General features: G+C 42.5%; 2 protein-coding genes across 6 annotated transcripts; both read left to right on the top strand.

Annotated features, from left to right (window-relative positions):
• The first annotated feature begins 2,812 nt into the window (after positions 1-2,812).
• Positions 2,813-30,393, top strand: USP36 (ubiquitin specific peptidase 36). 3 transcript variants are annotated; one of them, XM_026701817.2, is made up of 20 exons: positions 2,813-2,953; positions 5,384-5,689; positions 5,780-5,995; positions 8,490-8,600; positions 9,468-9,570; positions 10,646-10,713; positions 11,439-11,509; positions 12,116-12,198; positions 14,123-14,234; positions 14,470-14,610; positions 15,715-15,815; positions 17,068-17,206; positions 17,696-18,358; positions 19,760-19,875; positions 21,435-21,953; positions 22,308-22,531; positions 23,388-23,540; positions 24,607-24,722; positions 25,580-25,714; positions 28,805-30,393. In XM_026701817.2, exons 2-19 carry the CDS (start codon positions 5,437-5,439, stop codon positions 25,709-25,711), a joined length of 3,321 nt encoding a protein of 1,106 aa, XP_026557602.2. In that variant the 5' UTR covers positions 2,813-2,953; positions 5,384-5,436; the 3' UTR covers positions 25,712-25,714; positions 28,805-30,393. The 3 variants fall into 3 exon arrangements, with proteins under 3 accessions (XP_026557602.2, XP_026557601.2, XP_026557603.2); XM_026701816.2 differs by having other exon boundaries at positions 2,826-2,942; XM_026701818.2 differs by lacking the exon at positions 2,813-2,953 and adding an exon at positions 3,129-3,294.
• A 5,142-nt stretch (positions 30,394-35,535) lies between these two features.
• On the top strand, positions 35,536-104,473 carry CYTH1 (cytohesin 1). 3 transcript variants are annotated; one of them, XM_087924918.1, is made up of 14 exons: positions 35,583-35,708; positions 59,590-59,805; positions 82,757-82,839; positions 84,873-84,937; positions 87,776-87,842; positions 88,480-88,598; positions 89,223-89,303; positions 90,316-90,428; positions 92,302-92,450; positions 92,767-92,878; positions 99,503-99,579; positions 100,154-100,225; positions 101,606-101,760; positions 102,779-104,473. In XM_087924918.1, the coding sequence occupies exons 2-14, from the start codon at positions 59,784-59,786 to the stop codon at positions 102,855-102,857; spliced, it is 1,194 nt and encodes a 397-aa protein (XP_087781044.1). In that variant the 5' UTR covers positions 35,583-35,708; positions 59,590-59,783; the 3' UTR covers positions 102,858-104,473. The 3 variants fall into 3 exon arrangements, with proteins under 3 accessions (XP_026557604.2, XP_087781044.1, XP_087781045.1); XM_026701819.2 differs by lacking the exon at positions 59,590-59,805 and having other exon boundaries at positions 35,536-35,708; XM_087924919.1 differs by lacking the exons at positions 35,583-35,708; positions 59,590-59,805 and adding an exon at positions 71,677-71,816 and having other exon boundaries at positions 92,767-92,879; positions 99,501-99,579.
• Positions 104,474-105,853: the final 1,380 nt, after the last annotated feature.

Here is a 105,853-nt window from a genome sequence, read left to right as displayed (position 1 = left end):
GCCATCCAAGATAACCTCAAGCCAAAATAAAACATGTTTTGTCTCCAGTGTTTGCCAGAATGCAGGTCCAAACTCTTATGCGGTTCTCACACCTATAGCCCATGAAGAGGATAAAGGCCCTCTCCTCCCGAGTAGACCACGTTTCTCCCTTATCCTCTCCTCCCTGCATGCCCTAGGATGGATAGGGCAGAGGTGGGATTCAAATTTTTAACAACCGGTTCTGTGGGCATGGCTTAGGTGGTGGGTGTGGCTTAGGTGGTCATGTGATTGGGTGGACATGGCTTGGTGGGCATGTTGGCTGGGCATGTCCAACTCAATATCACTCACATTGAGGCGCGCATCTCCTCGCCTGGCCTCTCATGACTCTGGGGATGCTGCAACAGTCGTAAGTGTGAAAAATGGTCATAAGTCACTTTTTTCAGTGCCATTGTAACTTTGAATGGTCACTCCACACAAGTAAAGTACCAGCAAAGGAGGGGGAAAAAAACTCCAGACACATTCCTGAGACAGGAAGTCTAGTCCTGCCAAGAATGTAATAAGGGTTAACAGAGAGACAGTTTCTGTAAGCAACACCAGAATGTTTCCTTCCTGCCTTCCTTACAGGATTAGGCCAGTAGTTTCTTCTAACAACCGGTTCTCCAAACTGCTTAGAATGTTAACAACCGGTTCTAGCGAATAGGTGCAAACTGGTAGAATCCCACCCCTGGGATAGGGGATGGGCTTGGGTTCTCCTCTGACTGCTCACCCGGCCTCTGCCCTTCCCCAGCCTCCTCCACAACCTCCGGAGCCACACTTCCACTCTGTCACTCCCTCACTCCCTGTCTCGGCTGTTCCTCCTCTCCCTCAGAGTCAGTCTCACCCAGGGGCATGACAATGACCTTGAGCCAGTCACCCTCCCTCGGCTCTTGGAATGGAGCAAGGGCAAATCACTCCCAAAATCTTGCCAAGAAATTGCACAGACCTGTCCAGTTACCAGGAGTCAAGATTCAAAGGCATACCCCACCCCCAAATCCCAACAAGGTTCACAGAGGCGGAATAATAATTAGATACTGGAATGAACACTAACATGGCAGAGATACAGAAACAAATTTTGTTTTTGCTTATTGTGTAGCAATCGTCCAGATTCTTGCAGCTCAGATACAGTAGCCCTAACTAACTACACACAATTCCAAATTGAAGCTCTCTACATATCTTATGGAGTTAGAAGAATCCATTGGATCGTTAAAAGGGGTTGAGGATTCACTACTGCTATTCACAGCTCTAAATAACTTCTCCAGTGCTAATTTTTCTCCCCAGCATAAATATTTAGAAGCTGATTTAGGCCAGCCCCAGCTCATCAGTCCTGTATTATCAGGTATCTGGGAATAAAATCACACAAAGAATAAACTTTGGCTTCAAAGGAGAACCATCTACCTACCCTGTATTGTCTAAAATCCTGGTGAAAGATCCTCTGAGCACTGCTACGTGTGGTCGCTTAAATTGGATCATCGCGGTAGGAGCCGCGATCGGTTCTGTGCAGGACCCTGGCTTCTGGACCCGAAGCTGCCTCGGGAGTGTCCCACCTTCCCCTCCCTCCTGTTTTCAGTGGTGTTCAAGAGGTGAATAGGACTACTCACAGCAGCCAACTCGCCATGGGACAAGTCACCATGGCCAACTCACTGCGGGACAACTCAACTCAATTTAATTATTTAAAATAATTTTAAAACTTCCCATTTCATTTTGTCCCATGTTTGGCATCCTTTCTTTAATGATTCTAAAGCAGAGGTGTCGAACTGGATTTCTTTGAGGGCTGGATCAGCATTGTAGTTCTCTGTGGGCTGGCGGGGGCGAGGCGGTGTGGGAGAGATGGGATGAACGCCTCCTGCAGTACCCTGCTGGCCAAAACAGGGTGTGTGTGTGTGGGGGGTACATGTGCTCCCCTGTGCCTCATTTTCAGCCTCCATGGACTGCTGCAGCATTCTCCCAGCTGAAAGCCTGAGGCGGCTGATAACAGGCTGCGCAGGGCTTCCATGAAGCCCGTTTTTGGCCCGCAGGATGCTACTGGAGACTGGGGAGGCCAAATACGGGCTGGGGGGGGGGGGGGCTGTGGCCTTTTTTGGTAGGCAGAGGCAGAGGCACCACAGGCTGGTCCTTTGATACTTCCAGGCTGGCCCCACAGGCCACATTTAAGCACCCCACAGGCCAGCCTTGAGTTTGACACCCGGTTCTACAGGTAATCCTTGATTTACAACAGTTCATTTAGTGACCAAAGTTACGACACTGAAGTGACTTATGACAATTTTTCACACTTGCACAATCCCCAAGATCAGGTGACCAAAATTCAGATGTCCTGTGATCAATTTTTGCGACCTCCTAACAAGCAAAGTCAAGGGGGAAGCCGAATTCATTTCACAATTGTGTTACTAATTTAACAAGTGCAACGATCCACTTAACAACTGTGGCAAGAGAGGTCGTAAAATGATGCAAAATTCACTTAACAAGGGTTTCACTTAGCAACAGAAATTATGGGCTCAATTGCGGTGGTAAGCGGAGGACTACCTATATTCCACTATCGCTTCGCGACGAGCTGTTCCGCAGCAAGTTGGCCGTGGCAAATTGTCCTGATGCGAGTGGGCCGGGCACTTTTATTCGAATGAGTAGCAAAGTGAGGGGATGAAGGACGCAGCGGCCTCTTCTGCCTACCAGCAAAGCCATCGCTTCGCGGCTTGCTTGGGCCAAAGACCACTCAGCCAGGCGGCGCTGCCTCCCGGAAACGTGCGAAGGGGCAGCCTTGCGTCAGAGCAGGATGGGCAGGGTTGGCTTTCGCTTCCCCGCCCAGTCAGGAGGCGGATTGGGCCTGGATTCGCGGCCTAGCAGCTGCGCTCTCGCCTTCCCTATGCGCTGCGTTGGACACGTGTTGTGTATGCGCACACGCTCTAGGAGCGCAGGGACCGCTCCGGATGGTGAGTGAAAGGTCAGAATGAGAACGGGAGGAAGAGCGCGGGGCGAGCGAGGGGGTCGGTGCAACGGAGAGGGCTTGGGCCACGGGGTGGCGGTTGCTCGCGGAGAGCGATCGCTCGGGAGTCCGACTGCCTGGGCTGCGTGACCCTTCTTCCCCCGCTTCCCTCACCGCGGCTATTCCTGTGCAGCTCTTGTTCGGCCGTGCTCGCTTGGATTGATGGTCCCTGGCGTCAGGGCGAGCGACTTCTGCTCGAATCCCCGTGGCGTACCCGGTGAATCGGGGCCGTGCCGAGGAGGAGCCGCCTCCGCTGTGAGCCCAGGCCCTGCCTGGACCGTCTCCGGAAGGCGACGCATGTAGGTGTCCTTGCACGAACGCCGGAGGCTCCGGAGCGCCTTGGAATTTGGCTTTAGGGGCCGCCGGATTAACCTCGGCCAAGGTTTTCTGGGCTGGGGGAGGACAGCGTATCTGGTTGGGAAGTGGGGGGAATTGCGCGGGGCTTACCCCCAAACTCTAGGCACATACTGAGGCTGGTGGGTCTAAGGCGCGGGCGCTCTTTGCAAAGGAAGCGAGGTGGGGAAGGACAGAGGGCGAGAGGGGGAAAGAGTTGAGTCCCTTCTTGTCTTGTGGTCAACAGATCGGAAGGTAGACGAAGCATTTCCCCCTTAGAATGGGGGCGTTTCTGCTGAATCCTTGCAACAATGCCTTTTGCTAAACGCTGGGCTCCTTTTGGCCTGTTATCTCACAGAGCAACCTCCCTCCTTTCTTTCTCCCTTTCACCCCGGATGAAAGGAATTGTGAGGCTGCGCTGGAGAAGTTTGCTTCCAGGCACCCAGTGACATTCTCTTCTCCCTGATGATTCAGTTCTCCTGACATGCGCTTGCATCTCTCCCTCCTCCCCCAACTTCCCATGTTGTTTCCTTAGCATCCCTATCTTGTGTGTCCTTGGCTGCCCCGTTAGATGCTCCCACTTGCCAAGTGGATGAGATTTGTTTTGCATGTGACACCTGGTGCCCTCCAGGTATGCTCTATTTAATTGCCCACTAGCCGGAATTTATGTAATGTAAATCCAGCACATCCCAGGTGTGGGAGACTGTTTTGTTAGATAACTGTGATCCCTCTGTGTGAGAAGTTGGGAGGTTCAGAAAAAAAAAATGTGAGTGGCAAATTTGAAGCAAGGTAGACTGAGGAAACTTTCCTGACACTGTTTATTTTAGAGAGGTGCTCATGTTCAGATAAAAGTATGCTGTAATGTGTGTGATAGCATTTCATGTATACAGTTACCTACACAGACACACACGCACCCTGGAAAAATACCTGGTTCCCCCCAAAAAGGGACACATGATGCAACCCCCCTTTCTTTCAAAAACAGAGTACAATATGGATTTTTCCTGTTATATTTATAAGAAAGGTTCATCTATTCAGCCTGGCAGCATGTTTTAATCTTCTATTAGTAGAGACCCTTGGGGTTTCTTAATGGGAAGTAAAACTATTGCCAATCAAATTTCAAGGCAATCCACGAAATGGTCAGATAATAGTGTGAGCCTTTTTATTTATTTATGTTATTTATATTTCTTGCTATGGCTGCTAATTTGTCTGTCTTAAGACTAAGCAAATTTCACACCTCATTAAAGGCTATAATGTGAATTGCATGTTCTAGAGCACAGTCATTTCAGGAAACAGAAATACATCATTTACAAGTTAATTTCCAGTTAGTTGCAAAGCAACATGAAAGTACATTTAGAGCCCTCATATGCAGCAAAAACTATTATATAATCTAATCCTTCGTTGGATTTTTTTGGGGAAAAAGTCTGTTTACTGAGTAGAGAATTTTGGGTCCAGGAGGTATGAGATACTAAAGGATACATTGAAAGGCTTAATGATGTACATACAATTGTAGGCTTTTCAGAAATGTAAAAAAAAATATTTTGTAGTTTTTATCCAATCCTGCCTTTCAAATAAGTATATTTCTAGTTTTTGATACAGGAATTTTATTCCTGTATCTTAATAGATAATATATATTTATTGCTACGCATTTGAAATTTTACAGTTGGGAAATCTAATTATAGGTGTGCTCTGAATTTATCTGATTGTTTAAAAAGATTAGATAATTAATCTAAAGATAGATTGGTTATAGATTTTTTTTAAACAGAAGCTTGTGTTGTATGAAAACCAAATTCATGTTGATCATGATTCCTAAAGCATCATAAAAGTTCATGGCAATTTAAAAAGGTACCCGCCCAGTCCTTATAATCCATATTCAACATAGAAAGATGAGAGGCACAACAAGCAAAATAGAACTAGAAGTAAAGAAATAAAGATTATCAGATTGTCTCAATAACGTATTTGAGGGTGGATTTTACTACAGTACTATAGAGAAAAAAGGGCTGAGCTGGAGGCATTTGATTTTGAGGTCAAATAACCTTTTTTTTTTTTTTTTTGCAGAGTGAAGTTGCCTTGCTAGGATGGTGGTTGTTGCCTTTACCAAGTGATGCACCATGCCAATAGTGGACAAATTAAAAGAAGCCCTAAAGCCTGGGCGAAAAGACTCTGCTGACGATGTTGAACTGGGTAAATTGTTGGCAGCTTCTGCCAAGAAGATTTTGCTGCAAAAGATTGAGTTTGAACCAGCCTCCAAAAACTTCTCCTACCAGCTGGAGACCCTCAAGAGCAAGTATGTTTTGTTGAACCCGAGGACAGAAAACTGCAGTCGGCACAAGGGCTCTGAAGAGGGACCCATACGAAAACAAGGTGACTGCCTTGTTCGTTGCACTTGTCTTTTGGAGAATGAGGTCTTATTTTGGTTTTGACTTGCTGACTTCTCCTTTTTTCTTCCAACAGGTAATGAGCATGTGTCAGGAAGTGATGGGGTGCCAGCTCCCCAAAAGGTCCTTTTCCCTCTGGAGCGACTCTCTCTAAAATGGGAGCGGGTGTACCGTGTTGGAGCTGGTCTCCACAACCTGGGCAACACCTGCTTCCTCAACTCAACCCTGCAGTGTCTGACGTACACCCCACCTCTAGCAAATTATCTGCTTTCTAAGGAGCACAGCCGCAACTGTAAGTGTGTGGCTGAGCTTGCATGTGTTTTGCAGTGCTATTCATATCTCTTTTCCCCTTAGAGCAAGGGTCTTCAAACTTGGCAAGTTTAAGACTTGTGGACTTCAGCTCCCAGAATTCTCAAGCTAACATGACTAGAGGAGGAATTCTGGGAGTTGAAGTCCACAAGTCTTAAAGCTGTCAAGTTTGAAGACCCCTGCCCTAGAGCAAAGGCTATAGGAACTACTTGTTTCATTTTCCAAAGCCTATGAAGGTGAATGGTCAGGGAATGAGGTATTTAGAAGGGTACATGTGTGCAACATTGTTGGTGTATGTCTTTTGGTGTGTGGAAGGATTCGGATGGATTCAGGGCTGCTTCTGGTAAGCTACTCCTTTTTCATTCCCATTATTACTTTCAAAGCATCGATGCAGGCAGAATTACTGTCCCCCAAACTAGAAAATTATGTCTGATTTTGCTTCTGCCACGATCTCATCAATCCCATGGGCATAGGATTGGAGTTAATCTTCCATGCATTGTGGGAGGAAGTTATATCCTTTTACATTACCGGATTGTAGGAAGGCTCATAGCAAGATCAGCCAGGTAAAAATCAGGCAAGACCATTCGGAAGTGTTGTTCAGATGATGATGATGTTATTTATTCCAAAATATAATTTCAAATTCTATAATTCTGCCCATTTTATGTGGAAATCTCCCCCCCCCACACACACACACACTCAATCGGAGCTTACTTTTTGAACTGCTGTACAATTTCTAATTACAAATTTCTGATCCCTCTATTCTGATAGTGTTTTGTGGGAAACATTAGGATTTTTCCAATATCATATATGTGGTTATGCTTTAACGGACTTACATGAGAAGAATCTCAATGTGTTTTAGACACTAGGAAGTATCTCCAACAGTTTGCGCTTAAGAAAACGTTATATCATGAAGTTAGGCTGTGATTTTAGATTCTGCTGCATTTGAGTTTTTTTGTTTAGGATTTGGATATGTTCCATTACTGAGGCCTTTGATTTCTGCAACTGAAATCTAGGAGCAGTGCTTCTTGTGACAAAGAGTTACTTTAATTACTCTTTGTTAGTTAACTGTAATATAGGTAGTCCTTAACTTATGACCATAATTGAGCCCAACATTTATGTTATTAAGTGAGAAATTTGTTAAGTGAGGTTGCTTTTATGATATTTCTTGCCATGTTTGTTAAGTGAATCACTGCAGTTGTTAAATTAGTAACACGGTTGTTAAGTGACTCTGGCTTCCCCATTGACTTTGCTTGTTAGAAAGTCACAAAAGTTGATCACATGATCCCAGGACACTGCAACCGTTCTAAATATAAAGCAGTTGTCAAGCATCTGAGTGTAAATCATGTGGCCATGGAGATGCTGCAATGGTCCTAAGTTTGGAAAATGGTCATAACAAAGTCACTTTTTTCAGTGCCTTTGTAACTTTGAACGGCCACTAAATGAATGGCTGTAAGTCGAGGACTATCTTTAATGGGCCTGCAATGTTGTGCGAGCATAGTGGGTGGGTTTTCCTTGGCTTGTGGGGTATAAGAGAAGGGTGAGTAATTCAAGGTTAGCCCACATGCAGTGCTGTATCACGTTCCAGCTAGCAGCTGCCTTTCATCGCATAAATGCTTATGATGGGAGACTGGCAGACTATGCTGGCAGCTGTGAAGGTCTTGGGCCAGCTGTGGGGATACATAAGAGTTGCTTTCCTCACTACGCCATCCCTTCCGTACTAGTGGTACTGACTCTTAGTTGAAGAGTGTACATCTAGGTAGAAGTGGGTAGATGGCAGCTTTGGTGGTTTTGTTTTAAAAGTCAGATGAGCTATTTAAATAGCAGCAAGGATCATTTTGCGCTCAAAAAGGGACCAGCAGCTTAATGCACATATTTTAGAAAAATTTCCCCTTGTTTGAATAATTTTTCCTGTCTGAGCTGCTTAATGGGTGGCATTGCATTGAGGAGATTTACAGGTATGTGGCAGAGAAGCTTGGAGTCAGGATAGGAAGTTATTAAACTGTCCAGGTTATCAATCTATATTTTTTATTATGGCCTTTAGCCAGCACATAAAAGAGGAAAAAAGACAAAATGGATGGATATGGAATGAAATAGAAATAGAATAGAAATAGAATAGAATAGAATAGAATAGAATAGAATAGAATAGAATAGAATAGAATTGGAAGGGACCTTGGAGGTCTTCTAGTCCAACCCCCTGCTTAGGCAGAGAACCCTATACCATTTCAGATAAACGGTTATGCAATCTCTTCTTCAAAACTTTCAGTGTTGGAGCATTTATATAGACAGATTGACTAAGTGATGATCCCTGTAGGTCTGATCACAACTCAGTGGGTAAGCTATTTCAGTAAAGTGAAGATTTCAAGTGTAGGGTCTATCTTTATTTTGCTTCTAGCAAAAAAAAAAAAGTGATATAACGGAAGATGTATAATGTAGCTATTAATGAAAATAGCCAATTGTGATTTTATTTTCCCTTCCAGGTCACCAAGGAGGCTTCTGCATGATGTGCATAATGCAGAATCACATGATCCAGGCTTTTGCCAATAGTGGTAATGCCATCAAACCTGTGTCCTTCATCAGAGATCTTAAAAGTAAGCAGGGGTTTGGAATAACGTCTACCTGTCCAGTTCATATAGGGCAAGAGACCAGTGATCCTTTTGAGATGTTGACCATAATTTAAATATTTTCATGTGTGAATGCTGTTTTTTTTTTTTTTAAAGCAAGATTTCTAGAATTTATGGTTACAAAGAGAAGTATTAAGACATGTCAGCCATCGGAGAAAAAGTTGTGGTCCAAAGATGCTCTTTTTCAGGATTTTGCAAGATATAACTGAACACATCTCAAAGATTGTAAGGGTGAAACTTAAAAAATGTTATTTTATTTTTTATAATTGTATTAATATTTGTACAAATAACTCAAGGCAGTGATCGTATCCAACAAGCCTCCCTCCTTTTATTTTCCCCACAACAACAACCCTGTAAGGTGGGCTGGACTGGGAGAGAGTGACTGGCTCAAAGTCACCCAGCTGACTTTCATGGCCAAAGCTGGACTAGAACTCACACTTTTCCACTTTCTAGTGCAGGGGTCCCGACAACTTTAAGACTTATGGACTTCAACTCCCAGAATTCTCCAGCCAGCTATGCTATGCTGGAGAATTATGGGAGTTGAAGTCCACAAGTCTTAAAGTTGCCAAGTTTGGAGACCTCTGTTCTAGCGTATAATAGCCTTAGGCATTAGACCAAAGTGACTCTTTCAAAAACATTTTTTTTACTATATTTTATTTTTTGTTTTACTCATCAACATTTTTCTTAGATATGCTTAGGTGGAGAGTTTGGTTTTGATGGTGGTCAGTTTATAAAGAACAACTTTTGAGTTTCCATGCTGGGTTCAGTAATGACATTTGTTTCTGAAACTGTTCTGAGGTGTTCTGGAAGTTCTTTTTTTATCTCCTTTGGCAGAGATTGCACGACACTTCCGTTTTGGTAGTCAGGAGGATGCTCATGAGTTCTTGCGCTACACCATTGATGCCATGCAAAAGGCCTGCCTCAACGGTTACACTAAGTATGAACAACTAGCTCGCTTGCTGTGTGCTTGGGAGAGAACACGGGGTTGAACTGATCTTGTAATTGTGTCCTCATTAAATTCGTTTACTGAAGCATTAGCTTTCCCATATATGGGGAAAGGGGAAAATGCATGCTACATAAGCAACAGTGATTAGGTCTACCTTTCCTTGCTATGGAAGTAAATATTAAAGCAAGTAATCCTTGCTTTAAAGGTAGCAAAAGATCCTATTGAAGGAAGAAATAGCAATAAGCACAGACTTATATACCGTTTTACAGCCCTTTCTAAGCAGTTTACAGAGGCAGCAATTTGCCCCCAACAGTCTGGGGCCTCATTTTACCCACCACGGAAGGATGGAAGGCTGAGTCAATCTTGGGCCTGGTGGGATTTGAACTGCCAAATGGCAGGAACCAGCTATCAGCAGAAGTAGCCTGTAGTAGTGCATCCTAACCACTGCGCCATCACAGCATGTTAGGTTCTTGGTGTTCTTTGAGCTCGATCATTTTCTTGAAGATGTTTTGTTACCAAGCTAGATAACATCATCAGTGCACTGTTAACAACAACATTTGAAGAGAACAATTGAGCTCATAGAAAACCCCAAATCCATCAGTTTAACCCAGAGTTGCAGGTATTCTTTGCTCTTGAGAGGAGGAAATTCATGCCTGGTGATTTTGATTGCTTGTGTTTTAACTCATTAATGAAGAATGGCATTTTATCAGGTATTTTTGAGCTACACCCCCCATTATGTCTCATTATAGGCTGTGCTACTTACAATTCCTGGAAAATGTAGTGTAGCAACACTCCTTATCCTTATTTAGGCCACTCAGTATAAATCAGAGTTCCCCAGTGATCAATATTAACCTCCAAGGATCAATGGGATTATTGATCATTACTATTACTATTTATGGTTCTATGGTTTAACATTGTATTTATTACATTTTCATATAATAAATGTTGGGGGTGAATGAACTATCTGAAACCTCACGAAGAGATCAATGAGCAGCAGAGTTTGGGGACCCTTGTTTTAAATGAAAGCATTTCTGAAATCTAGTCACCCAATTGCTTGTCTTTTCAGGTTGGATCGTCAGACTCAGGCCACCACGTTGGTGCACCAGATCTTTGGCGGCTACCTCCGATCTCGTGGTGAGCGCGGCTTAGCGAGGCCCCAGATGAGGGTGTGCTGGGAGGTTTCCATATTCCTGGAGTTTTAAATTTTGGCTAAGTCTGTTATAATATGGCATCTCCAAAATTCCCTTCAGTGCCCAATTATACCTCTATAGGTTCAGTTGATTTATAGTTGCTTTCCAGACACTGTAGACCAGGGATGTCAAAACTCGATTTCATTGAGAGCCACATTAGGGTTGTGCTTGACCTGGGGGTGGGGCTTGGGGTGTGTGGCCAGGGGGGCAAGGCCAGCTCAACGTCACTTGTGTTGGGGGCGCCTGTGGTGGCCTTCCAAGCTCTCTTTTCACTGGCAGCGGGTTGCAGGAGGCTGTTGCAGCCAAAAATGGAGCTCGGAAGGGCAGAACGTGACCCTTTCAAGTTCCATTTTTGCTGGCAGAGGCACTGTGGGCCAGTCCTTCACTGTTTCCCAAGCCAGCCCACGGGCCAGATTTAAGCACCCTGCAGACTGGATGCAGACCACGGGCCTTGAGTTAGACACCCCTGCTGTAGGCCTTTCCTTCTAGTTTTTGGCCTCTATCAAGGCTACGAAGCGGATAGTAAGCACCTGGTAGCTTAGCTGATTTCATTGGTGGTTTTGCTAGACGCAGAGACGGAAACCTCGTCTGTCTCAGTATGAAATGTGACATTGGCAGGGAGCTGTGACCGTGAAGAACAGGCAAGCAACTGTTCTGCTTTCTTTGCAGTGAAGTGCTCCGTGTGCAAGAGTGTTTCAGATACGTACGACCCTTACCTGGATGTGGCTTTGGAAATCAGGGTATGCCAGCATTATTATTTCTCTTGCTTGCTTTCTTTAAAACCCACCTCAAAGGATGGTATCGCCTAGATGTCGGTTGCGATCATCATGAAATATTGAAGGTCCACTTTCTGAATTGTTTTAAACCATGGGGTAGATATGCTGATAGGAAGCTGTTCCAAGCATACCATTTCTCAAAGCTCACGGCCTTTGCAGAAAAAGGGCAGCTGTCCTGTATAAAAAGGCGTAAAAGCTGCTAAAATGCTAATAGGAGGAAGTAGCTAGAGCACACCCACTTGCCTAGCCTGCTGTTTAGGTTTATTCCCCTCACTTAGATCTGGAATACCCCAAAAGGATACTGCACTATATTATTACACAGTGGTATTTGCAACATTGATAACTAAGAGGGACAGGCAAATAAAGAGAGATATAGCTGGGGGATACGTTTGTGTGCCTGCTTGTGTGCATATGTTTGTTTGTGTGTGCATATGAATGCATATGATTATAGATATATCTTTGGGTCCAGAGAACTAGAGATGACTCTTAGGGAGACAAAGGTTACTTACTTCCCTTTAGTCTGAATTTCTAGGTGTCTCAAGCCGAATTTCCCTCTTCTTTTTATTACAGCAAGCAGCCAACATTGTACGGGCATTAGAATTATTTGTGAAAGCTGATGTCTTGAGTGGGGAGAATGCCTACATGTGTGCCAAGTGAGTTACATTTTTCCCCCCCCTTGGCTTCCCTCTGGATTTCTCTGCTATGTGTATAAACGGTTTCCCTTAACATAATTAGAAATATAGGTAGTTCCCGTTTAACAGTGTTAATTGGGACCTGGTTAAGTGACACAATCTTAAAGCACAGTGTCATGTGTCTATGCTGACTTGGGCTGGCAGTTCCAGTTGTGATCGTTAAGTGAATCCTGCACAGTCACAGCATCCCACAGTCTCAGGATCGCTATTTGTGACCTGCTGGCTTCCCCATTGACTTTGCTTGTTGGAAGCTGGCAGTGGAGGTCGCAAATGCAATCACATGACTGGGATGCTGCAGCTATGGTAATTGTGAGCTGGTTGCGAAACACCTGAATTGTGATCATCTGACTGTGAGGATGCTGAACCCTTGAGGTTCGGCTTTAAATCTTCTTGTTCAGCACCATTGGAACTTTGAATAGTTGCTGAACAAATGATTGTTAACCAAGGCCTTCCTAAACACACACACACACACACACACACACACACACGGAGGGAAGGAGGGAGGGAGAGAGAGAGAGGAAAGAAAGAAAGAGAGAAAGAAAGGATTGCAGGATCCAAACTGGATCAGTTACCAGAACCAGAGGTTTTGTCTTCCGACATCCCAGACAAAATCTCTGTGTCAAGACTCCGACTAATGAATCCAAGCAAATCAGAAATCTGAGACCAGGATCCTTCTCAAAGGTCTTCTTTATTGAGTACATCATATCAGCACAGTTTCAAAGGAAAACCACTTCTAAATCTTTCCCGTGGTTTCAGTATAAGTGAACTAGGAAATAACCCCATCTCCAAGTGTCACAGGTCACATTGGCCAATTGGATTAATTGGTGGGCTTTTCAGGCAGTCCTTCCCCAACTTTATCTGTTGCTAGTAGAGATGGCCTTGGTTTTCATGAGAAAGCTCTCTGTTGTGTCTAGTAAGGCATTCCAACCTCTGTCCCCCCCTTCCCCCTCTGTGTGGCAACTGAGGAACAGAAAATTGGTTGCTGCCAGATTCGGTTTGTAGTTGACACTCTGGTCCTGGTGATTGATCCAGACTGGATCCTGCAACATTATCCTGGGATAGGTATATTTGCCTTTCGTGAAAGAAATTGCAATAGCAAAAGCACTTAGACTTATATACCGCTTCACAGCCTTCTCTAAGCTGTTTACAGAGTCAGCCTATTGCCCCCAGCAATCTGGGTCCTCATTTTACCCACCTCGGAAGGATGGAAGGCTGAGTCAACCTTGAGCCGGTGATAATCGAAGTGCCAAACTGCTGGCAGCCGGTGATCAGCAGAAGTACCCTGCACTATTACATTCTAATCATTGCACCACAGCGGCTCCTATAAAGATTGTTTATCTTTTTTAACTATTTCTCTGCAAATCCTGTTGAGATCTAAAGGAATGGGAAAGCAAGGTCACCCCACCTAATCATTTATAAATTAATCAGTTGGCAGGGATGGGGTCATGGAGAAATAATCGAGTGAAAATGAACTTTTGATATCTATTTTTACATTTGGGATAGCTGCTTAATGCTTGAAGTCAATCGCTTTCCTAAATATTTAGAAACTATCCAGTGCACGTGACTTATTTTTCCTCAAGTAATTTGTCCTTAAAATGGAAGGATCTCTTTAAATTCGGTCCAAGTATAATGGAAGTAGGGGAGTTTTTAAAACCACTCTTTCTTTGGGGTGGCCTTAAATTTAGGGCTGTCTTCCTTTCAGTTACACGGCAGACTGAGATTTAGGAAACTGCCCTTCCTAAGATGCTTCAAACTTGCCTCTGTTAGTAGCAGTCCAGAAGCTGCACCCTCTATTGTGGATAGGCGTTTAGGGACTGGCTCTGTGTTTCAAGTACTTCATGTTTTGAGCGGGTGCCTAGAACTCACCCATTTCTCTTCCACGCAGGTGCAAGAAGAAAGTTCCAGCCACCAAGCGTTTTACCATCCACCGGGCCTCTAATGTCCTTACCATCTCGCTCAAGCGCTTTGCCAACTTCAGTGGGGGCAAGATTACCAAGGTGATCAGGAATGGGGGAGGAGGTGGTCCCTTCTCAGAAAGAGGGCTTGGGTGAACCCAGATGGCCAGTCCCTCTGACCTCCTTTAAGAGTGGCTGTCAATCTGTTAGGTAGCTCAATCCAATCTGTAGATAGCTCAATCTATAGACCACTGACTTGAGGTGAGGCTGATGCTCTTTGTGCAGGTGGATAGAAGGTGGAACAGATTTTTACGACCTCTTTCTCTCTCTCATGTAGGACGTGGGTTACCCTGAATTCCTGAATATTCGTCCTTACATGTCACAGAGCAGTGGTGACCCTGTCATGTATGGCCTCTACGCTGTACTTGTGCACTCGGGATACAGCTGCCATGCAGGGCATTACTACTGCTATGTCAAGGTGGGTCTTTGTGGATACGCTAGGCTGTGTGTGCTTTAGCCTTGGGGGAGTGGGGGGGGAGAAGGCTTTACTTCTATGCCTTTTGAGAAGTTCACAAAATTGCAATGTACCACCAGAACTGTTTTACTTTGTTTCCCTGTGGTTATCTTGTCTATGTAAAAGTGAAATACCACTCATGCATCATCACAAAATCTCCAGAACCGTAAAGCCTACAAACTTGAAATTTGGCACGTATGTTCCTCTTGGCTTCTAGGTGCTCACTAAGAAAGGATTTTTCGAAATGACCATCAGAGCATTAGTATTTTGTATATTATTATTATTAACATGCTCTGATGCTAAGGAGTTCTACTCTGCCTCCCCACCTGAAAAGAAATCTGTTCCAAATGCAAAACACAAGCAGAGGAGAGGAGTTTCGGTTTCAGTTTCACAGCAGCAACCAGCTTTAGTACAGAACAGTTGAGCTAAGCCACGCCCAGGCTCCTTGCTGTCTCCTTGCTCACACAGCAAATTCTCTTTCAGTTTCCAAACAGTCCTCAACTCTCACTGACAGGATGCTAGCCAGATGAATACTGATGGATGCTGGTAGGCAGAGCCAGAATTCCCCCCCCCACACACACACCTTATTTTCCTCCCCCAAAACTAAGCCCGATCACAGTTTCATAGCAAAGCATGGATATAGAGCTAGTTCTTAATATCCATGCAGAATGTTTCTGTGTCTTGTGGTCCATCTCCAAGTTTTCTCAGCGATGGAAGAACCTGTGATTTGGGGATTTTCTGAGATGCCCAAGCTACAGATTACTGGAAGTGATGTGACATCATAAGCTGCATTGAGCTCAGTCCAGACAGTGATTGTCCTAATGCCTTAAGTCTAATAACATTAATTAGCCAGACACCAGTATATTAGGATTAGGTATGACATTATCCACCTTCTTAGATAATCTCCAGTATTACTCTTTAGACATTGCTGTGCTTGGGCTGATTTGCCTGGCTTGCTGCTACTAATAAATGAATGAAATAAATGAATACATGTATGGAATCATCTTTTGAGGATAATGATGATTTACTAGGGGGTAGTGATGAATTATTCTTTCTTTGTTTATCTAGGCTAGTAATGGGCAGTGGTACCAGATGAATGATTCTCTGGTACATTCAAGCAACATCAAAGTTGTTCTCAACCAGCAGGCCTATGTACTCTTCTATCTTAGGTAAGAGATGCTTGTGGTTCCTATTGGCTTTTCCTGCTTTCCCTTTGGGCGTTGTTGCTGTCACCCTGATATCTGAGCTGGTGTCTTCTAAGCCATTCTTGTTTTGTGCTTTCTTATTTTATGCCCTCTGAAAAGCTCAGGATCATTATCTAACAAAACCCAATAACCTTAATACTAGGGATGACCTAGTTGGCGCCATTGCAATTCTGGATGGCTGGGAAGTAGCCTGAGTGGCAAGCATCTCCTTGTACTACTCGTGACCTGAATTGGCCTGGTTAATTATTGAGAAATGTGTTCAATGTATCATGGTTCACCAGCCATCCTTTCTGTTAGAGGGAAGGGCCAACATGCTTGCTGTGGGGGGGAAAAATGTAGTTCTGGGTCCAGTCCCCAGCACCTTCAGGCTGAGATGGAAAAGAGTCCCACCTCTGATTCGCTGTCCATTGATGTAGACCAGGGGTCCCCAAACTTGGCAACTTTAAGACTTGTTATGATGACCCAGGGTGAGATACAAAATAAACACAGTCACAAAAAACAGGTGAAGCCCCTTTTATTCCTTCACTTTGCTTCCAAGCTCCAAATATCCTTGTCTGGAGACAAAAAACTCCCACACAAGCAGTTACAAGAAGGAGGAAATGCCATTTAAATTATAAAAAGTAAAACACAACACAAACCGGGCAAGATAAGGGCTTGAAGATGTCCACAGATATCAGAACACACACTGGGAAGGACGCCAGACTCAGAGAGGAACAATTAATAGAGATATTTCCACACTTTTTTCCAGCATTAGCCCGTACGCATGTCCGTCCTCTTATCCAGTTGTCACAGCTGCAGCCCATGAAGAGGATCAAGGCCCTCTCCTCCCCAGTGGGGGCCCTCCCCCCCCCCATGTCCCGCCCTTATCCTCTCCTCCCTGCGTGCCCTAGGATGGAGAGGGGATGGGCCTGGGTCCTCCTCTGACTGCCCAGCCGGCCTCTGCCCTTCCCCAGCCTCCTCCACAACCTCCGGAGCCACATTTCCACTCCCTGTAGGCTGTTCCTCCTCTCCCTCAGAGTCAGACTCCACCAGGGCCATGACACTTGTGGACTTCAACTCCCAGAATTCTGGGAGTTGAAGTCCACAAGTCTTAAAGTTGCCAAGTTTGGAGACTTCTGATGTAGACAGTACAGAATTTGAGGAAAACCTTTAGTGAAAGGCAAAGGGTCAGGCAAATTGATGAATAAGTTAATGAAATAAAATATTTTTCTTTAAGGATCCCAAGCACTAAGAAGAATCCTGAAGTACTTGTCTCCAAAAGCAATTGCTCAATGCCTAGCCGAACAAACATCTCCTCCGATCACTTGAAGAAAAGTGCAACTAATGGTACCCTTGCCTCACCACTGATAAGCAAAGTGAGTGGCACCCCAGAGCCATGCTCCAAAATTGGTCTAATGCGTCTGAACCTAGGAGAGAAAACGTAGGTGGGAAAATGTGCCTCCTGAGTAGTCAATTTTGGGCCACTGAAGAGGAATCCATATATTATAGCTATTAAGTAATGATGTTCCACCCCCAGACAATAAAAAATCTTGCTCTGACTTTAATTTCTCAGATCTGGCTGCTAGCTGTACAGCTTTATTGTTGCGAGAACTTCTGCGGAGATAGCAGAATTTCGCTCTAATCTGTAGGAATTCCATTTAAGTTATTTGAGTTGATCTAGTGGGGTTGAATCTTAAGACGGTTAGGTTAATATAGATAACAGCAACCTTATTTCATTTGGCAAGGCCACCAGAGTTATAGCCAGCTTTTCACCTTTCAGGTACATGTACATTGTGCCTGTTACGCAGATCGTGGTGCAGTGGATACTTTTACTGATCCAGCACTTCTGTCTATCTTCTCCGTAGAGACAAGATGCAATTCAGGTTAAGAAGGCTTCAGACCCCAAGGAATCTGGTGTTCCTGTTTCCCGCAACACCTTTGTTTCCAACAACAAAACTCAGAATGGGATACTTCCTCCTCTTCTTCCCAAGCTCATACCCGCTGTTGGATTCTCATCTCCCAAACTCTCCAGTAAGCCTGCTTTCTTGGATGACTTGAGCAAAAGGTCCAAGAAGCATCCACCCTTGTCTCTCAAAACTTCTCAGGACTTTGGTCAGACTGCCAGTGCTAAACTGGAGCTGGCCAAGCAGAGCTCCTGGGGAGGTAAGAACTTGGTGGCATCTTTGCAGCTGTCGAGCAGCTCTGGAGGAACCTGTGAAGCCAAAGCACACGAGGAAAGTACGGAGCTACCAAGCAAGGACTCCTCCTTGACCTCTTCGTCATCTTCTAGCAGCTCATCTTCCTCCAGTCCAGCTCATAAGCCAGCGAAGGGACTTTCTCAGGCCACAGTAGGAGCTGATGGCTACTCTTCCTCTCAGGAATCGGACTGTGTGTCTGGGAAACATGCTCCTGAGGACACCAAGTTTGCCAAGCTGAAATCCCCATTGTTGGCTAATTTAGCCAATCTGGAGTTGGGAAGCACCATGTCACCCCCGCCTGCAAAGAAACTGGCACTTTCTGCCAGGAAGGTACGTTTGGGAGAAGGAATTGGGCGTGCCATTCTCGGGGGGGTGGATGTGAGGCGGTGGAAAGAAGTGGTGGTGAGAAAGGGGAAAGCTTGATAAAGAAAAACCAGGTGGCCTTTCCCTCAATAAAGGCGCAATATGCTCAGGAGTCCTCTACAGTTAGCCCTTGACTTAACGTCCAGAATTGAGCCCCAAAATTTTTGTGGTTAAGTGAGACATTTGTTAAGTGACTTTTGCCCCATTGTATGACCGTCCTTCCCTCAATTGTTAAGTGAGTGACTGCAGTCGATCAGTTCATCACTAGCGGTTAAGGGAATCTGGCTTCTCCACTGACCATATTTGTCAGAAGGCCTCGAAAGGTGATCACATGGCTTTGGGACGTAGCAGCAGCGGTCATAAATATGAACCAGTTGCCAAGCACCTGAATTTTGATCCCATGATCATGGGGATGCTGCAAAGCTTGTAACTCTGAAAAATGCTAATAAGTCACTTTTTTTTCGGTGTTGTAACTTTGAATGATCATCAAATGAATTGTAAGTGGAGGACTAGATGTATATGCGGGCAGTAACCAAAATGATACCTCATCTAGCAAGCTTGCAATGCCCCAGCGCAGTAGACAGCATTTGTGGGAAGTACGCTTTATACTTGAAGTCTCCGTGCCCAAGACTGTTTCCCCGAGGCCTTGGGGGTGAAATGTGTTGAGTTGGCTTCCCTCCTCCCTCCTCTTTCTGGCTATGAAGAGTAAGATGTAGAACCTTTTTGGTGGGTGGGGGAACCAAGAGCCCTACTAGGCCATTTGAATGGCACGCTGAGGCTTGCATTCCAAGAAGAGGACAGGACCAGGACGAAAAATAAAATCTAAAATGGATTGAATTGAACAATTAAGATGATATGAACTGACTGAGAAGCGACAGATTTCCCTCTTTGGCCAGGGTGAGAATTGCCATGCGTTGGTAACCCTCTTGGGGGGTGGGGGCGTTTTGAGGAAGGCCTCTTGGCTTTGTGAGCAGCCCATGGCCCTGAACCGCAGCCTGTCCACCCTCCTGCTGCGTCTGCTTGGAAAGAGAGAGAGAGAGAGAGAGACCCTTTCGCTTCATTAGGCCAGAACAGCAAGCTTGGCAAGGGTGTGACCTTCAGGGGTAAAGCTAGCATGTCCTGGGAAATGGGGAGGTGTCAGTGGCCCATTATTTATTCTAACACATCTTCTGTCTTTTGACATGTCCTTCCTTGTTTTCCCTCTGTTTCTAACCACAAACACTTTTCTGATTCTTCTTCCCCTCCCTCTTCCACCCCTACTTCTCTTTGTTTTGTGCCCACCCTCTCTTCTTACGCCACCCGCTGTCCCTGGGGTCATGGAAACCTCCTTTTAGACCACCAAGTTTTTATTTATGTCGATAACTACAGGGCAGCAACACCCTGCGGAAAGTGAGCGGCAGTGAGCATCAGGCACCGCCCCATTCCCCCCCAGTTGCCACATATACCTCCCAATTCGTCTGCGCTGCTGCACTTGTCCAACCCAGGTAAGCTATGGCCAGTAGGGCTTCAAGGTGAGACAGCCTGCCTCATAAGTGGCCCCTGTGCTATTGGAATACGGGCACCTCAATGAGGCCTTTTTGTTAGTTAAAGTCTTTGTTGGAATCCCTCCTGGGGATTATTTCTGGGTTAAAAGCCGGCTAGCTCAGAGGAATCTGGTTGGTTCAGGTGCTTTTTGGATCCATGTTATGGAACCGAAAATTGCATCCAGAGAGGTGAAGCATCATTTGCTCAGCTAGAAATGATGCCTGAGAACGGATTCCAGTTGCATAATTTAATATTAGTAAGTTCTGTTTCCTCCATCCCCTGGAAGGCTTTTCTTAGAGCTGTAGTGGTGCCATGGTTAGAATGCAGGATTGCACGCTAATTATTCAGCTCACTGCCAGGAGTTTGATGAAGATTGACTCAACCTTCCATCCTTCCAAGGTCGGTAAAATGAGGACCCAGATTGTTGGGGGCAATAGGCTGACTCTGTAAAACAGCTTAGAGCACCGTAAAGCACTGTGAAGCGGTATATAAGTCTGAATGCTATTGCTATTAGGATAGAGTAATTGACCTGTGAACCAATCCGCAGCTTACCTATAATTCCTAGTTATAAATATATTTTGTAGCAAAAGATCAACCTCTGGAAACAAAATGCAGTCCTGCTGCTGAATAGTAAATGCTTCACATACTATTTTTTTTCAAGTAAATTGAGTAAATGGTGTAGGTCAGTTTATTTAGCAAAAAGACATAGGATGTGCATTTTAAAAAAAAAGGAACTAGTGTAGATTAGACGTCTGCCACACAAAAAAAGGAGAGTTCTAGGGCAAAAGGCGCAACTAGATTAATAGAATGATGGAAATATTGAAGAGAAATGCCTTCTAGTCATTTAGACATAGTCTAGAAGTAATATGGGACAGCAACATTTCATTCCCATCATGCCTTGAAACATCACTATTCTTGTGCACTATAGAATACCCTCAAATGTATCTGCAAAGAGAAAAACAAATTAGAGTTCACATCGATCTTGATTTATTATAATAATTTGGGAAATAAGCCCCAGTTAACTAGTTTGCACGTAATACATAAGTCGTAACCATGCAAGCCACTTTAAAGATCCAGCATGATGTGTGACCCAGCCATTGTTACATAACATGGAGGCTCCAGATTTGGCCGTGAAATAAGGAAATAGAAATTCTATAATTGGAAAATCTCCATGCTTGGAAGTATGTTAGTTGACAGTCCTGCTTTTATGCCCAGCTATATGATTCTCTTTGGTTGGGAACTAAAGTGGTGTGAAATCTTCGATAGCTCCAGTTCTGGAATTGGGATAATTTTGATCGAAGTTTGTATTTGTATCTTTTGAAAAAGGGAAAAATGTAATTCTAATCTTCACCTGGAAGCAATCAGATATGTGATAATGCCATTCTGTTTGTACATTGAATTAGTGAGATGGTTGGCACTGACCCTTAGAGAATTGCGACAGCAATGATATTTTCCAAAGATTTTCAAAGCTTCAGAATCTGCTGGGTCTTCTTAATTGTATGTTTATGTGGTTCTCTAGGGTGCTCTCACCTGCTTCCAAATCTTCAGTATCTCTACAAACAGCCGACAGTCCCCTTGCCAACTTCATGCCCTCACCCAGCTTCAAATCATGCTGCCCCTCTGCTGCCACCTGTCTCCCATCACCTCTTGTGCCCGCCTTGGCACCACACCTCTCTTATCCAGACAACAGCAAAGAGCCACCAGTTGTCAGCAGTAAGAAGAAAAAAAGGAAGCATAGCTCTGCAGTGGAAGAGCAGGATGACCATGGTAGCCGAAACATGAAAGACTTCAATGATGAGAGGACTTGGCTCTCCGGTCCTCCTAGCAAGAGGAGGCAATTTGAGGAAAATGGCAGCATTGTGAGCTCCCCTGCACAGGAAGCCAACTTGGTGAGGACTAGGAAGGGGGAGGAAGAGAAAAGGGCTGGAGATGATGCGGCAATAGCTAGTAGTTCCATCCAGAAGAAGAAGAAAAAGAAGAAGAAAAGGCTGCAGCAAAGGGAGGAAGACTGCTCGTCTTTGTTGTCCCCTGTGAACTGGTAAGTGCTTGGCTGGTTGTCTCAAGTCAAGGTTTTACTTGACCGGTTGTAATGTTATGTGGGGAAGACCTTGGAAGGCAGGCCAGACAGTTGTTGCCTAGGGAATGATAAGAGATAGCATAGCCCCACAGCTGGATACTGGGCTGGGCAAAGAGGCTTGGAAGGAACCCTGCCTAGTTTCTCAGGCTCTAAAGGAGATAGCGTGAATATTGTACTTTCAGACTTGCAAGGTTTTGTTAAAAGTAGCTTTACAGCGGAGAAGAATTAGCTTCTCTGGTCAGGTTTCTTATCTGGTCTACTGGTAAAGCTGACAACAATTTTTAAAAAAACAACCCTTTTCTCTGTTATGTACAGCTGCTCTCCTCCACCTGAAGTCACCTCCTGTAGGACAAAGAAGAAAAAGAAAAAGAAGAAGCAATTACTTTCACCCAGTTCAGACAAGAGCACTTCTTATGGAGAGAGTGAGCCCCACAAAGATAAGCAAGGAAAGATATTGCATTCTCATGTGGCTGAAGTCTGTAGCCCCCGAGAAGAACTAAATGAGAATGGACTTTCTGTAGCTAGAGACAGCCCTCCAGGTTGGTAATACACCTGCATCAAAGTTGATTGGGTAGGGGGAAGCAAGGGAGGTCACAATCTGGATACTGAATGTATTTAGGTCACATCCCCACCTAAAATAGTTTTCGTGGCTTCCTTTATGTAGTGTAGGTGACCTTCCACTTACTGCATTCAAGCTGAATTGTAAATAAAAATCTATTACATCATCAGAAATGAGAGCGGATGTCTATACATCCAAATTAAAACAGAAGCATCTGTTAGCACCAGTATATTGTATTAATTCCAAGATATTTTCGCCAAGATCCTTTTGTGTCGCTAGTGTTTATACCCAAACCTCATTTGGGGATTTCACAGATTAGGCATCTGTTCCTGGATAAGCCATGTTGCTAGCTTGTCATCAGCCTTGTTTGAAAGATGTAAACAGCCCCTCTCTTCCCTGCACACAGACATGCATAGATAGTCTGAAAAAGAATGGATTTGGAGGACAGATTCTGGCTATAAATGCTTGAATTACAACACACTATTTCACGAGATATTTAGTGCCATGAAGAATAATTGGCAGAAGTAAAATGCTTCAGTATGTGCTAATGTCTTAAATGTGTTCACCTTGAACGTGAGAAATTTGCCTGTCATTCCACTGCATTAAGAATGCACTGCCCTAAAGGAACATTTAGGGATGTCCTTCTTGAGGAGCCAGATTGTGGGGGCAATAAGCTGACTCGGTAAACTCCTTAGAGAGGGCTGTAAAGCACTGTGAAGCGGTGTGTAAGTTGCTTTTGCTATTGCTACCTGCTTTGGTCATCTGGCAGGAAAGAGGAGATTTGCATGTACATCTCTTACATTCATATGCTCTTCACCTTTTTCTTCTCACAACAGCATTGGCTTGGGGCAACCAGCTTAGACATAGGGACAAGTTCTCCCTCAATATCCTGAGCCCAAAGAAGGAAATTACGCAGCACGAATGTGGACCAGTCGATGTAGTTCAGGAGCTACTGAAGGATTCTTTGGATAAAGCTTATGGAAAGCAAGGTACACTCAGTACATTTGGAATTCCCTCCTTTTCCAGTTACGGCTTTCATGAGGACTTTGGAAATCTTTCTCACTGGGAACATGCATGTTCTTCCAAGTTTTTACTGAGTCACACTGCTGCATGCTCGTTACTATACAATTTTTGTTGTATGTCTTGTACTTCACTTTCTAATGAAGATAAAGGGAAAAGGGGGGCAACACATTTACAGGTAATTAATGATGGCAATTGGAATGTTTGTTAGTAACAACCACGTCAGTTAGGGGCAGAAATTCCTGCACTTCCAATTGCCAACGTTAAGCAAATCACCAAAGGCACCGTGTGATTGTCGTTAGTGACCTCCGGCTGGCTTCCCCAATGACTATGCTTGTAGGAAGCTGGCAAAAAAGTCACCAATAATGATCATGTGACTGGGACACTGACTAACCTAAGCATGAAGACTGATCATAACTAGTAGTCTTTCAGCACTGTCATAAGTTCGAACGGTTGCTGAGGATCTGGTCATTGAACGAGGATCATCTATATAAATAAGGAAAGTTACAGTTTGGAAAATATAATGAAATGTGATCAAACTAGCTGTTGGCCTAGCAGGCTCTGAATTCTCTAGCCAAATTTGATATCTAGCAGTAAATTATAACCTGAAAAATTACTACCTAACATATTTCTAACTTCTTCCATCAGAATCGTATTGTAGAAACTTTGGGAGCTAAGAAAAGACCTTGGAATAGGATTTAGAATATATGGGAATGACTCATGCAAAAGTTCTATCTGATTTCTGATTCTTCAACTACTGGAAATGTGCCAAGTTTGGAATGGTCTTTGCCATCCTAAATCATCAAGGACTCATATTTCATTTAATGAAAGCAAGCAAATAATAGTTCTGTTATTTTGTGATGGCCTCCTGAGGTTTACGATGGCGACGTGTGAATGTAAGGTGCTCCTATTTCTCTGCTTGTACTTCTGGAAATAGTTGCTTGCTTGATCTTCAAGGCAGAAAAAAGGAATCCGTTGTAAGCTGAAATAAAGAGGTTGGATGCTGCCACTCTCAGCTCTACTTTTAATCCACAGTTTTCACATGGAATGGTGAAGCATCTGCTATCAGCCAGGATGCCATACATGATGCTATATGGTCCCAGAAGCAGTCCATCCTTGATGATTGGGATGAAGAATTTGATGGTGGAAAGGTACGCAGACATTTCGTGTGAGCCTAACCAGTGCCCCAACTCCACTATTTGGACTCAGTTTCAAAATTTTCTGTTTGGAAATTCATACTTTTGGTAAATATGCATGCACGTGGAGAATTACTATTGTAGTATATTTTGATCAGGAAATACACAAAACAATAATGTAAGTCCAAGAACATAACCCAAATTTTTGATCATGTGGCCTTTATGCATACCAAGTTACATTCTGCTTTAATATGAGAGACAATTTATTTTTCTCTGCCCCTGCCCATGTCAGGCTGGCAAGATCATTTATTTGATGGTTTCCATTCTGTGAATGGAATAAGTTCCACTTTTAATGTGAGTGATGGGAAGGTCAGGTCTACATTTGCAAAATAGACATTGTTGTGACTAGAAATAACCATTTCTCCATCCAGTGGAAAAATAAGCATAATTTTCACTGAACATACTACAGAGTTCAGATAGTTGATAAGAGTAGAAGATAAAGTAATATAGCCTGTGGATATGTTAGATCTTGGATTCAGTTAGAACCCCGTAGTAGTAAATCCTGATGCTTCTGCTTCTCCGACACTTTTCCCCATTGTTCTTTAATATAGTAAATATTAATATATTAATATACAGTAGTAATGCAGTCTTGGAAAAACCTGGAAAGCTTGATCGATGGTTTAGAACACTGGTTTTAGGAAGAAGTGAAGGCTTGAAAATACTTGTAGCAAATTCAGTTTTTGTTTTAAAGCCAGGCTTTTCTAGAAATGCATTGTCCACTCTACAATGTTTTGTATTTCTGTAAGATAATTCCTGTATCACAGTTGCAGTATCAGGAATTAGACTATAAAACACAGTCTTCTTATTCATAGGTGAAAAAAACTAAGAAGTTCAAGCGTGAACGGAGGAGAAACTACAATGTTTTCCAAAAATTGCAAAGCAGACGTAACTTCTGGGCTGTGACACATCCAGCCAAAGTAGCTAGCTTGAGCTATCGGCTTTGAAAGGTAAATAAATTGAACACCCTATTGCCAGAAAGATGGGGTGGCATTGATGATGATAGCAGTAGTTCTCAACCCTATGGTCTGGGGTCCTGTGATATCATCACAGGCGGTCTGCAAAATCTTGGAAAAAATGTTACCTTGACTTGTCTTGTTGGCCCATGGCCATGGCCCATGCCACAAAAGGTATTTAAAGGGGGCCTATGGTGAAGAAAAGGTTGAGAACCACTGACTATAGTTATTTTATATAGAATTGCTAAAAGGGAGTAGGAAATGGCCAGTTATAAGGGAACGAAAGGTAACTAGTGTCCATGATGGGTAAAAATGCTATGTATTCTTCAAAAGAATATTTTACATTGTTGGGTTGTGTGGGAATTTGTATTCAGGTGGCAAAATATGACTTGGAGCACGCAGAAATGCACAGGCCTGTTTATCCATGCTTCACAATTGACAAATGATTCTGAGAAAACATGCATTTAGTTTAATGCTTTCTTTTTTTAAAAATAATTTTTTTATTGATTTTTAAAAACAAACATAAACAAAACATAAAAAAACATAAAAACATAAAACATCTTTTTTGAAAGTAGCTTGATCCCGGGTTACATTTCTTCGTACAGACACAAATTCAAATTTATGTTCATTTTATATACCATTCCATATCTTATTACCATTCTACATTTTCTATATAGCTCCTCCCCTCTTTTAACTTTCATAGTTTTATTTTATTTATTTCATCTCAATTCAGGTCATTATACTTATATTCTTTGTCCTGTTTCCAGCTATCTATTATCTTTTCTAATTAAACAAAATTTCTCCTGTAATCACTGATTGGAGTATGATGCCTTTATATCTTTCCCCTAAATTTATAACACTTAGTATAATACATAACTTCCATTCGGATTCTGCTTAGTACATTCTAAAGTTACACACTATATTTTAAAAAGAGAAAAAATTATAAATATATAATTAAAACAACAATTCATACGAATTCAGATCTATAAATATATAATTAAAACAACAATTCATACGAATTCAGATCTATTGTTAATATTAGTATTCATTTAAAACCTAAACATTTTACACATTATTTTTCAAATAAGTATCATACTTCTATGGGAACACTTATAAACTTTCCATAGTTACTTCCCCCCACTTCACTCATATTTTAAAACATTATATCATTAAAATGTTCCCATTCCTTCCTAGTTCAATTCTCTCATTTATTTCATTTCATTTATTTTGTTCACAAAAGTTTCACTGAATTACACTGAATATTTTATCCCACTTTTTAATCATATGTTGTTTCCAATTTTCTTACATTATTTCTAATACAAATATAACAATACAATCTTATGTACCTTTGCAGAATCACTTTTTCAGTTAAATTTTTACCCATTATCTCTAAATAAGTCCTGTTTCTTTACATCTTGCTCCACACCTTTGTAGCTTCTCTTCCCTTCCTTCCTCCCTTGCTTCTCTCTGCCCTTTTTACCCCCTTGTCTCTCCACCTCTATTTCCCTCTTCTATGTTCCCCTTTTCTGTTGCTTTCTAACATTATATCCACTTTTCACCTTATTTTTCCCTTTTTTGGTTGTTTTTTTAGGTCTTAAAGTCTCCATTCTCTTTTCCCCCTTTCCCCCTTCTTCCCTAAGTAAAGTTACTTGTTTGTCAAAGATGGCTTCTTCTTTGTCCCAATCTTCATGTTGCGCAGTCTTTTCTTGTAGTTTCTCATAGGTAAAAATCGCCATTTCTAAGAATTGAAAAACGGAGCCAAGAGAGCCCTTCCCTTCTTGTTCCTCTTCTTTATATTTTTTAAATTCCATTTTCAGTTCATCCACAAGTGATGCCATTGTAAAAATTTTAAACAACCATCCAAGTGTTTTTAGTCATTCAAATATAATTTCCAAAAGTGCCAAAGTCACCAAGCAATCCAAATACACACAAGCTGTTTTTTTTAACACTTTCTTCTTTTTCACTTTCTCTTCCTGGGGTTACTATTTAGTTACAAAGTTCCAGTTAAGATGTATCTTTTAGAAGTCTTGTTAGAATTTAATTAGATTCTTTTAGATTCCAGGCAGTCTCCTTCCAAATCCTACTCTTATTCTTTTCCTCTCCCTTCCCACTTACAGCAAGAAAAAAATATTTTTTTTTCATGTTCAGAAATCCTTATTGTCCTCTTGACATTTAATTATCCAGTTTAAATACCTCTTGATGCCAAAGCGGGTTTTTCTGATTTCTCATTCATCTCTATTTGCTGTCAACGTAAGGAAGGAGAATGAAAGAAAAAAAAACTTTCCCTTTTCACTTTCATTTGCTGCTTCCGAATCTTCTTTGGGAGCGATGTATCTTTTTTAAAATTTAAATTCCAGGATATCTTGGTTGTTGCTTCTAATCCCGGTCAGTCAAAACTTTCACTTCTTAACTTCCTCCTGCACTTTCTTTTCCGGATGAGTGCTTCTTTGAGGCGGCCATTTCTGACCGCCACCCGTTCGCCCTCGGGAAAGGGAGTTTAGCCAGCTGGGGAGGAAAGATGCGGCATCCCTCGACCCTGCTGGGATCTCCCCCCTCTTTGCCACCTCTATGGGTGGCTTAGCCCCGAAGCCAGACTGGCTTGGGATGCTCCAACGGCGAGCCCAGGCAGAAGCCGCGCACAATCGCGGATTCCTGCCTGCCGCCGAAGCCCTGCAAACCGGAAGTTGTAGTTTAATGCTTTCTTGACAGATGTTACTTGCACACCCATGTCTACTTCAGATGGAGATCTCAGCACAGCAGTGATAAATAATCCAAGCAGAAATATCTTAAGCATGCGCTACACAGCATAACTATTGTTCTGGGTTTTTCCCCCTTGGTTTTACATATATATCATTGGATATAGTTAAACTGCAGTTGTGACTTTTTTTTTTTTTTTTGCATTATCCTGGATGTAGAAGATGCATTTTGGCTCTGAAGTTAGGGAACACGAGTGATGAAGTCACTTCATACTAATTCTACCATTCTTTCCCCTTCTGGGTTTGAAGCTGGGATCATGTCATTCTGATTCCACAAGGGTGAGGACTTTTCTGTGTCATTAATTTCATTTCCATTTCCACCTAACAGGTGAGTCTTGGCTGAAGAAATGCAGTGGTCAACTTCTAAAACTGTGGGAGCTCCAAGTGACCTGAATCAAGTCACCAGTTGCCACTTCTGGGGAGAAAGGCCTCTTTTTGCCTTGAGTAGGGTGCTGCTATTCAGAGTGCTAGGATGTTGCATCGCTTCTCTACAGCCTCTGGAGAAAACAGGTTCTTGACCTTACTATACCAGGGGCGCTGCAAGATCCCATGCCAGTAAAACGCCACTGTCCCAGGGTAACTTGATGTGGATGGAGAGTGGGGGCACGGCAGTCAGCCCTTGGAAATGAAATTTTTTGCTGCTCTACACCCAGAAATCTAGGCTTGATGAGCTGTGACACCCTCAGCAGCCTTTCCTGCCAGGAGAACTTGAAGTAAACTGAGAATTCCACTTGGTGTCTAAGATTATTGCCTGAAATGACATTTATCCTTTCCTCACAGCTGTCATTACGAGTGTTAATTTGTATGACTTTTCTTTACCTGGGCATGACCTGTCCCTTGTTTCAGCCTTTCAGATGAGCATAAATTCTCACCATCACAAACATTTTTTTTTTCCTCTGGAATTCTCCACCACCTATTCTTGCTGCAGACGATCTTTGGAACTGAGTTCTGTTCCGCAAGAAAAGCTGGTGGTCTGATTGGCCTGCCTTGATTAAACATGATTTTAATTAGTGACATTCTGAAGGAGCTTGGAGTCTATTTATTTATTGATGAATTCTTACGATTTTGGGTGTATAAACTGAAAACTGAACTTTTGAAGGTCCTTTCATATAAAAACAACAACATTGCATATCCTAAACTGGGAACTCCTGAAGTAGGGCATCTGAATATTCAAGTACATATCTATCTTTGCTCTTTTTCCATCTTTCTGCCCTTGTGCAAATTAATTTCTGGTGGGCATTGTTGCACAGTTTGATAGGCAGAAGCGGAGTCTTCTAGAAGATCTGATTCACGCAACAGATTTAGTGTTCGAAAGAGGCTGACTGAATCATTGCTGCTTTAGCACTGAGGCAGAATCTGTTTCTTGCCCAATTTAAAAGGAATACTAGTTGCCTGCAAGATTTTTTTAATGAGATATTTCACCAATAGAAAAAGGGGTTCCTTTGTACCTGTTGTTTCCCAATACAATTGCTGCTATCTCGAAGGCTGACATATTTCATCTCTCATATGCCAATACTGCATGGTGGCTTCTGAGGGGCAGTCCATGTGCACTCCATCCATTCTGCATCTCTGTTCTCCATCCATTCGCCTTTTTAGCATTGGCATCTGTTTTCTCTATTCACAGATGGGGTGTGAAGCTTGAAAACGATTATTTCCACTGCATAACACACAAAAACTGTTACCAATTTTGGCCCTTGTATCTATTTTGGGCTCACAATTAAGACTGTTTTTCCTCTGATGAAGTGGACTCTGGGCCTCTTACTTCTCTGAGGGGAACAGGGTCTTCTGTTTTACAGTCTTCTGCCAATATGTAGATACCCTGAACATGGACACACTTTGCACCTCATACTGGGGTTTAATGTTAACAGCCCACATTGTAGCAACGGTTCATGGTGCAATAAAGGAATGTTTTGTGTATGTGTCCTGTTTTTTTTCAGTCTGTTGGTCTAGGTTCTTACGGCTTTTTTTTATCATGTCTGGTGAATTTAGAGAAGGTCTAAAAAGAAATGATCTTAGACATCCAGTTTTGAGAGATTACTAGTAGTACCAAAGAGAGAAACAACCATTGTTACGTTGGAAAAAAAAAAGTTTTTTTGAAGTGCAAGAGTTTAGCTGGGTGTTACTACACCCAACACATGTTTTTTAAGTATTGTGTGTGTATTGAGGGTATCCATTATGCTGAAATTTCACAATGACCCCAGAAACACACATATCTTTCCAGGGGGTCAGTAGCAAGAAGCAGTAGCTGAGAGTTAACTTTCATTTCCTTTAATTTATGTAATGCATTGCTGCTATTATGTGAATATTATTAACTCCTCCTACTACTTGCGATTGTGATAGAAACACTGGATAAATTATATACCGTATGGAAGGTGGGGTTTTTTGGGTAAAATTAATTAGTTACCAAAGACATGGAAGAAAATGAAGGTTTAGAAACAACTTTTGAATTGGATTCAGCAGAACTGTGATACAGTTTAGGAGATATTAGATCGCTTCAGGCCGAAAAATTAGCTCATGAGCAGGGAACTTATTTGGCCCTCTGATATCTTGTTATGTATGGGGGGAAAAAACCTCCAGTGTAAATCCTAGAGAACCAGTGCCCACTGTCGCATGTATTTAATAAACTATGATTTTGTCAGTGTCACACAGAGGTTCAGAAGTTGCACTAGACCTAGGAAATTGAAGTTCAAATTCAATCCCAATCATGGAAGCTCATTGGATGATTTCAATCCAGTAACTTTTTCTCACAACTGGCTACCATTGGAAAGAGGAGTGTTTTGATTATTCCTTCAACTTCTAAAGGAAGAGAGTGTATAGAATTGTTAGGGCTGGAAGGGACCTTCAAGGTCCAATCCCCTGTCCAACGCAGAAATCCTTATACTATCCCAGACATATGGTTTTCTAATTTCTTCTTTAAAATCTCCAATGATGAATCAAGCACAATTTCTGTGGGAAAGCTGTTCCATTAATTGTTTTCACTGTCAGGAAATACCTATTTCCAGGTTGAATCTCCCTCTCACAAGCTTCCACTCATTACACCTTGTTCTGCCCACAGGTGTTATAGAAAATAAATTGACACCCCTTCCTTCCCTCTGACAATCCTAGTATTGGAAGATGGCTGTTACCTCTAAGCCTTCTCTTCCTTATGAATTTAATAATTAACATAACCTCTTTATTTACTATCTAGACCCTGTCAACGATACTAGTTTTGATGGAATAATGGCCTGGTTTGTTTTGCATCAGCTTCCTCTATATATTTTAGCAGCAAGGCAATATTTTGGATTATAGAACACAAAACAATAGAGGTAGTAGAATTCATAACTGGTTGCTGAAATATTTTAATCTGGTCTTAAGCATGAAATCGTTGCACTGTTTTTTTTAAATGTGTTTTTCACAAAAAAACCATTTGAAGTTAAATAGGGATAACAAATGTGTTTGTTTTCTAAGAAAAGACACATTTGTGGGCATGTCCTCGAGCTACCTGGCATTGAAGCAGTAATGGTAATAGTAAGTAATGGTTGTTATGGAGATCAGAATCAAAGATGGAGATAAACCATACCTGTAAACCATTTCTACCCCCCAAAAAACCTAAGAAGGAAACAAAAAGACCCCAAAAACATCCTCTCCAGCAGCCAACACTCAGATTACCAGACAAACCAACAGAAAACAATACCCTAATCAAGGAACTATCAAGGAGAAAACTATACCCCCACCAACACTGGCAGGACAAGTTACTGTATAGGGAAACCACAGACTAGCTAGTACTGATGTGACTCAGTTAAATAATGAAATGTCTGCAAGCAATCAAGCTTAGAGAACACCAAGGACTCCACACATCCAAATTATTTAGCTAAAGAGATATAAAGGCAATATCTAGTTGAACTACTGTTTCTGATTCATCTATTCCCCAATAATATTGAGGGAATATACTTATATTCCCATAGGAACTACAATTCCAATTAGGAATGCAGTATATACTTTGTCAAAAACTAAAGCATTGTGCAGACCTAAAGGCTCTCAAAGAAAAAGCAAGTATGGTTTAAGAAAAGCCATTAGAAGATTTACAGCAATCCAGTAGAGGTTTGCCTTAATGGTGCATCATTATAAAAGGATGCCTTATAGCTTCCCATACGATACACATTACAAGTTGGTATTTTGCCTGCCGATGTTGGGACAGGAAATGTTGAGAATATTTTGTTTGGCAGTAATTTACAGAAAAGCCTTCTCACACTTTTAAAGATTATTGTAGTGTATCCTAAGGTGCAGTGGGTAAAAGAGACAACTTTCACAGACACAAAAGAGATTAAACATTTTTAAACATCCAGAAATTATTTAGAAGTAATTCAGACACTCCTCCAATTCACTGAAGTACAAAAAGGAGGTACAGCATAGTCAGATTTTTAGGATTCTGATATTATAGTCTATCCCAATAAAAGTACTTTTATCTTCCTGTGAAGTGGATTTTCTACTCTGGTATACCTAGTGGGCCAGATATAAGGTAATGGGCATGTGTGACGTCCATTACTCAAAAGACAAGAAGTTGGCTGGAATAAACATGAATGTATTCTTTATGTTCATGTGAGACATAAATTTGATTCAAGAATATGTATCATCAAATTGGTGTAAACATTCAATGTCCACGTAGATTTTCTCCATTACAATCTCCATGCTGTTTATAAGATTTAAAGGGAGACTCGTATGAATGTCAAACTATGTTTTAAAAATGTAATAAGGTTATATAATGTTCCAATCATAGGCAGGACTTGGGTATTTGGTACCTGGGGTGGATATTTTAATTGGTCCTCCACACTTAAAAGAAATCAATAGCACAAGTGAAAGTGATTTGGTATGATAAAATATTAACAGAAACGTGCCCCCACCCAATTTCCCAATCATGAATTAACTGTACTGTTTTTAAAAGAAAGATCTAATACGTGGCCAATTATGAGTTTTATAATGACTTAAGATAAAGTTATGGCTGTTATGTAGGACAAAAATTCCTAAACTACTCCCAATCTGACCCCCAGAACATGGAAGAAACGTATTTCTGAGGAATTCAATCACCAGCCTTGGAGGTCAGATCAAGAAGCTACTGGGTAGACAGTCTATCAGCAAGACCCCCAATTTGTCCCTAGCCTAGAGCACATGTAGAAACCTGAATATGATTGGTTAGTACTTGACATTTACATGATCTTTTAACTGAAAAACAACATAATTGGAAGATGGTACCTTTAGGTAGGAGTGAGGAAGTGGGGCGGTGCAGACCTACCAGTCTCTTATTTCATCCCCCAAACTCCACAGCAATTGTTGCTAAATTTTCTTTTCCATTCTAATACAGCAATAGGAATGACATACTGTATTATTTACCCAGCAAATTCTCTGCTATCTGAATTCCCACAGGCTCATACCTGTGACGCACCTTTTTCAGTTGTGAAGTATGGTGCTGAAATAGATCAGTGAACAATCAGCTGTAGCATTCTGGATCAACAGCTTTTATATGTCATGAATGAGCAGGGCTGCATTTTTATTGCTGTTAAGAGGTCTCACACACTTGCAGACTATTCTCAACACCTCCCCCGCCCCAATAGCAAACGGAAAAGAAGAGGTTCTGCAGAATTTCTGTACATGAGAAAAACCACAGCTAGGGAGAGCTTTCCAAAAATGTGGCATGGTTTTGCTGGGTTCAGAGCGGGGTGGCTTCTGAGGGGAGCAGTACCAACCAGAGTCCTTTCAGCCTTGGGAGGAGTTAATTTTTCTTTCAGCAAAGCTCAACCTGCCTTGTATCAGCTGTAAGTTTGTTGTAGCTGACTCTCTGATCAGTCCATCTTCCTCTCCATCATCCAAGGTTAGTTTGAGTGCATCAGGTTTGATTATAGGGCTCAAATACTAGCTGGGACGTAGACTACATTTGCACACAGATAACCACTGAGCTGACACAACTAAGCACAGTGAGGTTTTTTTTTTTTAATTTCAAAGATGTAGAATATCTTAACTAGCATTTATTAGAAAGGCTTTGCAAAAAAATAGAAGCAGGATCATTGTTATTCCTTCTCTCTTTTTTCTTGATTTTCCAACAAAACAGGATTTATGTTGAACAGCTATCATAGATATGAATGTATCTTTTCTTTTATGTAGACTGAGAGCATTTGCACCAAGACAAATTCCTTGTGTGCCCAATCACACTTGGCCAATAAAGAATCCTATTCTATTCTATTCCTATTTAAAAAATGACAAGGTATCTTTGCATGAAAGGTAATTTCTCCAAACCAACATCTTCTGTGCAATGGGTGATATCCCAGCATTCAAAATTCTACTTCACGTTGCAGATGATTTTCTTCTCTCCTCTACTAAATCTTTAGGTTCCCCCCACCCCCAATACAGTTTCTTCTGGGGCAGTTTTATTTGATGCAGGTTTTTTTTTTTTTAAAAAACCCCTCAGCTAGAAAAACAGCTTCCTGTAACAATTTACAAGATCACTTTCTGCATTCCCGCTTACATTGTAAAACTACCCGAGCCCGACGCACGAAAATAGGAAGCGAGGAAACTTTAAAAAAGAGAGAGAGACAATGGGACCTTTAAAGCTATTCTTAGGAAAATTCTGGATTCGAGGGCTTCATTGAAGAACGACATGGCGAACCAGAAGGGCGGAGTGCTTGGCTTCGAGGGGGGCAAAGTCGACCTCGCTCCCGAGCAGGAGCAAGTTTTGCTAGCTCCCAACTCTGAATCTCTGTTGCCGTAGTAGAATGCTACGACACAGACGAATGAATAATTACAATTACAATGAATTACAATCAGAATTACAATTAATTCCCAAAGCAAATAGCGTGTGGATGTAAGGGGCTCCGCCTATCTTTGGTCGCCTTGGGACATCAACCCCACAGTCCACTCTGCCCTCCCGCAGCCAAGGCGTGTAGTAACCCCGAAATCCCCGTCCCCTGGCGGTCTGAACGGCTCGCCAAGAGGCGGTAGCCCCTCTCTCCATCCAGCAGGCGCACCTCCGACCCAGCAGAAGCCGCCGCTTCCCTCCCTCACAGCCTCTTGGGTGGGGCTTGGCGACATTACGAGCCCCGAAGCGCGGCCTCCATCACGTGGCCCCAAAGAAGCCGCGCCTCTTTTCGGGAGGCTGAGAAGGAACTTGCAGAGAGGATTGGCGGCGGCTTCGCACTGCCGCCTCGGCAGCCGTTCAACTCCGCTTGGCAACATGGAGGAAGAAGACGAGACCGCCAGTTTCGGTGAGCGAGTGAATGGAGGGCGGGCGAGCGAGCCGTGCCTGCATCGCGGAGGGGAAAACGAAGCATTCGTCTCCGGGTGGCAGTAAAGGGGGAGTGGCCCTCATAAGCGCAGCCAAACTGTCCTTGGGATCCGGTGATCCCCCCCATCCCGCCCTGCCCGGCTGCTCTTCCTGCCCGGCTTCTCCTGGCTAGCGGGATCGCCTTCGGTGGTTCGCAAGGAGGCGAAGCGGCAATCGGGCAGAGAAGAGCCGAGAGCCATGGGGCTGATTTCAAAGGGCGAAGGGATTGGCAGGAAGGAAGGTGTGGGGTTCGGTGACAAGAAGATCAGCCCCACCATCTCGGGCGTCGGGAACGTGCTGGGCGAATGACCGGGGACGAGGTGGGTGTGGGGGCCTCAAGGCTGCCTTGTTGTTGGGGGAGGCGGGGCCGGTACCCGAATTACGGGGCAGCAGCTGGGCGGCTTTCCGATCGCGACCGGCAGCTGCCGTGCCCTCTGGCTCGGGGCAAAGACAGCTGTTCTTTCTCGGGGACGAGAAGTTCGGCGTGGAGTTGCTGGCAGCGATGGGGTTGCGGAAATGGCGTGTGGCTCTTTTGGGCAAGGACTCCCTTGGAAGCGCGGCAAATTGGGGATGGGGGAAAGCAACTGGCCGTCGAGCGGGCGTTTATCCGCTGGGCTGTTTGTGAAGGACGGGGGGGGGCCGAGCGGAGAAGGGGGCGTTGGGCATGACAGCAGGGGAACAGCTGCAGTGGATGGCAGCTGCTTGCTTTTGCTGCCTGCCGGCCTTGCTCTCTTAGGCCAGCCAGGCTTCGGACTGCAGGAGAGGAAAGGTGCTGTCGTCTTTTGGACCTTGGTAGTGCTGCTGGACTGCTGTACCCTGCTGCCAGCCTTTGCTGTCATGCCACTCTTGTGGGCTCTCAGTGGGCTGAGCACTGAACGGAAGTGGTGTGAGCTCCATGTCTAAGTTCTGGCTGTTCAGCCTATTGTGTGATGTCTGGGAGGCCTTGGACCTTAGCCAAGCCCTTTTCTGACCAAACTCAAAGGAAAGCTTTAAATAGGTTATGGGTTTTCTGACCTAGCAGTAAGAAGAGTGTGCAGCTCACAGCTTGGCAGTGCTCAGAAACTGTGCAGCAGGATACCTTTTCACCCTAATCTGCTTCCCTGGCTTCATCCTGGCAAAGGAGCAACACACATCCAGGCCTGGAAGGCTCTGAAGCTGTTGTCAAGGCAAAACTCTGGCATGTTTTGCATAAAAAAGAAATGGATAAGACTAATTTCCTAACTATGCTGTCATAATAAATAAGGAACTGGAATAGATTCAGCAATGCTGTGATCAGTGTTGCTAAAACTTCAATATATGTATTTTCTGCAAAGCTGTCTTACATTGAGAAACAAGCCTTCATTCTTCTGTATTTATAGCTTAACTCTTGTCACTGTTCAACAACAGGCATCCAAGTTAGCATGTTAGTCTTTCTCATTTATAACAAGTGTGCATAGCCCTAGGAAAGAGATGTGCAGTTCACATAGAGATCCAGAATATATATATTCATATATATATATATATTGGAAAGAGTGGAAATAACTGTAATTTACCTGCTTTATTTGCTTTCTGGTTTTGGTAGTGTTCAGGTGTATTGTTATAAAATTTCCAGCATCTTATGTAGGCTAGGAAGATAGAAGCTGCGATCCAGTTCATCCAGAGAGCTAAAGACTAGGCAGATTGCCTAAAAGGGAAAAAAAAAGGTTTGGATCTTGCAGCAAAAATACATGTTTCTTTTGGGCTTATAAATGAAGCATGAGCCCAGTTGTACAGACTGCTTCAAAGAGACTGTGATCTTTCACTTACTCAGCCTGGTGTGTGTGACAATACAATGGAGGGACTGCCTCAGCGTTGTCTTTATAATTAATTTCATTCATGTTGGCTCTAAATTCACTGACATTCTGAATGTTGAGAGCATCTCTGCAGTGTTGTTGCACCAATCAGTGTGTATGACCCAGTTACGGGTGAGTAGCTGACTTACAGATTTCCCCAGTGGAGTTGGGCATTCAGATTTCTGCATTGGTGAAGTGATTAGAGGCCTGCTTTGTTTATTTGGCATATTCTGTCACAGAAACAACACCTGGAATTTCTTTAAACGTCGAGTTAATATTGTGGGTGCTCACACCAGAATTCCTTTTAATATGGATGGGGTTGAATTTGTGGTTTCCTCAGAAATCCGCTTTGAATTTGAATGGCTTTGATTTAGAGCAGCTTTGGACACATCATTTAATTCTAGAGAGCTGGACTGGAGATGAAAGACATGGGAGCTGCAGCTGGCACTAGAGAGGCAAGCTGTGTGCACATACGCCCCTGCCATCCGCACACTTGTTCTTGATTGATCTGTACATGAACATTCCAGCTGTGTTGCAGACATCATGCTGTTATTCTAGGGAACTTATCTGGTAAGAGAGAAGTACTGTAATAGTAAAACAACCTATGCAACTGTTTTCTCATCTAGCGTGCATTGCAAGTGCTGGATTAGATGTTCAGCAATAGATAATCTCCCATTTGGGCAAATGGCAGGCTGCCCAGTTCTGCTCACATATCACTCAACCTACTATATTTTCAACCTGAATGTGCTGCCCAGTCCCATGGAAGCATCCTGTACGATCGGCAACAGAGGTAACTTAGGGGCAATGGCTGATCCGGGGTAGATAGATGATCAATAGTCTTTTGGCTCAAGCGTTAGACTAACAAGGCCCTGCCAAGTGGAGCTCAATTTAAGCTGAGGTTTCACTGCTAGTGCAGTTGATCATATTTAGATTAATTGTTTTCTGTTTGATATAAGTTTTGTGAAATTACTTCTGATAGATTTTTCTGAAAATCAAACATGAATACAGCAATGTTCCACTCTAGAATGTCAGTATTATTTTTAAAGTATTTCAGTTCCATCAGATAGTAGGGGTTTTCCCAGCTTGGGTATGATTTTATTCAACTTATTTTCCCTTTAAATGTAAAATATTGCAGCAAATAGAGCTGGGAAGGGGGGAAATGTTGATGTTGTGGTTAGCCGGCAGCAATGAGGAGGATGTTCCCGAGGAGCCTGTGCTAGGTGCGAGTGAGAGCAGGATGATTCATGGAAGAGCAGCACAGACGACTCGGGAGTAAGAAAGCTAATTAATGGTCCCTCCCTCTAGGGAATATAAGCCTGGTTTCAAACAGTTTTTGCCTTTGCAAAAGGCAAAAAACGTTCGAAGGACTTGGTGTTGTGATTAAAGACTCTGGTTTATTTGAGGACTTCTGCCAAGGTTTTTCTAGTTGGACTAATTGGCTGCAAGCCATCTGTTATCTACAAAGAGGTTTATTTGTAGATTAAAGCCGTGAAAGTTTGAGTTACTGAGTTTATCTGTGTTTGCTCTCGGGGAATCCGGCTGGGTCAGAACAGTTGAAATGATGCACCTCCAAAATTTCCTGCTTAATGGACTGAACAGAGTTGTTCACCTAGAGCCATGTTTCTTAGGGGATTGTGAGAATTGAAGACCACATATCTTAAAAGTTGGTGGGGTTGAGGAACACTGACCTAGAGCAGGGATGTCAAACTCAATTTCATTGAGGGCCGCATCAGGGTTGTGTTTGACCTTGGGGGGGCGGGGTAAGCATGGCCAGGGTGGGTGTGGCAGCATGATGTCATTCATGTTAGGTGGCCCAAGTGCTCTGCCAGTGAAAATACACTCCTGAACTTCATTTTCTGCTGGGACGGCCTCCTGAATCCCTCTGCTGTGAAAATGAAGCTTGGGAGGACCGCTCGCAGCCCTTGTGAGCTCCATTTTAGCTGGCAGAGGCACCACGGGCCAGTCTGCTGTTTCCAGGGCAACCCTGTGGGCCAGTTCTAAGCACCCATGGGCCAGATCTGGCCCCTGGGCCTTGAATTTGACACCCCTGACCTAGAGAGATTAAGTGAGACAAGGAAAAGAGTCTTGTTGCTGCTTGTCTTGGATTAAATTGCAGAGGGGAAAAATGAGTTTCTTTCCCTGTTTGCCATCTGGGCATCACTTTTAATCTGAGCACATGGATTTGTGTGTGTTTCCAGGGAATACTGTTGAGTATTATTTTGGGGGAGGAATTCAGAACAGGCTTGACTGTATCTCTGATCACTTATAGTACATTCTGAAATCGTATCATTGGTTCAGCTGGTCTATTTTGTTTACGGGAAGCTAAATTTAACCAGATTTGCATGGGTGTTGTCAGGTTCTTGTTTCAACCAAAGAGGAAGTGGGGGCACTCTTCAAATGAATGTAGTTCTCTTGCAATTATGATAGTAAGCGTCTCCAGAAAAAGTAGATAGTCCTTGATTTACAACCACAATTGGGACAGGAATTTCCATTTCTAAGCAAGGTGATTTATTAAGCAAGTGATGTCCAATTTTACAACTTTTTTTAAAACCCTGATTGCTAAGCAAATCACTGCAGCTAAGTGAATCAGACGTTGTTAAGCGAATCCAGTTTTCCCCATTGACTTTGCTTGTTGGAGGCTGGCTGGGAAGATCGCAAGTGGTGATCACATGACCCCTTTGCCAAGTGCCTGAATTTTGATCATGTGACCATGGGATGTTGCAGTAGTTGTAAGTGCAAGGGCCAGAGATGTAAGACACTTTTTTCAGTGCCCCGTGTAACTTTGAACAGTCGCTAAATGAATGGTTGTAAGTCAATGGTTATGGGATTGTCAGTAAACGATCTCACTCATTGCACTAAATTCTAGGAAAAAGGAATTTGGCTACTCAGGGAATTGGGACTCATTAGGCTACCATAGATAAAAGAGCATCTTAGTTTGATGTCCTGGTGCAGGGGGACCTTAGTCTTAGTAAGAGGGGTTTTTTTTGTCTTATCTTACTTAAGTTTGAGAATAGGAAGAAAAATTGCTTTGGTATGTAGTCATGAAATGAATGCCACATCCTCCGTAGCACATTGTTCCTCCTAACTGGGTGCTTACTCCACATCTCAGTTCCCTTCTTAAGTTATCATGTAGATGTGATTCTTGTCTCTTTCTGATTCTGTTCTCTCCTGAATGTGACTTGTCATCGATTCAGAGGGCCCTTTTGTTATCTCATTGTGTGTCCTATTCTTGGTGTTTGTGGTTGGATAGAGCTAGGCAACTGCAGGTTTTATCCCCTGTATCTCTTTACATATCCTTTCATTTTTATTGCCGTTTCCTGAATTTGGTTATCTTCTGTAACAATGCAGTCACGTCCTTGGCTGTCTGCTTTGTTAGAATATAGTCATAACATTTTGGGGATTATATTTAATAGCATTTTTCATGTCTGTTCTAATGGCTAGCTAATAAACGCTGTAGATCCTGGATACAAACAGAATAAGATGTGGTCTCATGTTACACGAAATTGCTATAGAAATGTGCTTATATTCACTGGCAGCTGCTCTGGGTCAGGGAACAACTGACAACTGCCTGCAACCAGAGACATGGCTGCTTCTGTTCTGGGCTTGAAATGTCTCTTTTAGTTAAAGTAGTTCCGGGGGTACTATGAAAATTCAATAGGTTTTATTTGGTGATACCCTGAATGCCTTTGGGTTGCATCAGGGACTGTTCTCTAGTTTACTGATTTGCTATGATATCATTAAGTGAAGGATTATGGAATAAAAGATATAGTCCATTTGGATGGCATCAAGTTGGAGAACACTTAATTACATAATTGACACACACCCCTAAAAAAAAAGGGGGCTAGCTCACTTTAATGAATGTCCAAACAATTATGAGATTGATCTTTATCGCCAGAAGGTGGGACTCTTTTCCAGAAATTTCATACTATTGAGTTAGCATTTATGCCTCACTGAATCGAATGCTAGTGAGTACCAACGTTAGGTTTTATTTCATAGGGTGTTATGATTTTAGAGCATAAGTATCTCTCTTTCTCTTTTCCAGGACAGAGTTGGACTTTTGAAAAGTGGGGATGAGAAGCATTTGGGGTGCCATGATTGATGGATCTTGATTTTTCTTTGATCAAAACAGAGATAGTACAAAAGGGATCAATGGGTCACTGCTAGATAAGATACACTATTCTAACGTTACATGTTGTGTGCAGGTAAAAAACAAAGAACTATTGTTTTGTGTTTTGCAGAATTTCTGATTCTGAATCTTTTATTGATAGGCGACAAATGTATTAAGAATTAGGAAGTGGAATTTTTTATTTTACAAAACCCAGTCCCTTATTTCAGACTCACAGTGTGGTATTCCTGGCCTTGGTTTCATTCATTTCTGCAAAAAACTTGCAGTGGAAGGATAACTTTGCACTCTTTGGCAATCCTGGGCACCTGGGGAAAGGGTAGCTTGCAATGAAGCAATGGTTTTGTGGTAAGTCATTTCAGAAGCATGACAGTTTGTTTAGTCAGCACTGTTCCAGACAGTTCTGTTCTAGAAATGCATAAGTTTTGATCTGTTTTCACGTGTAAGAATGTTGCTGAGAACACAAATTCTATCTTAATATATATCTCCTGGTTGCAGTGGTAAGAAAAAGGAATTGGGTAACTGATTTGATTTTGCACTGTGTGTTTTCTGCTTTGTCAGAGATTAATTAGAAAAATGCAGATTTGCTGAGGATTGACCATGTCTCTTCAATTTCTTTGAAAAACAATGCTTTAGAAATAGTTAATTTACATTCACATTTGGTTGATGATTGCAATTCAAGCAGAGTGTTGCTTATGCCTCATTTTAGAGGAAGGTGAAGAAATTCAGTTTCTTCTTACTAGCCACTGCTAAGATATTGGGAAATACTCCCAAATGTAAAGAGGGTAGTAAATCTAAGAGAAGTGTTGCCTAGTCATAAACAACTTCATCTTGTTAATAGCAAAATTGTTGTCTAGTCTTTATTTGACAGTGAAAAAGTCAAACTATTTGGAAGAGCAGTATTGATTTTGTTTTTAATATGGTGAAGGGCTTTAATTAAAACAAATGAACGAACAAGAAAAAAGAGCCTATATACGCATTCATGTCTTATATAGATAATATGCATGTTAAGTTTTTCATAATGGCCATATTTCATTACAAATACTGTATGTACTCTACACCTGAAAGCATCTTGTTTGTAGGCTGCATGTATCTTACATGGAATCTGAGGCTGGGTGGGACTGTTTTTTATGGTGATGTATTGATCCAGTATCTGGTCAATATATCAGGTGGGGTAAGTGTGGATGGGGCAGAATGCAATCCTGGTTTTAGGATTGCACTGGGATTAGGGATATTACCATTGTTGGTCCTGGATGGGACTGCACTTCCTCATTTTAAGACTGGTATGCAGTTTGTGGTCCTTCTAGCAGGTGTGGCCAGGAAGGCCATGTTGCGCCATCATCTGCACCTTTCCCTCAATTGGGAAATCTTTCAGGCAGTCATTCGTGCCCTGCTCACTTCACAATCGAATGTGCTCTGTATGGGGTTGTTTTTGAATAGCAGTTGGTAGCTACAGCTGGTACAAAATGAAGCAGTGTGAGCAGTAATGGGTGCCTTTTGGTATGCCCATGTGTCATTGCAACTACATGGTAATGAAATAAATATACTCCAATAAAGGACCATATGGCATAGGACCTGAATATATGAGTGATCTCCAAATTATGATTGCATGTCACAATGGTCGTTGAGTGAAGTATCTCATCTAATGACCCCATCCGTGCTCTCCTCAATGAATTGTTAAATGAACATGTCAGTCGTTAAGTGGAGCACGGGGTCATTCAGATTTGGGGGAGGTCTTTAGCTCCCAAGGCCTCCCATGCCTCCTGAGACACCTGTGCTCTGCTCCCCATCCCTTGGGTCCCCACAGGCCTTTTTCCCACTCACCTCAGGTCTCCCCCAGGTCCTAGGCCTGATTCTTACTCACCAGGCCAAACAGCCCTCTCCTCGCTCATTATTTGAAGAGCTCCGAGGACTTCCAGACCACTGGAATGGATTGCTTCTTTCCAATCCAAAGAACTGCACAATCATTGTATGTATGTAAAACACATTTGTATTTCAAATGTGGTTTCTTTATCTTGGCTTCCCTCACACAGGGCTCTTCCTCAAGGCTGACTTAATGTGCTTTCTAACTATTTGAGACAGAAGAAAACTATTCTGGCATAACGTTGGCAGCCCTTATTGACAGCCTCTATGTTGCTGCTGGCACAATGCTGGCAAATGGTACTTATATTGTGCACAGTGTGCAGGTCCGTTAAAGACCAAAAATGGTGGATTATTCCCCTGGCTTTGTTACCTGTCTCTGCCCCCACCCCAAAAATCTTGTCAGCCAGCAGAAAAATACCCGCCACCCTTTATTCTTGATGTAAGATGGTGCTAGGAAAATGGTGAGTTATGTCAAGAGCCTAGATCAGTAGACCTAACTATTTGTTGAATTCTCTTTATGTTTGTACAAATGTTTTGTTTAGATGTTTCACAGTGAGCTGATATAATATTTGGACACTTGTTGAGCTTGTTGAGCTTCTTCATGAATTAACACTGTCAATTAAACACATGGCTTTTCTGACAAATTCATCTTCCAATGTCCAGGAAGATAGTTCCTGGTAAGTTTAGCTGCTAATCCTCACAACTGGTAATCTGCTATCCGCTGTATTTCTAGTAGTATTTGTATCTCTATGTTGGAAGAATATTAAACTAATGTTCAGAAGCAGATTATTTATAAAACAAGGGGGGTGCATCATAAAGTGGGAGAAGTATCTTTATTTTCTGTTTTCTGTTCCGCTCCCACCCCCTCCAGTCAACTGCTGTTTGGGCTGATCCAGACCCTGAACTAGATACAAAGAGAATGCCCTGCTTGAAAGACCAGGATTATCATGCTACCTTAATCGAAAGAACGGGATCTAAAACAGGGAGCTGGCATGCCTATGTTGTGTATTATGGCCAATGCAGTTGGGTTGATCCCAACCAATAGAAGTCACTTGACCGCATCATCATCAGCATAATCAGTTACGAGTACCAGATTGTATTCACAGCAAACATTTTCTTGGAATAAGGGGGAAAACACTGCCACAAAGCTAGCACAAAGACAATTGAAGGCTTCTTCTGGTATAGGCTGAGGACCAGATGAGAGTGACATGAGAACATGGCAAAAAAAAAGATGTGGCTGGGGCATATTTAGTCAGCTGTTGGTGCAACTGAAGAAAAGCTTATCCTTGAGGCTAGTTTTCTATTCTACCTCCCCTTCATGCACTGTACCTGCTTAAACTATATAGTTCAAGCTGCTGCTTTAATTGACCTGGGAAAAGAGTCCCGTATTTATGCTTTCTATTTTCCTGCCTTGTCGCCTTCTAGCTTCCTGGAGCATTTACATCTGTTTGCTATGTGTTTTCCTTAGTTCGTAGGATTGCATGTTTGAGTTTTGCCTCTCTTCATAAAGACATTCTCGCACTAGCTATGGTCATCGCAGCGCGGGGGAAAGCGTCCCTTTTCCCAAAATGCTCTGCCCTATGCCAGAAGCTCGCCTTCCCCTAAAAAACGGGCGGCGCGGCTCTTGCAGAATCTAGCCTGGAGTCATTTCCGACCCAGGAAACAAGGGTGGGGTGGAGGGGATAAATTTGCCTCAAGGGTGTTTTAATAACTGCTGCTATGCCGATAGTTCCGCCATTGGCCAGCGCAACCTCCTCATTACCCCCAGATTTTCACTTTTACCCCATTTGGGGTAATTTACCCCTGTTCCCCGACCACTGAGCTATGCTGTAGGTTCTTGAAGGCTACAGTGCTGTGTCTCCTGAAAAAGGAAGGTACATGAATTTATTTGACTCGTGTGGATAATAAAATGAATGAGTTTCTCTTTTACAGTAGTGAGTGTTTGCTTATCAGTTTAGCACTGAATGGATCTTATCCCACCTTTCATCCCAGGACAGAATTCTCACAGGGTCCCAGGTTTGATAGTTCCCGTGCGACAAAATATGTCAAAACCAATTGGTCCTGTCCTTAATCCATATTGCGGATGTCATATGTAAGACTAATCCTGGACACCTTACTCTAGTTCTCTTTCTTACTAAGAAGCATTGTGTGGAAATAAAGGTGCTAGCATGAGAAAATCCATGCTAAACTGCCATTCTAAAGGCAATTTATATTTGAAATGCTTTGTACTTGGATATTTGGCTACCTCACAATAACCCTACAAACTAGGTGATTTATTAAAGCCACCAAAGCTACACAATATTCTACAAATAAAAAAGCTGAACCAAACTTTACAATCACTAGTCCTAGGAGCCTAATACTAATTTATTGGAGCATATCTATCCTGGACATGAAAACTGATCCCATACCTACTTAAAGGGTTCCTTATTGCCAAAGAAGCATTGAAAATGGCCATTCAATGATGTGATAAATTAGATATCCCTAATCTGACTAACAGTTGAAAAGGGTGATTGGAAGAGATATGAGGACCATAAACAATTATACTAGAGCATGGTGAGATAACATGAACTCAGGAAGAGAAACTGGAACCAATTTGCAAAACAGATTATACATTGGGAAGAAGTTTAACCTTCCCATGATAAGCTTATACTGCAAATACTTGCTTTTTTCTGCACCACACATTCCAGATTACTGCTAGTAAAGTATCAGAGCTCAGTTACAAAAAGCATTTAAGAATGGATTTACACAAAAAGTAAAATTCATTAGGCACTTAGACCCATCCTGTGTGAAATAACAATGAAGATAGTTGCTTACAATAAAAATTGTAAATGCTTAACTGTTTCTGCCATAAAGCTTCTGGCCAGTTGATGCAATTCAGCTACTGTAGTCATGAGATCTGATGCAAGAAAAAAATGACATCTTCTGATTAAAAAAAAAAAGACATCTTGTGATTGTAGGGGGAAAAAAAACCAAGGTTTTTCAAGGCTGTTACAACTCCATTCTCAAAAGAGGAATTGAATCTATAAATGAGATTGCTAGATTTCAGCTGCTAGGAAAGTAGAAATAAATCTATGGGCACCCCTAAGAAAATGTATTTAATCACCTGTAGATTCCAAAACAATTGATGGACTGATATAGTAAAGATTTAAATTAATGCTGAGGAGAATTTGAACCTCAGTGAGTTTCTGTGAAGTGTTCAATGACCTGCCAACCTCCACATGCGTGTGCATGTGTATTTGTAAGAAAGAGCTGCCATTTCTTGCCCAGCCTCCCTTTGGACTTTTTCATTCCTTATATCGCCTGTGTATTCATCTCCCTCTTCTTTTTCTTCCTCTTGTTTTCCCTCCTATAGCAAAAACTTTTCTGGTAAATTAGTTTTTTATATTTGCTATTGAATTGAGCATCATGGTTTTCTGCCAATTTCCTAAACTATTTTATTTCTATTCAGTAGCCTATAGATTATATAATAAATATGAAAAATTGCATAAACTATTGCTTGAGGATTATCAAACAGGAAAAAGGGAACCTTTTTTTAAAACAAACTTGTGCTTGTGGTTTGTGTACAGATGTGTGGACCATTGACTTTATTTTTTTTTAATTGACAAGCAACAAGATTACAGCCAAATAAAAACTGTCTGGCTTAGTCATTTGCTTAATTTATTTAATGAGCTCCTCACTCTCCTGCCCAAGCTAATCCCATAGTTTATCAAATTACAAAATTGAAAGGATTTCCTCAGACCTCCTTTTTATAACACTTTAGCTTTTAACTGCTTGTAGGAATATTGCAGTAAATATTCTACAGATGTAAAAAAAACTGGAGTACAATGGCTAAATATTCTAATCAGAAGCAGGAAGAATTGGCACAGAATAATAAAGTCAGGTCCTATGAGGAAAACACCTATATTAGGACGTGTAATTGTCTACCCTTTTAGACCCTAATTGTCTAAAGACTAGTCTAAACCTTTTTAACAGCCTTTTAGGAAGACCCAGGTGTGGATTGGAGACTTGGGGATATTGTGATGAATTCTTTTTTTAGCTATCTTTCAAGCAAGTTATTCTCCACTGTTCATAATCAAGTCTATGATTTGTCCAGTTGGCCATTATCCATATCCAGCAGGCACATGTCCCATATTTATATCCTTATAAATATATTTTAAGGATATATTTATATCCTTAAAATATAAATAAATTATATCCTTTATAATATAGTCTTATAAACCAAGACTTTGTCTTGGTTCTCTGTATGGATATGTTATGTAGGAATCGTGGAAGTTATATAACCGTACCTGGAAGATTCAAACTCGGAAAGGATTACTTTTCTATCTTATGAGGTTAAGAGTTTGCATGTTACAGGAGTTTGCATGTTACAGGAGTTTGCATGTTACAGGAGGAGTATCTGTCACATTCCTATTTTTCATTCACGTTAAGCTGCTAAGCTGAAACCAGACATGCCCAGGTTCCTCTTTAACCATGAAATTCCCTAGGAGACTTTAGACTAGACCAGTGGTGGCCAACCTTTTTGGGCTCCTGTGCCAAAAATTGCACATGCCCCACCATGCACGCACTCGTGTGCCAGCACCCAGAATGCAATGTGTGCCCCCTTTCCTCATGTCCCATGCACATGCATGCGCAACCCCCCACCCACTTACCTGCACTGTGCCTCACAGCTGATTTTTTGGCTGGTTTGAGGCCTTTTTTGGCCTCCCAGAGGCTTGGAAAAAACCTCTGCAAGACTTTTCAGGGCGAGTTATAGGCTGTGACGAAACGGGCCTATAATTTGGCCTGAAAACGCTTGCAGAGGCTTTTTCTAACCCTCTGGGAGGCCAAAAAGTCTCAAACCAACCGGAAAAAAAATCAGCTTTGAGGCGCACGCATGCACAGTGAGGTAAATTTGCCTGAGGCTCGCGTGCCAGCACAAATGGCTCTACATTCCACTTGTGGCATGCGTGCCATAGATTCACCATCACGGGGCTAGACATTGACTCTCAACCCACTTACCTCACAAGGTTTTTGTGAAGATAAAATTAAAGGACACTTCTTCCATAGGGCACATGCCATTACAGAGAAGGTATACCTCCTAGGTCCCATTAGATCGCATTGTTTCAAAAAAAAAAAAAAAAAAGGACCCATGTAGACAGTATTGAATCTGGTGAGATAGGTAGAAATCACTGGAGCAAAAGGTATGAGCCCAGGAAAACCCTCAGATTGTGAACCAACTCTATAGAGTGCTGCTTCCTCCAGAGTTGGCAATGCAAAGTCTGTACTTAACCCTCAGACATGCAGGTTTACTAGGGTTGAATCAAAGCCTGTCCTTCTACATCCAGACCTTCGTAGCCTCCAGGCCTTGGGAAAATACTTCTGTGGAATCACTTGGACAGCTTCAGGCAGATAGCTGAATATCATCACCATACTAAGGATAGTTAATCTCATGCTAATAAATGACCTAACCCAATAGCATTGTGTGGATGTTAAATAGAAAGGAGGAGTGAATTGAGCCTTGAGGCATCCTGTAAAGCAAAGGTTGGATTACTCCCACCCTGACCAGCGGGTAGTGCCCTTGGAGGAGGAAAAAAACCCAATGTAAAACAATGCCTTCCATCCCAATTCTCTAAGCTAGCCCAGAAGAATACTATGATTGATGGTATTGAAAATCACCAAAGCTCAAGAGAGATAAGACAGATAAACCACCCCGCCTGTGTCTGCCAGAGGTACAACCATAAGCATAAACATGCCATCTCAATACTATAAGCTAGCCTCAAAACGAAACAGAAAAAAAATGTCCTGAAAACTAACCGAAAAAGTTCTAAATAATTATTTCCTCTGGTAGTCCTTTTAAACTGCAAGCTGAAAATTACTGATAGACAAGAATATTTGTAGGTCAAGGTTGAACTGTGGGGTTCTCGGTTATTTTCTTGCAGTTACTTCATTACTCAACATTTGCTCAGAACAAAGTCAACTGCCTCCTCGCACCAATGATGTTACCTAATGGAATGTCTACAAGAAAACAACCAAGATCAGAAAGCATCAAGGACCCCATAAAGCTTGAAAGCTGGATAAAAATTGTCCAGTACTGTCGGATCTAAGTGTGGCTTTTAAAGGAAAGGTTGAACCACCACCTCCTTTAAAGCAGACAGAACGGTCCCTTCATACATTTGCTACCTCTTGATCCAAAAACATTTCATTATCTGTGAGGCCTTGACCAGCCAGAAAGAATATGGCTAAAAAAAATGGTGATGGAATTCAGAGCTTTAAGGGTTGTCTGTTGCCTCTGGACTGACACGTTCAAAACCTGTCCAGATAACCAAGCAAGGCTTTGCCTTTGTCATTTCCATAATATTTGTACAGGTGGAATTTAATCTAATAAAATACCTAGAAAAATCCTCATAATGACTTTGCAGTGTTTCCCAGCTCCTCCTTGTGTGGTAGGGACCAAGTCATCTGGAATAGGGTGATTGTCTATCTGCGGACATAATGGTGGAGTGTTTTGTCAACACACAATAGGAGTGTTTTGCCATTCTTAACAGCACAGGCAATTTTTAATCAAGGCTCTTACCTAGTGTTTGGTCAGGGTTGCACTTTGCCATCCTCCATCAAAGCTCTAGGCCTTGCTATGTCATTTCATCTTCCAGAGTTCCTTTGAAAACCAGGGTTGTATCTGAGAGGTTCATGGACAAAAATCTGCACAGATATGATCAAATCCTAGGCAATTGTCACCCACTCATAGCAAGCAATGACTAAGGCTTTAATTAACCCCTGCAATAGAGCTTCAGGGACTAATCCTAAAACCCTCTGGAATCCTAACTGATCAATCCCTGTCTTGGGACAGACCAATCAAATATGTCCTACTTCCTTGCAGCTTGTGTGTGTGTGTGTGTGTGTTTGTGTGTATAACTAGGCATACTCTGAAATTAGTAGGAAGTGATCCATACATGAGGGATAAATGAGAATATCTCCCAACTTGCCACTTCCCCAAGAGAAAAGACAGATCTAATATATAACCCCCATTGATAACCTGGTTCAGGGCCATGATTACTATGGCAGCCATGAACTCCTAAGCCACCCTCTGGTCTAGAGAAAATAGATTGAGGTCCTCAGAACCTCAGGTAAGTTTGGGGAACTCCACAGCCAACTTGTTGTTAGAATTCAGCAGCTTAGGATGGAAGTACCTGTGCAGCAGGAAGATTGGTCTACTACCATCAACTCCAGCTCATCCTTAAGATCCAACATCACAAATATGTTTTTACATCTGGCTATCTGTGGAACAGCTGTACCCTGGCAGCCACCAGAATTTCTTGGATGACAATAGCTGCACACCCACCTCATCCTGGAGTCAACTAGTACCACATCCAAAACTGAGGTGGGGGATATTTCAAAGAGAGGACCTCCCCTACACCCTCATGCCCAATCAGGTTTCAGTAATGCATATCAGGTCAACTCTAATTTATGATTATAGTTGAGGCAAGCTTTATTACAGCCCAACATTGCATTAAGTATCAGCAGATGGAGACTGGGGCCACCAACACTCCAGTGAGCAGACTTCAGGGCCAAACACAGGTGGTGGAGGACAGGCATTGGGACCAAATATCCCGGCTGCCTTCCCCAAGATTGACCTACCCTCTGTCTCTTGCCTCCCCTTTGTTACTACCAGGCTACCCCCCACATCCCAATACCCATTTCTCATAATCTTAGTCTTCTTCTGGCACATCAAAAGACTCCATCACACCTCAGATAAAAATAGTAATTATTTATTTGATTCAACCATCACCTGATTCATCACCTGAACAACACACACCAGCAAAATCACCAATTGATCTGGGTGCCAGTACATTTCTGTGAGCATTCACCATTCAAACCCTAGTCAACTGGCCTGGCTACTGCCTATAAATCTATATATCTCTCTGTTTCACACCTGAAAAGGAGTAAGTAGTTCCAGCTCACTCCATGTCTTCTCCCCAACACTTCCAGTAAAGAGATTGTTAGTTCAGTCCAGTCCCATTCACCACTTAGTTATTCAAAGATAAAATTATAAAAGAACAGCAAGAGTGCCCTATATTTTCAGGCAGACTCTAATCCCTCTTAGTCTCTAGTCATGTTGTATAATGAAGATGATGTCTGAAATGGCCACCATCCCATATGGCCAACCCCACAGCATCTGTAGCATCTGCAGGTTGGCTCTTTTACAGGACCACTATCACGCTCCTGCTGCTGCTCAATACATGTATTTATATCTATTTTACATATTTTTTATGACTCATTTTGCCAGAAGTTGGTTTCCTATTTATAAGAACCTATCTTTTTCAGAGCAGCCGTTAACATATAGAAGAAGCTGATGCATTGCCTAGGGACAAATGTAACCATTGGGCCTGTTTGCTGCTCAGCAAAATAAAAGCTGTGTCAAAGGAAGTACGAACCACTTTGTCCTTAATTGGCATTGCTCTCTTCATGATGATTAATGACCTTTTCAAAAAAAGAAAACAGGTGAAAACACATCCATAGTTGTTTGGTCTGCAGTATAGTATATAACTGCAGTTTATACATTCTGAAACTTGTACAATTAAAGTAATGCTAGCCAACTTGTTTGGAAAAGGTTTTTACTTCCTGACAAAGATTTGAACTACCAGAACTAACCACATGGAATTATTCCTGAGTCGTCTTTATAGTACTGCAGGGACCGAGGCAAAAAATTATATCAGTTTCCTTGCTGCATAACTCCTATCCAGTTGCTATGTTGCACTTTCCATCTACACATGTATTTGCCAATCTTTGGTGTCCATATACACTATATTTTCATGCACCTTTCCTTTATGCAGGCAGTGACAGTTGCTATGCAACAGCCCAGCTCGCTAGATGCTTAAAACTCAAATGATGAAGCTGGATAAAAGCACCCTAAAAATACTCTTTGCCCAAACCTTCCCAGACCCGTTCAAGGGAGTGGCTGTGGTGGAGCTATAGCAGAAGGGGCATCTGGAAAAAAATTCCAAAAACGAACTGCTATCGGAATGGTTTTGTGTGTCTTGTCAGTTGCACACTGCAGTACTAGGAATAATTTCCTGGGAGGGAGCTGGGATTGGCTAGGCTCAGTGCGTGGGAGCCTCTGCTATTCCTTCTGCTCCAGCCGGACTGGGGATCCTTTGCATTGTATTTCTCTCTTCATTGGCCTTGTTGGCGTGGCAGGTGCAGCAGAACATTTGATGCGGGACTTCTCTAAGTTCTAACCTCTGCTCTCCACCTTGGTCTCCTTGCTAACTCTGACTTGCTAGGTGGTTGTTGGCTGTCCAAGGGCAGCTTTTCCCACCCGATCTTGGGAGGGCATCATCTTGTGCTGCCACTATGGGCACGGTCAGTGAGCTTTGTGCTTCCAGTTTCCAAGCTTTCCTCTGCCCTTCCATCTTGGTGGACACCAAACCAGGTGGGTGTTTTAACTTTTCCTGCTGTGGAATATTTTGCTGATGTTATGATAAGAGGAAAGCAAAAGACAGGGTGGATGTAGAGAGTTTAAGTTATTCCTCTGCCACGGATAGAATCTGTTATTGGGAATCCCTCTGTTTACCATCAAAGTCTGCAGATTTTAGCTTCAGTGTGTTTATTGTAGCTTTTTTTTACGAGAATCATTACACTAATGTTCGGTTTAAAGGTAACCTTCTTTCTTGAAGCTTGTGCCCTTAAAGTTAATTCAGTTGCCTACTGAACTGTTTCATTGATTTCTTGGTTCGGAAACCAATCTAACTTTCAGTGATTGGGTGGAAGGAGAGCTGACTTCTGGTTTGATTACAGCGAGGTGGAGATCATTTATGTTTTTGGATCACTAGAAGAATCTTTGTGGAAGGAGACCAAGTGACTTCGGAAATAATTTGATTATTAAATCTAATAATATGTTTGGTTGGTAATTACATCTTCCCAATAATGGATCATCTTGGTGCAGAGCAGGATGGCTATTAGTGGAAGTTTGTGGCTAGGATGTTTTAGTTGACCTTCCTGAACAAGAAAATGTACAATTGAGTAGTCACAGATTTTACCAACCAATTTGGAATTTGCCTGGAGGGGTATTTAAATATGAAAATCCAGGGGCTGGCTTTGGAAGCAAAATTGTCTTCCATGGACCAGTGGGGCAGGGTGAGGATAATGGTTTTATGCGTGCAACCTAGATCCCACACGTGACCAGATAAAGCTTCGCTCACTTGCACAGACCAGTTCCCAACAGGCCACGGACCACTACTACTACTTCGCAATCCGGGAGTTGGGGACCCTGATCTGGAGAATTGCCATTTGACAGATCTTCATTTAGTAATTGTTCATTAGAATCATTGCAATGCAAAAGCATTTAGCTGTCTGCTCTGTAGACTCCTTAATTCCTTGACTGGGTAGTACTCAAGAAATACAAATATGCAAGTTTATCATTCAGCTTTGAACCACCTCTGCCTCATAACATTTTATATTACAAGACAGGAAACACAGTAACAACACTTGGGATTGTGTGAGATAACCAGGTAGCTTGACACTTCAATAGTAGAAAATCTTTTTCTGTGCTTGAAATGCTTCTTACCTTCAGATGAACAGTAGATCAGTCTACCTCATCCACAGCCACCCCTAATAACACAAATTGCCATATTTTTCGATCTATAATACACACTCCACGCCCCCGCCCCCCAAAGTGGGTGGAAATGTCTTATAGAGTGAATGTTGCCAGAGCCCCACCTACCTGTCAGCCCTTGCCCTTCGGCCTCTGCATCCTTGCAGCAAACAGCCTGATTTAGCATGAGCAGCTGATTGGCGGTTGCATTGGCCTCCCAGAGTACATTCAATCAGCTGTTCCAGGGTGCGGGGATCGCCGTTGGCCATTGCCACTCATTACCTCTGCCTATCACTGCTTTGTGCACCCCATTTTCAGCCTCAACACGCCCTGTTTTCAGCCTCCACGTGTCCCATTTTTGGCCCGTTCCAGGCAGCGGGGATTGCCCCTGCCTGGAACGGATCAACAACAGGATGTACAGAGGCCAAAAATGGGGCAAGTGGTGATGGCGGCGATGGGCGGTGGTAATCACCATAGCCTGAAACAGCTGAGGGGAGGTATTCTGTGAGGCAGATCCAACCGCCAATCAGCTGCTTGTGCAAATTCAGGCTGTGCTGAAGCTGACGAAGGCTGTTTGTCGTTTGCTGCAAGGAGGCAAATTGCTGGGAGGCAGAGGCAGATTTCCCCCCACCCCACCCAAAGCTAACGTGAGTCTTATAGTCCAGAGTGTCTTATAGTCTGAAAAACAGTGGTTGAATTAGAACAATATCGTCATCTAGTTGTTATACAGCAAGAAAGTAATTTTAGAAAAGAGCTCCATTCATTCAGTAGGGATGATACAGATACTCCTCAAATTACAACCATTCGTTTAGTGACCATTCAGAGTTACAACAGCAGTGAAAAAAAGGACACATAAGAGTTTTTCACACTTACGACTGCTTGGGAGCTGGTGCATATTTATGACGGTTGCAATGTTCCAGGGTCACGTGATCACCTTTTGCAGCCTTCTGATAAACAAAGTCAATCAGGAAGTCAGATTCACTTAACAATCATGTTACTATCTTAACAACTGAAGCGATTCACTCAACAACTGTGGCAAGAAATGTAAAACACAACACTTAACAACTATCTTGCTTGCCAAAGGAAATTTTGGGCTGAATTGTGGTTGTTAAGAACTACCAGTATTTGTTCAGTCTTATGGAGGGATAGCTTAGTAGATACCTGTTATTTGATCAGAGGAAATTATTTTCAGAAATTCATGCCTGGTGTTGTTGATAGCATCTCCAAACAAGAAGAGAACAGCCACTAAAAAAGTAAAGATCATCATTTTAATTTCCATTTAAAATATATAGAGTGATCAATATTTTAGGGGGGGGAAGGCAAAATAATTATGAAGTGAAATGTTTCTAACTTTCTACCATGACCTCCATATCATTTTTCTTAAAAGTTAATTACATTGTTTTATTCTATTAGTAAACTAATTTGTTTTTATAATTAGCACAGCAAGTTTCAGACCTGATTGACTCTTTATGTTACTAAAGTTAATACTTGATTGTTCAGAAAGTCATTTAGGGAGGCAACCAAGTTAAATGCACACCCTTAACCGACAGAGAAATTTTAATTCAGGTTTGCACTTTGGTTATCTGCAAGTTATCTGCAAGTGAGGCAAAACCCACAGAATCTGAGGCTTAGCTGTTTCCTTTTCACATAGTTTTCTTCTGGAAATAACCTGGTGCTTTTCTGATGCTTGGGACTGCAATTCCCCTGAATCTCATTATCATAATGAAAGATAAATTATATCAGTTATAGTTTAAAGTCCCCAGAAGATACCCAGTTTGTTTCCTTCAAAAGTACTCTGTGAACGCCAAAGTATCTTCAAATGGTTTCTGCAGTGTCTGTCTATCCATCTACTGTATCTTATATCTATCTCCAACACAGCAACACATTTTGGTAGTCTAGTAGTAACAGTGAAAATTTGTAATTTTGCAGTCTTGTGTCAGATTGGGAGAAGATATCCCATGATACCCAGTGACTTGAACAAAAAAAACCAGAACTGCATTTCTCAGAGAAGTGGGGGAAACTGGCTGTGTGATTTTTTTTCTGCTCTCACAGATGTTAGGGACGGCTGTTTCCCAGGTGGCTGTTAGATTCATTTGTAAAAGTCAGCGGAAGAGAATCTGCTTTGGAAGGGGTGTGTGAGAATGGGAGCCAGGAGGTGTCCATGGAAACCCAGCCTCCCCTCCAAAGAAATCCCAGACAGTGCGTGGCTGGAGTTCCATTTCAGGTATGAATGAACAGAGTGGATTTAGAGTGTAGGCTTCATTTTAGCTTCAAGATTGAGAAGCAAGCCTCACAGGCTTGAAGTTAGGGCCTTTCTCTGTCACTCTTAATGTTTCTTGCTCTGATGCTAAAGCAGTAGGTTTTTGCCATCAGGAAAACAGGATGTGGTAGCATCAGCAGCTGAGGGCAGGAAGTTCTGCATTCTCTGGCAAAATGTGCAGGTAGGATCCCTAGCATATGTTTGGCATTATTTAAACCAGAAAGGGGCCCCTTTGTTAGATTAAAACAGATTGTCCCATTTTTCAAAGTTGGCTTGTCATCCAAATGGATTTCCTGCTTAAGGACATTTTAGATAACACTGATTTAGGGTATTTTCCATCTATCTACCCCAAACATCAGCTGAGCCTTGGAAATGGTAAGACCAGAGGCACATTTGTGTTATGTCCTTAATGCTTGGCTGCATTAAAGGTTTATTTATTAACTTATGTTGCATTTCTTTTTCTTCCTAGGAGCATCATTTGAATGGCTGAAGAGCAGCCAATTATTTTCTCAACACAATTTGATCAGTGTTGAAATTGTTGCATAGTTTGGAGAGGTGGATTTCCTACAAACTCTCCAGCCTCATCTAATAAGGGCTTGAATGCATTCTGAGAAGAGAAAAAAGAGATTAGTTTAATAGAGCCAATCCATACATATCAGAGGAAGATATGGGACAGCACTGAGATACACATATTTTCCTGTTTGAGGAGATTTTTTGTCAAGCTACTAGGCTGCAATGCATACAGAAAATTAAGGGTTAGATTAGCAAGAATTGTGGAGCAATTATAGATTGATAGTCAAGCATCTCTTCCTAAAAATCCTGTTGTTGGGGGCAGGAAGAAAGGGTGACTGCCTCGTACAAATAACTACTGACACATTAATGTGTGTGGTTCCTTTTATGGTTGGCATATAATAAGCTGAGATAGGAGTGATGACCGGAAGATGAATTGTACCAGGGTAAAAGACTGTTCTAAAAGTGTGATCTTTTTTCTCTCTCTGCTGCCGCCTCCCCTAGTTTTCTGGATTAAAGCCAATGTCTCTTTCCAATCAGCAGAGGGCAGCGCAAACCCAACTTTTCAACTTTTGGCTCAACCTTGAAATAAGGGATTGTCCTTAAAAAACAAAACCAAACACTAAGATATTATAAATCTGCTTCGTATGGCTACTAATAAAACAAAATGGCTGTTCCTTAGCTGATCTCGTGCCAGCTCCTTCTGGAATCATGTCTTCCTTGTGATTAGGGAAATGAGCCTTTACCCTTTTCCTTTCCCTAGTAGCAAAGACGCAGATCAACTGCTGCTACTTCTTTCTTGATGTTTCATGTATCGTGAATATGTTTGCCAGAAGGTAGAGGTGCAAAGATAGACAGAACTATTTGGAACGTTCATAATAAGAGCAGATGGCAGCGTTTCCTAGTGTACTTGTTGATATTTTTTTTTTCTACAGAGGTTTTAAAGCTATAGGAAACCAATTCTCCCCAGGTTTCGGTCATTCCAGGTCCAGGAGCTTCTTCCCAGTAAACCGAGTGCTCTTGACACTTAGATCCTATGCAGAAGAAGTCCCATCCTTCCATTCCAAGATGGAACAAATATCTAAAAGCACTTAGTTGGAAGACGTGAAGAGGCAAAACAAAGAATACTTGGTTAGAATGGAGGACAACGGTGATTTTTTCTACTCCCATTAGACAGGAATCTTTCTTTACCATTGTTCCTCTTGTTCTTTATCATCTCTTGAAATATGAGGAAGATTCAGAAAGGGCCTGTAGAGAGAAATAAGGTGAAATCTGGGATTAACTATTTCTAACTTGGATGCATTCGGACATGGCGACTCCCGGCTGGAGGCTTCAGGTCCGCCGTGGCCCCTCCCGCTGCCCCGGGAACGTGTGTGTGTGTGTGTAATGAAGAGTGATCTGTTTGCATAAGTCTTCAATAATGAGAGACCACTGCTTCATTACTGGTGAATGAATGGTTCGTTACTGGTGCTTCATTACTACTTCATTACTGGTGAATGAATGGCAGAAGGGTAGACTTAAGGCTGCCAGGTCTGGGTTGCAGAAATCTAAATAGCCAGAAAGAAAGATAAAAGTATGCAGATGCGGGACATTCTCTGCTGCTGCCCCCTAGTGGCTATCCACACTTTTGCATCTCAGATTTGATATTTTTAGCCAATTGCATCAGAGATAGTATTCAGCAGGTTCTGACCAGAGAACCCGTAGTGGAAATTTGGAGTAGTTTGGAGAACCGGCAAATACCACCTCTGATTGGCCCCGCCCCCATCTATTCTCTGCCTCCCGAGTCCCAGTTGGTCGGCTGGGTCTTCTTTTGTTGCCCTACACAGGAGAACGGAGCTGGGAAGCAGGTTAGTGGGGTGGGGAAGGAATGCGATTTTGCAGCAACTTCCTCTGCCATGCCCACCAAGCCACGCCCACAGAACCGGTAGTAAAAAGTTTTGAATCCCACCACTGAATTGCATCCAGCAGTTCAATAATTCCCTTAGAACATCCAGCTGCCATTTGTTTTAATAAATGTTCTATGGTAGGCATGAAATCATTTTTTAGATACACATCATTCTACAACTGACTAAGCAAGGGCTTTAAGAAAGATGGTAAAAGTCACTTAATTTCTCATACACAGTGGCATGATGTAATGTAACATATCTCTCCCTCCTCTTCCCCTCCCTTTCCTTCTCAACAGAAGGCAGACCATTTTAATAATTTCACAGGGCTGTTTTGAAAATAACCTTCAGACATACTGTTTATTCCAGGGTCACTCACTGAGCTTCAAAGCTGACCATAGATTGAACTTGGCTTCTTTCATTCCTAATTCCAACACTCCAACCCTTATACACCATTGGCTCTTAGTTTCTTGTTTACTTGCATAAAAAACTTAGCATTGAACCTGAGAGACCTCAGACTTTTGCTACAAAGTCTGTTTCCATATAACGGGGGTCCCCAAACTTGGCAACTTTAAGACTTGTGGACTTCAACAAGTCCACAAGTCTTAAAGTTGCCAAGTTTGGAGACCTCTGCCATATAGGATCTATATGCTCCTGAGAACCTTCTTTAGTGGGTTTTCTTTCACGTCCATCTCTCAGGCTAAAGTTTCTGTCTGATCTACAGAGCATGAGGGGTTAATGGTTTTTTAAAGCTTGACGGATCAGCACAGGAACAGGGCGTTACTGGTTATCTCCGTTGCAGGCAGAAAGGCAGTGACGCCTATTCCGTCCGAAGCGAGAGCCACCCACTAGCTGGAACAAGATTTGACTCATTCCAGGAAGCAACAGACAGGCAGCAATCCAGTTGCAGGTATCAACCCTGTCGAGTTGCCGGGCCGCACCTATCTTGGATCGAAGAACAGCCGTGGTCTGTACTCTGTCTCTGCTGCTGGCAGCATGGTGCTCAGGATGGAGACCGGTGAGCACATGTGGTGGGGTATTCCCAGCTCATCTGGGTGGCTGAGCCAAATCATTTCGTTTGAGGGGCCTTGTCCTAGGGTCAGTTTGACCGAACGTATTAAGGAAATCTTTATCTATCTCTTCAATTTAGGAGTCTATGGAATAATGTTTTTTCCAAAAATGACCCGGTATGTTTCTGTAGTCAAAACTTCTGCCAGGTCTCACCTCCAGTAGAGTAGAAGTATATCTTGGGTTCCTGTTCATGAGTTATTTGTCTGAAGTTGGACAGTTCTACAAGGGTATATAGGGCAGCATTGGGTGTGAAGTCTGTATAAAAAACAGTAGTGCATACCCTTGTTCTTGTGAACATTGCTGGGCTCTAAAGATTTGAGGGGTTCTTGTGAAAATGGAAGCACCCCATTTTTTTTCTTTTTCCGTAGGAGGAGTTAGGACTTTCTATACTTCAAAAAGGAGACTTTCTGTTGGCAGCTCTGGAGCATGCGGCACACAAGGCATGCCACAGCATGTCTTGGATACAAGCGCTCTCCTGCCTGTTCCACCTTGGCCTTTGGGCACTAAGGAGGCTGTGGGAGGGGAGAGCATATGGATTTGGTGAAACCAAATTTGGGGCAGGTTTCTCTTTTCTTTAGATGCACATTGAATGATGTAATTTTCACTGAGTGCGCAAGTATCCAGATGAACTGGTAGTTGAGGGACGTGTTGTAAAGGAGCAAATGCAGTAGTCATTGTTTTGTTGGCAGAGAGGGAAAACATGGGAGGCCACTTGATTTGTCAACAAATACATTTTCAGTAGATCATTTAAAATATTGTCACAGTACTTCAAGGGCTATTAAAAGGCTAATTCTAAGTGCAAATCAAGTATGAAAATTAGGTATTTAAAAATTCTAACAACTTACAAAGGTCAAACATTTCTGGTTTTGTGTGTGTGTGCATGTGTTAAACAGCAAGCCCAAAGCAATCACAGTCAATGTATCCACCAAGGGAATCTTGCTTTTTTAATTCCCTTCCCTGCACACTTGAGCTAGTAAATGTCTCTCACTCCTTGGCAAGCTGTAAAATATGATTATTTTATGTTCACGATAGGAAAAAAAAAAAAAGCCCCCACTTATTGTGCTCCCTTTGAACATAAAGGCTGTTTATCAATCTAGCATTTTAAATGTGTAGCCCATCTAATTTACTGGCTAACTTTTAAATTACTAAACAATTTCCTGAGGGTTAGCAGAATTAGTCCTCTGCAACCAACACTACTGCACATGTATGCCAGCAGTTTAGAGGAACAGATCCACTTAATGATGCAGATTGTAGTTCTTTGAAAATTTAAGTTGTTTTCCAAAGATGCCGATCAAATTATTAGCAGACCATTTTGTTGAATAGCAGGATTTCTTTTCCTGCAACCCCTGACAGTATTCATGTTAGTTGGAAGTGGGCTGGGACTTAGCAGAAGACTTTCTTGACTTGTAGAAGTCCAGTTCCAGCAAGGTCTGAGGAACTTCTCTGCAAGATTGGGAGGAAAAATGCTGCTGGTTCTTATAATTGGGAATGGGCTGGTTTTAGGTTTGATGGATCTCTTTTTTGTCAAGGGCCTCAAAATGGTGACTTGGTGGGGTTCTGTGCATTATAAAATTAAGAAGCACAGGTGTTTTACTATCCATGCTGAGCCTATAAATGGGTTTTCAAGTACCTGAATTACGAACACAGCTTTAGTTCATTTATAACAGTTGACTCTTGGTTTTTCCCCAGTCTTTATTGGAACAGTCTAATGTAGGTATTTAAGGAAACCCTCATGTAGTTGTAATGTTAAAGACAAATTCTAACATTATATTACATGTAACAGTGAAAATGAACATGAATCCTGTAATTTATGCCTAGGCTACGTTTCAAGGCAGACGCTCTGTTCAGATGACTAGAAAATTATTTACTAATTTTGAGAGTGTAAAATCTTGTTTTAAACGTGTTTCCTCATTCCAAAATAAACCCATAAGATTGTCCTTTCGACATTCCTTAACATTTTCTTATTTTTCTTAATTCTTTGTGTGTGAGCGTGTTATTGTTGTATTCTTTAAATTTTACAGGAAGGTACAGGAAAGTTTTTCATTTCTTTCTGTTGTGTGGAATTAGAAATTCTAGTTTCCTAAGTCTGGCACTTTAGGCCAATTTCTATTCTGTTTTCCCTCCGTGTAAACATTATTGAGATGGATGGACCAATGCCTTGGCTTACTGGTTCTACTGCTTCTGGCTTTAATAGACTGTTAACAAGGTCATCCCTGGTTCTAACTGAGCAATTGAGTAGTAAACTTAACTTAAGAGGTGCTAGGTCTGCCTCCCCAGTTTGGAGCCCTACATCAGAGGTCCCCAAACTTGGCAACTTTAAGACTTGTGGACTTCAACTCCCAGAGAATTCCACAAGTCTTAAAGTTGCCAAGTTTGCCAAGTTTGGGGACCCCTGGCCCACATAATGGTGAACTCTAACACAACTCAACCTTCAAAGAAGCCAAGCTGCTTTGTAGCCATGGGCTAACCCCATTGCTCTTATTGCAAAGCTATCAGTGTCCCACAGCCTTGACTTTGTGGCTTCCTTCCCATCCTGAACACGGCTTCTGAGCAATTCACTCTGAACAGCTCACATCCCCCCCCCCCACCCATTAGCACTGACCTCAGCATCTTTTTGCAAAGCTATTAAAACAGCTTTTCTGCAGCTCTTTGTGAATTGTAATGTACATATGATGGGGGCCTGTGGTTATTATATGGTATTTTCTGTTTTATATAATTAATTAGTTTGATCGTCTGATTTTAACAGTATTGGGCTTTTTAAAGCATTTGTCTTTGGTGGACTATTGTGAATAGCAGAATTCAGTGTATAGATAAATAAGCAACCGAGCTTTGGGGGGAAAATTGTGTAGTTTTAAACAGTGAAACTTTTTTTCTTGTATAAAAAAATCACTTAGCCATAAATTGAACTAATTGGCAGAGGAGTAGGATCCAAAAGGTAGTTTAGTTCAGCTTCTTGGTCTAAATAAAGAGCTACTTCTCCACTGCATTGTGCCAGCTTTAGTACATCCTAAACTTGCAAACGAAATGACCAGGACATTGATTTATTGTACCAAGTCATTTCTCAATAGCCACATACATTTTTCACCTTGCTATCTGCTAATGATGGCAGGGGTTTTGTTTTTTTCTGCCTGTATGAACAGTGCTGGGTTTTTCTCACTAAAGTTTAGATTCTCTCTTTACTGCTTGTGTTCACCGTGCATGGCACATCTTGGTTGCTATTTCTCTTTGAACTTAAATTCTATAAGGTACGTGCTGTGCCCAAGCACTCTAGAACTTGACATAATTAGGAACAATCTATGGTTTAAGATTGTACAGACTGCTACCCTTGAGTTGCCATTAGCATTAACTTTACTTCCTCCCTTATTGAAATCTCCATCTCCATAACCTGATGCTTAAGGTTTTTCCAGAGATATATTGGGACATGTTCTATGGCAGGGGTGTCAAACTCGATTTCATTGAGGACCGCATTAGGGGGCCTGAGTGGGCATTTCAAGCTCAATGTCCTGCAGCCCCCCCGCCCCGCCAGTGAAAACATTTTCACTGGCAGAGGCACCGTGGGCTGGTCCTTTAGACCACACCTAGAGTACTGGATACAGTTTTGGTCACCACATTATAAAAAAGATTTTATTATCTTTAGACTCCAGAAAAAGTGCAGAGAAGAGCAACCAGAATAATTAGGGGACCAAAACATATGAAGAAGGGTTACAGGAATTGGGCTTGGCTAGTCTAGTAAAGAGAAGGACCAGGGGAGACATGATAGCGACCTTCAATATCTGAGGGGCTGCCTAAGAGAGGAAGGGGTCAAGCTATTTTCTAAAGCGCCTGTAGGCCAGACAAGGAATAATGGATGGAAACTGAACAAGGAGAGATTTAACCTGGAAATAAGAAGAAACTTTCTGACAGTGAGAACAATCAACCAATGGAACAGCTTGCCCTCGGAAGTTGTGGGAGCGCCATCACTTGAGACTTTCAAGAAGAGATTGGACTCCCATTTGTCAGAAATGGTGTAGGGCCTCCCGCTTGGGTGGGGGGTTGGACTAGATGACCTACAAGGTCCCTTCCAACTCTGATTATCTGATATTGTTATCTGTTACTTTACTGTTTCCATGGTTGGCCCCATGGGCCAGATCTAAATACCCCGCAGGACAGATTCAGCCCTCAGGCCTTGAGTTTTACACCCCTGTTCTATGGAATCAAGGCTCTATTTTTTTGTTCAGTGCATTTGCCCTGAAACAACAGGCACAGTAGAAATCATACTCCAGCAAAAAAAGATTAGTAAAGGGGCCTCTGCTCTGGTCACAAAGAATGTTGAAATCCTGGGCAAAAAAAGCAAAAACCTGATATACCTTAATGCTAACTCTTTTTGCTATAAGAGACAATGTGAGCGTCAGCCTTGGAAGCCATATTTTACTTAGAAGCTTCGAGGCTGCCACATTTTTGTGCCTGGGAAAATGGGGCGGGCGGGGGGGAACTAGTGAGCTAGTGAAGCTGTTATTTAAAAGAACAATTTGCATCAGTTGTCTTTAGCAAACACAGCATAGCGTGAATCGGTTGGCTTAGTCTTTTTTGTGAAGGAGGAGAAACCTCACATTTGACCATTGGAATTTCTGATATGTAACCATCCCTAGTGCAGCTTTCTATTCAATTTAATGCCGCCCAGTTGTGCAGGACTGCATTATTCCAGGAGCTGTTCTCACAACACTTCTGAAGGTCACCAGAAGAAGGAAGGCTAAATCTAGAATAGGTGAAGCAATGCAAGTACATGTTCCCTTACTTTATTATGCAAATATAGGCAGGTTGCAGTATGATGAAAGATTTTTAATGCAAGGGCAGAGACAAAGGGACTTCTAATTAGCACTCACTCTGACTTCTAATTCTTGGGAATTGCCTCTCCTTGGCTGAGTGGACTCATGTCAATAGGGATCCACATCTGTGCAAAAAAAAAAAAAAAAAGCTCTTGCTTGCAGTCATCACTGACAATACTATGAATCATTTCATAGTAGACATATCTGATTTTGTCAACTATTATTCAGAAGGAGTTGAGTACAGGTAGTCCTCAACTTACAACAGTTTGGTTTCGTGACCATTCAAAATTAACAACAGCACTGAAAAAAATGGATTTATGACCATTTTTCACATTTGTGACCATTATAGCTTCCCCATGGTCATGTGATCAAAATTCAGATGTTTGGCAGCTGATTCATAGTTACGATGGTTGGAGTGTCCCGGATTATGTGATCCCCTTTTACGACCTTCTGACAAGCAAAGTCAATGGGGAAGCCAGAATCACTGAACAACTGGGTTACTAACTTAACAACTGCAGTGATTCTCTTAACAACTGTGGCGAGAAAGGTCATAAAATGGGGCTAAATTTGCTTAATAACAGTCTTGCTTAGCAATGGAAATTTTAGGCTCAATTTTTAGTCATAAGTTGAGGATTACCTATATAGAAAATGTTTTCCTCCTTATGGCTCCTGTGAATGTTATAGATGCTGGGGGGAAACGCTCATAAAAGGAAAAATGTTTTCCTCTTACTTTAATGCAGGTAGTCCTCAATGTACGACGATTCATTTAATAATATTTCAAAGTTGGAAAAAAGTGCTATATGATCTGTGCTTGTACTTGCAACTGTTGCACCACCCTTGTGGCCAGATGATCACAATTCAGGTGCTTGACAGCTGGCTCACATTTATGACTGGTTGCCAGGTCCTGTAGTTCATGTGATTGTGATTTGCAACCTGTTTTGCCAGTTTCCTGCCAAAAAGGGGGGCAAAAAGTGTCCATTGGAAAAGTTGACTTTGCTTCACAACTGAAAAATTGTAAAATCAGGTCTGGTCATGTGAGGAGGACTTGACTTATGATCACACTGATTTATCGCTGAAATCCCAATCCCAACTGTAGTCATAAATTGAAAATTAGTTATAGTTCCAGCCCTGCCCCCACTTCCACCCCCAAGAATAGTTGTTTCAACAAATCCATATTTTCCCTGGCCCAACAGGCAAGTGAGTCCTAGGCTTGTGGCAGTGTGATTTGTTTAGGAGAATTTGGGGCGAGGATGCCCACATGCATTGAAATGAATCCATCTGAGCACCCCGTATGACATAGGGGACAGTATTCTTGCCTCCAGGTATAACATTGATTCCTTTGTACCTGGAATATTCTGTTACTTCAAACTGATGGTGGGCAGGGCCTGCTCCTCTTTCCCTCTCTTCAACACTTTCCCTTCATCTCTATCAGTAACAGCTAATGAATAGCTGAGGCCTTGTGATGATATGGGAGTAACATATTATGAAACTGAGGATTGAGGGCTGAATGATAACAAACAACAGGGAGAGGAACCTAAATTTCCCTTTCCAGTGATGGGGTTTCTTTGGGTGGAATCTGTCAGCCATTTATCAACACTGAAAGCCAACAGGAAAATGAAGCATTTTTTGTCTTACGATGTGCTAGAATTTGATATGTATCATGGTGTTTAGTTTACATAACACCCTCCTCCACTCTTGAATAAATGATCCTTCCTCTTTCTGATGCCAGTTGCATCAGGAGAATTGTGTGAGAATTGTTAATGAATAAATAATTGGCTTGTGAACAAATGTACTGGCAGAAGCTAAAGATTGTCCCACTCTCTACAAAAAAAAATGGATTATGTGCTTTCTCCTCCAACATTGTAAGTATGTTACCCCACCAGTGGGATGCAATTTTTTTTACTACTGGCTCTGTGGGCGTGGCTTGGTGGGCGTGGCAGGGGAAGGATACTGTAAAATCTCCAGTCAGAGGGGGTATTTGCCGGTTCTCCGAACTACTACAAATTTCTGCTACCGGTTCTCCAGAACTGGTCAGAACCTGCTGAATACCACCTCTGAACCCCATTGTAATTAATGAGTTTGATAACATAATCTGGATGTAGAACCGCCACCAAGGATGTGTTTTGAAGTCAGGCCATTGACTTAGCAAGTGTGTCACTTGGGACTGTTTGAGGAGCTTGTTTCCATGGCTTGTGGCCTTGCAGTTCTTAACAGCATCTCAAAATTTTCGCAAGAAAGATAACTCAGATTTAAGGAAGTTACAAGCCTTGGTTCTTGCAATGAATATTGGGTATGGGTGATGTAATGTACAAAAAAAGTGGGTTTTTTTGGTCCTGCCACTCTGCCTTTGTCTGCAGTTGTGATATGAGAATATTTAATATAAATATTGTGAACTTGTGTCAAAAACAATTCTTTTGAGGGAATCCAAGTAAACAAATGTGTTCAGGAGCCCTGCTGCTGCTTCAAGCACCAAATCATTTCATAATTAGGCTGTCTACTGCACTTATATGCCTCACACACGCACACAGGAAGCTGTGTAAATCTGGAATTTACCTTCCCCATTGCTTTCTAAACTTCAATCACTGCTACTGCCTGGGTTTTTAAAACTTAATGTGTAGATGTCTTGTTGTAGAATTGTTCTTCTCCCTCTCATCTGTGTGGCGCAATGCCTCCTCTCAGCTTGTTTATGCCTAAGTGTGTTGTTAGGAGATGTAGACAGTATATTACTATCTGTTGGTAAGAATGCTACGAACCTGCATGCTGCTTTAAAGAATACAAAAAAGGAACCAGGATAAAATGCATAATCTATAATTTGATTTAAAGAAAACAGTGGAAAGGGGAGGCAGACATAAATAAGGAAAAGCTAATTATGGTTAAGACTTGGTTATATTTTTTTGGACTGATCAGGCATGCGAATCAACTGCTTGAACCTAAACTTTCAAACAATATGGTCAGTATTGACCCTTGGTGATCTCCTGGACAAGGTCCTGCAGTTTTCTTGGCAACGTTTTTTAGAAATGATTTGCCATTGTCTCCTTCCTAGAAGTGAAGAGATTGGTTGGCTTAAGGTCACCCAGTTGGCTTTGTGCTTAAGGCAAGACTAGAACTCAGACTCCCAGTTTCTAGCTTGATGCCTTAACTATTAACCAAACTGCCTCTCAAGTAGAGGAAATATTTTGAAGGAAAGTAACAGCTACAGCTCAGATGCCACCATCTGAACATAATGGCTAAGCAATCTTGATTGTAGGTATATTTCAGAGGTGGTATTCAGCAGGTTCTGACCAGTTCTGGAGAACCGATAGCTGACATTTTGAGTAGTTCGGAGAACCAGTAGTGGAAATTTTGAGTAGTTCGGAGAACCAGTAGCGGAAATTTTGAGTAGTTCAGAGAACCGGTAAATACCACCTCTGACTGGCCCCGCCCCCACCTATTGTCTGCCTCCCGAGTCCCAGCTGATTGGCTGGGTCTTCTTTTGTTGCCCTGCACAGGAGAACGGAGCTGGAAAGCAGATTAATGGGGTGGGAAGGGAAGGGAAATTTTACAGTATCCTTTTCCGCCATGCCCACCAAGCAGCACCCACCAAGCAATGCCATGCCTACCAAGCCACATCCACAGAATTGGTAGTAAAAAATTTTGAATCCCACTACTGGTGTAGTCATCTCTCATTTTGCCTTTCCCTTCTTTTCCTTGTGATATTCTCCTCTGTGCTAAGCATTTAAGACCCGTTGGAATGCTGGTAGCAGCAAAACCTTGAACAAGTCCTGTGAATAGTCTTTCCTTTGCGCTAATATATACTAAAGGCAGTTTTCCCTCTTCACATTTTTGTTCTCTTAACCTCCCCATGAGGCACTTTATCAGACTTTCTTACAGGGTGAATGTTTCTTCTAAGTGCTTCCCTATATGGCAATGTCTAAAGTTGTTCATATCATATCCTGAAAAGCAGTGCAATACAGAATTATGGTACCCTGGTGAATCATATAAGGATTCACAAAGGAGTAATGCACGTCAGGAAGAAATGATAGATGCCACTTGATGGGCAAGTAACAAATCAGAAATGAACCTGAGATGAGTCCGGTCTTAGACATTAACTGCTATAGGAAACTCTTAGCAAAGAGGAAGAAATTCCAGATCTTTGAAGGCTTTAAATAAATGCTTTGCTTAAGGATGCCCAATCTAGGTTTGCTGCTCCTTCTACTGGATTATTTGAGTTCAGAAGGTTGACACAGATGAATCTTGAGCCTTACAACCTGCAGGCAAGAACAGGTGTGTTTAGGTCATCATATGGAGTGTGTTTAAATCAGCTTCTCCACACTGCGGCTTTTCTGATGAATTGTTTTTCACCAGATTTATCATGTTGTAGGAAGGCTCTATGTGGCAGCCAAAATGCAGGATGTCTCCAAGTTCACTGATCATTCAAATTGATAGTTGGTTCCTGTTGTTGGCTTATGACAACTACTGCTATCTTGTGGGTAGCTACCATGACAAAATTAAACCTGACAAGGATTCTTTGAAGATGCAGCTGGGATGTGTTAGCCAAGATATATTAAGGAAGCACTGATTTAAGAGTTAATGCCATCCAAGCATTTGCTGTCATCTTTCACTGTGAACAAGTGAAGCAAGGGGTTTCCTGATTTATTAGACACACTGTAAAACACAAATGGTGAAGACCTGATGATGGTGGTTCTTTATTTTAAACCCAGGTGTTAAGCTGTATTTGCTGTGTGGCTTAGGTAGACGTAAAAGACTAAAAATGTATGGAAGTATTGAACCCGAATCTGCAATTAAGGATTAGAAAAAAAAATGGTGAGAACCTAAAGCAAGAACAGGCCATCTCTATGTAAACATATCTGATGATGTACAAGATGGAAGACAGCAGTTCCTGAATGTCCAGCATATTGTGAAGATTACTTAAGGCACATAGGAGGGGAAATCATTTTCAACAATTTCATTGAGATGTTTTTAGGTTTCCATCCTCTGTATCATACTAATCCCCTATAAAATCAATAGGTGAGCAATCAGGTATAGGTTTGTCCTATTACAGTCAATTTGAATATTATGGACCTTTAGATCTAAATATCAAACAAGGCCAAATAATAAGATATATAAAACTCAGACGTAAAGGGGGTTTGAAATTTACAAAGCTTATTTAAAGAGGCTAGTGTAGAGAATATATCTCAAAATTGTTAAGGAAATAGAAACCCAAAGTAAAAATATGACTTGGATACTTATTTCTAATTACATTTTCCCATAATGAAAATCTTGTGAGGAAGATACAAGTTTCTCTAGGATTTTTAATTCATAAAGCTTAAGACTACAGAAGCTAAAAACAAGAACAAATAATCACACACAAAAAAAATCCAGCCTAGAATAAGAATCTTTTTGGAGTGTGAAGTTCTTTACACCTGATTTGTCAGCAGTACAATGTTTCATAAATCCCCGTTTTTAAATTAATTTTGATCAGGTCTAAACCATGTTTCCTGAATGAGTATAAAAAAATAATCTCTGTTGGAATTTATTTCTAAACAAAGCATAACATCTTTTTCAGCACTGAACAGGATTTCAGACTTTTTACTTTCTTTATGTAAAGAAGTCAATAAGTATATTGACAGAAGGCCTGGAACCGCCGGACCCGGAAGAGTTATACAATATTGCATTTTAATAGCTTGTTAACAGGCAAATGGCAAAAAGAAATAGGATTTAAATGTAAAGTTAGATTAAAATAAAATGAAATTTAATTTAATAAATGTAATAAAATTAAATATTTCCTGTTCAAATATTTCCTATTCAAAAAGCGTTTACATACTATTAACTGGAATGCTGCTTTGTTTTATCCCACTTTTCCCTCTTCATTTCCTATATTTCTCCCCAGCCCAACATACCACAAATATTCCTTTTGATTCTTGTCCATGAAGTTTTCTTAAGAAATAGATAGATTCATGGAACATGTAGTATCACACAGTGGTGCAGTGGTTAGAGTGCAATACTGCAGGCTACTTCTGCTGACTGCCGGCTGCCTGCAATTTCAAATCTCACCAGGCTCAAGGTTGACTCAGCCTTCCATCCTTCCGAGGTGGATAAAATGAGGACCCGGATTGTTGGGACAATATGCTGACTCTGTAAACCACTTAGGGCTCTAAAGCATTGAAAAGTAGTATATAAATAAGTGCTATTGCTATCACTGAGCATGTAGGACTTAATCGGGACAATCCTGTTGTGGAAGACTGCCTTTCTTTGCTGCAAGGGACGATGGCACACAAATACTTCTCCTTTTAACTACCAGCATTTATAGCAAATACCAATAACAAATAATCACTTCAGTGTGATTCCTTTTAAGCCAGTTAAAAGGCAAGGAAGGAAAAGAGGAAGCTTCCCAAAATCTCTTTAAAAGTCTGCTGCAGAAGAGACAGAATACAGAGGAAGAAAATCTTTATGTTGGTCGAGAGCATACAGCTGAAGGTAAAGGAGGGAAAAGGATATTTCAGTTAGCTGGGGTATCTCCATGAGCATTCAGAAAATAGAGGGGAAATCAACATTTGCCAAATTGATGTGAGCTTTGAATAAAAAGAACAATCACAACTGTGGGTTTATAGCAATGTGGAAATGTTGCCAATCCATTTGGATGAAAACAGAATTCTGAGATGTGTGTGCCTTAAACTTATTTAACAAGATGCGGCAGTGTTTACTGAATAGGGTACTATTAAGCTAAATAATGTAGCTCTGCTTTCTCTTCCTTCTGGAAAGATTTTACTGGTATTGAACTAGCAAGCAGCAGAGAAGAGAAGCCGTTTTGGTAGAAGTGGCTTCAATTCCTGATTTAAGATTGAGAATGCTGGGGCTGCTTCTGAAAGAGAAAGGCTCGCCTTGCCAAGAGTCAAGAGCTCCACTACATTTTGTGCCGTCCTAGCTGCGGTTCAGGCAGGCAGGAGTTAATGCCTGGGCTCTGTGCAGTGGCAGGTGGGTGGTCCCAAAGCCATCAGTCTCTCTGGAAAGCAGACCGGGAAGCACAGTGGAGTAGAATGAGGGCCCAATGAGAAACAACCCCTTTGCCTTGACAAGGCTGGGCTCCCCCAACACATGGACCGCCAGTGCACTGATGCCGTGTCACAAGACTTACATCTATAGCAGACAGAAAAAAGCAAGGCAGCTGACTGGGGTAAGCGTGTGCATGGGTGTGCATATGGGTAATTGTCTCTGCTTTAGGAAAAGCTGCAATTGCTTGGCACTCTTTCTGTGTGCTGGTCCATCTGTCACAATTACATCTAGTGCGCTGGGTCTGGGTCTTAATCACGGGAGTCCCATGCGCTTGTTCTTTCTGTCATAGGCATGCTTGGTGTGACATATCGTTATGTCCAGCCATCGGCGGGCTTTGCTTTCCACCTCTGCCTACTGCCTGTAACTGTAGTTTCCCAATAGCTTATTTTTTGGCCTAGAGGATATTATGCTAATGTTTTTCTTAGCGTTGGGATGGAAGAAATAGCTCCTTTGAAGGATTTAGTGTAGAGGCCAGAAGGATAATAAGTTCTAAGGATTTTGTAAGCTTATTTATGGACATCTCTCTTGTCTTCTGATCTCAGATGTTCATCATTCTGTCAAATGTGCATTCAGGAACTGGATTTTCCCTGTTGCAAGTAGAGTGTCCATACGTAGATGAGCCTTAGTGTTCCCAAGTGAAAAATGATACCGTTTGTGTCTAGGATGTGTTCTGGACAGATTGTACTGGTTTGGAATTACAGGGGTAGATACCTGAGTTAAAGACTGTGACTGTTAGTTTGACCGGTATTCAGATAGAAACTTGGGTGTAAGATTTTCTAAAGAAGTAATAGTTAATAGTCTATGGCAATGTAACTTGCTGTTTGTCAAGAGTTTAAACTTCTGGGGTGACGGACATTATATCACCAAGAGCAAAAGAATTTCCTTTTTTTGGAGCAAAGGTTGAAACCAATTAAAGGTAGGCAAGATATTGGAAATTTGGACCATTTTGAATTTATCCTGTTTTGAGCATAATGTTGCTGCCATAATGATAACACTCCCCCCCCCCCCTTCTCCTCAGACGTTTTAGATTATATTGGAACTGTTTCAAACTTAAAATGGAGCGTTTCATACATCTACCCATATGACTCAGTGTAGAGGACAAAATTTGAGATTAAACACTCAGTATAGCTGTTGTCATCTATGGGAACTTGATTGCTCCATTCTTGCAGACTCAGACTGCACTTCTGTAAAAATTATTGGTTTAATACTGGCACAAAGTAAAGCAGGAAAGAACACCCCTAAGATGCTTTCATTTGAACTAGGCACAGATGCATTTAATCTGTAGAAAGATGCCTTTATTATAGTCCAAGGCAATGTTGGGTGATAAGGCTAACTGTCACATAAGCAAGTGGGAAGTTGGAAGTGGGGGAAATGAATCGTTTTAGAAATGCATGGATTTACTTTATTAGCAGCTATGAAAGAGAAGAGAAAATGAGATGCTGAGAGTTTTGTGCTGCTGAAGAGTTTTAGAAAAACCAATATTACTTCTTGAGAAATACTATAATCCACTCTCTGAACCTCAACTGATTGGAAAGTTTATGTATATACTTTGCTGATCTATACAGAATTTGACTCATTTGCTGTTTCCGGACTAGTAGAGCTGTATGCATATATGTAAGTTTAGATGTCAGTGTAGAATAGAACAAGGAAATCAGATTTCAAACTTGCTTGGGTTTGCTCTCTTGCTCCAAAAATATTTGGAGGTGGGAATTATAAGAAATACGATAGATTTTGGTTAGAATCAGAGAAAACTAAGAACTGTTCAACAATGGTGCTATATCGACTACCACCTGTCACAGTGGATCCCCTCTTTGCTGGTAGCGATTAAACAGAGTCATCTAATAGAGGTTTGTTGCGTGGGGTAGCAGACTGGATAAGATAAACTCTAAGGCAGGGGTATCAAACTCAGTTGTGTTGAGGGCTGCATCAGGTTTATGTTTGACCTGGGAGAGGGGAGCGTGGCTAGGGTGAGTGTGGCCAGTTTGACGTCACTCGTGTCAGGGGCACCTGTGGCAGCCTGAATGCTCTACCAGCAACAGCGGGCTCTCAATCTCCATTTTCGTCTGGGACAGCCTTCTGTAGCCTCTGCCAGTGAAAAGGGAGCTGGGGAGGGCCACATGCAGCCCTCCTGAGCTCCATTTTCACTGGCAGAGGGTTACAGGAGGCTGGCCCAGATGAAAATGGAGATTGGGAGCCTGCTTTTGCTGGCAGAGGTGCTGCAGGCCAGTCCTTTGCTGTTTCCAGGGCAGCCCCGCAGACCAGATCTAAGCACCCCACAGGCCGGATCTGGCCTGCAGGCCTTGGGTTTGGCACCTCTGCTCTAAGGTCTCCTCCAAGATTATACCATCTCCTTAAAGTTCTACCTTGTCTTTTTAAGGAACCTGTTTTGAGTCATTGAGGTTGTAATGTTATTGGTCTAGGATTGCCCATTTGACCTGGAGGAGACATTTATATTACTACAAATCAGATGTGTGCACAATTATCCTGTTCCATACCGTTATGCTCTTTAATAAGAGGACCACAGAAGCATCTGGCTTTACTTTTATTGGGCACAACATCATGTTTCTGTCTTCGTCTATATGCGATGCAAACCAGTTGTTAACTTCACAGTAGACCCTGAACTTTTCCCTTTCTATTGATTTGATGATCACCTCTCTAGTTTGTCAGTGGGAAACATTGATAGCCAAGAAGGACAAGATGAAGCAAGATATAGAATCTGTTTGCACCTTCCTCAGATAAAAGAAATATTCTTTTCACAAAAGAAAAATGTTCTCCACATTCTTGGAAAGACACTTTGCCTTTCTTCTGAGGGTTTACAAACAGGTTGAGAAACTTTATTGTAAAAAGACTGATGTAATGACCAGGAATGAGATCAAAGTTATAGGAAAGAGTGGACTTCACATAATTTCTCATTTAATCTTATAAAGCTCTCAATCAATTTTGAAGATGAATGCTGTCAGTCTTATAATAGTATCTGAATTACATGAATTACTTAAGCTAAACATCAAAGCTCTATCTCTTACCCTGATGATGGAAAGAGAAGATTCTGCCTCTTTAAGACCATCCTCCTTTGTATTCTGTGGCTGCAGGAAGTTTGGCTTTAGGCTGCTATCCTCGTGTCCAACTACAAAGCAAAGAAAGAGGCACTTTCCTTGTTCGGCTTCTCTGTTCCAGCAGTCACACAATGAAGCCTTGTTGTGTCAGGAACTCAGCTCTCTGAATTGGCTTTAACTAGAGAGATTTGACTTCCCACTCCTAATTGGAAATCTGTAGTCCCATTAGGACATAGTCCCCATTGCTTTCTATATTCCTCCCACCCCACCCAATACTATGAGCATTTGCCAGGTAGACCGATAAACCAACAACGTATTTCCTGATTGGCTATACCCACGGTTGGTCTTCCCCATCTGATATCCTAATAGGAGTTTCATCTTGACTCTTATTTCAAGCCAACTTAATGAGCCAAAATCCTGAGTCAGGGCATCTTGCATCTGTAATAAAGAGAATGTGTTTGAACTCCTCTAGTGGCATTTGCAGGCTGTCTTACAATGCGGGCTGCGTATGCAAAAGTCTGTGTATGCCACTGTGCAGATGTAGGGCAAAATTCTAGAATGAACTGGCTCTTTCAGCTATCACGTTCTGCCTCTTCCATATGGGGTATCTTTGATAGATAGGATGCTCAACTAAGTTCTTATTTTTTCCTAGGAATCCCGAGGCACCATGCCTCCTCCATTTCCTGAACTCGTACATGTAAGAAAGATAAATATCTCTTTCACATGTCCTTGCAGTAGGCATAAAGCCAGTAAATGCAAAGCTTTTCTACACTGAGCCCTGGTGCCTAAACTCTGGTATTGCTTCTAGGGTCAACCAGATTAACTATCAAAAGATTGCAGTGGGATTCTCAAGCTGCTTCTGAAGATAGGACACAGCTGTGTGCATATGATTGCTGTTCACCACCTGATGCACATCTGAATTCACTCTGAAAAGTTGAAGCTGTTCTAGGATTTTTCTGAATAATAGGATAGATGTTCTCTATGATTTGTAATTGGAGCAGACTTGGGTCATTTGCAATACCAACCCATTGCCAGCAACCTGGTTTGTATGAAACAGATCATCCTTCCTGGGATTAGCTTTCTAAACCTGCTGGTATAAATCTAGATTTGTGAAAGAGTGATACAGAAGCTAACGTTAGGCTGACATGCTTCGTAAAAGAGTTAGAACTGAGAAAAGCTCATGCACTTTGTAAAAATAGAATGCATATATCTCGGGGAGTACTAACTTTTCTGCAACTGCCTTGTCTTAAAGGCAGAAATGTCATGCAGTGAAATTCTCCATGTTGTGAAATGGCAAAATCCATTCTGCCAAGCATTATAGAAAAACAAACATTCTCATTTGAAATCTTGAGCATGTCATTCTCCTAAGAATGTTGAATGTATCTTGATACTTCCACATTTTCAGTGAATGTTGCATGGTTTTATATGTTTTTCCCTTCTTAGAAAATACGGTAATGCCTTCTAATTCTTCTCCCAGAAATTACAAATCCCAGATTTGTAGCATTTGTGCTGTGTTCAAGGTGTGCACTTAGAACTTTTGATCTAATACAGCCTTCTCTAGCCTAATATGCACAATCTGATTTTGCCATTTTAGAACAGAATTCTTTATTGGCCAAGTGCGATTGGACACACAAGGAATTTGTCTTAGTGCAAACACTCTCTGTATACATAAAACATACATTCGTCATTTTATGTTTGCAACAAAAAGAAAAACCATAACCTAAGAGAGCTTGATTCTGCTGTCTGGTAAAACCAAATAACATTTTCCTTGCATATCAAATCTCCATTAAGATTGTTCCCCATCCCAAAAGAAACATTAAAACATTTCTTCCAAAGTGCAAATATATGCTGTAGTGCTGCTGTTAAGAATCTTTATTGTTAAAAACAGATTATGCCCAGAAGGTAATACCATAAGGAAGCATGTTGATCAGAAAGAAATCAGATTTACAATAAATATTCTTGGCATTTTGTGTTGTAACTCCAGATCCACTTCTCATTTTCTGAAAATATTATTTTTGCTTGATCAGATAAAGAGTCTCTCTAGTTCAGCATTTTTGCATTTAATGGGACCAGCCAGATGTGTCTGGGAAATTTATAAGCTCAAGGCTGAAAAATAAGTAAAATGGCTAGAATGTGTGCAAGAAGGCATATGCAGTACACCCCAAAGTTTAGTAGCATAATCTGGTGATAGAAAGCTGTGCTGCCTATTATTAAGTATGGGAAATAAGAGGCTGAACCAGGGCTTAGTGCAACAAGGTTTATTTACAAGGACTGAACGTGCTTGCTCAGCCTGGAACTGGCTCGCAGCGAACAGCGAAAGGGCTGGACCCAGCAGCCTGCTTTTATAGCAGGCTGCTGGGGAAACCCAGCCAATGAGAAGGGGCAGCCGCCCCTGCAGCGAGGACGGACCTGGGTGGGAACTTCTTCAAGGTCCAGGGACATAACACCCCTTCCCCCCAGATGCGAACACGCATAGTCCTTGAGGTATACGGGAGGTTTGTGCTGACGTCCAGAGCGGCGCAACTCTGGTGTGCTGTTTGGTGGATCAGAGTCCGTCGGTGACTGTTGGCTCGATGATGAGTCCCGAGTACCACCCTCGGTCGGAGCAGGTCCGGGGCTAGAAGGGCTGGACGCTGGGAGTGTCCTCACGCCGTCTGGCTCGGATGGGTTGGACGCTAGGTCGCCGCAGTCAGCATTTGGATTCTCTGGTCCGGCTGAAGGTGTTAGCAGGTCATCGGGGTAGATGTTGCTGTGTGGTAGTTGCAGCGGACTCTCACCAGTCTGTGCCCACGAGTCGCGGCTGACGAGGGTGCCCTGGCGTCTCCGAAGCTGGTCCAGATGTCGTCTCCAGACCCGGCCATCTTCCAGCTTAACCCGGTATGATCTGGGTCCTGTGATGGCTATGATTTCTCCCGGGATCCACAATGGGTCGCCAGCGAAGTTTCTCGCGAACACGGGTTCCTGCAAGACAAAATGCCTACTCCCCGATGTGGAAGCGAGAGGAGAGTCAGGGCAGTAATGTGGGTGAAGCCTGTCCAATACAGTTCGCAGGCGTCTGCCCATCAGAAGCTCGGCCGGGGACTTGTTGGTTACCGTGCAAGGGGTTGAATGCTGGCTTAACAGGAAACAGGATAGTCTGTGGTGCCAGTCATCCTTGTTGAACCTGGCCAGGGCTTCTTTAGTGGTCCTAACGGCTCTCTCTGCCAGCCCGTTACTGGCAGGATGAAAGGGGGCCGTGAAGATGTGACGAATGCCCAGGTTGGCCGTAAAACGACTGAATTCGGTTGACGCGAATTGGGGACCATTGTCGGAAACAATGGAGTCTGGTAGACCGTGTGCGTAACGAACAGGCGAGTCAATGCCTTGATGACTGCTTGTGAAGTGGTCGTGGATAGTTGTGCCACATCAATCCACTTTGAGTAAGAGTCTACGACCACGAGGAACATTTTGCCATGCAATGGGCCTGCGAGATCGATGTGAATCCTGGACCAGGGTGCGTTGGCACTTTCCCACTTGGTGGGGGTGGCAATTGGAGGGGATGGACGGGAAACCTGGCAGGGATGGCAGGAGCTTACCCATTTGTTGATGTCCTCGTCGAGGCCGGGCCACCAAATGTAGCTTCGCGCCAACGCCTTCATTCTGACGATGCCCGGGTGGCCCTCGTGCAACGCCTCCAGCACTCGGGTACGCAGAGATGTCGGGATGACCACTCGAGTGCCCCACAGCAGGCAGCCCTGTAAGCTCGATAGTTCCTGTAAGCGGGTCTTAAATGGAGTGAATTTAGCTTCAATGTCACTGCCCGGCCACCCCCTCCTCACCCAGTCCAGTACCTGGGCGATCGTTTTGTCCGCTTTGGATTTATTGGCAATATCAAGGGCAGTGATTGGGAGGTCCAGTTGGGTGACTTCAAAAATGGCGTTGACCGGGGCAGGGTCTTCAGCTGGGGCAGGCAGGGGGCAGCGGCTGAGGGCGTCTGCGTGGGACAATGTTTTACCTGGGCGGTGCACGAGTCTATACGAGTATGCTGCTAGGAAAAGGGTCCCTCTGGTCATTCTGGGGGACAGAATTTGAGGGGTCTGCTTGTCACCTGCTAGTAACCCTAAGAGCGGTTTGTGGTCCGTGACTAGCTCGAAAAAGTGGCCAAAGAGAAATTCGTGAAATTTCTTCACCGCTGCAACAGCTGCCAAGGCTTCTTTATCGATCTGACTGTAATTGCGCTCTGTTGCAGAGAGCGTCCTGGAAAAAAAAAGCGATAGGGGCCTCGGAGCCGTTGGGGAGCCTGTGGCTTAAGACTGCCCCAATTCCGAAGGGAGATGCGTCTGCTGCCAGTACTAATGGAAGGTTGGGGTCAAACTGGATAAGCACTGCCTCTGATGTGAGTAGCGACTTGACTGCGCGGAAAGCGGAGTCTTCTTTGTGTCCCCAATGCCAAACCGTTTTTTTATCCAGAAGTCTGTGGAGGGGTTCTGCCACAGAGGCTTTATGGGGCAGGAACGACGCGTAAAAGTTCAAGAGCCCCAAAAAGGCCTGCAGTTCCGCTTTGGAGGTTGGAGTGGGTGCCTCGTGTATTGCCTTAACCTTGGACTCCAGGGGGTGAATGCCTGAGGCGTCAATTTTATAACCCAGAAAGTCCACCTGTCTAGTGGCAATGGCACATTTTTCTTTTTTTAACTTGAGGCCATGCTGCCTGAACCTCTCTAGGACTGCTCGAACTCTCTGGAAGAGTTGGGGTCTGTTCCTGGCCGAGACTAAGATGTCATCGAAGTAGGGTACTACTCCAGGAAGGCCCTGTAAAATCCGCTCCATGAGGGATTGAAAAATGCCTGGGGCAACACTTACGCCAAACTGGAGACGCTTGCACCTGAAGGCACCCCTGTGGGTGACAATGGTCTGAAGTTCTGCCGTTTGGTCATCAACAGGGAACTGTTGATATGCTTGAGACATGTCCAATTTGGCAAAGATGGTGCCAGGTTCAAAAGTATGTAATAAATGCTGAATGACAGGTACTGGATAAGCGCTAACTTGCAAGAATTTATTGATTGTGGTCTTGTAGTCTGAGCAAATTCTCAGGCTACCATCTTTTTGAGGGTGTGACGATGGGCGTCTCCCATTTGGCGAAGTCTGTAGGCTCCAGGATCCCTTGTTTTAGTAATTTATCTAATTCAAGGTCTAATTTAGGCCGAATGGCGAATGGAACTCTGCGAGGTTTTAACCGAATTGGGACTGCCTGGGGATCGACTGAAAATGAGATAGGGGTGCCGTTATAACACCCTAACTCATCACTGAATACGTCTGAGTAATCAGCAAACAGGGAGTCCGTGTCAGAGGTTGAGGTAGCATGGACTCCTGTTAGCCCTAAACCGAGGTGGGGAAACCAATCAAGTCCCAAAAGTGTAGGGAGGTTGCCGCTCACTACCACTAGAGGTAGGTGGCCCTTAAAGGTTTTAAAATTAACAAAAAACTTGCCTCTGCCGATTACAGGAATGGTCTTCCCCTGGTAGTCCTTTAGGCTAAGCTGGCACTTCTGGAGTCGGTTTCTTGATAGGCTGGGTTGAAGCTCCTTGAGGGTGTTCCAGGAAATAATGGAGAGCGCTGACCCCGTGTCAACCTCCATGTTGCAAGGTTTACCTTCTAATAAGACGGAAAGAGAGATTTTACTAATAGAATAGCAAGTGTGATTAGCGCAGAGGTGTGTGCGACAGTTTAATACTTGCCTTTGGGGCCCGGCATGTGTGAATGAAGATGCCCTTTGTGCTACGTTGTGTGAGGCTTGGCATACTCTTGCAATGTGCCCCTTCTTATGGCAGTTGTTGCAAGTGGCTCCTTTGAATTTGCATGTGGTCCTCAGGTGAGGTCCACCACAGGAAAGGCACAGGGTGATGTGCTTGGATGGCCCGGTGTTATCTTGTCTGGTTCCTGCCTGCGGGCGCCTGGCGTTTGTGAGGCGGTGAATGTCGGCCTCGTCACTTGGGTCTTCCTCGTTGACCACCTCTTCTGAGTGGACGGGAACTGCTGTTTGCTTGGTGACAGGACCTTGGATCTCGGTGGCTGAATGAGATGCCATCTCCTCTGCCAGGGCTACCTCGATGGCTTGAGCGAGGTTAAGGTCTTTTTTGGCGAGCAGCCGTCTTTGTAGGTGCAGGTCCTTGACCCCGCAGACCAGCTGGTCTAGGAGCATGTCATCAAGATAGCTGCCAAACCCACAATGGAGTGCTGCAGTCCTGAGAGCAGCCATGTACTGATTGATGCTCTCTTTGTCCCCCTGCTTCCTCATTCTGAAGGTGAAGCGTCTGGCAATCTGTGAAGGTCTAGGAGAATAGTGGTTAGTAAGGATTTCTAACAGTTCTGTCCAGGGGACATTCTTTAACTCACGTGGAGCCACAAGAGCTGTGGCTGTATCGAAAACGATGGCTCCACAGTAGGTCAGGAAATGTGCTTTCTTTCGGTGTTCCCCTGCCTCAGCCAATCCGATGGCGTCGATGTAATAATTAAATCGATTCTTGTATGATTCCCACTTCTCCTCATCTGGCTTGAACGCTGGGAAGGCTGGATTGGAGTTCATGTTGTGGGTCTACTGGTTAACCTGTTGGATAAAATGCTTTCTCTCTGGGTAGCAGTAGAGGTTTAGTGCCTGTGCTAGGCAAGTGACTTCAGCTGACAGCTGTTTGAATTTCGCGCCAAAACGGCACGAGCGGCTGCGGCTCGCAGCGCTACACTTCCTCTGTAGCTTATGCTAACAAGCGGCTACAGGCGCTTCTCACTTTCACTAGCTTGTTTGCTGATCGCTTTCTCTCTGGGTTGCGATCAGCGTTTGCCCTTATTTTGGCTGATCGCTCTCTCTCTGGGCTGCGGATCAGCGTTTTAGTGATTCAGCGTTCGTTCTCATTTCGGGCTGATCGCTCTCTCTGGGTTGCGGTCAGCGTTTGCCCTTATTTTGGCTGATCGCTCTCTCTCTGGGCTGCGGATCAGCGTTTTAGTGATTCAGCGTTGCAGCTTGCCTCTGGTAGCCGATCCCACCTTCGTCGCCAGTATTAAGTATGGGAAATAAGAGGCTGAACCAGGGCTTAGTGCAACAAGGTTTATTTACAAGGACTGAACGTGCTTGCTCAGCCTGGAACTGGCTCGCAGCGAACAGCGAAAGGGCTGGACCCAGCAGCCTGCTTTTATAGCAGGCTGCTGGGGAAACCCAGCCAATGAGAAGGGGCAGCCGCCCCTGCAGCGAGGACGGACCTGGGTGGGAACTTCTTCAAGGTCCAGGGACATAACACCTATAATGTCAGGAACGTGTCATTTCTCACAGAACAGGTTGGTCATTACATTGATAAAAAAATGAACAGCCTTTATGGACAGAAATCTAACCTTAGGCTTTCAAGGGACACTCAGAGAGTCCCACACAACCAAGGAATGGGGCCAGAATAAAAATTAAATGTACGTTCTTTTTATTTTAAATTACATTAATTAAATATCCATGTAAGGAAACCCCACGCACAGTATTTAGGAATCTTTTTCCCTTTAGTGGTATGCTTTGTACGGCCTCGCTGGGATCCATGGCTTTGGGAGGCTATCAGCAACCTTTGGATGTTAGAAAATCGATATTAGAGAACAAACTAATTGTAATAATTGTGTTCTTTCACTGAACCTGAGTAAATGTTGAGTGTATGTCTTTCAAATGAGAAGTTTTGGGGGTGCCGGTATTTAACCCAGAATTTAGCATTCTTGGCCATGGGAGAACATTTCTGTGATAGTGTGTGTCTATGTACACACACACACCTGCCCTTGGTCTAGTCTAGTGAGAAAAAAACATTGAGCAATCTCCACCCTTCACTTACGCATTCTTGATAGTCTTTGTACTTTCTAGTCCTTTCTTTTCTACATCCCTTTGATACACAGGCAACTGCTGAATTCATAGAAGTCTTTACCTCACATTCTACAGTTACAGAGGGGACCTATAAGACAATCCAGACCAACTCCAAACCTAGAGCATAACTCTTTCTGTTTCACCTTGCAGTACCAAGCGACCTAACCCCTGAGGAGTGTCAAGAATTGGAGAACATCCGTCGGCGGAAACAGGAACTGCTGGCAGACATACAGGTGTGTGTGTGGAAAGGGCAGGGGAATAGAAGTTCAATTCAGGCAGGCCATGGCTTGGGTTAAAGCTCGTGTCTCTGGAGCACCTGCCTGAAATATTTAAGAGTTGCTGACAATTACAATAATATGGAGGGTGGCAATAATTTGACTGCACATAAACAGCTTTCTGCAGAAGAGGTGAAGCAGTAGTGAAATTAATAGGTTTTGATGTGCCCCATTTTTGACATAAGGTAGCACTTTTTTTTTTTACATGTTCACATTCCTCTTCCAAGGTGAGTTAATCCCTGTTTTGGGATACAGCTCTCTCACTCTGAATCCCTGGCACTTTTGTTCTGGCTTCTCATCCCTTATTCTCTTTGGGACTTAATTGTTTGCTGGGTTGTTACTCAGTGCTAAGATAAGCTAAATTTAAAGATGTGCAGGTTTCCTTTCCCATGCCTCTTTCTTTCCCTTGCCCCCCTGAGTAACTATAGCCCGACTCTTGGACATTGTAGATTAGAGCCAGTGGTTCTATCTTTGGATAAGTTTTCTTCTTTGAAAAATTAAAAATTGGTGATTTCAATTTCCCAAAGGATTTTCCCTGTAGGTGGTCCTGAGAGTCTGTGCAGTTGAGGGTCTTGAGCTGTAATATTGCAGACGTGTGGGCAGCCGTGACTCTCAACACTGAGGAGAGGGAGTTGCGAAATGGCCAGGAGATCCAATTGCACAGCATAGCTCCCAAGTTATCCCCATTCTGGCCTGTGAGATCTGTCAAAGAAGCGAGGAGGATGTGGAGTTATCTGATTTTATTATCCCCCCTTACTCCTGTCCCCCTTTCCTTCAGCTTTCTCTTCTTTCCTTATCAAACCAAGATAGAGCCTTTTTTTTTTAATTTGCAATTTTCCCTCCAGAAATTGTACATTTTCAAAGGTGGCTTTATTGCATCCCCTGCCACTCATTGCATTATCCACTAGCCAGATAGATCTGCTTTTGGCTCTGGCAGGGGCCGCCTGTTCCCTGCAGCAACTTGCTCCTTGGAGCTTTGCTTGGCACAGATGCTCATCAAGCCCATCAGCAATAAATAAAGCAGCAGCAGGGGCTAATCACTGCCATGTGCTGGGCACTTGCTAATGGGATTAGCCCAGTAATTGTGTTAACCCCAGGGATTCCTCTTCGTCCTTCCGCTGAGAGGCCAGCATGCTGGTGGTTTAGTTGGTCTCAGAGCCAAGACAGAGAGATTTGCTTCATTCTGGCTACCCTAGCCTAAGCTTTGTCTGCAGAAGATGGGCAGTGAAGGAACAGTGTCCCTTGATTTTAAACGAGCCACAGGGATCAGATTGTTACAGAGGTGGTATTCAGCAGGTTCTGACCAGTTCTGGAGAACTGGTAGCAGAAATTTTGAGTAGTTTGGAGAACCGGCAAATACCGCCTCTGACTGGCCCCGACCCCATCTATTCTCTGCCTCCTGAGTCCCAGCTGATTGGCTGGGTCTTTGGTTGCCCTGCTCAGGAGAATGGAGCTGGAAAGCAGGTTAGTGGAGTGGGGAGAAAATGGAGATTTTGCAGTAACCTTCCCCCAGAAGTGGGGAGAGAATCTAGATTTTGCAGTATCCTTCCCCTGCCACGCCCACCAAGCCATGCCCACAGAACTGGTAGTAAAAATTTTTGAATCCCACCACTGGATTGTTAGATCTGTAGCTGCAACTGGGATATTGGATGCTTCTAAATCTCAATTTATTATACTCTTGACTTTTAGTGGTAGCATGAATTTAACCAAATTCATGCTACCACTAAAAGTCAAGAGTTCTTTTCTATATTCTGTAAGTGTAACCTTTTCTTCTCTTCACCCTGCCCCTCCATTAAACATTCCCAGAACTGAATGAGAAAGTTGAAAAAGTGAAGCTGGTATAAAAAAAGAGTTCAGCCAAGGCTGGTATAATAAAGGTTGTTCTCCATTCTGAGGTTAAAAATAAACACAACTTCCTCCCTGCTTCCAGTTGATCAAAAGCGTCACTTCATTACTTATTTCATGACTTTCCCCCTTGTTCTTCTATACAGCGTCTGAAAGATGAGATAGCAGAGGTCACAAATGAAATTGAGAATCTGGGCTCCACAGAAGAGAGGTGAGTCCTGATGGAGAAGTGGGAAGATGAAATTTGGTGGCATTTCACTATTTTTGGAATGAATATTGGAAAGAAAGAAGTAATCACTCTACCAAAATCTCTAATCTGTTGAAAATAAATCCTGATGTTAGTGGGTATTTAGGACTATTATTTAGAAATTTTAAATGGCTGCCCTATCTTATACAAGAACTGGGGGGACTAATAGCAGTCAGTTAGAACAATGCAATAAATCCTTCATAAATAAAACCAAAAGTGCCTTGCCTACTGAACGAAAACATTCACTTTTCTAGGAATTCAGTGTCTGATTTTTAATCCAAATAACAAACATGCCATTCTATATATGCAACACATTAGTGTTTACATTAAAAAGCCAACATTTTTTGGAGATTTTCTCATGAAAATATTCAATGACATATTACTGAGATTTTTGCTGATTTCAATTTTCTGAGAAATGAATCTTGTTACCTAGATTCCCTAATATGTTTGAGAGTGAATGATCATCTTGTTATAGAAATTAGGAGTTTTCTTGTGTTTAGATATTTTAGGTTGGGCCATAAAGCCTTTCAGGGACATTAGAGTCACAGTATCAGCTATTCTTTTTGTAAATTTTATTTGAGTTTTCACAAAAAGAAACACAATTAAAACATCTTTTTTGAAAGCAGCATAATCCCGGGTTACATTTCTTCGTGCAGACACAATTTCAGGTTCATGATCATTTTTATATTCTATTCCATATCTTATTACAATTTTACATTTTCTACATAGCTTCTCCCCTCTTTTAATTTCCTCAGTTTTATTGTATTTATTTCGTCTCAATTCAAATCATTATATTTATATTTTTTGTCTGTCCTGTTTCAATTGTCTATCATCTTTTCTCATTAAACAAAATTTCTCCCGTAGATACTGACTGGAGTATGACGCCTTTATATCTTTCCCCTAAAGTTATAACACTCAATATACCCCTCTTCACTTATATTTTATAAAACATTGACTAATTAAAGTGTTCCCATTCCTTCCTAATTCAATTTTCTCATTTATTTTATTTCATTTACTTTATTCACAAACATTTCATTAAATTACAGTAACTATTCTATCCCTCATTCTAATCATGTGTTGTTTCCAATTTTCTAAAGTTATTTCTATTTCAAGTGTAACAACACAATCTCATGTACCTTTACAGAGTTCCCCTTTCAGTTAAATTTTCACCCATTATCTCTAAATAGGTCCTGTTTCTTTATATCTTGCTCCAGACCTTTGTAACTTCTTTTCCTTTCCTTCTTCCCTCTCTTCTTCTCCCTCCCCCTTTTACCCCTTTGTCTCTCTACCTCTACTTCCCTCTTCTGTATTCCCCTTTTCTGTTGTTTTCCAGTATTATACTTATTTTTTGAATTATTTTTCTTTTCTTTGGTTGTTTTTTAAGCCTTAAATTCTCCACCCTCTTTCCCCCCTTTCCTTTTTCTTCCCCACATAGAGTTACTTGTTCATTAAAGGTGGCTTCTTCTTTGTCCCAGTCTTCATGTTTTGCAGTCTTTTCTTGTTGTTTCTCATAGTTCCAAATCTCCACTTCTAAAAATTGAAAAACGAAGCCAAAGGAACCCTTCCCTTCTTGTGCATCTTCTTTGTACTTTTTAAGTTCCATTTTCAATTCATCAAAAAGTGATGCCATTGTAAAAAAATTTAAACAACCACCTGATTGATTTTAGTCATTCAAATATAATAGCCAAAAATCCAAAAGTCACCAAGTAATCCAAATACACACAAACTGTTTCTTTTTACTCTTTCTTTTTTTCCACTTTCTCTTCCTGGGGTTACTATTTAGTTGCAAAGTTTCAGTTAAAATGCATCTTTTAGAAGTCTTATTGAAATTTTACTTTAGATTCTTTTAAAGTCCAGGCAGTCTCCTCCCTCTTCCAGATCCTGCCCTTATTCTTTTTCTCTCCCTGCTTATAGAAGAAAAAGTTTTTAATGTCCAGAAATCTTTATTGTCCCTTTGTCATTTAGTTATATTTTCAGCTTAATTGCCTATTGATGCCAAAGCAGATTTTTCCAATTTCTTATTCTTAATTGTCAATATAAGGAAGGAGAGAGAAGGAAAAAAAAAAGCCAAATCTTTCCCTTTTCACTTTTTTTCACTGCTTCCGACTCTTCTTTGGGAGCAATGTTATTTCTTGTAAAATTTAAATTCCAGGGTACCTTAGTTATTGCTTTTTCAACTTAGCCCGGTCAGCCAAAACTTTCACTTCTTATCTTCCTCCTGCACGTTCTTTTCCAGTTGAGTGCTTCTTTGAGGTGGCCATTTCTGACCACTGCTCCTACTGCCTTCGGGAAAGGGAGTTTGACCAGCTGAGGAGGAGAGAGGTGGCTCTTCTCGACCCTGCTAGCAGTCTCCCCCTTCTTCACCACCTCTACGGGGTGGCTTAGCCCTGAAACCAGCCGGCTCGGGGCGCTCCAGCGGCGAGCCCAGGCAGAAACTGCGCACGATCGCTGATTCCTGTCTGTCGCCGAAGCCCTTCAAACCGGAAGTCCACAGTATCAACTATTAAACAGCATGGGATGAGAATGTGTTTAAGGTTTGAGTTAGAATGGAAGATGGAGGAAAAGGTTAACTGTATTGCAGGGGTGTCAAACTTGCATCATCATGGCGTCATCACATGACATATCATGACTTCTTTCCGCTTCGCTAAACCGGGCATGGGCGTGGCCAGCGTGTGACACATCCATCCCGTGGGCCAGGAGTTTGACAGCCCTGCTGTATTGCAAGCAAAGATTATTACAGAAGTAGTGTCCAAAAACTGGTTTGTAGCAAAGGAGACTAAGCAATCTTTTTGTGTTACCTAGGAAAAACATGCAGAGAAACAAGCAGGTCGCAATGGGCCGGAAGAAATTTAACATGGATCCTAAGAAGGTAAATGATGCTGCATCCTTGGTGTGGTATTAATAGCAACCATACGTCAGACAACATCCTGCAATATCAACAGGATTAAAGGGTGTGATCCCAATTGGCTGCTATCAGTTTGGGCCTTACTTTTATTCATCTGTTTTTCCCTCTTTCCCCAAATTATCTGCTAAATCTCTCGGAACAATATCTCTCCCAAGGATTTTTTGGAAATAAGCAATAAGGTCTGTAATTTCCCTTCTCCATCCAGGGTTAACGTAAGGGTGAGGCTGTTTGTTAAAAGCAGATTTTAACACAGCTTAACACAACCCCAACACAGCTGGGGGTTCAGTTAGTTAGGCCTTCTCATGAACCTTGAGAAAGTGTGGCATTTGGGCTAAATCCATGTGTCAGGAAATAATTTCAAGCTAACTTCAGCTGCTGCAGAATTCATTAAGTGAGTTTAAGCAAATTATTGTAATATTGATTGCAGACTCCTCCAACTCCCTGCAGTCCTTTGTGCTTGAAATAAAAGTAATCCATTAGGATAATTTAAAATTCACGTGGAATAGCCTGGCAGAGGTTACAAGTTCTTATTTCTATGCCCTCGCACAGCTAATGTTTGAAGAGCTTCCTTTTTTTTTCTTCTTCTTCCTCGGACTTGCAGGGGATTCAGTTCCTCATAGAGAATGACCTTTTGAAGAATACCTGTGAAGACATTGCCCAGTTCCTCTACAAGGGGGAAGGACTCAACAAGACTGCCATTGGTGACTACCTGGGTGAAAGGTAATTAACCAGGCCCTCTTGGAGAATGGAATGCATGTTAATCTTCACACACTGTTCTTCTTAACATTAGAGAAAGGACCAAACTCAGCAGTAGAGTACGGGTAGTTCTTGGGTTACAACCATTTGTTTAGTGACTGTTTGAAGTTACAACAACACTTTAAAAAGTGACTTATGAGTATTTTTCACACTTACATGCAACCATTGCCGCATTTCCATGGTCATGTGATCCAAATTCAGACGCCTGGCAACTGGCTCAAAATTATGCAGTTACAGGATCCCCTGTTCCTCTTTTGTGACTTTCTGACAAGGAAAGACAGATTTACTTTAAAACCCTGTTATAAACTTAATTGAAGTGAAATTTTGGGCTCAGTTGTGGTTGTAAGTTGAGGACTACCTGTGTATAGGCTGTACTCAGAAAGGAGGAAATGGGAAGATCCTTCTGATTCAGGGACCATCAAAGTAGCAACTCTAAGCTATATGGATTCAGCATATAATTATTAAGCAGGAGGAGCAAACACAGACCTTAACTACAGTCAAGCTCTGTCACCTGTATATGATGTAATCTATAACAAATAATAAATTGCTCGGTCCAGAATTTCAATGTATTCTGTTTCCTTCCCTCAGAGATGAGTTCAATATCCAAGTATTACATTCTTTTGTGGAGCTGCATGAGTTTACAGATCTCAACCTCGTACAGGCACTGCGGTGAGTGGAAGGGATTATATTATTAGACAGATGCATGTCTACGTAGATTGTGTTTTCTTTCCCATGGTTTTGGATTAACTAGATTAACTAGCCTCTTCCATGACTTTAGACAGCTAGTTTGGTGTAGTGGTTAAAGGCACCAGGCTAGAGGCTGGGAGACCATGAGTTCTAGAACTTCCTTAGGCACAGGGCCAGCTATGTGATTTGTAGCCTGTCAACCTCTCAATGTTGGGAAGCTCCCAGCCAGGCAGGACAGAGGGGTCTGGTGCAGAAGTAGCCTTGGGTCCTTGCATAGCTGCCAGAGGCATAAGCCTGACTCATCACCCTCAATTTCATGGAACCTTATCTGGTTATTCCCAAGAGAAGGCAAGTAGTCTGGAGAGATTCTTGTGTTACAGGTGGAACACAATAAAGTTGCTGACTTGGACCCTTCACTAATGGATCTGTTGTTTACTCCTGACACTCCTAATCCTAAAACTGAGGGAATGGCAAACCACATCACAATAACTGAAAAACTGACTCAAAGGCGCGGGCGCACACACACAAACAAACACACACACATCAGAATCCATGATTATGCAGCATCTTGATTGGGGTTGTGGGAGTTACTGAGGGTCTGGTAGCACTTGAAAATCCAGATCTGCTCTGTTCTTGATGTGGCCTATGGGTAGAGGTGTGTTAAAGTTTTGCATCCTATTTCAGCCTCAAAACAGGTTTTTCTGATCTTACCAAAAGTATGCCGATGCTTTGTTGACAATTCTGAAGCATTCCTGCCTTGAATCAGCCTTATTTTTCACAACACTTTCTTTGTCAAGCTAGCCTCAATTAGATATGCTGGGTTTGTAGGAATTCCCAGCTGGTTGCTTATGTAGGCAAGAAATTCTAAGAGTTGTATTCCCAACAGTTGTATTTGCCAGGAGAAAGATGCACAGAATGTTATTTGTGCTACATCTTTCCTCACAACTATATAGCACACAAATGGACATGGCCTTAATTTTCATTGCCCTCACAGACAATTCCTTTGGAGCTTTCGGTTGCCAGGTGAAGCGCAAAAAATTGACCGGATGATGGAAGCATTTGCACAACGGTATTGTCAATGCAACCCTGGCGTGTTCCAGTCAACGGGTAAGTGAACAACTACTTCCAGAAGTTGTGGATGCTCCAACACGAGCTTTTTAAGATGAGATTGGACAACTATTTGTGCAGTGGTGGTGAACCTTTTTGTTGTGTTGTGCCGAAAGCGTGCACATGCACGTACCGCACCCACAATGCAATGTGTCTTGCCCCCCCATCATGCACATGAAACACCCTGCCCTGCCCACTTACCTGCACTGGGCATGTGTGTGCCTCCCAGCTGATTTTCGGCCTGTTTGAGGCCATTTTCGCCCTCCCGGAGGCTCATGGGAAGCCTCTGGAGCCTTGGGAGGCTGAAAACGAGCCCATTTCAGCACTTCCGGTATTTCCAGAAGGTCCATTTTTTGGCCTCCTGAGGCTGCAGAGCTTTCCCTCGAGCCTCTGGGAGGGCGAAAACAGCCTCAAACGGGCCAAAAATCAGCTGGGAGGCACACGCATGCACAGTGCTGAAAACGCTCATTGATGAAAGTGGAAAAAATTCAACACTGAAATGAATGAAGATGGAAGCAAAGAACCAAAAATGTTCTCATTCCTTATTTTTGTTCTAACTGGATTGGGAGAACAATGTTCCCCCCGTCCCTCTGTTTTTTAAAGTAGTGATAATATTTGTGAATGATCCTGGAATTCCAAAATTTGAAACATAGAGCTCAGTTATGCTTCTTAGTTTGCTATTGATGTTTTTGCTTACATGCTATTGTGTAACAAAGGATCACAGAGTAATTTATAACAACTCAGCAATGGAGTTACGTTGTGGTCAGATGGACAGCAAATTTAATAAATAGATTCAAAAATTAAGCATGAAATTATAATTTATGACGTAGTAGACAAAATAAAAAAACCTTGATGTCAAGCAAAAACAGATCTTAGCTGGCTTATTTAAAAGACACACACACACACACACACACACACACACACACACAGTCTTCATTGACACTAGAAGAACCATAAAGATGGTACTGATGCATATTTCTGGGAAAGCTATTTCTTAAGCATGCCATTACTCAACAGCCCTCTCCCTTACTAGCTACCTATTTATTCTATAGGTACACATAGCCTTTGAAGAAATGAGTAAGTCTTACATGAGAGCCAGTTTGGTCTAATGGTGAAAGCACCAGATTAGATCCCAGGACACTTTTCTAGCCCCACCTTAGCCATGAAAGCCAGATGAGTATTTGGGCCAGTCAACACTCTCTCTCAACCCAACCCACTTCACAGGGTGGTTGTGGAGAAAATTGGAGGAGGAAGGAACATTATACATGTTTACCACCTTGAGTTACTTATAAAAACATGGAATGCAGGATATAAACAAATAAATACGGTAGCAGTATTTCGGGTAAAGTGACCCCAATTGGCTTAGAGTTTCAAAAGGTTTTAAAGGTCAAGTTGGGCTCCAGAAGTAGTCCTCAACTTGGAACCATTCCTTTAACGTCCATTGGAACTTGCAACAGCACTGAAAAAAATGAGTTACAAGCAGTCCCATTTACAACCATTGCAGCATCCCCATGGTCATGTGATCAAAACCAGGGCGCTTGGCAATGGGCTGCAGTAACCTGGGGTCACATGATTGTCATTTGCAATCTTCCCAGCCGGTTTCTGACAAGCAAAACCAATGGGGAAAGTCAGATTTGCTTAACGATAATGTAATGCAGTGATTTGCTTACCCATGACAAGAAAGGTTGTAAAATTGGGTGTGACTCACTTAACAACTGACTTGCTTAGCAATGGAAATTCTAACCCCCAATTGTGGTCATAGGCTGAAGTCTACCTGTAATTTGGATTTGATCTTGTGCTTTGATAGTGTATAATCCGAACTAAGTTCCCAAATTGGCTTGAACCCCCCTGTTCCCTTTTCTTTCTGTCCCAGATACTTGTTACGTACTTTCCTTTGCCATAATCATGCTGAATACCAGTTTGCATAATCCCAACGTGAAGGACAAGCCCACTGTGGAGCGCTTCATCGCTATGAACCGTGGTATCAATGATGGCGGGGACCTACCTGAGGAATTACTCAGGGTGAGTTTTGTGGGAAGAGAACAGACTGGAATTCTGTGACTAGGCCATAATGGAGAACTCGGTGGGTGTGGTGAATCGCTGGAACAGAGGCCTACTGTCTGTCTATCTGCCTGGCAGGCTCACCACGAACCAAGGGATAGGTTAGGGTTGAGCCTACCTTGGTCTTCCCAGTATCTCCTGCTCAAATACTGAGCTTCCAAAACACGATCATGGTTCTTGGGAAGTAGAAACTGCACCTGTACAATGTTGAAAAGGGGGTGCAGGACCTTTCCGTGGAATTAGTGATCCACTGCATGTTTCTCCTCCCTCACACTAGAATCTCTATGAGAGCATAAAAAATGAGCCCTTCAAAATCCCCGAGGATGATGGCAATGACTTGACGCACACCTTCTTTAATCCGGACCGTGAAGGCTGGCTTCTGAAGCTTGGTGAGTGTGTGTCTGCACGAGGCAAGGCCTGACCAACAAGGAACAGGGCTGCTGATGGTGTGGCATGGGCTGCAGGGAGCATGGAGCTCAGCAGGAGTCTCTTTGCATGGGGCTCGGTGGCCACAGTCCAGCACAAAAGACCAGCTGTACGACCTTGAAAGCTTCTCATTATCTTTTCTTGAACAGCGTACCCAGTGAGGGAGGGTCTTGGTTGCAGTGCTCAGTAACTCCCTATGGCCCTCTTAAGTTGGGTTTGGCCAGCCAATTTTTACCTAAATTGGGCAAAGGAATGTACTTAGGAAGAAAAAAAGGCAGGATAGTTAGGTCCCAGGAATCGCAGGTGAATCTAGGTCCAAAATGCGCACCCACAGCCGCCTACAGAGAAGCTGAAGACTTATCCATGGTCCCTTGCTTCTCACTTTCATTTTTCAGACTAGTCTGTGGCATCACTTCACGCATAGCAGCTCCTGCGCTCACTGACAGTGTTAATAGGTCAACTAGGATGCATTCACCGGCTCTCTCTTTGTGCAGTTCTTGGCTCCCTCTTCGTGTTTACTCAAAGCTGTCCCTACACCCCCCACCCCACCCCAGCCCCCAGTTGCCAGGATTTGGCTCGAAAAGTCATCCGGGCTTGTTTGAAGAACGGGTGTTTGCCTAGTTTTTTTTCCCTCTCTCTTGTAGGAATATTAAATCACCTGAAATCTGAAAAATCAAATCTGAAATTGGAAATCTCTTGAATAGTCAATTGCTGAATCTGAACTGAATTAAGTTAATGAAATTATTCTATATACGTAACTTTTCATACTTTGCTTTGAGCCAGAGAGAAGGCATATATCAGCTTTGATGTCCAAAATAAGAACTGAAAGTGGGGACCACTTTTTTCTATCCCTCTTCTTCTGTTTCTTTCAATCAAGGCATGCAAAAAATGACCAAGGATCACAATATCTTGTTTTATGACAGAACTAATGTAGGTTTGCTAATGGTATTATGGAACCCGGACCTTTCCTCACATAGTCTTGAGAATAGGCTGATAAGTGTTTCAGTAATATAGTTGTACAACAGTAATACACTTGTGTACTACTACAAGCGCACATAACCACATTTCCCCATATGAACATAATTTAAGATTAATACATATTATAATTACAGTTCCCCGTGATAAGGTTTCTCTTAGCTCGGTAGCAAACTGACCAGACTTTCCATTCTCTGTGATGGGAATAGGAAAGTTATGGCGCTTTAGGAGTTAGATTCAAATTTTCTTTTCCCCTAACTAGCCTTGACAGCCATGGGATGATGGAGCTGTAGTCTATCTGTATCATGTCTGCTCAATTAGTAGTAGGCATTGCATTTAAATAGTTTACCTAGTTAAAAATCTGATGGCTTTCAATTACACAGCAAACACCAGAAAATTGAAATATCTTCCATTTTCAGTTTTACAATTCCTAAAAATTTATCGAAAAATATTTCATTGCACTTTGAGTAGCTGCACAAAAGGAATTTAAATACCTTCTGAGCAAACATATTTAGCTCGCATGGCAAATTCAAGAATAGCTGCACTATTTGGGCAGTATTATTAAGCTGAATATGCAGTAGAACTAGAATTTCTTATGGCTCAGTGTAAAAATTGAAGACTGCTTGGTTGGCTACATGCTGGACCCAGTTCTGAAGAGATTATTCACATTGAAGAGATTAAGCAAGTAGAGGTAACTGAGAAACAGCACAACTTTTGTGTGAGATGGGTGCAGAGGTGGTATTCAGCAGGTTCTGACCAGTGCTGGAGAAACGGTAGCAGAAATTTTGAGTAGTTCGGAGAACCGGCAAATACCACCTCTGACTGGAGATTTTACAGTATCCTTCCCCTGCCATGCCCACCAAGACATGCCCACAGAACCGGTAGTAAAAAATTTTTGAATCCCACCACTGGTGGCTATATAAATTTGATGAATCCATAAAATTATAGCCAAATTGAGCATGAGAATAAGACAATGCCTGTTATTGGTGTTGTTGTTTGTCGGCCACCCCTTATATATAGAAGTGGCCATGGTTTAGGGTAGATTCTTGCCATCTAGCAAAAGACGTTGATTGAAACAAAAGAAATGAGGATTTAGAAGTGAAATGCAAATTCCAACATTTAATATTCCATTTCAGGAAACAACCTCCAAATTTACTTTAGTTCTAAAGACAGAATGTTTTGTTACTTGCATTTCAACTTCTATGGCAACTGTTTTTAAAAATGTGTCTCAAATTGTGATGATATTAATGCCAAGAGCCCCAACAATGTACTTGAAACCCAATTCTGCAGTACCTCCTGGTGTGGATGTTTCCTCTGTTAACTTTTCTCAGGGTTAACAAAAGAGAGTGGAATCAATGTTCCCGATTTATTTGTCTTGAAGATATGAATGTTTTTCTGAGTTGAGTGAACATCGCAGCCTGAAGACTTGCCCAAATAGCAAGGTCCCATGTTTAATAGACAACCACAATGGGGATGATCCCTGTCATCATATGCCAAATCTTTTTAGAACTGTCATGATGATGACGACATTTTAAAAAAGGAGAACTGCAGCATTGTGCAATTCAGGAAAATGTGGCAAAGAGCACAGCAAAGAAGGGGAAACCGAGGCTTACACTGTAGAGACAGAGAAGTGGGAGGAGGTTTCCGTTATTCACTCTGAGGGAGACACACACAAGGCTTCTTTGCTGTGTTCTAGAGGGGCGGGGGTTGAAGGAGGTAGTGTTAACGTGAGAACCAAGGTGGGACCATTGGCCTTGACTGTGTGGGACATAACCCTGGTTTTCTCCACATATGGCTGTTCTTTGGCTGAACCCTTTGGCCCTTGATGATGCATGCTGCCCTTCCCATCCCACTCCTAGAGGTCTCCTGGCTCCAGGCCATTTTAACACCCCCACCACTGCCTTGGTACTAAAATCACTAACTCCTCAGTCAACTGTTTGTGTGTGGCAAACACATTCATGATATGGCCAATGGCAAGAATTAATCAGGAGAGGTGAAACTTTCTGTCAAATATCCCAGCGGCTGCTGCATTAAAGGCCTTGGCATGCTGGTAGCCCCAGAAATGTATCAGCCCCCCCCCCTTTTTTTGTATTAAGGTAGGAGATACGTTGACTCCCTTTAAGGAGAGCTCTTCCTCCCTCCTTTTCCCTTTTGCTCAAAAATGTTTAGCTTGGGCAGTGCCCACTGCTGACTGCAACTGAAATGTGCACGAAGGGCAAATTTTAGTCCTTTGTTTTTTAATTTTCTTTTTCCCTCATTTGTATGTTTCCATGATTTTGGCTCTGCCTTTCCCTGCCCCCAAACTTCAGGAGGTACGTACCCCCATATCTCCTTGCTAGCTTTGCTGGGGCCGAGGCCGTGCTACAGTTGCTTGCTTGTTTTTCTGTTCTCTTTTATTTTTACTTGCTGCTGATGTTATTCGTATTGCTATTGTTGCCACCATTGCTAATTGGCTGCACAGTCCCTGGGGAACTGGGGTGGGGAGACGTGGGGTGGGGAGGGGCAGAGGTGGGGAGAGGGAGTGCTTGTGTTCTGCTGGGCGGCACCCAAAGGAGAGAGAAGAGAGAGCGGTGACTTTCCCAAACCATGAATCAGGTAGCTATCCTCTTCGTCTTGCTTTTCTAAAATCCACGTTGACTTTGTTGGATGTCTTCTGTGAGAGTATGGCAGGTTATAAAGTCCCGAAGTACTTCCTGTTGTCAGAACTAGGCCTGGATGTGGGTTTGGGCTTCAGGAGGGGTAGGAGCTAGGAAGGGCACGATAGGGCTCAGGAAAAAAACAACCACCTTATTCCTCCTCTGGAATAGGATGCTTGCCCTCGCTTGAGGAAGCCCCACATCCCTTTGGAAGTATTCAGGGTTAAAGTTGGATGACAGAGGATATAGATATATCCACAATATTTTCAGTAATACTAAGTAATTTTAAAAGCTTCTCTCTTTTTCCCCACCTTGCTCTTAGTATTACTGAAAATTTTCCCGATGGTGCTTACAAGCTGAAAAAAATAATAATTAAAAATAAAGTGGGACTTCCAACCCCAAAATGTTGTTTGACCTGTTCTGGGATAGATATTACAGAAAAAAAACATTTCTCATTAAGTTTGAAGGATGCTGGGAGTTGTATTTCAGCTACACTTCGTATACCACAGATTAATAAATTATGTATTTCGCGCAATTGTTTATACCACTCCAGTCTTAGGTAATGGGCAGTTCACAGAAATGTAGCTGCTTCAAGAGATTTTTCCCAGATGCTATGGTCAAGTCTTGATGATTACAGTGCCATCATGAACCTTCATCAGATGGCTTACATCAGACAGCTGATGCAACTTAAGTCATTGTAAGATGAATCACAAATCTCTTTTCAATTTATTTCCCAATGTCCTACCATCTCCATGTGGCAGATCTTTTTCATATGTTGCTTTTTAGTTCACCGTTAGGGCAAATACACACACACTAAAACCTTTAATCATCATATTCTTCATCCAAGGCCCTGATCCTCAGTTGTTGGTCTTAGTTTTAATATCATCATGGACAATTCACTTCTCTTCCTGTTTAATGAAAGCCTTAGTTTAAAGGTGGCTGGCCTGTTGTTCCTTAGAAACAATCTCACCACATTCTTTTCTGGTGGGCTCTTTTGGAAGTTGTTCCTCTGCTGACAGAGGTTGTTTGTCCTCTTAGCTGAGTTTTGTCTACAGTGAAAGGAAATGGGCAAAACACTCCTGCCAAATACTGGTGAGGATACAGCTGGAGAATTGCTGGAGGTTTTTTTTTCTTTGTCTTTATTTAATACTGTATATTGACTTGTGACAAAGTCAGTCATTCCATGATCAGAGGGACTCACAACGGTTGAAGCTTTCCAGGTTCCTTGGGGACTGTAGCAGGCATTATCTGGAGCAATTGGCTTCTTCCACCCACCATTGTCCCTTTATTTCTGTTTTTGTTTTTCTGTTGCTTGAATGAAGTCTTGTTGTTTGTCTGTGCCTATACGTGGTGGTAAGAATCTCCCTGAGTGGATATTTATATTTTTGCTCCTGGTAATCTCTGGTTAGCTCAACTCTGCTATTCTGGATTTGCCAGATTAGCCACTGCTGATTGAGCTGATTTTGCCTCTTCACTTCTCAACTTTGCTCTGCCTCCTGGAACTACAGTAGCCCCACTGCATAAACTGACTAGACCAGCCCAAGGAGGCTGTGCAAACTTCTGTCCTTTAAGGAGTGAAGGCAGGCAGTTGTGGATGGAAGTTACCTTGGTGGTCTCTCTGGGAAGTAACTGTTCAGAATAGTACCCGTTTGTACTAATTCCTTCAGAGTTTCTGAATCTCTGATAAAACCTGAGGTCAGGTTTTTTTTTTAATGTTTGCCACAGTTTGCCAAAAGTAACATGCTTCCCTGAATCTGAATCTTCCTATTGACATTGACTTGACTTTCAGGAAAAAGCCATTGGCTAATTGTCGGCACAGTTTAGTTGGGGAAAAGGGGGTGTGTGGGAACCAGAAAGAACCAGTGCTTGAGCCCGAAAGAACTATGAAATAAACTGACAGGATTTATGTCTTTTCCACCGAGCTTCTGTTTTGGAGTGTTCCTTGGTAAAGGATAAATGTCTGAAAAACACAGGTTGTTTAGCAACTGGTAAAGCCAGGTTGTTTTACCTGTGAGAAACTTAGTATTAGGAAAGGAGATCTCTATATACATATCCCTAATAGGTGTTAATTTGAGCCAACCCCCTTGTAGACATATCCCCCGTCTATTGGGGAAAATCTCATTTGAAAATAACCTGTTTACATGGGATAATGTTTGTTCATCTGGTACCCTTGGGGTGATTTGGACTGCTATCTTAGGCTGGGAAAATGGGAATCATAGATCTGAGATAGTAATCTAAGACACCTTGGAACGCATGGAGTTGAAAGAAGCTAAGACCAAATTCCAACATCAGACCCTTTAGCTTGCTTCCTTTTTCCTGCATGGGGCACAAGTAATGTTTCACAAGGCAAGTGGGGTGGGAATAGCTATTCCTGTCACCTATTTTGATCAAGGACTTTTCCCTTCCCTATTGTATCTTAAAATACAATAGTGTCTCATGGTCAGGTAGGGCTGAGAGCCTCAAGATCAAAAAGGCTGTTTCCTGGCTGCCAAATTATCATGGAGTGTAAATAATTCCCTCTTCTTTTCACCTGTAATAAAAAGGGTTGTTTATGAAGTAAGAGGTGAGAGGGTGGTGTAGATTGGGCTTCCTAGAACTTAGGTAGAACCCTCGCGAGCACTTTCATCTGAGGATCTGGCTAAAGCATAGACTTTACTCATAGTCAGTCTATCTTAGGAGAAATCTGTTGCCTCTTCTCCATCCTTATGCAGAGCAGATGCAGGCTTGTTCCGTAGCGTATAGTAGGGTTGATCAATGGAACCTTTTCCACTTCCCCAAGCTGTTGTGCTCAGCTGGAAGCCACCTGCTGCTCTGGTGTGGGGCTGGCTCTGCTTGCGCTCTTGACAACCATGTGCTCGGCTACTGTGTGTTATGCTCATAGGCTGTGGCTCTGCCTTTGCCTTTAGCTGCTTTTGTGTCCAGAGCCAGCTTTTGGGCCTGGGCACGCATTGTCAAGTTTGCTTCTCCCTTGTGCAGGTGGCCGAGTGAAGACGTGGAAGCGACGCTGGTTCATCTTGACAGACAACTGCCTTTACTACTTCGAGTACACCACGGTGAGTGTTTCCGGTTGTTAACATTTGTGCAGATGCTCCCAGTACAACCCAAGTGTTACTCTAAATGGTGGACTTCGGTGTGAAGTCTTATTTTAACATAAGATGGGAGTATTTAGCATAAACTCTCATCCTGAAATCTTCACTATTAGAATGGGGGGTGGGGTGAGGAAGCACAAATACCACACCAAAAACCAGAAAAGATTGTACCTCAATATATTTGTTGTCCTTTTTCATGCCATTTTCTCCTTACTTTATTATGATATATGCCAGGGGTCTTCAAACTTGACAAGTATAAGACTTGTGGACTTCAACTCCCAGAATTCCTCCTCCAGTCATGTTAGCTCAGGAATTCTGGGGGTTGAAGTCCACAAGTCTTATACTTGCCAAGTTTGAAGGCCCTTGATATATGCCTTGGGCCTCATCACTGAAAGTTTTGTCTTTAAAGCATCTGCCTGGATATATTTGTCTAAGAGAGGAGGTTTTTTTCCCACTTAGCTTTGTGGTGAATGAATATTTGTAACATGTGTTACAACCGAGAAGATAATTTATGGATTCAAATCTGGCCATCTTGTAGGACAAGGAACCGAGGGGCATTATTCCATTGGAGAATCTAAGCATCCGTGAAGTGGAAGATTCTAAGAAGCCGGTGAGTAATAGTAAACCTGGAGACGGTTGTGAAATAGGGTGAGGTCGCCTTTTTGCAGTCTTTCATTCCTTTTTGTTTTTTCACTATGGTTATTAAAAGTTGAAAGCATAGTTTCTTGTGGGAAGCAAAAAGAAAATTCTACTGTATGCACCAAGGTGGAAGATCATTATTAAAAAAAACAAAAAGAATCTCCCAGAAAACTCACCCAAGCCCTTATTTGTTGCCATTCTGCATGCTTTAAAAGAAAATGAGAGAGAATTCAAAAAAGTGGTAGTAACCCTGAAATATGAGTTATTAAGCATGCTTACCCACATTGTAGAACTGGTTCTGTTTCCATTACTCAGTGAGAGAAGGAAAATTATTCATGACACCCTCAAAGCATTGAGCTCAGGGAAATCCTGTGGAGGAAAAAAAAATAGTTGTCTGAGAATTGACCCACAACATTTTCAAGCCCTACCTTGGCTGCCTTTGATCTAATTTACAATCGATCTTGATCAGATGATTTCTTAAGGTGATAGTTTCTTTTTAGAATATTTTATTTTAGTGCACAAACCATTTACGAAGGCTGTCCATGCTTCAGAAATGATTTGTAAGAGGTGTTTTAAATCATAAGGGAACAGTACTTCTTTAAATTGTTTTAATAGCTTAACACTGTTTCTAAAAAGGGGTCCCTCTCAGAGGGAGATTGGGTGGTTCAAAAATGTGAATAAATAAATAAAGGGAGCAGCACTTCTTTAATATAGTTGTACCTTTTCCAGGTGTGCATAGTAGCCTGAAAAAACTATTTAGTTGCCTTAAAGAGGTGACCCACTCATGTTCCCAAGCACTCCAGATGACAACTCTGATATGCGCTATCCTGAAACGGTTGCCCAATGAAGATTAACTTTGTAGCATCTGAGCTAGTATGTAGGTGCCACGTTAACTTTGTAGCATCTGAGCTAGTATGTAGGTGCCACGTTAGCATTTCTCTAAATTGCTATAACCTGACTTTGGCTTAATAAAAGAAGAGATGAAGACTCTTCTTGACGATGCCTACCAGTTTTCTTTTGTTCAGACCTCCAATGGAGGAACAATCAATTTGGGAAGCCTTTTAACTATAGTTTCCTGTTTCAACTGAATTTGGAAATTAATAAAACCAGTTTTGGAATAAGCCACTTAGTGATTGATTCAAGTTTAATATTGATGGTTTAATTGGTAATCATAATTTATCATTTTGGATGACATCGGAAACTGTGTTGAATTAGTATCTTCCTACTTCAGTTAACAGAGAAGTGGTTTATGGAACTGATATTTGCTGCAGAAAACTTGTGACTTTTCTGTCAACTGAATTCTGTGGGTTGACACTTCTGACTTTGTCTTTTTGACGTGTTTTTCTTGCAGAACTGCTTTGAGCTGTATATCCCTGACAACAAGGACCAGGTCATCAAAGCATGCAAGACTGAGGCAGATGGACGTGTGGTTGAAGGAAACCACACTGTGTACCGCATCTCAGCACCCACTACGGAAGAGAAGGACGAGTGGATCAAATGCATCAAGTGAGATGGAAGAAGGGAAGAAGGGCCAGGGTTTGACGCAATGTGGGAATTTGCCAGAACTTTGTGCATAATTCAGTTTTTTGATAGGGAAGCAGAAAGAGGAAGTATAAATCTCTTGCCAAAGAAGAACTTGAAACTGGAGAGAGAGAAGAGCAGCATTAGATTTTTGCTAATCTTTGTAAATCGGCTTGTAGGGATATAGGTAGTCCTTGACTTATGGCTGTTTGCTTAATGGCATTTTGAATTAATGACAGCCCCCACCCCCACTCCCCAAAAAAGGTTGGTTATGGCTTAAATTAACACTTATGGCCATTACCCCCACCCCTGCATTCACATGATCTCAGTTTGGGCAACCGACTCACATTTATGACTGGTTGCAGCATCCTGCAGCCAGGGGTCCTTGGTGCTGTCTGAGCTTGGTGGTTTTCTTGCAGATGTTTCATTACCCAAAACAACAGCAACAGCACTGATGACGCTACTAGCTTGGGTAATGAAATGTCTGCAAGAAAACAACCAAGTTCAAAATGTACCCGGGAGCTACAAATTTTCTCCTTAATAGTATCCCCCAGTCTCTTGATTATGATTTGCAAGTTCAAGTAGGATTCACACTTATGACCATATGACTTGGCTTACTACTGCATTAAAAATGGCCGCAAAATCGGATCCTGTCTTGCGATGATTTACAAGTGCAATGCTCTATGATGGAAATTCAAGCCCCAATTGTGATTGTAATTCGAGGACTACCTGTAATGCTCCGATTAAGAGGAAAAGAGGTGGGACAATCCCGAACAAAATCATAACAAAACGTTTTGCCTTTTTTGTAACCTAAAAAAGTGATCCAGGGACCTCCTTGTTAGGTGGGAGAACAGCCGGGGAAGGAAGGCTTTCCCTTTAAGAGTCAGGAAAGAAGTCGAAGCCATTCCGAGCCCCTGCTCCTTAACTCCTGCCGGGAAGCCTCCTAAGAGTTTAATTACCTTTTTTTTTCTCCCCCCACCCCGCCCCATTTTTCTCTCTTCAGAGCTGCAATCAGCCGGGACCCCTTCTACGAGATGCTTGCTGCACGCAAGAAGAAGGTTTCCTCCACCAAGCGGCATTAGTCCCCTCGCCTAACTCTGCGGTGGTGACCTTAGCAGGGGAGGCCTCTCCAGTCTCCGGAGGCTGGGGGAACGAGAGGCTGCCCTAAATCGCCTGCTCTCTGTTGCTGCCTTTAGGAGACCAGCTTCAGCTTTCGCTATTCTTTTCCTGTTTGGGAGCAGGAAGAAGGGGAGGGGCCACTAAGCGGATGGCAGCCACCAACTCACTATCTTCTTTCTTAGGAAGAATGCCAGCTTCTTATCTTGGCATCCTGAATCCCACTGCCTCTTCTGCAGTCCAGGTGACCAGAAGAGAGAAAGTGGTTGGAGTCTTTGGGGCTATCCTAGTTGATTTGTTCATTGTGTGAGCTAACGGAGAGGTAGAGCGCATCACGCAGTATGCACCCCTAAGGGGATGTAACTCTTATTTTAAGTTGCAGTTGCTACTCTCTAAAGCCCAAGCACCAGGAGTGGACCATGGACCTTTAAAGGTATACATTGATCTAGAGAGCAGACATGTTAGCTTTGAAGCCTAGAGATTCCAGAGACACCTCCTGTTGCCTTTATTTTTTTATTTGTTAGTCAAGCAAGATTGGTGGCTTCCGTTCCCAAAGCGATTCAGCCATGTGGTCTGTTAGACATCATTAGCTGGGATCCTCTTTCACTTTTTTAATAATTAACCCTAAGGAGTATGGAGCAATCAAAGATGTCTGCTCCAACACCTGGATTAGGGGCCTAGGGCAAGGCTGCCAACCTCCAGGATTTCCACTGTCCTCGTTCTAGAGGGCACCTACTATAGGTGGCTCTTGTTATTGCTGGGAGCCAGTTCACAGGCTTGCAGAAGTGGGGCAGGCAGATTGTGTGATTAGTGTTGATGCTTTGCAGGAAGTTTTTTTTTTTTTTTTTGCCAACAATTTGTGGGGAGTGCCCCACTCAACTGCTGGCTGGGAAATCTCCACCCTCTGTTTTATTTAGCATTGGAATAATGGCTCAGAATAGCAGAGTTTCAGGAAGAAGGGGATGTGGAAGGGAAACTTCTGATAATAAGGAAGGGTAAAGCACACACACACACACACGGAGTGTTGTCTTTCTGATCAGTCCTGTTGCCGTTCTTTTTTGGCAGGGATGGGGCCAGGTGAGGTTGCCCTGGGCCAGTGGAAGCAGTAGTCCTTGACCCTGAGTGAAGCACAAGTAAGCAGCTGGAGATTAGGGATTTGGAGCGGGGTGGCTTTGCCAGCTAATGTTTGCAACTAGGTTTGTAGGCGTGGGGAGGAGAGCCACTAAGAAGACTGCCTTCCTTTGCAAAGTTTTGGGGGAATTCTGGATACCTCCCTCAGTTCTCTCCAAGCCTCTAAACCCATCTCTGTATCAGTCTATTTATCTGAGATGTAGATACTCTCTGTACAGATTTCTTTCTCCTTGAAATTATTTTGTATTTGTTTTAAAAGATTGTTTTTATGAAACACGACAGGATTCCTGCCTATTGCTGTAGCACAAGGGGAAAACGGGGAGAGTGAAAGCTATTACAGTTACAGTTTTTGGTTTTGAATCTGTTTTTCAGGGCTGGTTTGGAACTTTTATTTCCCACAACTTTGTGATTTAGCACAGAGCACCTGCAGCAAATAAACATTGAACTCGCATCTGGCTCACATTCATCTTTGTCTGCTTGTGTTCCTCTGCCAACAGTTAAGCAAATTCGGTGTTCTGAGGATTGTCTTGCACTAAAAAAAAGAGGGGGAAAAAAAAAAGAATCCGGCTCTTGCTGGTTAGGGGCCAGATAATATGAGCAACCTCTTTGAATTTGCAAACTCAAAATAGATACAGATACAGATAATCAGAGTTGGAAGGGACCTTGTAGGTCATCTAGTCCAACCCCCGGGAGACCCTACACCATTTCTGACAGATGGGAGTCCAATCTCTTTTTGAAAGTCTCAACTGATGGTGCTCCCACAACTTCCAAGGGCAAGCGGTTCCATTGGTTGATTGTTCTCACTGTCAGAAAGTTTCTCCTTATTTCCAGGTTAAATCTCTCCTTGTTCAGTTTCCATCCATTATTCCTTGTCTGGCCTACAGGCGCTTCAGAAAATAGCTTGACCCCTTCCTCCCTGTGGCAGCCCCTCAAATATTGGAAGACCGCTATCATGTCTACCCTGGTCCTTCTCTTTACTAGACTAACCAAGCCCAGTTCCTGCAACCGTTCATTGTATGTTTTAGCCTCCAGTCCCCTAATCATCCTGGTTGCTCTTCTCTGTACTTTTTCTAGAGTCTCAACGTTTTTTTAATAATGTGGTGACTAAAACTGGATGCAGTACTCTAAGTGTGGTCTTACTAAGGCTTTATAGAGTGGTATTAGTACTTCCCTTGATCTTGACTGTATCCCTCTGTTAATACAATTTAGGATTGCATTAGCTTTTTTTGGCGGCGGCTGCACACTGCTGGCTCATATTTAGCTGGTTGTCCACTAAGACTCCAAGATCCCTCTCACAGTTACTGCTATTGATCCTGGTTTCATCCAGTCTATATGTGTACTTTTGGGTTTTCTTGCCTAAGTGTAGGACTTTACTTTTTTCTATATTGAATTTCATTTTATTAGATATGGCCCAGTGTTCTAGTCTGTCAAGATCCATCTGGATCTTGAGCCTATCTTCTTGGGTGTTAGCTATTCCTGCCAGCTTAGTATCATCTGCAAATTTGGTAAGTTCCCCTTCTATTCCCTCATCTATGTTGTTAATGAAGTTATTGAAGAGTACTGGGCCTAAGACGGAACCTTGTGGCACCCCATTGCTTACTTCCCTCCATGTAGACTTAGACCCATTAAGGACTACTCGTTGAGTACGGTTTGCCAGCCAGTTGTGAGTCCATCTAGTGGTGGTGCTATCTATTCCACTTTTTTCTAGCTTACTAAGAAGTAGGTTGTGGTCTACTTTATCGAATGCCTTGCTGAAATCTAAATATATCATGTTCACAGTATTTTGCTGGTCTACTAATTTAGTCACTGTGTTGAAGAATGAAATAAGATT

The sequence above is a fragment of the Pseudonaja textilis genome, chromosome 2 (genome assembly GCF_049901715.1).
Source record: "Pseudonaja textilis isolate UNSWEBS1 chromosome 2, rPseTex1.2, whole genome shotgun sequence".
Lineage (NCBI taxonomy): Eukaryota > Metazoa > Chordata > Lepidosauria > Squamata > Elapidae > Pseudonaja > Pseudonaja textilis.
The sequence above is the reverse complement of the archived record's forward strand: the minus strand, read 5'-3'. Positions and strand labels throughout refer to the sequence as shown.

What these genes read in the sequence shown, in the direction of transcription:
- CYTH1 (XM_026701819.2), top strand. Translation starts at nt 35,678, where the DNA reads ATGGAGGAAGAAGACGAGACCGCCAGTTTCG. An exon ending in TTAACATGGATCCTAAGAAG is followed by an intron (nt 87,843 to 88,479) that starts GTAAATGATGCT and finishes TCGGACTTGCAG; the next exon opens with GGGATTCAGTTCCTCATAGA. An exon ending in ACTACTTCGAGTACACCACG is followed by an intron (nt 99,580 to 100,153) that starts GTGAGTGTTTCC and finishes GCCATCTTGTAG; the next exon opens with GACAAGGAACCGAGGGGCAT.
- USP36 (XM_026701817.2), top strand. Translation starts at nt 5,437, where the DNA reads ATGCCAATAGTGGACAAATTAAAAGAAGCCCTAAAGCCTGGGCGAAAA. An exon ending in CGGCTACCTCCGATCTCGTG is followed by an intron (nt 10,714 to 11,438) that starts GTGAGCGCGGCT and finishes CTTTCTTTGCAG; the next exon opens with TGAAGTGCTCCGTGTGCAAG. An exon ending in TTGTTGTCCCCTGTGAACTG is followed by an intron (nt 21,954 to 22,307) that starts GTAAGTGCTTGG and finishes TGTTATGTACAG; the next exon opens with CTGCTCTCCTCCACCTGAAG.